Here is a 144,179-nt window from a genome sequence, read left to right on the forward strand (position 1 = left end):
CTAAATGTGGTGGTATAATTGAGTGAAAAATTGACTAAATATATAATCAACCCCGAAGGAAATAAGACAGAGGAAGAAATGCGCCGCATTTCTCACTAACCTAAATAAGGGCTGCTTTCACTGGGAACTGAGAGTATAGGAACTAAGGCAGGCATAGGGTGTGAATAGAACCAGGCTGCAGCACAAACATCTGAACCAGGCTGTGGCTCAGAGATCCAAGCCAAGGAAAAACTGTGTTTGTGGCAACCCAGTCAACACAAGCTAACGCTCGTGCCAAATCCAGACAAAGAAAGGCTAGTGGGGCAGCCATCAGCCCCGATCTCCTGTTTGGCATGCACAGATAGTGGGTGAGAGATTCCTTCTAGAGTTTCAGGAGTGGGCACCCATGTTCCCGGACAGAGGGGCAGAATTAGAGGCCTTTGCATGGGCTGAAACCAGAGTCTTGGGATCACCCCTGCACCCCAAAAAGTGGCGTGCAGGGAGTGAGTGGTAGCAAAATCCCCTATGCTCGAACTTCTCCATGCAGGCAAGGTGCCTTACCCGGAGTGAGAGGCAGCTGGTCCGATATCCTGGTTGGCGAGTGCGGACAGTGGACAAGAGATTCCCCCGGTAGTGTGTGCCTGTGTTCCTGGAAAGAGGGGCAGAGTCAGAGGTTTTTATGTGGGCTGAAACAGGAGTCTCCAGGTTGCTCCTGCGCCCTGAAGAGTGGTGCTCAAAAGTGAGATCCCCTACGCTTGAACTTCTCCAGGAGTGTAGGGCGCCTCACCCAGCCATACAAACTAACAGACCCATGAAGGATTAGCTTAACCCACAGTGGGCTTGCCTCCCAACTGACCTATGCCACCCTAACTGACAAGATCTCTCTCAGGCAGGGGCAGCAGCAACCCCATAGCTGGATCATCAGGCTGCTAATTCAGGAAGGAAAGACTAGGAGAGAGGCTCTGGGAAAATGGACTCTCTCACTGTCAGAACCTGCAAATGCTAATGAGCCTCAACTGCCAATGAGACTAAAGCCCAATATATGACATCATCATAAAGCCTTATCAACTGCAAACTTCTACCTAAGCATGCCACAGGGGCAGAACCCGGGGTACAGAGTCACCAACCAGGAAGAGGGAGAGAAAAGAAAAAGCAAGAAGATAACCTCTCAAAATCAAGAATAATCCACAGACTTTATAACCTATCCGATTTTATTATATTTGTTCACTTGTTTTTCTTATCTTCTTGTCTTCATTATTTTCTTCCTCTTCCAATTTGGTTATTTAATTCTCTGCCTGTCTTACTCTCTCCTCTCCTTGAACTACATTACCCATAAGTGTTACATCTCCCATTATCTTTCCTTTCTTCTTTCTTTCTCTCTAGGAGGATTGCACTTCAAAACCCTTAACTCTCTCTCTCTCTCTCCTCTTGTTCTTTTTCTTTTTTCTTCTTTTTGTGTTTTCGTCTTTCTTTTTTTCTCGCTCTATATTAGTTTCTTCTTTTCTCCTTTACTTTTCCTCTCATTCAATCCTCAGTCACGAACAAATTATTTTATTTTTATTTGAGACTCAAATTTTTGTTTGTGGTGCTTTGGAGGTTTTTTACTTTGCTTTTTTGACTCACTAGCAGTGCTCTCAACCCAGGCTCTCCATTTTATCTAGTTTTTGCTCCACTAAATACAATAGTAATTTTTAAATTTTTTTCCCTTTTTCCTGTTTTCCTCTTATTCTTCTCATTATATCTCTTAGTCAACCATCACCTAAAAGCAAATCATTTTATTCTTGACCCAAATTTTTTCCTTTTTTGCATTTTGTGGGTCCATACCCCCTTTCTTGTCCCTTTATCACTTTTCCCCAACTCAGGCCCTTTATTATAGGTAGTTTTTGTTCTATCTAGCACAATATAATTCACACTCAAACACAGGATTTTCTCAAGAAAGAGGGAAGAGGAGAGGAGAGGACATAAAAGGGGGAAGAATAATATTTTTATTTATTTTTTATTTTAATTTTTTAAATTTTTATTCTTTATTAATTCTCATTAGTACTATCAACAGAACCACCCTCAGATGCCATTAAGGAAAAGGAAATTGAATATTATGGACACAAAAGAGAGACAAGTAGCACAGATAGATGAGGAAAAATCTATGGAGAAAAAATTTAATATATTGGAAATCTTGGAGCTAAATGACAGAGAATTTAAAATAGAAACCCCAAAAATACTCAGAGTTATACAAGAAAACACAGAAAGGTAATTTATGGAGCTTAGAAAACAACTGAATGAACACAAAGAATATATTACCAAGGAAATTGAAACTATAAAAACAAATCAAAAAGAGATGAAAAACTCAATTCATGAGCTGAGAAATGAGGTAACAAGCTTAGCTAATAGAACAGGCCAGATAAAAGGTAGGATTAGTGAAATAGAAGACAAGCAACTTGAGGCACAACAGAGAGAAGAAGAAAGAGACTCAAAAATTAAAACAAAATAAGAAAGTCCTACAGGTATTATCTGACTCCTACAAAAATAATAACATAAGAATAATAGGTATATCAGAGGGAGAAGAGAGAGAAAATGAAATGGAGGACATATTCAAACAAATAATAAATGAGAACTTCCCAAGCCTGTGGAAAGAACTAAAGCCTCAAATTCAAGAAGCAAATAGAACTCCAAGTTTTCTTAACCTCTATAAACCTATTCCAAGGTAGGGCCCTGGCCAGTTGGCTCAGCGATAGAGCATCGGCCTAGCGTGCGGAGGACCCAGGTTCGATTCCTGGCAGGGCACACAGGAGAATCGCCCATTTGCTTCTCCACCCCTCCGCCGTGCTTTCCTCTCTGTCTCTCCCTTCCCCTCCCGCAGCCAAGGCTCCATTGGAGCAAAGATGGCCTGGGCGCTGGGAATGGCTCTGTGGCCTCTGCCTCAGGCATTAGAGTGGCTCTGGTCACAACATGGCAGAGCCCAGGATGGGCAGACCATTGCCCCATGGTGGGCATGCTGGGTGGATCCCAGTCGGGCGCATGCGGAAGTCTGTCTGACCGTCTCTCCCTGTTTCCAGCTTCAGAAAAAAAACAAAAACAAAAACAACCTATTCCAAGGCACATCATAATGAAATTGGCACAAACCAACGACAAAAGAAAAATTCTCAAGGCAGCCAAGGAAAAGAAGAATACAACATATAAAGGAAGGCCCATTAGGTTATCATCAGATTTCTCAACAGAAACTCTACAAGCTAGAAAAGAGTGGACCCAAATATTTAAAGTCCTGAAAGAGAGAAACTTTCAGCCATGAATACTATACTCATCAAAGCTATCCTTCAAATATGAAGAAGAAATAAAAACATTCACAGATACAGAAAAGATGAGGAAATTTATCATCAGAAAACCCCCACTCCAGGAATTACTAAAGGAGTTCTTCCAACCAGATACAAAGAACAAAACAAAACAAAACCACAAGTATAAGCTTCACCAAGAACACAATAAAACAAAATTTAAACTGTGACAACAACAACAAAAAAAGGGGGAGAGGACAGAGATTAACAGTAGCAAAGGACAATGGTGTGCAAAAGTATTCACAACATACTGCACTACAAAAAACAGGGTAGGAACCCTTTTCATTAATGGTAACCACTATTGAAAAAAACACCACAGAAGCACATGATTTAAAAAGATAGCAACAGAGGAAAGATATATGAAATACAACCAAACAAAACCAAAGGATAGAAAAATGAAAGAGAAGAATCAAAGAAGATACAAAACTAACAGAAAGCAATGTATAAAATGGCAATAGGAAACCCTCAAGTGTCAATAATTACACTAAATGTAAACAGATTAAACTCACCAATAAAAACGCACAGAGTAGCAGAATGGATTAAAAAAGAAAATCCAACTGTATGCTGCCTACAAGAAACTCATCTAAGCAAGAAGGATAAAAACAAATTCAAAGTGAAAGGCTGGGAAATAATACTCCAAGGAAATAACATCCAAAAAAAGAGCAGGCGTAGCAATACTCATATCTGATAATGCTGACTACGAGACAGCAAAAGTACTCAGAGACAAAAATTGTCATTCCATAATGATTAAGGGGATGCTGATTCAGGAAGACATATCAATTCTTAATATATATGCACCAAACCAAGGAGCACCAAAACATATAAGACAGCTACTTATTGACCTTAAAACAAAAACACAATCATACTTGGAGACCTCAATACACTGCTGACAGCTCTAGATCAGTCATCTAAACAGAAAATCAATCAAGATATATTGGCCTTAAACGAAACACTAGAGAATCTGGATATGATAGACATCTACAGGAAATTTCATCCCGAAGTGACACAGTATACATTTTTCTCCAGTGTGCATAAATCATTCTCAAGAATTGACCATATGTTAGGCCACAAAAATAATATCAGCAAATTGAGAAATATCGAAGTTGTACCAAGCATATTTTCTGATCATAAAGACTTGAAACTAGAATTCAACTGCAAAAAAGAGGAAAAAAATCCCACAAAAATGTAGAAACTAAACAACATACTTTTAAAAAATGAATGAGTGAAAGAAGAAATAAGTGCAGAGATAAAAAAATATATACAGACAAATGAAAATGACAATATAACATATCAGAATCTATTAGATGCAGCAGCAAAAGCAGTGATAAGAGGGAAGTTCATATCACTTCAGGCCTATATGAACAAACAAGAGAAAGTCCAAGTGATTCATTTAACTTCAAACATTAAGGAACTGGAAAAAGAACAAAGCCAACACAAAACCAGAAAGGAGATAATAAAAATCAGAGCAGAAATAAATGAAATAGAGAACAGAAAAACTATAGAAAAAATTAATAGAACAGGAGGTGGTTCTTGGAAAGATCAACAAAACTGACAAGCCCTTGGCAAGACTTACCAAGGAAAAAAGAGAAAGAACTCATATAAACAAAATCCAAAATTAAAGAGGAGAAATCACCACGGATATTATAGATATACAAAGAATTATTGTAGAATAATATGAAAAACTTTATGCCACTAAATTCAACAATCTAGAAGAAATGGATAAATTCCTAGAACAATACAACCTTCTTAGACTGAGTCAAGAAGAAGCAGAAAGCCTAAACAGACCAATTAGTAGGTAAGAAATAGAAAGAACGATTAAAAACCTCCCCCAAAATAAAAGTCCAGGCCCAGATGGTTTTACTAGTGAGTTCTATCAAACCTTCAAAGAAGACTTGGTTTCTATTCTACTCAAAGTCTTCCAAAAAATTGAAGAAGAAGCAATACTTCCAGACACATTTTATGAGGCCAACGTAACCCTCATACCGAAACTGGGCAAGGACAGCACAAAAAAAGGAAACTACAGACCAATATCTCTAATGAATACAGATGCTAAAATACTAAACAAAATACTAGCAAATCGAATACAACAACATATTAAATAAAAATACATCATGATCAAGTGGGATTCATCCCAGAATCTCAAGGATGGTTCAACATACGTAAAACGGTTAACGTAATACACCATATCAACAAAACAAAGAACAAAAACCACATGATCTTATCAATAGACACAGAAAAGGCTTTCGATAAAATACAACACAATTTTATGTTTAAGACTCTCAACAAAATGGGTATAGAAGAAAAATATCTCAACATGATAAAGGCCATATAAAATAAACCATCAGCTAACATCATATTAAATGGCACAAAACTGAAGGCTTTCCCCCTTAAATCAGGAACAAGACAGGGTTGTCCACTCTCTCCACTCTGATTTAATGTGGTGCTAGAGGTTCTAGCCAGAGCAATCAGACAAGACAAAGAAATAAAATACATCCATATTGAAAAAAAAAAGTAAAAGTATCACTTTTTGCAGATGATATGATCCTATACATCGAAAACCCCAAAAAATCTACAAAAAGTAACAATAAGCCAATACAGTAAGGTCTCAGAATACAAAATTAACATACAAAAGTCCTTAGCCTTTTTATATGCCAACAAAGAAACATTTGAGAATGAACTAAAAAAAATAATCCCCTTCACGATTGCTACAAAAGAAATAAAATACCTAGGAATAAACATAACAAAGAATGTAAAGGCCCTATATAATGAAAACTACAAACCATTTTTAAGGGAAATCGAAAAAGATACAATGAGATTGAAGAATATTTCTTGTTCTTGGATAGGAAGAATAAATATAATCAAGATGGCCATATTACCCAAAGCAATATACAAATTTAATTCAATTCTCATCAAAATTCCAACGACATTTTTTCAAGAAATGGAACAAAAAATCATCAAATTTATATAGAACTATAAAAATCCCCGAATAGCAAAAGCAATCCTAAAGAAAAAGAATGAAGTTGGAGGCATTACAATACCTAACTTCAAACTATTGTATATTATAGAGCCACAACAATCAAAACAGCATGGTATTGGCAGAAAAATAGACACTCAGACCAATGGAACAGAATACAAAGTCCAGAAATAAAACCACATATATATGGTCAAATAATTTTTTTTTTTTTCATTTTTCTGAAGCTGGAAACAGGGAGAGACAGTCAGACAGACTCCCGCATGCGCCCGACCGGGATCCACCCGGCACGCCCACCAGGGGCGATGCTCTGCCCACTAGGGGGCGATGCTCTGCCCATCCTGGGCGTCGCCATGTTGCGACCAGAGCCACTCTAGCGCCTGAGGCAGAGGCCACAGAGCCATCCCCAGCGCCCGGGCCATCTTTGCTCCAATGGAGCCTTGGCTGCGGGAGGGGAAGAGAGAGACAGAGAGGAAAGCGCAGCGGAGGGGTGGAGAAGCAAATGGGCGCTTCTCCTGTGTGCCCTGGCCGGGAATCGAACCCGGGTCCTCCGCACGCTAGGCCGACATGGTCAAATAATTTTTGATAAAGGAGCCAACAACACACAATGAAGAAAAGAAAGCCTCTTCAACAAATGGTGCTGGGAAAACTGGAAAGCCACATGCAAAAGAATGAAACTCGGCTGCAATTTGTCCCCTTGTACTAAAATTAATTCAAAATGGATCAAAGACCTAAATATAAGATCTGAAACAATAAAATACATAGAAGAAGACATAGGTTCTAAACTCATGGATCTGGGTTTTAAAGAGCATTTTATGAATTTGACTCCAAAGGCAAGGGAAGTGAAGGCAAAAATTAATGAATGGGACTACATCAGACTAAAAAGTTTTTGCTCAGCAAGAGAAACTGACAACAAAATAAACAGACAGCCAAATAATGGGAAATAATATTTTCAAACAACAGCTCAGATAAGGGCCTAATATCCAAAATATACAAAGAACACATAAAACTCAACAACAAACAAACAAACAATCCAATAAAAAAATGGGAAGAGGACATGAACAGACACATTTCCCAGGAAGAAATTCAAATGTCCAACCGATATATGAAAAGATGCTCATCTTCATTAGTTATTAGAGACATGTAAATCAAAACTGCAATGAGATACCACCTCACACCTGCTAGATTAGGTATTATCAACAAAAGAGGTAATGGCAAATGTTGGAGAGGCTGTGGAGAAAAAGGAACCCTCATTCACTGTTGGTGGGAATGTAAAGTAGTACAACCATTATGGAAGAAAGTATGGTGGTTTCTCAAAAAACTGAAAATAGAACTACCTTATGACCCAGCAATCCCTCTACTGGGTATATGCCCCCAAAACTCACAAACATTGATACGTAAAGACACATGCAGCCCCATTTTCATTGCAGCATTGTTCACAGTGGCCAAGACATGGAAACAACCAAAAATCCCTTCAATAGAAGACTGGATAAAGAAGATATGGCACATATACACTATGGCAGGGGTCCCCAAACTATGGCCCGCGGGCCACATGCGGCCCCCTGAGGCCATTTATCTGGCCCCTGCCACACTTCCAGAAGGGGCACCTCTTTCATTGGTGGTCAGTGAGAGAAGCACATTGACCATCTCATTAGCCAAAAGCAGGCCCATAGTTCCCATTGAAATACTGGTCAATTTGTTGATTTAAATTTACTTGTTCTTCATTTTAAATATTGTATTTGTTCCTGTTTTGTTTTTTTACTTTAAAATAAGATATGTGCAGTGTGCATAGGGATTTGTTCATAGTTTTTTCTTATAGTCCGGCCCTTTAATGGTCTGAGGGACAGTGAACTGGCCCCCTGTGTAAAAAGTTTGGGGACCCCTGCACTATGGAATACTACTCAGCCATAAGAAATGATGACATCGGATCATTTACAACAAAATATTGGGATCTCGATAACATTATACGGAGTGAAATAAGTAAATCATAAAAAACCAAGAACTGCATTATTCCACACATAGGTGGGACATAAAAATGAGACTAAGAGACATTGAGTAGAATGTGGTGGTTATGGAGGGAAGAAGGGTGAAGGGGGAGGGGGAGGGGCACAAAGAAAACTAGTTAGAAGGTGATGGAGGACAATCTGACTTTGGGTCATGTGTATGCAACATAATTAATCGACAAGATAACCAGGACATGTTTTCTTTGAACATATGTACCCTGATTTATTGATATCACCCTAGTAAAATTAATAAAAAAAAAGAAATCCCCTACTATTATAGTATTGATGTTGATCTCACCCTTTACATCCATCAAAGTCTGCTTTAAATATTTATGTGCTGCTATGTTAGGTGCATAGATATTTATAATGGTTATATCTTCCTGTTGGATTGCTCCCTTTATCATTATGTAGTGACTTTCTTTATCTGTTACTATAGCCTTTGTTTTAAAGTCCATTTTGTCTGATATAAGTATTGCTACCCCTGCTTTGTTTTTATTTTCATGAAATATTTTTTCCGTCTTTTCACCTTCATTCTATGTTCATCTTTTGTTTTAAGGTGTGTCTCTTGTAGACAGCATATGCATGTGTCCTGTTTTTTTTTATCCACACAGCTATCCTATGTCTTTGATTGGATCATTAATCCATTTACATTTAAGGTTATTATTGATATGTAGTTGTTTATTTCCATTTTATTCGTTAAAGCTGTACAATGTGTCCATAAAGTCATGGTGCACTTTTGACTGGTCACAGGGAAGCAACAAAAGATGATAGAAATGTGAAATCTGCACCAAATAAAAGGAAAACTTCCCAGTTTTATACCTATTCAGTGCAGTTCAATTTGGACTCATGCACAGATTTTTTAGGTCTTCTTATGTAGCTATCTCATATAGCCTTTACAGACTCGTCACTGACTAATGGTTTATCAGAATGGGGTTTCTTCACAAAACTGCTGGTTTCCTTCAACTGCTTATCCCACTGAGTAATGTTATTTTTATGTGGTGGCACTTTGTTATATATGTGCCAATATTCACATTGTACTTTGGTCATGGATTCAAATTTAGCGAGCCACAAAACACACTAAACTTTCCTCTGTATTGTCCTCATCTCGAGTGGCATGGCTGTGGGCTGCTACACTGTATCCATGGTGTTACATCATCATCTGTGCATGCACACATGCTGCCACATTATCCTACAGAAACTGGGAGGGTTTTCCTTTTATTTGGTGCAGATTTCACATTTCTATCATCTTTTGTTGCTTTTCTGTGACCAGTCAAATGTGCATCATGACTTTACGGACATACTGTATTTTTTCTTTGCTATATTCTTTTCCTTTTTTGAACTGTTACAACAAGCCCCTTAACATTTCTTATAGTATGAGTTTGCTTGTAATGAATCATTGAGGGTTTTTTTTGTTTGTTTGTTTGTTTTGTCTTGGGAAGTTTTTTATTTCTCCTTCAATTTTATACAATAGCCTTGCTGGATAAAGTATTCTTGGTTGTAGGCTCTTGTTCTGCATTACTTTGAATATTCCTTGCCATTTCCTTCTAGCCTCAAGTGTTTCTGTTGAGAAGTTGGATGTCATTCTTATGAGGGCCCCTTTTTAGGTGATAGCCTTTGTTTTTTCTCTAGCAGCTTTTGATATTTTCTTTTTATCAGTTAGCTTTGGTATTTTAATTATGATGTGTTTTGGTGTAGTATTTTTGGGGTTTCTTTTTTTATTATTATTAATTTTAATGCAGTGACATTGATAAATCAGGGTACATATGTTCCGAGAAAACATCTCCAGATTATTTTGACCTTTGATTATGCTGCATACCCCTCACTCAAAGTCAAATCATCCTCCATCATCATCTATCTGGTTTTCTTTGTGCCCCTACCCTCCCCCACTCCCTCCCTCTCCTTCCTCACCCCTTCCCCACCCCTCCACCCCACTCCCTGTTACCATCACATTCTTGTCCATGTCTCTGAGTCTCATTTTTATGTCCCATCTATGCATTGGTTCATATAGTTCTTAGTTTTTTTCTGATTTACTTATTTCACTCCGTATAATGTTATCAAGGTCCATCCATGTTATTGTAAATGATCCGATGTCATCATTTCTTATGGCTGAGTAATATTCCATAGTATATATGTACCACAGCTTTTTAATCCACTTGTCCTCTGACAAACACTTGGGCTGTTTCCAGATCTTCGCTATTGTGAACAATGCTGCTATAAACATGGGGGTGCATTTCTCCTTCTGGAACCATTCTATGGTGTCCTTGGGGTATATTCCTAAAAGTGGGATGGTTGGGTCAAAAGGCAGTTCGATTTTCAATTTTTTTGAGGAATCTCCATACTGTTCTCCACAGAGGCTGCACCAGTCTGCATTCCCACCAGCAATGCAGGAGTGTTCCCTTTTCTCCACATCCTCACCAGTACTTATTCTGTGTTGTTTTGTTGATGAGCGCCATTCTAACCGGTGTGAGGTGATATCTCATTGTGGTTTTAATTTGCATTTCTCTAATGATTAATGATGTTGAGCATTTTTTCATATGCCTATTGGCCATCTGTATATCCTCTTTGAAGAAGTGTCTATTCCAGAGGTCCCCAAACTACAGCCCGCGGGCCTCATGCGGCCCCCTGAGGCCATTTATGTGGCCCCTGCTACACTTCCAGAAGGGGCACCTCTTTCATTGGTGGTCAGTGAGAGGAGCACATTGACCATCTCATTAGCCAAAAGCAGGCCCATATTTCTCATTGAAATATTGGTCAGCTTGTTGATTTAAATTTACTTGTTCTTTATTTTAAATATTGTATTTGTTCCCTTTTTGTTTTTTTTTTTACTTTAAAATAAGATATGTGCAGTGTGCATAGGGATTTGTTCATAGTTGTTTTTTTTTATAGTCCAGCCCTCCAACGGTCTGAGGGACAGTGAACTGGCCCCCTGTGTAAAAAGTTTGGGGACCCCTGGTCTATTCATTTCTTTTGCCCATTTTGATTGGATTGTTTGTCTTTCTGGTGTTGAGTTTTACAAGTTCTTTATAAATTTTGGTTATTAACCCCTTATCAGACATACTCTCAACTATGTTCTCTCATTGTGTAGCTTGTCTTTTTAGTCTGTTCTTATTGTCTTTGGCCGTGCAAAAGCTTTTTAGTTTGATATAGTCCCATTTGTTTATCCTGTCTTTTATTTCCCTTGCCCATGGAGATAAATCAGCAAATATATCGCTGCGAGAGATGTCAGAGAGTTTACTGCCTATGTTTTCTTCTAAGATGCTTATAGTTTCACGCCTTACATTTAAGTATTTTATCCATTTTGAGTTTATTTTTGTGAATGGTGTAAGTTGGTGGTCTAGTTTCATTTTTTTGCATGTTGCTGTCCAATTTTCCCAACACCATTTGTTGAAAGCTGTCTTTACTCCATTGTATTTCCTTACCTCCTTTGTCAAATATCAGTTGTCCATAGAGCTGTGGGTTTATTTCTGGGTTCTCTGTTCTGTTCCATTGACCTATGTGCCTGTTCTTATGCCAGTACCAGGCTGTTTTGAGTACAATGGCCTTGTAGTATAGCTTGATATCAGGAAGTGTGATACCCTCCCCCCCCCTTTATTCTTCTTTTTTAAGATTGCTGAGGCTATTCATGTTCTCTTTTGGTTCCATATAAATTTTTGGAATATGTAATCTATATCTTTTTTTTTTTCTTTTTTTTTGTATTTTTCTGAAGCTGGAAACGGGGAGAGAACGTCAGATAGTCCTCGCATGCGCCCGACCGGGATCCACCTGGCATGCCCACCAGGGGCGACGCTCTGCCCACCAGGGGGCGATGCTCTGCCATGACCAGAGCCACTCTAGTGCCTGGGGCAGAGGCCAAGGAGCCATCCCCAGCGCCCGGGTCATCTTTGCTCCAATGGAGCCTTGGCTGCGGGAGGGGAAGAGAGAGACAGAGAGGAAGGAGGGGGGGGGTGGAGAAGCAAATGGCCGCTTCTCCTATGTGCCCTGGCTGGGAATCAAACCCGGGTCCCCCGCATGCCAGGTGGATGCTCCACCGCTGAGCCAACTGGCCAGGGCTAGATCTATATCTTTAAAGTATGTCACTGGTATTTTAATTGGTATTGCATTGAATTTATAAATTACTTTGGGTAATATAGACATTTTAATGATGTTTATTCTTCCTAACCATGAGCATGATATATGCTTCCACTTGTTTGTATCTCCCTTGATTTTTTTGATCAATATTTTATAATTTTCCAAGTACAAGTCTTTATTCTTCTTGGTTAAATGTACCTAGGTACTTTATTTTTTTGATTGTAATAGTGAAGGGAATTGTTTTCTTAATTTCTCTTTCTGATTGTTCATTGTTGGTGTATAAAAATGCCTCTGATTTCTGAGTATTAATTTTATATCCTGCCACCTTGCTGAATTCCTTTATCAGGTCCAGTAGTTTTTTGACTGAGACTTTAGGATTTTCTATATACAATATCATATCATCTGCAAATAATGATAGTTTTACTTCTTATTTTCCAACTTGAATGCCTTTTATTTCTTCTTCTTGTCTGATTGCTGTGGCTAGGACTTCCAGGACTATGTTAAATAAGGGTGGTGAAAGGGGGCACCCCTGACTTGTTCCTGATCTTAAGGGGATTGCTTTTAATTTTTTCTCATTGAGTATGATGTTAGCTGTGGGTTTGTCATAGATGATTTTTATCATGTTGAGGTATGTTCCCTGTATTCCTACTTTGCTGAGAGTTTTGATCATAAAGGGGTGCTGGATTTTATCAAGTGCTTTTTCTGCATCTATTGAAATTATCATGTGATTTTTCCCCTTCCTTTCATTTATGTGATGAATAATATTGATAAATTTGCGAATATTGTAGCAGCCTCGTCTCCCCAGAATAAATCCCACTTGATCACGGTGTATGATTTTTTCCATATATTGCTGGGTTTGCTAATATTTTGTTGAGGATTTTAGCTTCTATATTCATCAGGGATATTGGCCTATAATTTTCTTTCTTTGTGTTGTCTTTGCTGGTTTTGGAATCTGAATTATGTTTGCCTCATAAAAGGAGCTTGGAAGTCTTCCTTCCTCTTGAATTTTTTGAAATAGCTTGAGAAGGATAGGAGTTAGTTCTTTGAATATTTGGTAGAATTCACTTGTGAAGCCATCTGGCCCAGGCCTTTTCTTTGTTGGGAGTTTTTTGATAACTGTTTTGATCTCATTTGGTGTAATCGGTCTGTTTAGGTTTTCTGATTCTTCCAGACTGATTTTTGGAAGATTGAAACGGAATTTTTCCATTTCATCTAGGTTGTCTAGTTTTTTGGCATACAGTTCTTCATAATATTTTCTTACAATCCTTTGTATTTCTGTTGTGTCAGTTGTTATTTTTCCCCTCTCATTTCTAGTTTTAGTTATTTGAGTCCTCTCTCGCTTTTTTTTTAGTGAGTCTAGTTAAAGGTTCATCAATCTTGTTTACATTTTCAAAAAAACAGCTCCTAGTTTCATTGATCCTCTGTATTGTTTCTTTAGTCTCTATGTCATTTATTTCTGCTCTGATCTTTATTATTTCCTTCCTTCTACTACATTTGGGCCTTACTTGCTGTTCTTTTTCTAGTTCTTTTAGATGCAGGGTTAAGTTGTTTAATTGAGCTTTTTCTAGCTTCTTAAAGTGTGCCTATATTGCTATGAACTTCCCTCTCAGTACTGTTTTTGCTGTGTCCCATAAATTTTGAGTTGTTGTATGCTCATTATCATTCATTTCTAGGAATTTTTTTATTTCTTCTTTGATCTCATTCTTAATCCATTTGTTATTTAACAACCTGCTATTTAGTTTCCATGTGTTTGAGTATTTTCGAGCTTTTCTGTTGTGGTTGATTTCTAGTTTCATGCCATTGTGATCAGAGAAAGTGTTTGATATGATTTCAATCTTCTTAAATTTGTTGAAACCACTTTTGTGCCCTAACTTGTGGTTTATCCTGGAGAATGTACCATGAGCACTTGAAAAGAATGTATATTCTGCTGCTTTAGGGTGAAAGGTTCTGTAGATATCAAATCGAGTTGATCTATTGTGTCCTTTAAGTCTGCTGTTTCTTTGTTAATTTTCTTTCTTGAGGATCTATCTAGTGATGTTAGTGGGGTATTAAAACCCCTACTATTATAGTGTTGCTGTTGATCTCGCTCTTTATATCCATCCAAGTCTGCTTTATATATTTAGGTGCTCCTATATTAGGTGCATAGATATTTATAAAAATTATATCTTCCTGTTGGATTGCTCCTTTTATCATTATGTAGTTGCCTTCTTTATCTCTTACTATAATCTTTGTTTTAAAGTCCATTTTGTCTGATATAAGTATTGCTACCCCAGCTTTTTTTTCATTTCCATTTGCATGAAATGTTTTTTTTTTCATTTTTTTACCTTCAACCTATGTGCATCTTTTGTTTTAAGGTGTGTCTCTTGTAGACAGCATATGCACGGGTCCTGTTTTCTTATCCATGCAGCTACCCTATGTCTTTTAATTGGATCATTTAATCCATTTATATTTAGGGTTATTATTGACATGTAGTTGTTTATTGCCATTTTATTATTTAAAGCTGTAATCCTCTTTTGCTATATTCTTTTCCCACTTTGATCTGTTTACACCATCCCCCTTAACATTTCCTGCAGCATTGGTTTGGTTGTAATGAATTCTTTGAGTTTATTTTTTGTCTGGGAAACTTTTTATTTCTCCTTCAATTTTAAATGATAGCCTTGCTGGATAAAGTATTCTTGGTTGTAGGTTCTTGTTCTGCATTACTTTGAATATTTCTTGCCATTCCCTTCTGGCTTCTAGTGTTTCTGTTGAGAAGTCTGATGTCATCATTATGGGGGCTCCTTTGTAGGTGATACCTTTTTTTTCTCTTACAGCTTTTAATATTTTCTCTTTATCACTTAGCTTTGGTATTTTAATTATGATGTGTCTTGGTGTAGGTTTCTTTGGGTTTCTTTTTAGTGAAGTTCTCTGTGCTTCTTGAATTTGTGAGAGTTTCTCCTGCATTAATTTAGGGAAGTTTTCAGCTATGATATGATTGAACAAAGTCTCTATCCCTTGTTCTTTCTCTTCTTCAGGAATCCCTATGATGCGGATGTTATTTCTCTTTATGTTGTCACAGAGCTCTCTAAGAGTTTCCTCAGACTTTTTGAGTCTCTTTTCTTTTTTCTTCTCTGCTTTCATGCCTTCATTCCAGTTGTCCTCCAACTCGCTGATTCAATCCTCAGCTGTATCCATCCTGTTTTTAATTCCTTCCATTGTGGTCTTCATTTCTGATATTGTATTTGTCATCTCTGACTGATTCTTTTTTAATATTTCAATATCCTTTTTTATACTTGCTATTTCTTTATTTAGGTGTTCGTGATGACCACCCATTGTTGTTCTAAGATCCCTAAGCATCCTTACAATCATTATTTTAAACTCTGCATCTGGAAGTTTGATTATTTCCATATCACTCAGTTCATCTCCTGAGGTCTCTCTGGTGGTTTCATTTGGATTGAACTTCTTTGTCTTCTCATTGTGCCTGCCCAGGGTGTTTTCTTTGTAGAGCTGGTTGAGTCTAGGCTTGGTGTTGTCTGCCTCTAGTTTTTACTTGTGTTGTTTTTAAGTCTTCTTGGGCTGGCATCAGCTATTATTTGTAATCCACTTTAGGATTTGGGCCACTTTGAAGTCTTGATTTGTTTGTTTTCTTAATAGGTTATTGTCTTGTTTGCTGATCTCAGCAGGGGGCTTATTTGAAATTGTATCCAGGAATGTGGTGGGTGTGACCTGAGGCTCTGAAATTCTCTTCTGCCAGTTAATCTCTCTGGGGGCGGGTTGCTTTCTCAGCTTCAGTAAGGGGAGGTGTATGTCAGATCTCCAAGGAGACCTGAGTTACTGCTCCCCACTACTTGTTTTCAGCTGTGTCTTGTTGCGCTGATTGGAGCTGGAGAGATGTTTGTATCTCTGTGACCTGGAAGTACTTTTGTATTTTGCTTTGTGGAAGGATAAGCCCCTCCCCCAGTTATGGCTGCCTCTAGCACTGAATGAGTCAGCTTTTTATGTCATCACCTATATTCTTCTCCCCCTCACCATCTGTCTCTCTCTTTCTCCTCTTTTTGGAAGACAAGTGGGCCCTTTCAACACACCTCATTCCCTGGTCGCCAGGTAAGTGGCTGTGAGCAGTACTTACTGCTCTCCTCCTTGGAATTGAGAGCCCAGCCTCACCCCCCCCCCGTTCCTGTAAGCAGGGGAGATTTAGACGCTCCCTACCAGGTTTGTTGTGGCTTCTTCTTTGCTCCTTGATTTTTGAAAGTCGTTCTTGTAGTCCAGATTTGTTTTTTCATGCTGATTGTTCATAAATTAGTTTATAATCCAGTTCGGTGGTGTAAGCTGGGAATCTGTGCATCTGCCTACTCTGCTGCCATCTTCAGATCTCTAGTCCTTGGGTTTCTTTTTATGGAATTCTCTGTGCTTCTTAAACTTGTGTGACATTTTCCTCCATCACTTTAGGGAATTTTTCAGCTATGATTTGATTGAATATAGTCTCTATCTCTTGTTCTTTCTCTTCTTCTTTAGGAACCCCTATGATGCAGATGTTATTTCTCTTCATGTTGTCACAGAGCTCTCTTAGAGTTTCCTCAGACGTTTTGAAACTTTTTTCTTTTTGCTGCTCTGTTTCCATGCCGTTTATCTCAGGGGTCAGAAACCTATGGCTCGTGAGCCAGATGTGACTGTTTTGATGGCTGCATCTGGCTTGCAGACAAATCTTTAATAAAAAAATAATAATGTTAAAAATATAAAACATTCTTATGTATTACAATCCATTTATTTCCTACTTCTCATGTTCATGGTTGCAGGTGGCTGGAGCCAATCACAGCTGTCATCTGGGACAACACCGGATATTTATTGGATAATGTGTAATATACATGGGTCACTGTATGGCTCTCATGAAATTACATTTTAAAATATGTGGCATTCATGGCTCTCTCAGCCAAAAAGCTTCATGACCCCTGGTTTATCTTATCCTCTAACTTGCTGATTTGATTCTCAGCTTTATCCATCTTTCTTTTAATTTCTTTCATTGTGTTTTTTATTTCTGATATTGTATTTGTCATTTCTAACTGATTCCTTTTTATTATTCAATGTCCTTTTTAATAATTGCTATCTTTTTATTTAGTTGTTCGTAATAACCACCTATTGTTGTTCTAAGATCTTTGAGCATCCTAGCAATCATTATTTTAAACTCTTCATTCTGTAAGTTTGCTATATCTGACTCATTGAAGTCCTTTTCTGGGGATTTTTCTCGATTTAATTGGGTGGCATTTCTCTGCCTTTCCATTTTGTCTATGTATAAGAAAGACACTGGAGTCAAATGAATATGGCCTCTGTGTTCCCTAGGTGTGGTCTGTCTGCTGGCCCACTATCCCCTCTGCCACTGCATCAGGCATTCTGGTATGGATATTGCTGTTGTCAGCCAGCTGTGGCTGTTGCTGTGGTTTCCGCCTCTCTTCCATGGGAGGGGTTTGTTCATGTGTCTGGGTATACAAAAGTTGGCCTTTGCCCCACTCCTGTGTGTGGGGCTCCATGGCATGCCTAGGGCTGCAATCCTAGGCAACACAGGCAAGGGTGAGCACCTTTGCTCAGTTGCAGGCTTCCACCTATTCCCCGGCTTTCGCCCCACCACAATAGACCGAGCTGTGCTCACAAGTCAGGCTGCAAGGCCTGGCTCTGTGGTCCAGGTTGGGCTGCTTTCCCATGCTCAGCTGTGGGTCTCTACAGTTCCCAGATTTTCACCTTTCCCCAGCTGGCAGGACTGCAGGCAGCCTGCATCCGGCAGGACCTCTTTTGTGCACCCCTTCCACCCCCGCCAGGTGAGACTGAGCTCATGCCAAGCCTGAGTTTTTGCTGGCCAGGCTTTTGCCCCCACCGAGTGTACCACACTTCTGTGTCCCATTCCTGCTCATTCTCTGGTGAGCCCGCAGCAGTGTGGGTGGGGGCACTGCAGCTCAGACCCTAGCACTCAATACAGTATTCCTTAAGGCTCCCTCCTTCTAAGTGAATCTGCTCTGAGTGTCCCAGAAGAGCTTGTTTGGCTGGTGTTCTTCTTCCCTTTGCTAGTATTGCTGGTTCCAGGGGAAATATTCACTTCAGATTTGGGGAGTGACTCAGTCCAGTGGTTAGGGTGGCTGTCCCTCAAAGTGTTTCTGCCTGTGCCTCCTAGATTATACTCTCTTCCTGCTACTTCAGTCCTCTCCTCTCTCCTGTCCCCCAGAGTCCCGGGTGAGTGGTTGTGTTTCTGTGCAGTCCCTTTAAGAAGAATCCTGGGTCTAAGAAATTTGTCTTTTTCTCGCAAACCGTATCCTGACTTTTTTTGCAGTTAAATACTGTCCATACATTTCTTATAGGCTCTCGGGCTGCAGGCTGGGCTTTGTTCCTGGAGCTCAGTACCCTACCTTCTCAGCTAAACTCACTTCCCACCACACGAGTCTCTCCAGGCTGCCATTCCCTCCCAGGAGCTGGGCAGCCCTCTCCATGTTTCTGCTTTTCCTACCTGTCTCAGTGTGGGTTATTCAGTGTTCCTTGGTTAAAGAGTCCTCTTAGTTTAGTCCAAAGTTGTTTTTTCCAGATGATGGTTCTTCAAATTAAATTGTAATCCACTTTGGTTCTGGGAGGTGGAAGTTGGTATGCCTGCATGCCCCATCACAATCTTGCCACCATCTAGAGTTAAAACATGTTTTCTTGCTGAAAGCAAATTAAAGTGGCCAAAAATCTAAAAGGAAATAATTTTACCTGACTTAAAAAGTTGATCACTAAAGACTTCTTTCATTGGGAAATAAAATAAAAAGTATACATGCTTTCACTTTTTGTCTGAGGTAAATGTTTCTCCACCTTTAATTTCTTTTGATGTTGGGGTAAACTACCTGCACCCACCAGGTTGATGTGCTCAGAAATCTTTAGTTAGGTACAGTGGTTAGTATATATGGTAGATATGATTTCTGCAAATAATTTTCACCAATTTTATTTTTTTTGATTACATACATTTATTTTGACTAGAGATTCTGAATAACTTTAAATGCTTGCAAGTAGCAGTTTTGGGCTTCCTAATGAAGGCTTTATTGGGTTCTTAGCTGAAGATGAGCTGGGAGCTCAAGTCCATATCTGCACACAATGATCACCCAATTATCATGAAAAGCAAACAAATCAACAAAAACAAACAAATGAACCAGGCAGTCAAAGAAACAAATAAAGAGAAAGTTAGTATAAGTCTAAAAGAAAGAGAAGCTCCCGGTTCTAGATTTAATTTCTCTCTAAGTTGTGCAATTGTACCTTAAATGGTGCAGTAGGTGACACAAAGATACCTGTGTTTGTAGAACATGAGGTGAATGTAGACCATGTGGCTTGTACATGCATGAGCACAGAGGGATGCACTCTCTCCCATTCTCGCTGGTGTAGAATTGTTTTTGGCCCACCTTGCAGGGAGGTTTTATAAATGATATTTTAAACACATCTTGATCTTCTAAATACATAGCTCCTCTGCTCTCCTAATGGGCTCTCCAAGCTGAAGAGAAGTGATTGCTCCCATTAGTCCTGAGTGAAAAATCAAATATATTTGATTTTCAGAGCACTTCATTCCAGAGCAGGCCTCTGAAAATCACAGCAAATTACATTTGTCTGAGGATTGTTTTCCAAACACCTAGAGCAGTGTTTTGAAAGTATGATTCTGAAACCACCCACATCAAAACCACTGGCAGTGCTTGCTCCTTATAAATGCATTTTCTGGGCCCCTCCTCAACCCTGCTGCATCAGAAAGTCTGGGGAAACTCCAAGCTAGTTTTCAGCAAAGTCACTAGGGGATGCAGTGATGACAGTATTTTTTCTCACAGCTCTGTGTGTGGGAACCCACACTTCTGCATGGGACATGCTTTGCTTTTGGTTCCTCCTAGGTGCATATAAACATTTTAATCAAGTTTTTCCAGCTAAGAAAAGAAAGAGAGGAAAAGTCACCATTTGAAAAGACTAGTCTTCTCCTCTCCTTCACCCTGTCTGGGCCAGAAGCCAAAATGTACTTGCTTAAAAGAGAAAAAAAGTCCCTGGGAGTTTTGGCATGTGTAAGTATGGAGGAGAAAATAGTAATTTTACTATCTGAACATTTCTATTAAGAATGCTCACCTTTGTAGGGTTCTTGGATTGTCCTTGGTTTCATTCATTTATTTGTTTTTTCCCTTGTCCTTTTATGCATTCAGCAAACATCTAAAAATTGGTCCTGTCCAGGAACTAGGGTAGTAAGGAGGGATATAACGATAGACTAAACAAAACCCTTGTGAAAGCAGATGACAGGAAGGTACCACGTGTTCTGTAACCTGAGTGCAACTGCAGAAATTGGGGTGAGCCTCCTAAATTTCACTAGTGCCTTTCAAGGCTCTCTAGAGTTGGCCACCCTCACACTAAGTTTTGAAAATGCATAGGGGTTGACCAGATGCATGGCAAGAAAGGTATCTAAGGCAGAGAAGGTGACATATACAGAGACACACATGAAATCACTCGGGGGGTTGGAGAACTGAGAATCATATGGAATAATGGAGGGGGTCACAGGAAACAGGTTCAGAGAGGCCGAAAGTGGTGAGGCTCTTGAATATTATGTGTTTATCTGAGGAGTGTGAGCCTTACTCTGCAAGTTATGGAGAGATGTTAATGGGTTTGGGCAAAAGATTCCAAAGTAAGATTTACATTTTAGAAAGATGACCCTACCATCCCTGTGACCCCTAAGTGATGAGGATGAAGCAGGAGACAAAGAGACTGGTAAGAAGACTGGTCCTACATTATAGCACTAGAGGGGACTGGGTAGATTGGATCTATTAATCTGCAGAATTCAGTGTCTGGTTAGATATAAGTGAGGAAGGAGTGGAGAGGCAAAGAACAATTTCTGGATTTTTGATTTGGACATCTTAGAGAGTGTTGACATATCAGAGAAAGGAATCAGAAACAGGAAGTATTTGTTCAAGAGAAAGAAGGGTTAGCAGGGTTGACTTAGGACTTGCTGAATCAGGTGGTTTCGGCACACTCAGGAGAAGATATCTAGGGGTAGTGGGAATCACAGGTTTGAAGTGAAGGAGTCAGGGTGGAGATATAAGTGTGGGAGCCATCTGCAGGTCCCTGTAAGTAGAGAGGAAGTGGCATGGAGCAGACTTGGGTTGAAGAGGCAAGAAGAGGCAGGATAAAATTGTGCACAGGTGAAGAAGGAGAACCTGCAAAGGGGGCTTAGAATGATTGGCCAGAGGGGTACCTGGTGACTCTTTAATCTGCCCTTTCTGATTTCCCATTTCCTGACAAGTATTACCATGTAATTGAGCCTTGGTGACTTCTGTTTTCAATAGTAGCTATTTCTCTTTTTTTCTTCTCTAAGCTAGGAATGACAGGCAAGCACTATTGGTAATGGGTGGTCTTAGATAATGCCTTCTGTGAGCTGGATGACTAGTGCCATCCTTGGGACTGGTTGGCACTAGTGGCCATGAGAGGGAAAAGCAGGAATGAGCTGTTACTCATCTGGATAGTTGCTGGGAAGACCCAGGGAGTGATTCATAATCTACCTCAGAGCAAAAGATGGAGGAGATCATAGCCACAATGATACATTCTAGACATTCAAAATAGCCTAATGAAGGGAGGCAGTGTGATACAAGGGGTAAGTAAGTGACATGGGTTTATGGTTAGATCTTCCTGTGATATACCTTCTAACACTGTGACTGTGAACATTTCTGTTATCTCTCCCACAGAATTAAAAAAAACACAGTTCTGAGGGTTGCTATGAAGATTAAAATGAGGTGAGTACATTCATATAAATCATTGGGCACAGTGCTTGGAACTTGGTGGCAGGTGTTCAGGAAATGACAGTCACCTCCTCCATTCTCAGTTTTCCTTGGTCTCCATCAGGGGCTTGCCCTGCCTTAAAAGGATGTTGATATTTTGGACTGAGATGTATATTATAGACAAGAAGAATAAGGAGTTTTACAGGAAGAGGGGCTGCAAGAGTATAAGCAAGGAGCTGTGGATGGCCAGTTGGGTTTTGGGAATGATAGCTGAGCAACTGATATTGTAAGGGTTGTAATAGTATCACGTAAGGTTTTGAGAGCTAATCCTGGAAACATATACTGGGGACAGATTATAAAGAACATCAAAAGCTCTGTAAATGAATTTCACTCTATCCTGTTGACAATAGGGGGTCATGGCAGGCTGAAAAATGAGGATAATATTCCAGTTCCTTTAAATCATTAATGTCTTGTAACAGGGATCCATGCTTTAACTCTACAATAAAACTCTTATGGAGGAATTTTATCCCCTTGATAGTTTAGAGGGAAGACATGTATTGAGAGACATGGGTTGGCTTCCCAGAATTCCACCAAAAAAATTACCATGCTGCTGGTAGCTGAGACTCCACTGCCTGGAAACCAATGGACCACCAGCCTCAGAGCTGAGGCAGTGATCATGCGATTCTCTATATTGATGGACCTAAAGTAGAACACCTGCTACTAAGTAGCAGCTACTTCATCAACTTCAACATCTTTCTCAACATCTCTTTGTCTTGTGAAGAAAAGTGTCTTTTCACCTGAACCCTGTACTTTCATGCTCTCACAGCCACATTTTGGGATGATCTCCCTCTCCATTTTATAGCTGAAACACCAAGATTCAGAGAGAGATGGATGGAGCACTTTGTCTCCAGTGACATGGATTAAGAATGAAATTACAATCCAAACTTTGGTTGTAAACACCTTGCTCTACTTCTTCCATTCCTCCCTCTGCCCTGTGCCCCAGGCACTGAAGCAGGGCTGTCTGTGCTGTGGTTCTGGGGGTGGGTGGGTGTCTAGGAGGAAAGGAGGGAGCAAAGCCATGTGATAGGACAAGCTAGAGACTAGAAAACTTCTAAGAGGATTTGTTTTCACTCAATTTGTTGTCATTTGTCAAGGTTTTTCAAAAATCTGGTGCTTTAACACAGTTGCAATTCAAAAGTCATCGGAGTCCTGTTGAAAAGAAAGTGTCCCAACTTTTTGCAGGCCCTCAAATCAACAATCTCGGCAGGACTACCGATGTTCATCTCATATCTGCAGGTTGAGAAATGAGGATAGTATTGCTACCTCAGTTTCCTGGAATCAGCAATGTCTTCCAACAGGGATCCATGCTATAATTCTATAATAAAACTTATGGTGGAATTTTATCCCCTTGATATTTTAGAGGGAAGACATGTATTGGCCCATTGGAGGTTCCACCTTGGTTCTAAAGAGACCTTGGGACTGTTGACATAGATGAGACTTAAGCTAAACTAATTAAAACAGCTTTGAGGGAAGGAAACAGGACCAGAAGTGCCCATTATTAGCCATGTATATCAGCTCCACTCTGTGAACTGATAACCTGGGCTAATGCCAAGTTTCAGGAGAGAGATGCATGCCTTCTTCATGTGGATGGGTAGGTAGCTGTCTACTGAATGGAGGGGTAGGAGATGGTCTGACAGAATAAAGCAACCTTGGTAGCCAGTGGGATGGCTCAGGTGCCTGTAGGCTTCCTGTTCTTCTAACCCATAGGTGAGGGTGATGATGCTACTTTGCAAAGGATAGAAATAGCCACCTCACCACCTCACATGCCTCAATTTATCAGTCCCCAACTATCTCAAATAGGAGAAGAGGTTTTGTTTTGGTGAAGAAGAGGAGTAAACAAAGTCTTGGTAAGAGGCTGGAGCCATTAGGAGGTAGGTCAGTTTGCAATTGTGGAACTTAACAAACTCTGATAGAGATGCTGGGTACACAGCCACAGCTTCTAAACGGTGATGGTTAGAGAGGCCTGAGTGGGTTTCTGTGAGAAAAGACTGGTATGGACAGGCTGGGTCTTGGATGTGTCTTTTGCCTAAACATGGGATGAAATAGGGTTATTTGGAAGTGTCAACCTCTCAGGTCCTGCTGGTGGGGAAGGAGGAACACCTACTCTGTTTGCCTATACTGCTACCATTCCCCTGGCCTTGGCTTCTCTAGTGACTACTGCTCAATACCATCTCCTCTTACCCCACACTCTTCTTGCTCAGCCTCCAGTGTCATCCTTTCTTTTGTGTGGGAAGAGAGGAAAGGGATTCAATGCCTTCCACACCCAGTGCTTCATGATTTTCACTGATTATTTCATGAATCCTCCCAGAAGCTTCATATGACATGTGCCAACAGCCCCATTCAAAAGCTTGGGAAACTGACTTTCAGGAAATTTGGATGAGTTGACCAAGATTGTCGGGAGCCGATCCACTAATGCTGGCTAACTAGGTCACAGCAGAAGAAGATCCACAACTGCTGGTTGACAAAGTCACAGCAAAAGAAGATAGAGTCACCGCAGTAAAGACCAACAGCTGCGGGTTGACAAAGTCACCGCAAGGAAAGGCACGATACTTCCCCCTTTAATCTTTTGAATTAATCTGGCCTTATATCCCCCCTTTTTCTGGGTGTGTGCTATTATTTGTGGCACAGGGATCATAGTACCGTGCTTTCCCTGTAGATTTGTAGTAATTTCTTTGGAAATGAGACAAAAGGTGTAAGTTCCACAGAAAAGCCTGTAAGCCCCTTGAACTGGGCTCATAAACCTAAGAGGCTGGCTATGATATCCCTCATAAAGGGTTAAGTTTGTAGGAGAATTTCTTCTTATTAATCATGTTAGAAAGAATATAGTTAGAACTTAGCTAGTGTGTGAATATAGTAAATAAATAAAGTTTGACTAGACAATAGAATCTTAGGTAAGGTGTTATGGAATGGCCCGTTGCGTGGCCTGGGATGGGAACGCAGTCAGCAAGAAAAGAATGTTTTGCTAAGAGAATTGTTTTATGACTGAAGGCAGTTGCTGGGCTTTCTCAGTGAGACACTCTCATGAGGTTTGTATACCTCCCCAAAAATTCTTTCTTCAGATAATAAAGAGGAATATGGAAGAATCCATAGAAAAGCAATAGCAATTAATGGCTTCTGATATTATGTTGCTACTAGCTATCTTGCAGGTGCACTCTATATATCTTTAAGCAAAAGTTACTCTTGATGTTATGACAATTTCTTAATAAGCAAGCCTTTTGAAGTCTTGTGAGAAAAGTTAGGACACTGCATAAACTCAAGGCCATTTGCCTGAGCAAGCGGTGGTCCTTTGCTAGTCCTTAATGATTTTGTCTGTTAATCTCTCTCTGCCCCTTGACTCACAACAACAATAAAGTTGAGTTATTAGTTAGTACTAATCCTTTAAAAGCTTTTACCGATGTTATCGCTATTCAAGTTATTTTTTTATTGTACTTTGAATGATTTGCCACCTGATTTGTAGTTTATAGATATAAATTAACTGTTATCTGGAAACATGTAAACATAGTGAAACAGAAGCAATGATTAATACCATGTAATCGTAACTTGGTGTGTGTGTATAAAAAAGGAGCTGTACTAGCATTTGGTAGAGATGCCTGGCAGTAAATGCTAACTAGAGAATAAAGAGAAAGAAAAGAATTCGGCTCTCTCACTCGATTTCGCCAATGCCGTCTCCTCCTGTGGGACCCCTGGATCCCCCCCGGGGCTGGACCCCGGCACAAGATCTCTTAGCTTGTGGGAGTGGCATTCACATGTAGTACAGAGGGTTTAACAACCTCTCCTTGGGTCAGGGAGAGGTCCCATCGTCATGGAAGTTAGCTTTTCCCCCCCTGTGCCCAGGGGAGCCTTCTTCAGAGTTCTGCAGAAGAGGGAATCCTCATTCCTCAGGCAAACTTTCTCTGCACGGCAGTAAGAGGTGTCCCTTCTCAGAGAAAAGAACATAGTTTTGAGGTCCCTCTGTCAGTGTTTATTGTACTTCTATCCCTTTTTACCTGCACAACCCTAGTAAAGGAACTTAACCTTTCTTGGTCCAAATTTATTAATTTTTAAGAGGGCTGTAGGGCTGGAGAGTAATACCTATGGGGTTTTATGCACATCAGTTCAGTTTCATTTATACCTAGCAACACCTGAGGGCTGAGATACATTGTACAAATGCCATGTGATATAGCGGGACAGGTGTTAGACCAAAGTCAGAGCAATTGGGTTTTCATCCTAAATCAGCCACCTACTAGAGCATGGATGAGTTATTGAATTAATATATATTCCTCAGTTTCTTCATTTTTAAGGTGGGCATTTAACCCTGACATCTGTTTCTTGTCCTCATTTTATTGGGTCATTTTGAGGATTAATGATTGATGTCTGTACAAAAGCTATACTTGTGGAAATTGTTAGTTATACAAAAGAGGTACAGGAAATGTTAGTGTCACATAAGGGGAAGATGATGCTACAAACAGTTGAGATGAAGTTTAACACCCCCTGCTGGCATCAGGCTTATTGCAATTTGTTAGGTCCTCATGGAAAATAGAAAAACTGAACCAAGCTCTCAAAAGTTTTGCTTTCAGAAAACAAATTTGATTCCCATATTTGAATTTCTGCTGTCTTTCAGTGCCACCTGGGTCTGCTTGAAGTCTTGGCTATTATGCCAGTTCGTTTCTGTGCATGTGGAAAGCACTGTGAAGAGCCTGGTTACTCTGTCTTGCTTTTTCAACTCCAAATGTTTGAAAGGGAAGGAAGAGTATAATTTACATCATTGGGCATACTGTGTGAGAGCAAAGTTAGGCCGTTGCAAAAAATACTCCATTTTTGTCTTCACAACATTAGATTCATAACTAGTAGATATTATTGTTATTGTACAAACAAGGAGATGGGCTTGGGGAGGTTGAATAATGTGCTCACGGGCTCAAGGGAACAGCCACAGAGTGAGTAAGTGGAGATGCTGGGATTTAAACCAAATATATGCTCTGGCTCTTCTGCTCAGTTCTGCATTCCCTCCCAGAAGACTTCTACACTCCTGACTCTCAAAAGACCTACACTGCTATTGACTTCCAGGTTGAATCCTCCTCAGACACTGACCCTCAGACAAACTTGCCCTGTCAGTCTGCTTCTACATAGTATCTAAAGTGTCCATTATTTTTCAGGCAGAAGCAGGGGACTCTACAGCTTATTTCTAGATTTCTAAACAGATAAGACCCTTCAGGGTAAGATAACCTTATTCATTTAACAGGTATTTATGGTGTACCTACTATACACCAGACACCATTCTAAGAATGAACAACATAACAATGGACAAACTAGGAACACTCTGCTGTTTTTGTGAAACATATTTTTAGTGGGAAAAATACACACAGTGAACTCACCTTAACAACTAACACAGTTAGCTAGAGAGTGGGTGGTTCCATGGGCAAAAATAAAACTAGAATGAAGACAATCAGTCAATGGAAAAGGGTTTCCAGTTTGTAAAAGGCTATCCAGAGACTGCTTCACTGCAAGGTGACATTTGAGCAAAATCCAAAGGGAACAAGGGACAGGAAATAGAGATAAAGGGAGGAGGACTCCAGTAAGAGCGTTCTGTGGAGAGAAGGGCAAGTGCAAAGGCCTGGCAGTTAGAAGTGCAGGTCTGTCTGCGGAGCGGTGAAGAGATTCCAGGAGCTTCTGCGGCTGTAGCCCAGCAGTTGTACTACAGGTGACGGGTAGGGCGGGGGTGGTGGGCGAGGGAGAGCAATGAAAAAATGTGGATGATTTTTCTGAACCTGCCCTCAATTATGAATGAGAGCGGAAGCTAGGGGAAGGCTCTGAGCTTAGGAGTGACAGGACGAATTACATTTAAGAGGATCTGTAAAGAAAAGAAAAGTCAGAAAGAGGGGCCAGAAGTTAAGCAGCTACTGTGCCTGGTGTGGTGGTGCTGTGATTAGAGCACTGACCTGGTACATTGAGGTCTCTGGTTTGAAACTCAGAACTGTCCGGTCCAGGCACATATGACAAGCAACAATGAACAGTGTGAGACTGAAGCAATGACTCTTTGTTTCTTCCTCCCCTGTGAAGTCAGTAAATAAAATCTTTAAAAAGAAAAAGAGGAGGAGAAGGAGGAGGAGGAGAATTTTAATGATTCAGGTGAGTGGGTTAGTTTCATCTGGTTGTTTTTTTGTTTGTTTGTTTGTTTGTTTTTTTGAATTTTTCTGAAGTTGGAAATGGGGAGGCAGTCAGACAGACTCCCGCATGTGCCTGACTGGGATCCACCCGGTACGCTCACCAGGGGGTGATGCTCTGCCCATCTGAGGTGTCGCTCTGCCGCAATCAGAGCCATTCTATTCCCTGAGGCAGAGGCCACGGAGCCATCCTCAGCGCCTGGGCAAACTTTGCTCCAATGGAGCCTTGGCTGCAAGAGGGGAAGAGAGAGACCGAGAGGAAGGAGAGGGGGAGGGGTAGAGAAGCAGATGGGCGCTTCTCCTGTGTGCCCTGGCCGGGAATTAAACCCGGGACTCCCGCACGCCAGGCCGATGCTTTGCCACTGAGCTAACTGGCCAGGGCCTCATCTGGCTGTTTTTATTTATGTATATATTTATGTATTTTACTCTTTCACCACCACAGCACATAATAAAATGCTTGACACATTGTAGGTGCTCAATATACACTTGTTAAAAACTGAAAGCAAAAGTGTCAGTGTAGTTGAGTGTTTAAAGAATGTGGGCATTACCTGAGGGGATTTGAGCCTCAGTTTCACTGCTGTGTGGTGTACTGTTATGTGACGTGGATAGAGTGTGACTTTTCCTCTGTGTGCCTCAGACAGACCCTGGATCTATAAATAGGAGTAATCACAGTGTTAATCCTATAGCTCTCCATGAAGATTGCACACAGTAATGCATACAACATGTTTAGTAGAGGACCTGGCTTACAGTCCATGCTCAATAAACATCAGTAATTTCCAAGGCTAGGTCTTATGTGCATTGGTTGAAGAAGAAAGGGAAATGTTGAAAGAGAAAAAAATATTAGAAATCATTGTGAATATTTGGAAATGTGAGAAATATAGAGTATTTTGGTTGTTGTTGTTGTTGCTGCTATATTTCCTTTCAAACAATGCAACTTTTGCCTACCATCATTTTACTTACCATTTTTCTTTCCTGCGACAAGATATTATCTTCTTTTTTTTTTCTTCTCTTTTTAAAAAATTTTCTTTTACAGAGACAGAGAGTGAGCCAGAGAGAGGGACAGACAGGGACTGACAGACAGGAACGGAGAGAGATGAGAAGCATCAATCACCAGTCCTTCGTTGTACGTTGCAACACCCTAGTTGCTCATCGATTGCTCTCTCACATGTTCCCTGACCACGGGCCTTCAGCAGACCGAGCAACCCCTTGCTGGAGCCAGCGACCCTGAGTTCAAGCTGGTGGGCTTTCCCTCAAACCAGATGAGCCCACACTCAAGCTGGCGACCTCGGGGTCTCGAACCTGGGTCACCCGCATCCCAGTCTGTCGCTCCATCCACTGCGCCACCGCCTGGTCAGGCAATATTATCTTCTTTCTGATGATGTAAGTTACAGTATGCTGGTGGTCTGACTGAGCAGGAATAGGCAGGTGGGTTCTGTCTCCTGTCCCAGCTTCTCCCCCTGTGGAGCAGGCCCGTGTCCTTTCCTTCTGATCAAGCTTCATAGCAGCCTCATCTAAAGTTTATTGCTAATATTATTAGTTTCTAATCAGAGCCTACTTTTATTATTACTTAATAGTTATTGCTTTGCACTTCTAACCAGATGTCAAAAATAATGAGCCAATAAAATGGCTATTAATTTAGCCTGAATGACAACTATAAGCCCTTGTAACACATGATTGGGTGCCTTACAAAAGAAGGGCAAAGGATTTGAGTGTTCAAAAGTGATGACAAAAATGGCAACTATGTGAATTCATATGGGTTTCTAATTGAAACACAAAACATGCTGCTCTGGATGCCAACATTTCTCACACATTTTCCTAGGATGAATAGACCAGTCCTCCAGTTCCCAGCGTGGAAAATTTGAACAGAATGGCTGAGAAAGTCTACTCTTTACAGGAAGAAGATATGGTGTTACATTACACCTGTTTACTACAGTCCTGTCTGGTTCCAATGAGAGAAAGGCATTAGGTTCAGAGGCACCTGAGGGAGGGGCTTCACCTGACATTATAAAAAACTGCAGTGAAACCTGTCTATTCTGCTGCCAGGGTCTGGGGCATCTGCTTGACCCCTGTCTACTTGCCTGCTTTCCCTGACACACATCCTGTTTCAGAGAAATATTCTCTTTTTTTTTATCAACAGGGGTCATTGCCCCCAACCAGAAGGAGCACCCAGTTTGTGATGCAGTGAGTTGGACAGGCTTTATTCAGTGAAAACAGCTCCATCATGAAACAATTTGGCTGTAGAGTTAACGCAGGTGTAGAACAGTTTGGGTAAGGTGAGGAGGCCCAGGCATGATGGGTCTGGAGGTCACAGTTCAGCTCCAATTAGACAGTTCTGCTCTGCATCAGTGAGAGCTCTTCAGTGTTACAGCTCCAGCAGGGGAAACATAGCCTTGGGTGGTAACTGAAAGTGAGCTCCCTTGAGAGATAGGTGAAGCTGACTTACATAGAGCAGAGTTCCCTCCCTGGTTCTTGATCAGTCAATTTCTAGGCAGATGAGTACTCCGAATTCTCACAGTTTGATTGGTCCAAATAGCACTATCCTGATTGGTTGGGATGAAGTTGCTCTGATTTGTTGGTAAAAGGACAAATGAGAATACAGCTCTGCATCCCTATTGGTCAAATTTTTATTCTAGGACCTCTTTTATAAGGCTTGACTCACGTGGCAGGAGCTCAGGACAAGAGACATGGCAGCTCAATGTGGCTTTGCACTGAAATGCTGTATGCATGAGGGACCGCTGCAAGCAATAGCTGCTAGACTCTAGTTATGAATGTGCCTAATCATGAGGGACCGTTTTTGGCAGGTATATTCTTATCAGGCTCAACATGTCCTTCTTTCTATCAAAAGTCGTTGACAGCACTGATGATTGATTAAATTTATCTCATGTCAGTGAAGGATTGGCTTGGTTATTTGCTCCAGTTCCATATTAGTACCTTGGTAAGAATCTTATGGCAGAGCAGTATCCAATAAATCAGGGGTCAGGAAGCTTTTTGGCTGAGAGAGCCATGAACGCCACATATTTTAAAATGTAATTCCATGAGAGCCATACAACAACCCATGTACATTACGCATTATCCAATAAAAATTTGGTGTTGTCCTGGTGGACAGCTGTGATTGGCTCCAGCCACCTGCAATCATGAACATTAGCAGTAGGAAATGAATGAATTGTAATACATGAGAATGTTTTATATTTTTAACTTTATTATTATTTTTATTAAAGATTTGTCTATGAGCCAGATGCAGCCATCAAAAAAGCCACATCTGGCTTGCGAGCCATAGGTTCCCGACCCCTGCAATAGAGCAACTAGAGCCCTTTGCATATGACAAGTCTCTGCCAAATTAAAGATATTTTTCAGTCATCAAACAGTTTGAAAAAGGTTAAAGTATAACAACAAAGGCATTCCATTTGTAAAATCAGAAGAAATCAAGGGTAATTGACAAAATGGCATTTGGTGTCTAGAGGAAATATTCTAACCATTATGATTATAGACACAGAGGAGATGCAGCGGCCTGAGGGAGCATGCTCATCCTTCTAACAACTATTGCTTGAATATTGGTTTGGGGCTTTAAGCATTTTGTGATACAGAATGTCAGTAACTTGGCAGTGCAATATATGAAATAATTAGAATAATGTGTAGAACAATTTGCAGTTCAGATATCAAAACAGTACTGAGCCAGTTAATAGCCAAGTAAACCAGGCAGTGGCACTAGAAGTTGAACGGGAATGTCCCTAAAGATATTTGGTAAAGTTAGGGTTGGTTGTTTTAATTCCACCTGGAAAGAGGTATTTATCTAGGTTAAACAGGAGAAATCAGTTATGGCACTAACTCCCCCTTGAACTGCAAAGAACCAATCAAGCAACCCTCTTGTCAAGACTTACTAAAGCTAGAGAATGTAGATACCTTTATGGAGCTCTGATAGCTCCAGTGGTGGAAAAAGTCATTCTGTTGACTGTTCTGGTTGGGTTCTACATTCTTATATCCTAATTGAGGAGAGCTAAGGCCAGTCTACCATGCACAAGAAAGTGGCTAATTCTCATCTTGATTTTATAATTCTACCTGCTATTGATCTTGGAATGACTAAGATCTGGCTACAAATGTAAGGTTAAAAAGAAAGGGGAGGATGATAATCTGGAGCAAAAACCATATTTCTACATGCTTTCAATATTGGTGACATCTAAAATTACACAATTGAGTTTATTTGCCCTATGCATAGACTAGTATTGAAAAAAAAAGTACTAACAGCCACAGAAATACCAGAATCATACTCAGATTTATTAGGAGGCATAATAATCTTTTATCAAACTACTCTCTGTTTGTTAAATTTGTGATGGTTTCTAATCGTACAAAACTTTCATGAATATACCACTGATATGTAGAAAATTATACCAATTAAGCAAGCAGCTCAAATTTATGAGGGTAAAGACCCCATACTTTTAAAGGTGGAATGAGAACAATTTAATTTCTCTTTCATTTTAGTCATTCTCAGAAACCTTGATATTAGTTTTATTGCAGCATTTAGGCTAAAGAGGGTTATTTAAGGAATCCACTTAATTGGATTTTCTAGGTTCCAGAATATTGCAGTTTTCACAATAAACCCATCTGTCAGAAAGCTATGTCTCTGGTTGAAATATTTCTGGATCAATGATTGAAAAGTTAAGCCTAGCTGGTAATGAAGTCAAATTGTTCCCAATCTGCCAGATAACAATTTGATCATTTCTGTTAAATTAAAATTTCTAATTCATGGAACCAGGCTCCACTCCCTTCCCTGTACCTTCTGTGGCACATTCTGCAGTGCACTGGACGTGAGTACCCGTTGGTGGATAATATCTGCAAAAAGATTTTTTTTTTTTGCCTCAAAGAAAACACCAATCCATCACAGGGCAAACTTTAACTTCAATAACATTATTTACAGAACCATTAACCTTTAAAATTACATTAAATGATATCCATACTAATAGTTAAAATGTTGGGCTTATTCCCTCTGGCATTGTCATGAGGTAGAAGACAAGAAACTCATAAATGGAAAGAATCTTCAAAATACAGAACTCCATTCAGTGAAATTAGCCCTGAGAATGAAGTAAAAGAAAAAAAAATACAGCTCAAGGTGTTTGGGAATAGGGCAAAAGGCATGTTAGAATATTCTTAAAGATAATATATCAGTTTTTCCTTGGCCATCAATTTTATCTTACCATGTTGCTCTAAGTCACCTCAATTGAAATACAGGACTTGTCGTCCTGATTAACTGATCAAATATGCGTTGAATCTTTTTTTCTTCATCAAGATAAAAGAAATTATTTGCATTAAAAATAATATACTTTTTATAAACTAGCAGCCCTTTATTCCTCCAGGACATTTAAATTTGGCTTCATGTACTAGATCAGAAACAAGGGATAATGCATACCAGTCAAAACAGCTTCTTGAACAAGGAAAATGTGAAACTACAATTTTTCCTTAATAGCTACAATTTTTCTTTAATAACTAATTATTTCTCTCTTAGGTAGAGTCTAAAATTACTGGAATGTCAGTTTCAATGGCAAAGAGGCAGGAGAGTGCTGAATTGGGAAGTCATCATGGCTGACAGTAAAGTTAGGGGCAGTTGATAAATTGGTTGTAGAAATAACTATGAGATTCATCAAATTTTACCAGAAGTAGAAGCAGGAGTCAGATGGCAATTCAGCATGAAGACAGGTTACCCAGGGAGGCTGAGGTTTGAAAGCATTGTATTAAAATACTTCTATGCTAAGGTGCCATTTATGAGGGTTAAAACAGCAAAAATTAGGAAGTACTGTATATTTGAGAGTTAATAATAAGGGATATGTGGAACATACACTCTAATACATAGGAAAGATGACTGGCTTATTGCAAGATCATTAATATACACAGGAATACAAATAATTGTGATGAAAATTAAAAAAAAAAGGAAGCAGAAGCTGAATTTCCTGTCCTGGTTCAGGATATTGGGAAAGACCATCAGCATTCTGTCTAAGTAGTTGTCTGATCTGGGTAACTTTTATTTGAGATTTCCTGTAGGCTGGGATGTCCAATTAGGTGAATGAAGTGGAAGTGTGGGAACTTCTTTTTTTTTAAAAAAAAAACCACATGACATTTGTCTTTCTCTACCTAGTTTATTTCACTTAACATAATAGTTTCTTTTTTTAAATTTTATTTGTTTTTATTAATTTTACTAGGGTGACATCAATAAATCAGGGTACTTATGTTCAAAGAAAATATGTCCAAAATATCTTGTCAATAAATTATGTTGCATACCCATCACCCAAAGTCAGATTGTCCTCTGTCACCTTCTATCTAGTTTTCATTGTCCCCTCCCCCTCCCCCTCTCCTCCTTCCCTCCCATGCGCCCCCTCCTCCCAACCCCACACTCTTGTCAATGTCTCTTAGTCTCATTTTTATGTCCCACCTACATATGGAATAATGCAGTTCTTGGTTTTTTCTGATTTACTTATTTCACTTCATATAATGTTATCAAGATCCTACCATTTTGTAGTAAATGATCCGATGTCATCATTTCTTATGGCTGAGTAGTATTCCATAGTGTATATGTAACATATCTTCTTTATCCAGTCTTCTATTGAAGGGATTTTTGGTTGTTTCCATGTCTTGGCCACTGTGAACAATGCTGCAATGAACATGGGGCTGCATGTGTCTTTACGTATCAATGTTTCTGAGTTTTGGGGGTATATACCCAGTAGAGGGATTGCTGGGTCATAAGGTAGTTCTATTTTCAGTTTCTCGTTGAACCACCATACTTCCTTTCATAATGGTTGTACTACTTTACATTACCACCAACAGTGAATGAGGGTTCTTTTTTCTCCCCAGCCTCTCCAACATTTGCTATTACCTGTCTGGTTGATAATAGCTAATCTAACAGGTATGAGGTGGTATTGCATTGTAGTTTTGATTTGCATTTCTCCAATAACTAATGAAGATGAGCATCTTTTCATACATCTGTTGGCCATTTGTATTTCATCCTGGGAGAATTGTCTGTTTATGTCCTCTTCCCATTTTTTTATTGGATTGTTTGTTTGTTTGTTGTTGAGTTTTATGAGTTCTTTGTATATTTTAAATATTAGGCCCTTATCTGAGCCATTGTTTGCAAATATCATTTCCCATTTAGTTGGCTGTCTGTTTATTTTGTTGTCAGTTTCTCTTGCTGGGCAAAAACTTCTTAGTCTGATGTAGTCCCATTCATTTATTTTTGCCTTCACTTCCCTTGCCTTTGGAGTCAAATTCATAAAATGCTCTTTAAAACCAAGGTCCATGAGTTGAGTACCTATGTTTTCTTCTATGTACTTTATTGTTTCAGGTCTTATATTTAGGTCTTTGATACATTTTGAATTAATTTTAGTACAAGGGGATAAACTGTAGTTGAGTTTCATTCTATTTCATGTGGCTTTCCAGTTTTCCCGGCACCATTTGTTGAAGAGGCTTTCTTTTCTTTATTGTTTGTTGTTGGCCCCTGTATCAAAAATTATTTGACCATATACATGTGGTTGTATTTCTGGACTTGGTATTCTGTTCCATTGGTCTGAGTGTCTATTTTTATGCCAATACCATGCTGTTTTGATTGTTGTGGCTCTATAATACAGTTTGAAGTCAGATATTGTAATGCCCCCAACTTTGTTCCTTTTCTTTAGAATTGCTTTAGATATTCAGGGTTTTTTATAGTTCCATATAAATCTGATGATTTTTGTTCCATTTCTGACACTTGTGAGTTCCCTATTGCCATTTTATACATTGATTTCTGTTAGTTTTGTGTGTTGTTTTATTCTTCTCTTTCGTTTCTCTATCTTTTGATTTTCTTTGGTTATATTCCATACATCTTTCCTCTGTTGCTATCTTTTTTAAATCATGTGCTTCTGTGGTGGTTTTTCAATGGTGGTTACCATTAAGTAGTGAAAAGTTTTTCTACCCTGTTCATTGTAGTGCACTATCTTGTGAGTACTTTTGCACTCCATCATCCTTTGCTACTGTTAATCTCCGTACTCTCCCCCTTTTTTGTTGTTGTAGTCACAGTTTAAATTTTGTTTTATTGTGTTCTTGGTGGAGCTTATACTTGTGGTTTTGTTTTGTTTTGTTCTTTGTATCTGGTTGGAAAACCCCCTTTAGTAATTCCTGGAGTGAGGGTTTTCTGATGATAAATGTCCTCATCTTTTTTGTATATGTGAATGTTTTTATTTCTCCTTCATATTTGAAGGATAGCTTTGATGGGTATAGTATTCATGGCTGAAAGTTCCTCTCTTTCAGGACTTTAAATATTGGGGTCCACTCTCTTCTATCTTGTAGAGTTTCTGTTGAGAAATCTGAGGATAATCTAATGGGCCTTCCTTTATATGTTGTATTCTTCTTTTCCCTGGCTGCCTTGAGAATTTTTTCTTTGTCATTGGTTTGTGCCAATTTCATTATGATGTGCCTTGGAGTAGGTTTGTTGGGGTTAAGAAAACTCAGTGTTCTGTTTGCTTCTTGAATTTGAGGCTTTAGTTCTTTCCACAGGCTTGGGAAGTTCTCATCTATTATTTGTTTGAATATGTTCTCCATTTCATTTTCTCTCTTTTCTCCCTCTGATATACCTATTATTCTTATGTTATTCTTTTTGATGGAGTCAGACAATTCCTGTAAGGCTCTCTCATTTTTTTAAATTTTTGAGTCTCTTTCTTCTTCTCTCTCTTGTGCCTCAAGTTTCTTGTCTTCTATTTTACTAATCATACCTTCTATCTCACCTGTTCTACTAGCTAAGCTTGTTACTTCATTTTTCAGCTCGTGTATTGAGTTTTTCATCTCTGTTTGATTTGTTTTTATAGTTTAAATTTCCTTGGTAATATATTCTTTGTGTTCATTGAGTTGTTTTCTTAGTTCCCTAAATTGCCTTTCTGTGTTTTCTTGTATATCTCTGAGTATTTTTATAATTTCTATTTTAAATTCTTTGTCATTTAGCTTCAAGGTTTCCAATATATTAAATTTTTTCTCTATAGATTTTTCCTCATCTATTTGTGCTACCTCTCTGTCTTTGTATCCATGATATTCGATTTCCTTTTCCTTAATGGCATCTGAGGGTGGTTTTGTCGATAGTATTAGTGAGAATTAATAAAGAATAAAAAGTTAAAAAATAAAAATAAAAATAAAAAAAGAATAAGTAAAAAAATATATATTTCTCCCTTCTTTTTGTTCCTCTCCTCTCCTCTCCTCTCCCCTCCTTCTTGAGAAAATCTTGTGGAGGACTGTGAATTATATTGTGCTAAATAAAACAAAAACTACCTATAATGGAGGGCCCTAGTTGGGGAGAAGTGATAAAGGGGCAAAAATGTGGTATGGACTCACAAAATGCAAAAAAGGAGAAAAATTTTGTCAAGAATAAAATGATTCGCTTTTAGGTGATGGTTGACTAAGAGATATGATGAGAGGAATAAGAGGGAAACAGAAAAAATGAGAAAATATTAAAAAATTACTATTGTATTTTGTGGAGCAAGAACTAGATAAAATGGAGAGCCAGTGTTGGGAGCACTGCTAGTGAGTTAAAAAAGCAGAGTAAAAAACCTCTAAAGCACCACAAAGAAAAATTTGAGTCCCAGATAAAATAATATGTTCATGATTGAGGATTGAATGAGAGGAAAAGTAAAGGAGAAAAGAAGAAACTAGTATAGAGGGAGAAAAGAAAGAGGAAAAAATGAAAAGAAGAAAAAAGAATAAAAGGAGAGAGAGAGAGTTAAGGGTTTTGGAGTGTAACCCTCATAAAGAGAAAGGAAGAAGAAAGAAAAGATAGTGGGAGATGTAACATTTATGGGTAGTGTAGTTCAAGGAGAGGAGAGAGTAAGACCAGCAGAGAATTAAACAACCAAATTGGAAGAGGAAGAAAATAATCAAGACAAGAAGATAAGAAAAACTAACAAACAAATATAATAAAGTGGGATAGGTTATAAAGTCTGTGGATTATTCTTGATTTTGAGAGATTATCTTCTTGCTTTTTCTTTTCTGTTCCTCTTCCTGGTTGGTGACTCTGTACCCCGGGTTCTGCCCCTGTGGCACGCTTAGGTAGAGTTTTGCTGTTGATGTCTCTATGGCAATGTCAAATATTGGGCTTCAGTCTCGTTGGCAGTTGAAGATCATTAGCATTTGCAGGCTTTGCCAATGAGAGAGTCTGTATTCCCAGAGCCTCTCTCCCAGTCTTTCCTTCCTGGATTAGTAGGCTGATGATCCAGCTATGGTGTTGCTACTGCCTCAGCCTGGAGAGTAAGAGGCTCAAAGAACTGGCAAATCCCCACTCTATTTCCACTCAGCACAGGGCTCTGGGTAAGGCTCAATCAGTCAGAGCTGCTAGTATAATCAGGCCGGGCTTTGGCCCACACAAAGACCTCTGACTCTGCCCCTCTGTCCAGTAACATGGGAGCCCACTCCTGGGGAAATCTCTCGCCCACTCTCCATGCTCGCTGACCAGGATATTAGGCTGGCTGCCTCTCACTCCTGGTGAGGTGCCCTGCCTGCACGGAAAAGTTCCAGCATAGGGAATTTTGCTTACATTCACTCCCCGCCTGCTGCTTTTTGGGATGCAGGGGTGACCTCAAGACTCCGGATTCAGCCCAAACAAGGGCCTCTGACTCTGCCCCTCTGTCCAGTAACACAGGCACCCAATCCTGGGAGAAATTTCTCACCCACTCTTTGTGCTCACGGACCAGGACATCAGGCCGGCTGCCTCTCACTCCAGGTAAAGCATCCCACCCGCATGGAAAAGTTTATGCGTAGGGAATTTTTTTCCCTTTCCCTCCCTGTGCACTGCTTTTTCAGGGTGCAGGGGTGCCCCGAGATTCTGCTTTCAACCCACACAAAGGCCTCTGACTCTGCCCCTCTGTCTGGGAACACGGGTGCTCACTCCCAGGGCTCTAGGAGGAATCTCTCGCCCACTATCTGTGCATGCCAACCAGGAGATCAGGGTGGATGGCTGTCTCAAGTGCTTTTCTTTGTCTCAATTTGGCACAAGCATTAGCTTGTGTTGACTGGGTTGCCACAAGCACAGTTTTTCCTCAGCTTGGATGTCCATGCCACAGCCTGGTTCGGATGTTTGTGCCACAGTCTGGTTCTATTTACACTCTTAGCCTGCCTTAGTTCCTATACTCTCAGTTCCCAGTAAAAGCAGCCCTTATTTAGGTTAGTGAGGAAGGCAGAGTGTTTCTTCCTCCTTATTTCCTTCAGGGTTGATTATATATTTAGTCAATTTTTCACTCAATCGTACCTTTGCGTTTAGCGTGGAACTTCTGGAGGCTCCAAGGATAGATTTTTTCTGTCTCTGGTTGAAGATCTTGTTGAATTTTTGGGGAGATTTATCAGTATTGTTCCTTATGGCGCCATTTCTCTGACATCATCTCCACATAATAGTTTCCAGGTCCATCCATGCTGTTGCAAAAGGTAAGATTTCCTTCTTTTTCATGGTCCCACAGTATTCCATAGTATATATGTACTACTGCTTTTTAATCAATTCGTCCACTGATGGACATTTGGGTTGTTTCCAGATCTTCACTATTGTGACCAATGCTGCCATAAACATGGGGGTGCATTTCTTCTTTTCAAACAGTGCTATGGTGTTCTTAGGGTATACTTTAAAAGTGGGATGGCTGGGTCAAAAGGTAGTTTGATTTTTTTTTTGAGGAATCTCCATGCTGTTTTTCACAGTGGCTGCACCAGTCTGCATTCCTACAGGCAGTGCAGGAGGGTTCCCTTTTCTCCACATCCTCGTCAGCACTTATTCTGCATTGATTTGTCAATGAGTGCCATTCTGACTGATGTGAAGTGATATGTCATTGTGGTTTTAATTTGCATTTCTCTAATAATTAGTGATGTTGAGCATTTTTTCATATGCCTATTGGCTATCCCTATGTCCTCTTTTGAAGAATCCAATGAACAATGTGAACTGTGGAACGGAATTGAGACAGAGGAGAGATCAAAGGGACCAGAGGAAAAGAGGACAGAGGGAAAGGGGATGACAGCATGGGATAAACCTGAAGGAAAGGAGGGAGGGCGCTATGTGGAGGGGGGCAAGGAAGATGTTTAGGGGAATACAGGAGAGGGGGGATGCACTTGGGGCGACACTAGAATCTATGTAAACACACTAAATTAAAATCAATAAAAAAAGAAAAAATAAAGAAAAAACAAAACCCATAAATTCATGAGCCAATACATTTTAACTTTGTGATGCAGGGTTATTTAACAATACCTGGAGATGACGTCAGAGTAATGGCGTGGTAGGAAGCGATACCGATAAATGTCCCCCAAAACTCAACAAGATCTTCAACCAGAAACAGAAAAACCTATCCTTGGAGCCTCCAGATGTTTTGCAATACACCCGAAGGTATGGTCAAGCGAAAAATTGGCTAGATATATAATCAAACCCCGAAGGAAATAGGGAGTAAAAAATGCTCCGCCTTCCTCACTAACCTAAACAGGGCGGCTTTCACTGGGAACTGAGAATATAGAAACTAAGGCGGGCAAAGTGGGTGAATAGATCCAGGCCGCAGCACAAACGGCTGAACCAGGCTGTGGCACAGAGATCCAAGCCGAGGAAAAACTGTTCCTGTCGCAACCCAGGCAATACAAGCTAACACTCGTGCCAAATCCAGACAAAGAAAGACAAGCGGGGCAGCCATTTTCCCCAATCTCCTGGTCGGCACACGCAGATAGTGGGCTAGAGATTCCTTCTAAAGCCCCGGGAGTGGGCGCCTGTGTTATCCCACAGAGGGGCAGAGTCAGAGGCCTTTGTGTGGGCTGAAAGCGGAATCTCTGGGCTGACCCAGTGCCCTGAGGGAGCCACGCATGGGGAGGGAGTGAGAGCCAATTCCAACACTGGAACTTTTCCGTGCGGGAGGGGGATTCAATAAGAGGGTGAGGCGGCCAGCCTGATATCCTGGTCTGCACTCATGGAGAGTGAGAAAGAGATTCCTCTGAGTGCCTCAGGAGTGGGCGCCTGAGTTACCTCACAGAGGGGCAGAGTCAGAGGCCTTTTCTGCTGGGGCGGGCTGAAAGCAGAATCTCTGGACTGCCCCAGTGCCCTGGGAAAGCCGCACACAGGGACGGAGCAAGAGCCAATTCCAATGCCGGAACTTTTCCATGTGGGTGGTGGTTTCACTCAGAAGGTGAGGCTGCCGGCCTGATATCCTGGTCTGAGTGCACAGATAGTGAGCGAGAGATTCCTCCGAGTGCCTCGGCAGTGCCTGCCCGGGTTATCCCACAGAGGGGCAGAGTCAAGGGCCTTTGTGTGGGCCAAAAGCGCAATCTCGGGCCGCCCCAGCACCTTGAAAAAGCCACACTCGGGGACGGAGCGAGAGCCAATTCCAACGCTGGAACTTTTCCATGCGGGCGGGGGATTCACTCAGAGGATGAGGCGGCTGGCCTGATATCCTGGTCTGCGCATGCAGATAGTGAGCGAGAGATTCCTCCAAGGGCCTTGGCAGTGCGCACCTGTGTCATCCCACAGAGTGACAGAGCCAGAGGTCTTTGAGTGGGTGGAAGCCCCGCCTGATTATGCTAGCAGCTCTGACTGACTGAGCCTCACCCAGAGCCCTGTGCTAGTGGGAATAGAGTGGGGAGTTGCCAGGTCTTTGAGCTTCTTACTATCCAGGCAGAGGCAGCAGCAACCCCATAGCTGGATTATCAGGCTACTAATTGAGGAAGGAAAGACTAGGAGAAAGGCTCCGGGAACATGGACTCTCTCACTGGCAGAGCCTATAAGTGCTAATGAGCCTCGACTGCCAATGAGACTGAAGCACGATACACGACATCGCCATAGAGACTTATCAACTGCAAACCTCTACCTGAGTGTGCCAAAGAGGCAGAACCCAGGGTACAGAGTCACCAACCAGGACGAGGGAGAGAAAAGAAAAAGCAAGAAGATAACCTCTCAAAATCAACAATAATCTGCAGACTTTATAACCTATTCCAATTTATTATATTTCTTCATTTGTTTCTCTTATCTTCATTCTTGATTTTTTTTTTCCTCCTCCAATTTGGTCATTTAACTCTCTGCCAGTCTTACTCTCTCTTCTCCTTGAACTACACTACCCATAAGTGTTACATCTCCCATTATCTTTTCTTTCCTCTTCCTTTCACTCTATGAGGGTTGCACTCTAAAACCCTTAACTCTCTCTCTCTCTCTCCTTTCTTTTTTCTTCTTTAAGTGGTTCTCTCTTTTTTTCTCTCTCTCTTTCTTTGCTCCCTCTATATTAGTTTCTACCTTTCTCTTTTACGTCTCCTTTCATTCAAATCTCTATAACAAACAACATCTTATCTGGGACTCAAACTTATTTTTGTGGCATTTTGGGGGTTTTTTACTTCACCTTTTTAACACATTAGCAGTGCTCCCATCCCTGGTTCTCCATTTTATCTAGTTCTTGTTTCATTAAACACAATAGTAATTTTTTAAATTGTCCCCCCATTTTTCTGTTTCCCTCTTATTCCTCTCATCATAACTCTTAGTCAACCAACACCTAAAAGCAAATCATTTTATTCTTGACCCAAATTTTTTTCTTACTTGCATTTTGTGGGTCAATACACCCTATTATTTTTCTTTTTTTTTTGCCCATTTATTACTTCTCCCCAATTCAGGCCCTCCATTAAAGGCATTGTTTGTTCTATTTAGTACAATATAATTCACAGTTCACCACAAGATTGTCTCAAGAAAGAGGAGAGAGGAGAGGAGAGGAAAAAAGGAGGGGGGGAATAATTTCCTTTTTTTAATTTTAATTTTTTTTATTTTTCTTTATCTCATTATTAATTTTTTTTAAAAAAACAACTCTTTTCAATTTTTTATTTTTTTAACTTTTTATTCTTTATTAAATCTCATTAATACTATCAATAAAACCACCCTCAGATGCCATTAAGGAAGAGAAAATCGAATATCATGGATACAAAAGAAAGAGAGGTAACACAGCTAGATGAAGAAAATCTATGGAGAAATAATTTAATATATTGGAAACCTTGGAGATAAATGAGAGAGAATTTAAGATAGAAATCCTAAAAATCCACCGAGATATACAAAAATACACAGAAAGGCAATTTAGGGAGCTCAGAAAACAACTCGATGAACACAAAGAATATATTTCCAAGGAAATTGAAACTATAAAAACAAATCAAACAGAGATGAAAAACTCAATTCACGAGCTGAAAAACGAGGTAACAAGCTTAGCTAATAGAACAGGCCAGATAGAAGAGAGGATTAGTGAAATAGAAGACAAGCAACTTGAGGCACAACAGAGAGAAGAAGAAAGAGACTCAAAAATTTAAAAAAATGAGATAGCCCTACAAGAATTATCTGAATCCATCAAAAAGAATAACATAAGAATAATAGGTATATCAGAGGGAGAAGAGAGAGAAAATGGAATGGAGAACATACTCAAAAAAATAATAGATGAGAACTTCCCAAGCCTGTGGAAAGAACTAAAGCCTCAAATTCAAGAAGCAAACAGAACACTGAGTTTTCTTAACCCCAACAAACCTACTCCAAGGCACATCATAATGAAATTGGCACAAACCAACGGCAAAGAAAAAATTCTCAAGGCAGCCAGGGAAAAGAAGAATACAACATATAAAGGAAGGCCCATTAGATTATCATCAGATTTCTCAGCAGAAACTCTACAAGCTAGAAGAGAGTGGACCCCAATATTTAAAGTCCTGAAAGAGAGGAACTTCCAGCCACGAATACTATACCCATCAAAGCTATCCTTCAAATATGAAGGTGAAATAAAAACATTCACAGATACAGAAAAGATGAGGGAATTTATCATCAGAAAACCCCCTCTCCAGGAATTACTAAAGGGGGCTCTCCAATCAGATACAAAGAACAACAACAAAAAACAAAACCACAAGTAAAAGCTCCAAGAAGAACACAATAAAACCAAATTTAAACTGTGACAACAACAAAAAGAAAGGGGGGGGGAGAGGATGGAGATTAACAGTAGCAAAGGACAATGGAGTGCAAAAGTACTCACAAAATAGTGCTCTACAATGAACAGGGTAGGAACCCTTTTCATTACTTAAAGGTAACCACCATTGAAAAAACCACCACAGAAGCACATGAGATAAAAAAGATAGCAACAGAGGAAAGATGTATGGAATACAACCAAATAAAAACAAAAGATAGAAAAACGAAAGAGAAGGATCAAACAAGACACAAAACTAACAGATAGAAATCTATAAAATGGCAATAGGGAACCCACAAGTGTCAATAATTACACTAAATGTAAATGGATTAAACTGACAAATAAAAAGGCATAGAGTAGCAGAATGGATTAAAAAAGAAAATCCAACTGTATGCTGCCTACAAGAAACTCATCTAAGTAACAAGGATAAAAACAAATACAAAGTGAAAGACTGGAAAACAATACTCCAAGCAAATAACATCCAAAAAAAAAAAAAAGCAGGAGTAGCAATACTTATATCTAATAATGCTGACTACAAGACAGAAAAAGTACTCAGAAACAAAAATGGCCATTTCATAATGGCTAAGGGGACACTGAATCAAGAAGACATAACAGTTCTTAATATATATGCACCAAACCAAGGAGCACCAAAATATATAAGACAGCTACTTATTGACCTTAAAACAAAAACTGACAAAAATACAACCATACTTGGAGACCTCAATACACTGCTGACGGCTCTAGATCGGTCATCCAAACAGAGAATCAACATATAGTGGCCTAAAACAAAACACTAGAGCACCTGGATATGATAGACATCTACAGGACATTTCATCCCAAAGTGACTGAGTATACATTTTTGTCCAGTGTACATGGATCATTCTCAAGAATTGACCATATGTTGGGGCACAAAAACAACATCAGCAAATTCAGAAAAATTGAAACTGTACCAAGCATATTTTCTGATCATAAAGCCTTGAAACTAGAATTCAACTGCAAAAAAGAGGAAAAAAATTCCCACAAAAATGTGGAAACTAAACAACATACTTTTAAAAAATGAATGGGTCAAAGAAGAAATAAGTGCAGAGATCAAAAGATATATACACACTAATGAAAATGACAATACGACATATCAGAATCTATGGGATGCAGCAAAAGCAGTGATAAGGGGGAAGTTCATATCACTTCAGGCATATATGAAGAATCAAGAGAGAGCTCAAGTGAACCAATTAACTTCACACCTTAAGGAACTAGAAAAAGAAGAACAAAGACAACCCAAAACCAGCTGAAGAAAGGAGATAATAAAAATCAGAGCAGAAATAAATGAAATAGAGAACAGAAAAAGTATAGAAAAAATTAATAGAAAAAGGAGCTGGTTCTTTGAAAAGATCAAAAAAATTGACAAACCCTTGGCAAGACTTACCAAGGAAAAAAGAGAAAGAACTCATATAAACAAAATCCAAAATGAAAGAGGAAAAATCACCATGGACACCGTAGATATACAAAGAATTATTGTAGAATAGTATGAAAAACTTTATGCCACTAAATTCAACAACCTAGAAGAAATGGATAAATTGCTAGAACAATACAACCTTCCTAGATTGAGTCAGGAAGAAGCAGAAAGCCTAAACAGGCCTATTAGTAGAGAAGAAATAGAAAAAAACATTAAAAACCTCCCCAAAAATAAAAATCCAGGCACAGACTACTATACCAGCGGATTTTATCAAACATTCAAAGAAGAGTTGGTTCCTGTTCTACTGAAAGTCTTCCAAAAATTTGAAGAAGAAGCAATACTTCCAAACATATTTTATGAGGCCAACATAACCCTCATACCAAAACCAGGTAAGGATGGCACAAAAAAAGAAAACTACAGACCAATATCTCTAATGAATACAGATGCTAAAATACTAAACAAAATACTAGCAAATCGAATACAACAACATATTAAAAAATAATACATCATGATTAAGTGGGATTCATCCCAGCATCTCAATGATGGTTCAACAAACGTAAAACGGTTAACATAATACACCATATCAACAAAACAAAGAACAAAAACCACATGATCTTATCAATAGACGCAGAAAAGGCTTTCGATAAAATACAACACAATTTTATGTTTAAGACTCTCAAGAAAATGGGTATAGAAGGATAATATCTCAACATGATAAAGGCCATATATGATAAACCATCAGCTAACATCATATTAAATGGCACTAAACTGAAGGCTTTCCCCCTTAAATCAGGAACAAGACAGGGTTGTCCACTCTCTCCACTCTTATTTAATGTGGTACTAGAGGTTCTAGCTAGAGCAATCAGACAAGACAAAGAAATAAAAGGCATCCATATGGGAAAAGAAGAAGTAAAGGTATCACTTTTTGCAGATGATATGATACTATACATCGAAAACCCCAAAGAATCCACAAAAAGACTACTAGAAACAATAAGCCAATACAGTAAGGTCACAGGATACAAAATTAACATACAGAAGTCAATAGCCTTTCTATATGCCAACAATGAAACAATTGAGAACAAACTCAAAAGAATAATCCCCTTAACAATTGCAACAACCAAAAAATAAAATACTTAGGAATATACATAACAAAGAATGTAAAGGACTTATATAATGAAAACTATAAACCATTGTTAAGGGAAATAGAAAAAGATATAATGAGATGGAAGAATATACCTTGTTCTTGGTTAGGAAGAATAAATATAATCAAGATGGCCATATTACCCAAAGCAATATACAAATTTAATGCAATTCCCATCAAAATTCCAATGACATTTTTTTAAAGAAATGGAGCAAAAAATCATCAGATTTATATGGAACTGTAAAAAACCCTGAATAGCCAAAGCAATCCTAAAGAAAAAGAATGAAGCTGGGGGCATTACAATACCTGACTTCAAACTATATTATAGGGCCACGACAATCAAAACAGCATGGTATTGGCAGAAAAATAGACACTCAGACCAATGGAACAGAATAGAAAACCCAGAAATAAAACCATATATATATAGTCAAATAATTTTTGATAAAGGGGCCAAAAATACACAATAGAGAAAAGAAATCCTCTTCAATAAATGGTGCTGGGAAAACTGGAAAGCCACATGCAAAAGAATGAAACTGGACTACAGTCTATCCCCCTGTACTAAAATTAACTCAAAATGGATCAAAGATCTAAATATAAGACCTGAAACAATTAAGTACATAGAAGAAGACATAGGTACTCAACTCATGGACCTGGGTTTTAAAGAGCATTTTATGAATTTGACTCCAAAGGCAAGATAAGTGAAGGCAAAGATTAATGAATGGGACTACATCAGACTAAGAAGTTTTTGTTCAGCAAGAGAAACTGATAACAAAATAAATAGACAGCCAACTAAATGGGAAATGATATTTTCAAACAACAGCTCAGATAAGGGCCTAATATCCAAAATATACAAATAACTTATAAAACTCAACAAACAAACAAACAATCCATTAAAAAAATGGGAAGAGGACATGAACAGACACTTCTCCCAGGAAGAAATACAAATGGCCAACAGATATATGAAAAGATGCTCATCTTCGTTAGTTATTAGAGAAATGCAAATCAAAACTGCAATGAGAAAGCACCTCACACATTTTAGATTAGCTATTATTAACAAGACAGGTAATAGCAAATGTTGGAGAGGCTGGGGAGAAAAAGGAACCCTCATCCACTGTTGGTGGGAATGAAAAGTAGTACAACCATTATGGAAGAAAGTATGGTGGTTCCTCAAAAAACTGAAAATAGAATTACTTTATGACCCAGCAATCCCTCTACTGGGTATATACCCCCAAAACTAAGAAACATTGATACATAACGACACATGCAGCCCCGTGTTCATTGCAGCATTGTTCACAGTGGCTAAGACATGGAAACAACCAAAAGCCCGTCAATAGATGACTGGATAAAGAAGATGTGGCACATATACACTATGGAATACTACTCAGCCATAAGAAATGATGACATCGGATCATTTACAGCAAAATGGTGGGATCTTGATAACATTATACGAAGTGAAATAGGTAAATCAGAAAAAAACAGGAACTGCATTATTCCATATATAGGTGGTACTTAAAAGTGAAACTATGTTGCTTAAAGGCTCTTAATCACTGTAAAAAAAATAGAGGACTGGATGAAGAAGATGGGGCACATATACACCATAGTATATTATTCAGCTAGGAGAAATGGTGACATCAGATCACTTATAGTGGAATGGTGGAGTCTTGGTAGCATTGTGCGGGGTGAAATAAGCGAATCAGAAAAAAACAGGAACTGCAGGATTCCATACATTGGTGGGACATAAAAGCGAGACTAAGAGGCATGAACAGGAGTGTGGTGGCTATGGGGGGGTGGGCTGAGGGAAGGAGGGAGATGGGGAGGGGGAGGGGTACAGAGAGAACTGGATGGAGGGTGGCGGAGGACGATCTCTCTTCAGGTGATGGGTATGCAACATAACTAAATGACAAGATAACCTGGAAATGTTTTCTTTGAATGTATGTACCCTGATTTATTGATGTCACCCCATTAAAATAAAAATTTATTCATTAAAAAAAAAAAAAGTGAAACTATGAGACATTGATAAGAGTGTGGTGGTTACGGGGGGAGGGGGGAGAGGGAGAGGAAAAGGGGGAGGAGGAGGGGCACAAAGAAAACTAGATAGAAGATGACAGAGGACAACCTGACTTTGGGTGATGGGTATGCAACATAAGTGAACGACAAGATAACCTGGATTTGTTATCTTTGAATATATGTATCCTGATTTATTGATGTCGCCCCATTAAAAATAAAATTATTTATAAAAAAAAACAAAAAACAATACCTAATATAGTCCCTTTTCATAAGGCTGATGGGAGCCCTTGTGGAGATGTCCTTTGTAACAGGCCATATGTCTAGGTTGTAGGACGTACTGTTTGATGTCTTCATCTCCTGGGAGCACACTGTGTAATGATTCCTCTATGATACTTAGTTAATTTCAAGAGCCTTTATAAGTTCTTTGCCATAAGTTAGAAGGTCTTCTTCATAAGGGAGGTTTATATATTTCCAGATGTCACCTTATAAATTTTCTGGTAACAATTTTAAAGGGGGACAATTGATGTGTACCAAAGGAAATAGGGGAACAATACATCTCAGGTTAAGTACTATCCAGGGAAGGGCTTTAGTTCAAGGCAAGTTAAAAAATTCAACAAGTTTCTTTATTTGCATTTTAAGTACCTCTTTAGAGTGTTTTCTAAATTTAGAGTACATGGGCTAATAAACACAATGAAAATGATGCAATATAGGCCAAATTTTGCATCCCTGGTACCAATATTTTCTTATAAAGTTTCTATACCTTAATGGTCATGGAGCTCTGTGGGCATATTCCAAGCAGAGAAAAAAATCCTTTCTAGAATTATTTTAGTAACCAGTCAGTCTGTAGACCTTTGACATGACATGGGAATGCCTTCCCAAAATGAAAATACTTACAAATTATCACCAGTACATTTTCATCCCTGAGAAAAGGGCAATTGGATTAAAATATGCTTTGCAAACCTCAGAGAAGCCTCACACATTTTATTTTTTTCTTTATTCATAGAGGTTTTCTTATTTTAGCTATTCATTTAATCACAATGAAAAAGACTTCAGGAGCATACATTCAAATAGTTAGAAGCAAAAACGAGTTCTTTTAGTATTAAAAAAGGTTTATTTTACTTAAAAGATCGAAGACCAGATGATTCAGAGCACAAAAAGTAGTTTTAATAAAACTACTTAAATAAAATCTTTAGTTTTCCTTAACAATGTTCTATTAAAGCATACAAATAGTGCAGGAAAACTTTTGTCCTTTAAAAAGTGCAAGAAACCACAACTCGCATTTTGTGTTAACATGCTTATAAATAAGTCTGTTACAATCTTGCTTACTCTGACCATACATAAGATTTCTTTTTCAAGATATCTTCTCTATAATCCTTTTGCAACATACACAAACCTTCTGCAAATTTAATAAACCTTTCAGATTTTGTTCTTTTGTTCCCCTTCTTTTTTAAAAATTCTAGAACAGTCATTTTATTGTAGGAAAAAAATTACTCTTTTTCTTGAACAAAACTGTATTTCCATCCCTTATACCTCCTTTCTCTGAGCACACATATCTTGTTTTGTCTATGTAATCATTTTCAATCACCACAACACCTTAAACAGACTTCATCACAAGTGTCTGGATCCTCATCTGAGGTGTTTGGGCCCTTCTAGCCTTGAGAATGTTACACTAAACCCCAAGCTTATCACCTACCTGCCCAGCTTGTCTGCCAGTTTTGGAGACAGCAGAACATTGTGCTTTTCCTAATCTTAGCTCTTCTTGAAACTTTAATCTAATTCACCACTTAACTTAGAAAACTTTAAGTTTTCAGGTAACCAAAAGCTTTTGGGTAACCATCACTAAAAGGTTCACCTCCAAATTCTTATGCCACTTATTCTTTAGTTAAACCATTTGTTTTAAATCAATTTTAGGTTACTCTATGAAGGTTTCACAGAACCTGAAAGTGATTAATTGTTACATTAAACTTTTAGGGTCTGAGAGACTGGAGAAAGAGGCTGAAAACTTCTTTGTTACATTAAAAGTTTATTAAGGGAACTTACATGTGAGTCAGGTCTTGGGCAGTGGTGAGATGACATGGATACTCTCCAGACTATTTGGAAGGTGCTAAGGGATTAGATCAGAGATCCCCAAACTATGGCCTGCAGGCTGCATGCAGCCCCCTGAGGCCATTTATCTGGCCCCGCTGCACTTCTGGAAGGGGCACCTCTTTCATTGGTGGTCAGTGAGAAGAGCACAGAATCCTGGAGTACTGTATGTGGTGGCACTGCAAAGCGTGGCATTGCTCTCGTACAGTACTACTTCCAGTGATGAGGGACTCATGCATCACGGCTCCGGAAGTGTGTCATATCAATTGTTATGGCTAGCAGTGACAAATATGAAACCAGACATTGACCATCTCATTAGCCAAAAGCAGGCCCATAGATCCCATTGAAATACTGGTCAGTTTGTTGATTTAAATTTACTTGTTCTTTATTTTAAATGTTGTATTTGTTACCATTTTGTTTTTTTACTTTAAAATAAGATATGTGCAGTGTGCATAGGGATTTGTTCATAGTTATTTTTATAGTCCGGCCCTCCAACAGTCTGAGGGACTGTGAACTGACCCTCTTTGTAAAAAGTTTGGGGACCCCTGGATTAGATAGAACAGAGAAGGATGATAGGGGTATTATGGCATAACCAACCCCAGATAGGAGGAAAGGGCATTAGATTACATCCCAAGGGCAAGGTCAGGGTCTGTTGCAAGAACCAGCTTGGATGACAAGAGAAAAGTTGTACAGCTTTTAAGGGGGTTCAGGAGACATGATCTTTGTTCTATCCTGGGTCTTGCTGGACCTAGCAGGAGGATCCAACAGCAGTCTGGCAGAATCAAGTAGTGGTCATGTCATGTGACAGTCTCTCCTCCACATCCAACCTCTCGTAGCTGACTCTTACAATCTCACATGCCATTCCATCTCACGAGGTGCCCTCAGTGGTAAAAGACAGGCATTAATAGAAAGGGAGTTTATTTAGTTGCCAGTTGACTACACTGGACACATAGTTCACAGCAACTATATAGACACATGCAAGAAAAAGGCAAATTAAAAGAAGCAATCCAAGTATTAGTAACAACTTTTTTCCCCCATGTCCCACCAAGACCCAAACCAGTGTTCTAATTGGTTACCTAAGCTTGAAATTGAATTACCTCAGACTTTTACTTGAGTGTTCATATGTGGTAATGAAGAGGAAATATTATCAGATGCAGCTGGTATAAATACACAACATGCAGCTTAGATGATGGCACAGGTGCCCCCTTCCCTGTAACTAGATGCCACAGGAATAGCAGAAATTTAAGATGGAAAAACAAATATTTTGTACACAATAGAGCATATTTGGAGACCTTGCTCAAGGGAAGGCAGTGTAAGTAGTAAATCTGTCAGTCCTTCACTAGTTGGGAACCTCAGTTCATAGATGTACTAGAGCAGTGGTAGTCAACTTGGTCCCTACTGCCCACTATTGGGCATTCCAGCTTTTAGGGTGGGCAGTAGGAGAGCAACCAAAGTATAAATAAAAAGATAGATTTAACTATAGTAAATTGTTTTATAAAGATTTATTCTTCCAAACTGAGTGAAATTTCAACATAAAGTACTTGGTAAGTAATTATTATTATATGCTCTAAGTCTGCTTTATATCAATAAATTTTATAAAGTTAGTTCCCTACTTTATAAATCATCATTACTGTGGAACCGGTGAGTGGTTAGAAAATTTTACTACTAACAGAGATACAAAAGTGGGTGGTAGGTATAAAAAGATGGACTACCCCTGGCCTAAGCCATCCTGTATGGAGCTATTGGGCTCCAAGAGTAGTTCAGAACCTGTCACTGCTTTCCTTCCCAGCCTCTGTGAAATGGGCCCATTATATTGATGACACAAAATGTTAACCAGTGAAAATTTTCCTCTGCTGCAGGCTTTACTAGACCAGCTACAGCAGAGAGGATGGGCCGGGAATTTGTAGAAAACTTAAGGTCTGGGCCACATAGTAGTGAAGGTTTGAGGGTACTATGTTAATGTAAGACCTGTGCTGTCCCCAAGGCTGTCAAACAAGCCAACTCCATACCAAAAAACATGTAAAAGGGGTACAGGCTTCTGTGAGAATCCTGGAGTACTGGCAAAAATTACACCCCATTTTGCTCAATGCTTTCTCCATTATATTGCCTGGTCGAAAAGGGACAGATATGGGGTTGGGGCACCAACCAACAGGCTGCAATGGAGAGCAAAAGTACCAGCCACATAAATTAAAGCTCTTGGGTTCTCACAGGTGGGACCTGACATTGGAAGATGTTTCAGTGGCCCCAAAGGGCATGGGCTGGGCATTAAGGCAAAAACAGTAAAAAGAGTGAGTACTCTTTTGATTTTTGCTCCCAAATTGTGGAAGGGTGCAGAAGTAAGATAGACCCCACTAGAAGAGCAATTACAGTAAAAATTTCCCTTCTCAACAAGAGGTGGATAGACAAGATATTCTGCTGAGCAACCTCTGCCATAGCTCAGAGCTCTATACTGATTACATGGCATGCCCATTGGCAACAGAGGAGTGCTCTGTCTCTAATAGTGCAGCACCTTTAATGCACTGTTAATATATAAAACATCCTAATAATTTTCCTATCCTGGTGCCAGACTTTACAACCTGCAAAGATAGAACAGAAAGACAGCTCTAGCTTGGGTAATTTGTTCACCTGAATGTCAGTTGCCAAACAACTGTCTACTGATACTACTTGGGAGAAGACAAGAAGAGTGGTCTGGTAGCTTGTCATGCATGAACCTTTGTACATGACCCTGTGTACTGGCAGTCAGGTCATTCTAAAGAGATTGACTCTCTGGCTTAGACAGTGGGAAATAAAGAAGTGGATAGCCATGAACAGACCTTGATGCACACAAGAGATGTGAAAAGATACTTGGGCTTACTTGCAAGATCTTGAGGCAAATCTTGTCTTTCGTGTTCCCGCTCATAAGATCACCTCCAGGTGATCAGGAAGAAGATACCTTGTCAAAATAGGTGATTTAGCAACTGACTTACAAGTGTACATTGCAGGTTGGAAACATGAGTCAAGGGCCCACCATAGTGCCCTGTAAGATGGCGCACAGTTCTGGAGAAAACACTGCAGTCAGCAAAGGCCCTTATTCTAGTACAGGGTAGTCAACCTTTCTATACCTACTGCCCACTTTTGTATCTCTGTTAGTAGTAAAATTTTCTAACCGCCCACCAGTTCCACAGTAATGGTGATTTATAAAGTAAAATTTATAAAGCAGAGTTACAGCAAGTTAAAGCATATAATAATAATTACTTACCAAGTACTTTATGTGGAATTTTTGCTAAATTTGGCAGAATAAATCTTTATAAAACAACTTACTATAGTTAAATCTATCTTTTTTTATATACTTTGGTTGCTCTGCTACCACCCCCCATGAAAGCTGGAACACCCACTAGTGGGCGGTAGGGACCAGGTTGACTACCACTGGCTTAGGCAGTGAGATTCCCAAGGTGAAGAAAGTATGAGGAGCTGGAGGAATATAAGACATGCTGCGATGCTTTATTACTATCCTAACACTGCCAGAGTGGTAGATATAGTGTTCAATGATAATAGTGGCATGGTGCCAACATTACATCAGTTGAAGGGGCAGTGAGAAGATGTCATGATTTACACAGCAGTTGCTGAGTCAGGCAGCCTTGAAAGGTATGGGAGCTGGATGGCCTGTGAAATTCATATTGTTGACTGGAGCCACAGCCTGGGTCTCAATGTCATTCCCCCACAACTACCATCTTATGGCATAGAGTGAGGCTGTGTAAAGAGTTTGGTGGGAGCACTTAGAAAGTACATCCCAAGTGAGAAAAGAATTCTTTTTTTAAATTAATTTTAATGGGGTGACATTGATAAATCAGGGTACATATGTTCAGAGAAAACATCTCTAGGTTATTTTGACATTTGATTAAGCTGCATTCCTATCACCCAAAGTCCAGTTGTCTTCCGTCACCTTATAACTGGTTTTCTTTGTGCCCCTCCCCTCCCACAAACCCCTCTCTCTCTTCCCCCCACCCATAACCCCTACACTCTTGTCCATGTCTCTGAGTCTCACTTTTATATCCCACCTATGTATGGAATCATATAGTTCTTATTTTTTTCTGATTTACTTATTTTGCTCAGTATAATGCTATCAAGGTCCATCCATGTTGTGTAAATAATCTGATGTCATCATATCTTATGGCTGAGTAGTATTCCATAGTATATATGTACCAAAACTTTTTAATCCACTCGTCCACTGACAAACACTTGGGCTGTTTTCAGATCTTCGCTATTGTGAACAGTGCTGCCATAAATATGGGGGTGCATTTCTTCTTTTCAAAGAGTGCTATGGTGTTCTTGGGGTGTATTTCTAAAAGTGGGATACCTGGGCCAAAAGGTAGTTCAATTTTTAATTTTTTGAAAAATCTCCATACTGTTTCCACAGTGGCTGCACCAGTCTGCATTTCTACTAGCAGTGCAGGAGGATTCCCTTTTCTCTACAGCCTCGCCAGCACTTATTCTGTGTTGTTTTGTTGATGAGTGCCATTCTGACTGTGTGAGATGATATGTCATTGTGGTTTTAATTTGCATTTCTCAAATGATTAATGATGTTGAGCATTTTTTCATATGTTCATTGAACATCTGTATGTCCTCTCTGGAGAAGTGTCTATTAATTTCTTTTGCCCATTTTTTTATTGGATTGTCTTCCTGATATTGAGTTTTACAAGTTCTTTATAAATTTTGGTTATTAACCCCTTATCAGATGTATTGTCAAATATATTCTCCCATTGTGTAGTTTGTCTTTTTATTCTGTTCTTATTGTCTTTAGGTGTGCAAAAGCTTTTTAGTTTGATATAGTCCCATTTGTTTATTCTGTATTTTATTTCACTTGCCCGTGGAGATAAATCAGCAAATATATTGCTTCGAGAGATGTCAGAGAGCTTACTGCCTATGCTTTTTTCTAAGATGTTTATGGTTTTACGGCTTACATTTAAGTCTTTTATCCATTTTGAGTTTATTTTTGTAAATAGTGTAAGTTGGTGGTCTAGTTTCATTTTTTTGCAGGTAGCTGTCCAATTTTCCCAACACCATTCATTGAAGAAGCTGTTGTTACTCCAATGTATGCTCTTACCTCCTTTGTCAAATCTCCATTGTCCAAAAAGTTGTGGGTTTATTTCTGGGTTCTCAGTTCTGTTCCATTGATCTATATGCCTGTTCTTATGCCAGTACCAGGCTGTTTTGAATAAAATTGCCTTGTAATATAACTTGATATCAGGAAGTGTGATACCTCCCACTTTATTCTTCCTTTTCAAGATTGCTGAGGCTATTTCTGTTCTCTTTTGATTTCATATTAATTATTGAAATATGAGTTCTATATCTTTGAAGTAAGTCATTGGTATTTTAATTGGTATTGTATTAAATTTATAAATTGCATTGGGTAATATAAACATTTTAATGATGTTTATTCTTTTTAATCATGAGAATGGTATATGCTTCCACTTGTTTATATCTTCCCTGATTTGTTTTATCAAAGTTTTATAATTTTCCGAGTACAAATCTTTAATCTCCCTGGTTAAATTTATTCCTAGGTGCTTTATTTTTTTGGTTAAAATGGGGAAGGGGATTGCTTCCTTAATTTCTCTTTCTGAAAGCTCATTGTTAGTGTATAAAATGCCTCTGATTTCTAAGTATTAATTTTACATTCTGCCACCTTGCTGAATTCATTTATCAGGTCCAGTAGTTTTTTGACTGAGACTTTAGAATTTTCTATATACAATATCATATCATCTGTAAATAATGATAGATTTACTTCTTCTTATCCAAGTTAGATGCCTTTTATTTCTCCTTGTCTGATTGCTGTGGCTAGGACTTCCAGAACTATGTTGAATAAGAGTGGTGAAAGGAGGCACCCCTGCCTTGTTTCTGATCTTAAGGGGATTGCTTTTAATTTTTGCCCATTAAGTATGATGTTGGCTGTGGGTTTGTCATAGATGGTCTTTATCATGTTGAGGTGTGTTCCCTGTATTCCCACTCTGCTTAGAGTTTTGATCATGAATGGGTGCTGGATTTTTTCAAATGCTTATTCTGCATCTATTGAAATTATCATGTGTTTTTTTTTTCCTTCTTTTTGTTTATGTGATGAATCACATTGATTGATTTGCAAATATTGTACCAGCTTTTCCTCCCCAGAATAAATTCCACTTGATCATGGTGTATGATCTTTTCTATATATTGCTGGGTCCAGTTTGCTAATATTTTGTTGAGGGTTTTAGCATCTAAATTCATCAGGAATATTGGCCTATAATTTTCTTTCTTTGTGTTGTCTTTGCCTGGTTTTGGAATCAGAATTATGCTCGCCTCGTAAAAGGAGCTTGGAAATCTTTATTCCTCTTAAATTTTTGAAATAGCTTGAGAAAAATAGGAGTCAATTCTTCTTTGAATATTTGGTATAATTCACTTGTGAAGCCATCAGGCCCAGGACTTTTCTTTTTTGGGAGTTTTTTGATAACTGTTTCAATATCATTTGTTGTAATTGGTCTGTTTAGGTTTTCTGATTCTTCCAGATTAATTTTTGGAAGACTATGTGTTTCAAGTAGTTTCTCCATTTCATCTAGATTGTCTAGTTTTTTGGCATACTGTTCTTCGTAGTATTTTCTTACAATATTTTGTATTTCTGTTTCGTTAGGTGTTATTTCTCCACTCTCATTTTTAATTTTATTTCTTTGAGTTCTCTCTCTTTTTTTCTTGGTGATTCTGGTTAAAGGTTCATCAATCCTGTTTACCTTTTCAAAGAACCAACTCCTGGTTTCATTGATCTTCTGTGTTATTTCTTTAGCCTCTATGTCATTTATTTCTGCTCTGATCTTTATTATTTTCTTCCTTCTACTACCTCTGGGCTTTTCTTGGTGTTCTTTTTCTAGTTCTTTTAGATGCAGGGTCAAGTTGTTTTTTGAGCTTTTTCTAGCTTCTTAAGGTATGCCTGTAATGCTATGAAATTCCCTCTCAGTACTGCTTTTGCTGTGTCCCATAAATTTTGAATTGATGTATGCTCCTTATCGTTTGTTTCTAGGAATTTTTTTATTTCTTCTTTGATCTTATTGTTAACCCATTTGTTATTTAATAACATGCTATTTAGTTTCCAAGTGTTTGAGTATTTTTTTCTGTTTTTTTTGTTGTGATTGATTTCTAGTTTCATGCCATTGTGATCAGAAAAAGTGCTTGATATAATTTCAATCTTCTTAAGTTTGTTGAGACCACTTTTGTGCCCTAACCTGTGGTCTATCTTAAAGAATGTACCATGAGCACTTGAAAAGAATGTATATTTTGCTGCTTTAGTGTGAAAGGTTCTGAAGATATCTATTAAATTGAGTTTATCTATTATGTCCTTTAAGTTTTCTCTTTCTTTGTTAATTTTTTTTTGAGGATCTATCTAGTGATGTTAGTGGGGTATTGAAATCCACTACTATTATAGTATTGCTGTTGATCTCACCCTTTATATCCTTAAAAGTCTGCTTTATGTATTTAGGTGTTCCTATATTAGGTCGTAGGTATTTATAACGATTATATCTTCTTGTAGGATTGCTCCCTTTATCATTATGTAGTGACCTTTTTTATCCCTTACTATAGCCTTTGTTTTGAAGTCCATTTTGTCTGATATAAGTATTGCTACCCCAGGTTTTTTTTCATTTCCATTTGCGTGAAATATTTTTTTTCCATCCTTTTATCTTCAGTCTATGTGTATCTTTTGTTTTAAGGTGTGTCTCTTGTAGACAGCATATATATGGGTCCTGTTTTCTTATCCATGCAGCTACTCTGTCTTTTAATCAGATCATTTAATCTATTTACATTTAAGGTCATTATTGATATATATTTGTTTATTGCCATTTTATTCTTTAAAACTGCATTCCTCTTTTACTATATTCTTTTTCTCTTTTGATCTGTTTACAACACGCCCCTTAGCATTTCTTGCAGCATTGGTTTGGTTGTAGTGAATTCCTTGAGGGATTTTTTTTTTGGTCTGGAAAGCTTTTTATTTCTTCTTCAATTTTAAGTGATAGCCTTCCTGGATAAAGTAGTCTTGCTTGTAGGCTCTTGTTCTGCATTACTTTGAATATTTCTTGCCATTCCCTTCTGGACTCAAACGTTTCTGTTGAGAATTTGGAAGTCATTTTTATGGGGGCTCCTTTGTAGGTGATGGTCTTTTTTTCTCTAGCAGCTTTTAGTATTTTCTCTTTATCACTTAGCTTTGGTATTTTAATTTTGATTTGTCTTGGTGTAGATTTCTTTGGGTTTTTCTTTAATGGAGTTCTCTGTGCTTCTTGAATTTGTGAGATGTTTTCCTGCCTTAATTGAGGGAAGTTTTTAACTATGATATGTTTGAATAAATCTTTATTTCTTGTTCTTTCTCTTCATCAGGAACCCCTATGATGTGGATGTTATTTCTCTTCATGTTGTCACAGAGCTCTCAGAGCTCTCTTAGAGTTTCCTCAGACTTTTTGTGTCTCTTTTCTATTTTCTGCTCTGTTTTCGTGCCTTCATTTATCTTGTCCTCTAACTTGCTGATTCGATTCTCAGCTTCATCCATCCTGCTTTTAATTTCTTCCACTATGTTCTTCATTTTTGAAATTGTATTTATTTCTGACTGATTCTTTTTTATTATTTTAATGTCCTTTTTTATATTTGCTATCTCTTTATTTTGGTGTTCATAATGACCATCTATTGTTGTTCTAATATCTTTGAGCATCCTAACAATCATTTTAAACTCTGCATCTGGTAATTTGGTTATATCTGACTCATTTGGTCCTTCTCTGGGGATTTCTCTTGATTCATTTGGGTTGCATTTCTCTGCCTTCTTATTTTGTCTGTGTAAAAGAAGGTTTTGGCCACTGGAGTCCACTGGGTGTGGCCTCTGTGTTCCCTAGGTGTGGTCTGTCTGCAGGCCCACCACCACCTCTGCTGTTGCTGCCTAGGGCATTCGGGGTTGGACGTTTTTGTTTCCTGCCCACTGAGGCTGTTGTTGTGGTTTCTGCCTCTCCTTCATGGACGTGGCTGTGATCACATGCTCAGGTGTAGAAGCCTTGGTGATCTCGGTCTTCACCCTGCCCCTGTGGGTGATGTTATGCTCAGCCCTAAGGGCAGGGGTGATCACCTTTGCTCAGCTGCAAGTCTCCGCCTGATTCTGGGCTTTTGTCCTGCCCCTCCAGGAGTAGCCCACTTGTGGGACGATTTCAAGCCTTGGCTCCACTGGTGTGGTGGGACTTTGTGCTCATGTTCTGTAGAGGGACTCTTCCTGATCTGGGCTTTTGGCTCCACCCCCGTGGGGGGATCCTGCTCCCAAATCAGGCCACAAGCCTCAGTTCTGTGGGTGAGACAAGGCTGTGTTTTTGCACCCTTGCTCAAGGGCAGGTCTCCACCCCTTCTGGGACTCTTGCCCTTTCTTCGCAGGCTGGATTGCAGGTGGCCTGCAGCTGGGCTTGACCACTTTTGCACATCCCCTCTTCCCCAGCCGGGCAAGACTGAGCTCACACCTGGGCCTCAGTGGTGGCCAGCTGGCTTCTGCCCTTGCCAACAGAGCCGTGCTTCCACGTTCCGCCACTGCCTGCCCTCGGGCGAGCCCTCAGCCATGTGGGTGGGGGTGCTGCAGCTCAAACCCTAAGATTCACTACTGTAGTTCCAAAAACTTTCTCCTTCTAAGTGACTCTGCTCTGAATGCCACAGGATAGCTTGTTTTTCTGGTGTCCTGCTTCCCTTTGCTGGTATTGCTGTTTCCAGTGGAAATATTCACCTCAGATTTGGGGAGTGACTCTTCCAGGGATTAAGGTAGCTGTTTCTCAAAATGTTTCTCCCTGTGCCTCCTAGATTACACTCTCTTTCTGGTACTCCAGTCCTCTCCTCTCTCCCTCTCCCCTGGAGCCCTGGGTGAGTGGTTGTAAGAGAGGTTTTCTGTGCAGTCTTTTAAAGAAGAATCCTGGGTCTGAGAAATCAGTCTCTTTCTCACAAACAGTATCCTGTCTTGTTCCAGCTAAATACTGTCCATGTGCCTCTTCTACGCACTGGGGCTGCAGGCTGGGGCTTTGTTTCTGGAACTCAGGACCCTCCCTTCTCTGCTAAACTCACTTTCTGTCACGTGAGTCTCTCCCTAATGCCATTCACTCTGGGGAGCTGGGCAGCCCTCTCCACATTTCTGCTTTTTCTACCAGTCTCAGTGTGGCTTCTTCAGTGTTTCTTGTTTGAATAGTCCTCTTAGGTTAGTGCAAAGTTGGTTTTTCCAGATGATGGTTCTTAAAATTAGTTTGTAATCCACTTTGGTTCTGGGAGGTGGAAGTTGGTATGTCCACCTACTCCATCACCATCTTGTCTTCTCAGAAAATATTTTTTTAACATATTTTTTGCAACTGTGAGTGCATCAGCCTTGCAGCAGGAAAGGTTTTCACACATCCGGAAAATACATGCACAAGAAGAACATTTTGAAAACACATACTTAGTGGCAAGTGAGTGATGTCTAGTTAAATGTTCAATTGTGCATAAAGGAACCCAAAAAAACTGAAAAAGTGAGGGTCTTCAGGGTGCCAGGAAGAACCAAGAAGCTGTTTTGTGTTTGCCATACCCCCAACTCTTCATACCACTTACCATCATTTTTTATCCCATCTTAACATCCTGATTCAGGGGCAGACTTGTTGCTATATTACCAGGACAGAAGTCTGACACCAAGGGGTCCCTTTTGGGGAAACAGAATGTACTTGCTCCCCATGTGACACAAGCTGATACTCAGGTTTATTCTTTTTAGTAAGAACCTCAATTTTGCTGACAGACATCTTATGCTGGGACATATCAAAGCTCCAGGAATTTCACAGTTCCTGGAACACTTACACTGTACACTAAACACAAATACAACAGACAGATGACTCAATGTTATTTCTTATTTTACAATGCTCCCCATGGAATTTTAACAAAACATGTAAGCTTTGTTAGTTTAATACCCTTTTTAAGGAGAGAGAAACAGGTTTTTTTTTTTAATTATAATTAGTGGCAAATCAATATTTTATTATTTTCCCACATTTTTATTGTGGTAAACTACACATAACATAAAATTTATCATTTAAAATAACCATTTAAATGTATAATTCAGTGGTATTAAATTTATTCATATTATCGTGCAACCATCACCATTATCCATCTCCAGAACTCTTTTTATCTTGTAAAACCAAAATTCTGTATGCATTAAACAACAAATCTTCCTTGTTCTGTCCCTCTAGCCCCTGGCAACCAACATTCTACTTCCTGTCACTATGATTTTTGACTACTCTATATACCTCAGATGTTTGAAAAGTCTGTTTTTATGCCAGTACTATACTGTTTTCATTACTGTGGCTCTGTAGTAAGTTTTAAAATCAGAAATTATGAGTCTTCCAGCTTTGTTCTACTTTTTCAGGATTGTTTTGGCTATTTGGGATCCTTTGAGATTCCAAATAAATTTTAGCATGGGTTTTTCTATTTCTGTAAAACAACATCATTGACATTTTGTTAAGAATTGCCTTAAACTCATAGCTTGCTTTGAATAGTACAGACATTTTAATAATATTGAGTCTCCCTATTCCTAAACAAAGGACACCTCCCCATTTATTTGTCTTCTTTAATTTCTTTTCAATAATATCATAATTTTCAAAGGAAAAGTCCTTCATCTCTTTTATTAATTCTTTTTTAATTGATTTTAATTTATTGTGTTTATGTACATTCTAGTATCACACCATGAATGCACCACCCCTCTCCCGTGTTCCCCTTAACATTTCCCTTGCCTCCGTCCTCCCAACGCCCTACCACCTTTCCTCCAGAATTTGCTGTCCTGCTCTCTATAATGCTGTGTTATGTGTATATAATTTCACCAATCTCTTTCCCTTCTCTGATCCCATCCTATCATCCCCTTTTCCTCTGTTCACTTTTCCACTGGTCCCTTTGATCCAGCCTCTGCCTTTATTCTGTTCCTCAGTTCACATTGTTCATTGGATTTCTCAAATGAGTAAGGTCATATGATATTTTTAATCTCCTTGGCTTATTTTACAATATTTAACATAATAGGTTTCAGGTCCATCCATGTTGTCATACAATGTAAGATTTTCTTCTTTTTCATGGCCACATAATATTCCATTGTGTATATGTACCACTGTTTTGTTTGCTTTTTTTTTTATTTAGACAATTTTAACAGGGTGACATTGATCAATTAGAGTACATAGATTCAGAGAAAAAACATCTCCAGGTTATTTTGACATTTGATTATGTTCTATACTCATCACCCACAATCAAATTGTCTTACAAAACCTTCTATTTGGTTTTCTTTGTGCCCTCTCCCCTGCCCCCATCTGCTCCTTCTCCTCCATTTCCCTCTCCGTGGTAACAACTACGCTCTTTCTTGTCCATGTCCATGAGTCTCAATCTTGTGTCCCACCTATGTATGGAATCATATAGTTCTTAATTTTTTCTGATTTACTTATTTCACTCAGTATAATGTTATCAAGGTCCATCCATGTTGTCATAAATGATCCTATGTCATCATTTATTATGGTTGAGTAGTATTCCATAGTATATATGTACCACATCTTCTTTATCCAATCATCTTTTGAAGGGCTTTTTTGTTGTTTCCATGTCTTGGCCACTGTGAACAATGCTGCAATGAACATGGGGCTACATGTGTCTTTACATATCAATATCTCTGAGTTTTGGGGGTATATACCCAGTAGAGGGATTGCTGGGTCAAATGGTTGTCCTATTCTTAATTTTTTGAGAAACCACCATACTTTCTTCCATAGTGGTTGTACTACTTTACATTTCCACCAACAGTGAATGAGAGTTCTTATTACTCTACAGGCTCTCCAACACTTGTTATTACCTGTCTTGTTGATAATAGCTAATCTAACAGGTGTGAGGTGATGTCTCATTGTAGTTTTGATTTGCATTTTTCTAATAACTAGTGAAGATGAGCATCTTTTCATATATTTGTTGACCATTTGTATTTCTTCCTGGCAGAAGTGTCTGTTCATGTCCTCTTCCCATTTTTTTTTATTGGCTTGTTTGGTACCACAGCTTTTTAATCCACTTGGCCACTGATGGACACTTGGGCTGTTTCCAGATCTTGGCTATTGTAAACACTGCTGCCATAAACATGGGGGTGCATTTCTGGTTTTGAATTAGTGATTTGGTACGCTTAGAATATATTCCTAAGAGTGGGATGGCTGGGTCAAAGGCAGTTCCATATTCAAATTTTTTGAGGAATCTCTATACTGTTTTCCACAGTGGCTGCACCAGTCTGCACTCCCACCAGCAAGGTAAGAGGGTTCCCCTTTCTTCACATTCTCACCAGCACTTATTATGTGTTGTTTTGTTAATGAGCACCATTCTGACTGATGTGATATCTCGTTGTGGTGTTAATTTGCATTTTTCTATTGATTAGTGATGTTAAACTTTTTTTTAATCTACCTATTGGCCAACTGTATGTCCTCTTTGGAGAAGTGTCTATTCATTTTTTTTGTAGATTTTTGATTGGATTTTTAATCTTTCTGGTATTGAGTTTTACAAGTTCTTTATAAATTTTGGTTATTAACCCCTTCTCAGACGTATTGTCAAATATGTTCTACCGTTGTGTGGTTTGTCTTTTTATTTTGTTCTTATTGTCTTTAGCTGTGCAAAAGCTTTTTAGTTTGATATAGTCTCATTTGTTCATCCTATCCTTTATTTTATTTGCCCGTGGAGAAAAATCAGCAAAAATGTTTCTACAAGAGATGTTGAAGAGCTTACTGTCTATGTTTTCTTCTAAGATGTTTATGGTTTCCCAACTTACATTTAAGTCTTTTATCCATTTTGAGTTTATTTTTGTGAATGGTGCCAGTTGGTGATCTAGTCTCATTTTTTTGCACGTAGATGTCCCATTTTCCCAACACCATTTTTAAAGAGATTGCCTTTACTCCCTTGTATGCTCTTACCTCCTTTGTCAAATATCAGTTGTCCTAAAGGTGTGGGTTTATTTCTGAGTTTTCTATCTGTTCCAGTGATCTATATGCCTGTTCTTATGCCAGTACCAAACTGTTTTGAGTACAATGGCCTTGTAGTATAACTTGATATAAAAAATGTGATACCACCCACTGTATTCTTTTTTTCAACATTGTGGAGGTTATTCTTGTTCTTTTTTGGTTCCATATGAATTTCAGAATATTTGTTTTATATCTCTAAGGTATGCTGTTGGAATTTTAATAGAAATTACATTGAATTTATAAATTGCTTTGGGCAATACAGATATTTTAATGATGTTTATTCTTCCTATCCATGAACACAGTATATGCTTCCACTTGTTTGTATCTTCCTTGATTTATTTTATCAATGTTTTATAATTTTCTGAGTACAAGTTTTTAATCTCCTTGGTTAAATTGACTCCTGGGTACTTTATTTGGTTTTTGTTGCAATAGTGAAAGGAATTGTTTTCTTAATTTCTCTTTTAGACAACTCATTGTTAGTGTATAAACATGCCTCTGATTTCTGAATATGAACTTTATATTCGGCCACGTTCCTGAATTTATTTATCAGGTTCAGTAGTTTTTTGACTAAGACTTTAGGGGTTTTTATATACTGTATCATATCATCAGCAAATAATGATAGTTTTACTTCTTCTTTTCTAATTTACATGCCTTTTATTTCTTTTTCTTGTCTGATTGTTGTGGCTAGGACTTCCAGAACTATGTTGAATAAGAATGGTGAAAGGAGCACCCCTGCCTTTTTCCTGATCTTAAGAGGATTGCTTTTAATTTTTGCCCATTGAGTATGATGTTGGCTGTGGGTTTGTCATAGATGGCCTTTATTTGGTTGAGGTATGTTCCCTGTATTTCCAGTCTGCTGAGAGTTTTGATCATGAATGGGTGCTGGATTTTATCCAATGCTTTTTCTGCATCTATTGATATTATCCTATGATTTTTATCTTTCCTTTTTTTATGTGATGAATCACATTGATTGATTTGCAAATATTGTACCAGCCTTGCCTCCCTGGAATAAATCCCACTTGATTATGATTTATGAATTTTTTATGTATTATGGATTTGGTTTGCTAAATTTTGTTGGGAACTTTAGCATCTAAATTCATTAGAAATATTGGTCTATAGTTTTTTTCCTTTGTATTGTCTTTGTCTGGTTTTGAAATCAAATTATGCTTGCCTCATAAAAGGAGTTTGGAAGTTTTTCCTCCTCTTGAATTTTTTGAAATAGCTTGAGAAGTATATGAGTTAGTTCTTCTTTGAATATTTGGTAGAATTTGCCTGTGAAGCCATCTGGCCCAGGGCTTTCATTTGTTAGAAGTTTTTTGATAACTGTTTTGATCTCATTTGTTATAATCAGTCTGTTTAGGTTTTTAGATTCTTCTGGACTGATTTTTGAAAGTTTATATGGTTTAAGAAATTTGTTCATTTCACTTAGGTTGTCTAATTTTTTGGCGTACAGACCTTTATAGGATTTTCTTACAATCCTTTGTATTTCTGCTTTGTCAGTTGTTACTTCTCCACCCTTGTTTCTAATTTTATTTATTTGAGTCTTCTCTCTTTTTTTATTTGGTGAGTCTGGTTAAAATTTCATTGATCTTGTTTACCTTTTCAAAGAACCAGCTCTTGGTTTCCTCTATGTCATTTATTTCTGCTCTGATCTTTATTTTTTTCCTTCCTTCTACTTCCTCTGGGCTTTATTTGCTGTTATTTTTTTTGTTATATTATATGCAGGGTTCAATTATGTATTTTAGCTTTTTCTAGTTTCTTAAGGTATGCCTGTAATGCTATGAACTTCCCTCTCAGGATTGCTTTTACTGTGTTCCATAAATTTTGATTTGTTTTATGTTCATTTTTATTTTTTTTAAGAAAAATTTTTATTCTTCCTTGATCTGATTGTTAACTCATTTGTTATTTAATAACATACTATTTAGTTTCCCAGTGTTTGAGTGTTTTTCAGTTTTTCTATTTTACTTTATTTTTAGTTTCATGCCATTGTGATCCAAGAAGATGCTTGATATGATTTCAATGTTCTTAAATTTATTGATACTTGTTTTGTGTCCTAACATGTAGTCTATCCTAGAGAATGTACCATGAGCACTTAAAAGAATGTACATTCTGCTGCTTTAGGATGAAAAGTTTTGAAGATATCTATTAAATCCAGTTGATCTACTGTGTCTTTTAAGGCTGCTATTTTTTGTTAATTTTTTATCTTGAGGATCTAACCAGTACTGTTAGTGGGGTATTGAAATTTCCTACTATTATAGTATTGCTGTGATCTCACCCTTTATGTCCATCAAAATCTGCTTTATATATTTAGGTGCTCCTATATTAGGTACATACATATTTATAATCGATATATCTTCTTGTTGGATTGTTTTTTTATTATTATGTAGTGACCTTCTTTATTTTTTACTCTAGCCTTTGTTTTAAAGTCTATTTCGTCAGATATAAGTATTGCTACCTCAGCTTTTTTTTTCATTTTCATTTTCATGAAATATTTTTTTTCCATCCTTTTACTTTCAGTTTATGTATATCTTTTTTTCTGAGGTGGATGTTTTGTAGACAACATATTTATGGGTCCTGGTTTTTATCCATGCAGCTACCCTATTTTCTTTTTTGGAGCATTTAATTCATTTACATTTAAGGTTATTATTGATATTTAGTTGTTTATTGCTTTATTTTCTTTAAATCTACATTCCTCTTTTATTAGATTTTTTTTCACCTTTTTGTTCTGTTTGCAACAGGACTTTTAACATTTCTTGCAGCATTGCTTTGGTTGAAATAAATTTCTTGAGTGTTTTTTTTTTATTTTGTCTGGGAAGCTTTTTATTTCTCCTTTAATTTTAAATGATTGCCTTGCTTGATAAAGAAGTCTTGGTAGTAGGTTACTGTTCTGAATTACTTTGACTATTTCTTGCCATTCCATTCTGGCCTCAAGTGTTTCTGTTGAGAATTTGGATGTCATATTTTTGGAGCTCCTTTGTAGGTTATTGACTACTTTTCTCTTGCAGCTTTTAGTATTTTTTCTTTTCTCTTAACTTTTCTATTTTAATTATGATGTGTCTTGATGCATGTCTCTTTGGGTTCCATTTTAATGGTATTCTCTGTGCTTCTTGAACTTGTGTGACTTTTTCCTTCATTAATTTAGGGAAGTTTTCAGCTATGATTTCTTCAATCAGGTTCTGTATCTTTTCTTTTTCTCTTCTTCTTCAAGAACCCCTATTATGCAGATATTGTTTCTCTTCATGTTGTCACAGAGCTCTCTTAGACTTTCCTCAGACTTTTTGATCATCCTTTCTTTTTGCTATTCTGCTTATGTGCTTTTGCCTATCTTATCCTCTAAATTGCTGATTCAATTCTCTGTTTTATCCATCCTGCTTTTAATTTTTTCTAGAGTAGATTTCATTTCTGATATTGTGTTTGTCATTTCTGTCTGATTCTTTGTTATGATTTCAATGTCTTTTTTGATGCCAGCTATCTTTTTGTTTAGGTGCTCATTATGTTCATTTTTTGTTGCTCTATGACCCTTTAGCATCCAAACAATCATTATTCTAAACTCTGCATCCTGTATCTTGTTTATTTCCATTTTGTTCATTTCTTTTTCTGAAGATTTCTACTGTTGATTTATTTGAATTTCAATTCTCTATCTTCACATTTTGTCTCTGTATAGACTAGATACCACTCTAACTATGGTTGTTAGGTCCTGAGCTGATGCTCTCCATATATAGCCACAGGATGTACCAGCCATGGACCTTTCTGGCTGGAACCTGGTGCAGGCCAGTGGGGATCACTGCTTTTGACTGGCCTTTAGCAACCATCTTGGAGATACAGGTGATCTAGAATTTTTGACTTCCTCTGCTGAGCCCTGATGCCATTATAACTATCAGCTGCACTCCTTAGCTGGCTTTTATCTACTCTTGGCTTGTGTGTGTGGCCTCTCTATTCCTGAATTGAGGCCATTCTGCTGGATGCCTCTGCTTCCGCCTCCTCAGGCTCTTGGGCACCAGTGTGGTCTCATGGGCTACAACTCAGGCTGCTCCATGGGCACAGGAGACTCCCCAGGCTCTGCCTCCTCAGGCATGTGGGAAGCTTCTTTGGGTTCTACCCCTCTTCTTCGCTTGCAGGCCACCGGCCTCCATCCTATGCTGTTTTGCATGCTGCCTCTCTGGACTCTGCCCCCTGCAGGTGCTTGAGATGCTTTTCCATGCTCCACACCTTGCCATCTTTGTGCAGGCCACCTGGCCCCGCCCCTTATGCAGCACCCTTTGTTGGGCTCTGCCTCCCATGGGCATGTGAGATGCCTCACCCTGCTGGGGTTCACCCTGTGCTGGTGCAGGGAATACCTCGTCTGGCAGGGTACCTTCCTTGTGGGCACATGGGAGGTTTCTTTGAGCTCTGCCTCCAGCCTCCACCACACAAGCTGCCTCACTGGGCTCCACCCCTAACTGCTGTACAGACCAAGTGCTGCAGCTGCCACTGCAGCTAAGCCCTCCTGCCCTTCGGAGAATAATCAGCAGGTTGGGGTGGCCATGTAGTCCAGACCTCAGCACTCAAATCCATGTCCCTGATTTGTCCCCTGCTTCTAAGTGTCTCTCTGCACTGACTGGAGCAGGAGAGTCTGTGGTGGGTGGATTAATTGCTTCCCTTTACTGGCTTGGTTCTCCCAGGAAGAATGTCCACTTTAGGTTCAGGGACTAACCCAGTACAGGGGTCAGGGTGGCTGTCCCCCACAGTCTTTCCTTGTGCCCCTGAGACTACATTCTCCTCTTGCTACCCTAGTCCTCTTGGCACTCCCTGATCCCAGAGCCCATGGCAAGTATCTGTGAATGAGATTTTCTGCACAGTCTCTTTAAGGTGGAGCCTGGGTCTGAGTGTTCTGTCTCCATCTTGCACACAGTAATTCGGTGCTTCTTTCAGCTACATACTGTCTGTATGCCTCCTGTGGTCTCTGGGGATCCAGGTTGGGGTTTCGATCCTGTGGCTGAGGACCCACAACTCTTTGGGCAACCTACTCTGCTGTGAGAGACCCTCTGGGCTGCTCTCGTCTCCGCCTGTCCTACCAGGTCAGTGTGGTTCCTTTTTTTGCTTGGTTATAGATTCCTCTTAGTTTAGTCCAAAGTTGGTTTTTCAAGATGATTTTTCCTAAGTTAAGTTGTAATCCACTTTGGTTCTGGGAGGTGGGAGTTGTAATGTCTGCCAACTCTGTCACCATTTTCCCTCCCCGAGAAACAGATTTTTAATTCCAGGAGATCCCTCTGGAACATACCAATGCCATTTCCAGGTTGATAAAAAGACTCTGACTGTGCATCTGTATACTTTTGATATTTAAATTCATGTACTCAATTAAATTTATTCCAATCTTATTCAGCTTGACCTCACAAAATTTCTTTTGTCATTGTACCATTTTGCAAACTTTTTACAATTTTATTTTTGCATTTAGATTTTGTCCTGTTTTCTTTTTTCTTATTCTAAAACCACCAACCTCACTTTAGAACAAAATTATTTCCCTTTCTCTCAAAAGTGCATCTCCATAGCTTTTCCTGTTATTAGTAAGAATATATATATATTATTTTATCTTAATTAGAATTCTTAACCTTCTTTTTCAATTTTTTTTATTATTGACTTTAGATAGAGAAAGAGGGAGAGACAGAGAGAGACAGAAACATCAATCTGTCCCTGCATGTGCTCTGACCAAGGGTTGAACTGGCAACCTCTGTGTATCGGGACAATGCTGTAACCAAACGAACTATCCTGCCAGGCTAGAATTTTTAGCCTTTACATAACTCCAGTGATGTGGTTTTCTATATAAACCAACAAAATTAAACTAGATTGTATTCATTAAAAATTAATCTTACATTACATAAACTTCAAAAGCATTCGGTTTAGTTTTTATATTTCTGAGAATTTTAAATAGCAGTCTTTAAAAGCCCTGGTTTGTTTTTAAACCAGTTAAACATAGCTCTTTGATAAATTAGTAATACCATTTGGAAGTAGTAAGTAACATACATCTACAACACACACACACACACACACACACACACACACACACATGTGCGTGCGCATGCACACACACACATGAATACATGAACAGATACAAATAAAGACCTCATGACCTCCATAAAAGAAATGGGATATTTTTAAAGAACATTTTCTTCCACTTTCTTTATCAGCTATTTCACATGTTAACAGAGTTGTAGACATTCTAAAATCTTTTGTAGTTGCAATTTTTCCTCTACTTTCTAATCCCTGGCTAACTGCTTGTGAGAGGGGCCAGTGCAGAGCTGTAGCTGTGCATTTTGCTGCGCTGCCACACTGGGTGCTGCAGCTTTATCAAGAAATGCATAGAGTGCCAGTGTTTTTAGGGTATCCTCATACTGGGGCAGTGGCCCACACAGAATAGATGAAAATCTAGGATTTTCCCCACAGATGCCTCTTTCCCAAGACCCACTTCTTTGGTCTCATTCCTGGTTTGCCAATTGTTTTGTGAAAATGCCACAATATGCAAAGCAGTCTTCAAACACTGAAGGAGTCCTGAGGCTAAAAAACAAGGCAGAAAGTCTAGCTTGTTGATTGCTAAATTTAATAGGGAACTTATGTGCAGAAACGTGGTCCCTGGATACAGCAGGATGTTCAGATCTCTACATCTTTTACCCTCTGCACCACCTGCTTTTATCTTCTCCCTTAGAGATATACCTACATGCCAAAAAAACCCCAAAAATCAATGTGTGGGAATCAGATGGAACAAGGGACCAGATACAGAGAGGCTCTGGCACCAGGCTGAGCTAAGAGATGCATGAGCTAAGGGTGTTTCACCTTGGAAGAAAAATTGATGTAAGTTCTGTGATTAGTCTAAAGTCCATCCCTAGGGTAAAAGTCCAGGTTTATTTACTTAGAAGTAAAGACTGTGAACTAGCTTCAGGATGAAGTCAGCTTTTTAAGAGGATTCAGCTCTGTCCACACATAAGCCATTGTCTCTAAAAGCATGCCTATTGTAATTAAAACAACATCCTTAAGCTTGCTAATACTTTTGAGAAATTATTCCTAGATCACATGCACTTGAGAATCAACTGGATTAGTTTCTGTTTTTTCTTCATTTCCTCTGAGCCCTCATTTATTTTAAGCCAATTGAACTGGGCTCTTCTATACCCTAATTTTGAAGTTATAAATAAAAAGTATTCCATATCTATAATGTAAAAACATAGACATATATAAACACATCATACCCATGACCTACATATTCAGACATACATAAATACATGGTATAATAATACAAAACTCAAAAGAAAAACTGGATTCAAATTTTGTTTTCTGGCACATAGATTAAATTGAGGTTTTGCTTATAGAGTTCAACTTTTTCCATGCTGCTAACAATTTACTTAAAGGTTGTTTTTATAATCAATTGATGATCAGTCATAGAAAACATTTCATCAACTCTGAGAGGTTGGAAGGCCTCTCCTTTAAGGGTGCCCCTTAAATTGGGCTTGTTGATCAACAAAAGAGAATGGCAAGTGAGTGTTCACAATAAAGTTGAAAAGCTCAGAAATCCAAAAGCGTAGTTTCAGAGCACTTTAATTTTAAAGGGCGCACATTTTCTTAAAGAGCAAGAGAAGAATGTGGCTCTTGGAGGTGAAGCCAGAGCACACATGGGGAGGAAAGAGACCACATAAATCATTTAAAATATGTATTTCATTTTGTTTGTTTAGTTTAGAGCTCTCAAAGCACCAGCTTAAGAAGGCTTTCCTCTTTTCCTGGGAGGTATGTTATTGCTTTTGCTCTAAGTGATCACACAAACAAACAAGTTATGGGGTTTCAAAGAAGTTACATCTTGGTCAACAAAGCTTAAAGCCATCTTGTATAATTTTTGCTCACATGCCATAATTTTTGTTGTACATGTAATCAACCAAAGTCCCCTTTACTGCCACTAAGTGACAGCTAATTAAAATAAATTTTAGAACATGGTTTATCCATTTTTTACTCTTTCTTTGGTCAATGTCCCCCCTAAGTGCCAATAGCACGAGAGTCCTCACATGTGTCCTTTTTTACCAAAGCATTCTTTTAGGTGTCCCTTAGTGTGGGTGTCTTCCCAAATCTTATGGATAAGGCTGAGTTACAACCTGGAAAATACCTTTCTCTGGACCAAATGTGACTGAAGGATATACTCTTCCAATGTCCCAAACACAAATTGCATGGAGGGGCCCTCTTGGTCCAAACACACAGGAACTGAAATTAACAAATAAGAATCCCTGTCCTAAAATGAATAGTGTTGGACTGGAGATCTCACCAGAAAGCATGTGAGAACCTAGATCTCACAGGACTTACCAAAAACTCTTCTTTCACCACTTGGGAGACAGTTGGTCCCAAGGGGCTAAGGCTGTTGCCAAAGCATTGGTTTAGGAAGGTGTCAGGACACATCTGTTGCTTCAGATCTCTTTGCTGCCATGATGTAGTGTCAACTGAATATCATTACTCCCAATTCAATGCCAACAGGAGTCTCCAATGTGGGGTGTGCTTATGGGAGAAGACTTCATTCAGTAAAAACAGCTTAATTGTGTGAATGGTATGAGAAGCCTGCATATATGCGCTCTGGGAACTGAAGTTGACAGGGTTACAAGATGACCCAGTAGAAGGTGGGCGGGGGGCAAGATAAGATGCTAGTACAAGAAAATAGAGGGCCATAGCTGTCACTTTGGATTACACAGTAGGCCAGGGGAGCAATGGGATAATGTTGAGCAAGAGCTCAGACCACAGTTTTCCTTTTGGCATGCTATTTTGGTGGCTATCCTTTATGAGAAGGTGGATGAGGGTGTCAAAGTTCTGTTCTGCCTGACCAGGCAGTAGTGCAGTGGATAGAGCATTGGACTGGGGTGTGAAGGAACCAGGTTTGAAACTCTGAGGCTGCCAGCTTGAGCCCAAGGTCGCTGGCTTGAGCAAGGGGTCACTTGGTCTGCTGTAGCCCCCTGGTCAAGGCACATATGAGAAAGCAATCATTGAACAACTAAGAACTGATGCTTCTCATCTCTCCTACCTTCCTGTCTGTATGTCCCTATCTTTCCCTCTCTCTGTCTCTCTCTGTCTCTTTCTTTGTCACACACACACACACACACACACACACACATACATACACACAAGCTCTGTTCCTAGGCTAACAGATGAGGAGCTTTCCAGAGGACCCAAGGAGGCAGCACATGGGGCTGAACAGGGCAGAAGCAGTAGAGGCAGCAGGCATAATGGGCAAAGCAGCTATTTAAGAGCTAAATCTCACAGATCTTGGCAACTTTTGTGAACTGAGTTACAGTTACATGCAGTGCTTGTTCTTCTTCTTATATCCTTGTGTCCACTTGCCATCTTTCATAATTTATTCTAGGTGTGAGATGGTCACACAATGGCTGTCACAGTGAAATCTGGTCCTTGTTTTCTGGGTGCATTCTTGCTTATCACTAAATGCATTGGTTCATACTGGTGGCTGAGCAAACACCACCTGCCCGTCAGTGAAATCACTCATGGCTGGCCCACTCTACTGTCTTCTTGATACATCAAGAAATATGGGGGTAGGGTGGGCATCCATGAGCATATTTTCTTACCTCTGCCTCCCTCACTTCAAATCTTCCATTAGCGGACCTGGGCTATGAAGCTTGTAACTCACTGGTGAGTTGTGGGATCAAAATAATCCTTTCAATTGAGTCTGCTAATTAATTCATTACAAAACAAGAAGAGGGGGGGGAAATCATTTTAAATTTATTTGAGCAGAATCTTAACATGTTCCACACAGCTAACTTTGTGTTTCAGGTTAAAATGTAGTTTGTTAATTGGTTCCCCAGCTGAGCTGGATTAGTTTTGTGGTTATTCAAGTAGAAATCAATATTAATATTTCTTCACTGTTGACCATCTTTCTGAAGCTGGAAGTTTTTTTTCTTCCTTCTCCCTCAATGACTTTGTTATCTTTGCCATTGCTAACTGTGTCTGGCATGGACGGAGTATCTTTTCTTGTTGCAAAGAATACAGGCAACTTGTGATGCCACTGCATTTTTTGTCATGTCTGGAGTCAGTGTTTGTAACACATTTACTGTTCTGCCCTGATGTTGGAGAGCACTCTTGTTATCTAATAAGAGGGGAGGACCTTTGTTGGACTTCCAAGGTCATGAATCCTTCTCATTTGTTTTCTTGAATATCTGGGCTGGTTAGAGGAGATTTTTGTCCAATGTACATCTCAGGAGAACTTGACCAGCCCTGGCAATGTACCTCTGCCATGCACACAGCTACACTCTGACCACAGACCTGAGCATGCACCCTTCTTTCCAGAAGCCATGTGCTCCTCACTTAAGGAAGGTATGTATGCTCATCTGTGTACTCTGGCATCTCCAACTGTGTGTGCTCCGCCACTGTGCCCAGGGCACTGTTGAGCTTTAATCTGGATGTGTAATCGGTGCTTCTGCCAATGAGGACTCCCATTCCTTTCTCCACATTCCATATGGAGTGTTGCTCGGGGATTTTATTACTCCCTCTACAAATGGTTCTCTGTTTGTTAAGTGTAACTTCCTGATTATGGCATCTCAGGTTCCCCTGTAATCTGCCCCTCCTTGTCTCGTGGCCTCATCTCAGCCCCTGTGATGGGAATGGGAACCTGAGCTGCAGTTACACAGAACTGCGTGCAATTTCCTGAAGGCATTTTGCAAAGGTTCTTTTGCAGGACATTCTATCTTCCAGAATGTCTGTCTCCATCAGTTATCCCAAAGTGGAGTTTGAATGTCCGTATTCTGAGAACCCCCTTTGCCATGCAGTGGAGTCAGATATTTTTTCCCCCTTTGAAGTCCTTGTTGTCTTTCCTTTTCTCTTTTTAACTAGTCACTGATATCCTTGAGAGTGGGCCCATCTCTCCATGGTTACGGCTTAGCACACAGCACAATGTAAGGATGTGAGTGGTCAAAGATGGTTGATTGACATCTTCCCATCTGTGTTATGGTGATATAGCCCCACTGGGAGTCTGGTTTATCTCATCTACAACACAGCTCCGCACAGAAAGGTTTAGTAATTTGTGTAAGATTGCTCAGTTTCTAAGTGGAAGAAAGAGGAGAAAAACCTTGGCTTCTCATGCCTGAAAGCCTCCAGTCTTACCACATTGATACATGACTGTTTCCCTCATGGTCGTGGTCCCCACCATGGTTTTTCTGCCTCTCTTAGAGAACACATAGTATTATAGGAGATGATGCTGATCTTTGTGAAGTCTGAAGTCATAGCATGGCTGTTCAGTGTGCTGGCTGCTCTCCATCTGCCACCTTCCACACTGTCCTTCGTCCCATGCCTTCTACAGCTCTCTCCGCCCTGCTCCCAGTCCAGAGCTCAGAGCTGTGAACTCTGCCCTTGCTCTCAGGCTTATCACATATTTGGCCTATGGAAGCACTGGGACAGGGGACAGAGGCCAGGATAATGCTTTACCCTGCTCCTTAATTGTGTTTCCCTGGAGTAGGGGTTGGCAAACAGTTTCAGCAAAGTGTCAGATGGTAAATTTTGTAAGCTTTAAGCTTTGCGGCCCAAGAGACAAAAATTAAGGCTATGATTGAGGTTCTTATTTAATCATTTAAATGTAACTGTTTAAAAACATAAATTTCTCCAGAGTTCATGAGCTATTAATTAAACAAGCAGTGGGTCAGGTGTGGCTCACAGCTGTGGTTTGTCTGTTGCAGGTCCGAGTCTGGAGCAGTGGTTGTGGAACTCAATGTACACAGAATCATTCAGAAGGCTGTTCCAGCATGGATGCAAGCCCCAGCCCAGAGCTCTGATTCCATAGGTCTGCAGTGACAGCATAGGGTCTGTCTAACAGGTGTCCAGTTGCTGCTGCTGCTGCTGCTCTGGGTGCCCTCATCTGACCTGTCCATGTAGGAATAGCAACTGCTCGTGTTCCCTTCAGCTCAGTGACTCTGTGACCTTTGCCTGGGTGCTAGCCAGTCCTGTGCTGCTTCCCTTGATGCTGCCCAAGTCTGCCAATGGTACCTTCCTCTGGCTTTCCTTAGCCAAAGCCTTTGCATGCTTTATTTTTGTTGAAATCTTGCACATACTGTAATTGTTTTCACTTTCCAGAAATGACCCAAGAACGGTGTGCCTCCATGCTTTTCAGGTATAATCCTTGCAAGACAATGTTTCTTATTGAATTATTCTGGTATTGATTGTATGAACATTCCTTAAGGGGTTCCTTTGTGTATGGTTCTGTGGATCAGAGACCAAGTTACATAACAATTAGGACAGGGCAGAGTTTCTGTTATAAAACTGCCCTCTTTGGAATTTGGTGGGCCTGTAAAGGCCACCTGAGGCCAGGCTGCATCTTGAATAAATGTGGGAATGCTGGGGCTTTTAATCAGGGTGTAGTGGGGAGAGATTTCAAGGTAGAAAGATCACCTCAGTGTTAAACTGCATGAGTGGACCAGAGGGGGAGGCTGCTGGCAGAGGGAGGAGCTGGACAGGGTTCCCACTGCTCTGGATTGCAATGGACTGAACTGGAGGTGGTGATTGCAAATATGTTTTAAGACAGTTTCAAGTTCAACTCTTCCATGGCCCATGTGCCTCTGGTGAACCTGTACAAAGCCAGGGCCTGTACTACAGGCTTGGCCTTCTCCCTCGGGGGTGTGGTATTCTCACTGTGCCAGGGGCTGACCCCATGATTCCACTTCCCAGCTTCATGCAGCAAATTAAAAATATCAACTAAGTGAATCACTGTGAGTTACAGTGTAAGGAAGCCCTTTCAGCTTAGAGCCTGCGTTTTCTGTGACGAAACACTTCTCTCTGAAACATTTGCCCCGCACCTCAGAGAGTTCCTGCCTACAGGTCTGTGCCCCATTTTGGAAAGGTCAGGCATTTTAAAGGTTAATTGTTACCCTTAAGAAAAACAGAAAAGCAAATCATATGGGTACATGTTGAATGTGTTTGGTGCATCGTTGCCCAGAAGCAAGCTTCCTGATGGCTTGATTTAAACACATGAAGAACAGCCTTGAAATAAATGCCATTAACAACTTCTGACTTACGACATTGCATGCTGTTGATGGTTGAAGGAGCATTATTGTATGGTTGAAATACCCAGGAACCCAGCCAGCCAGCACTTTGACCACTGCCAGACCCTTGTGCACAGGTGACTACAGAGGGCTTTGAGGTCTCACCTTGCTGTCTTTCCTTGTCAGTATCCTCCTGTCCCAACACCTGTCTCCTCCACTGGGTGCTGGGGTGCTGGACCAATGCTTGGCCTCTCCCAGACAACTTCTCCATTTTTTCTCTCCCCTTCCTTGTATGTGTTGCTTGCCTGCCTTGCAGGTGGTTCAGTGCCATCTGTCCTGGCTTCTTTCTGCCTGGGTGCCCATGCTGGCTGTGTCACTTACTGTCAGTTACCCCACCTTAAGCAGCCCTCCTCTCTCTCTGGATCAGGTGATCCCTTACTTCTCTTTCCCTTCAGGTGCTGGCTCTGGGCTGTGATTCAGCCAAGGCAATTGGTACATTCTTGACTCTACGCCCACAACTTTGTAGCCACTTTATTAAATTCCCCTAACTTTCCCCAAATGTCCCACATAGAGTCTTTCTTGTCGAATGGGCTCTGAACATCAGGAACACCATGTGGAGCAAAAGTAGCCCCACACCAAAGACTGCATGTGAAATTCAAGTACAAACAAATGTAGTCCAGCCTGACAGCAGTCAGAACTGGGGTAGTGCTGTTGTTTTGGCTTGGGGCTTAGCAACAGGAAGCTTCCTAAGGTTTGGGAAACACTTTCTACCATGATTGAGGTAATGGTTATGTAAATATATGCAATTGTCAAAACTCCGTAAACCCATACATACATTCTAATGTATGTATTCTAATGTATGTAAGTAAAACTCCAATAAAAAACAGTTTCTATACTGTCTGCTCGAGTCCACTGTGAATCTGCCTGGCCTCAACCATCTGTGTTACATTGTCCATCAAGAGTTGAAGGCAAAACCATTGGATGCAAAGGTACACTTCACCAGTCTCTGAGCACTTTGCCAAAAGTGCAAAATGTCCTCGGCCTTCTTTCTAGCCACAGGAAAAGCTTCCCGGGGTAGGGGAAGGGCCTCCATCAAAGCCACCCCCCACCCTCATCAGGGTATTTCACATTGTCCAAAATCCGTAATCCGTAAGTCCATCCCACAAAGGAGCCAATGCCCACTCCGGTCGTAGTCCAGGAAATCAGTCCACGCACGTGGGTCATCAGCCACCCCCCTCATTCCTGCCATCCTGGCAGGTCTTACACTGTCCCAGAGAGGGGCACATGGCGACCAGCCCTATGTCCCAAAATCACAGACCTACCAGGGCCGCAGTAGGTGCTCCTTCCAGCTGGGCTTCCATCTTCTGGAGACTTCAAATCACAACTCCAGCCCAATTCTCATCCTCCAAAGAGGAACTGAAAACACCAGCTCCCGCTGCCAGGCTCAAGCCCCGGGCTGCCACCACCTTCTCCTCTGCAGACGTTGCAACTCCGGACCTGGCCTCAGCCTCAGCCTCAGCCCCGGCCTCCTGCTGCTGCTGGCTCTCCGCAACATCCAGGGCAAGCTGCAACTCACGAACCTCTGAATCCTCCTCCAGCAGCTGCTCCATTTCCAGGTGAATCTCGCAAACCTGGTCGGCCTTCTCCTCCAGCACTTCCTCCAGCTCCAGGGTCAGCATCTGTTTCTCCCGCATTTGCTCCAGCTCCTTCCACTGCTCAGTTTGCAGGTCCTGGGCAGCCTCCTCCACGGAGCTCTCGGTTTCCTCACGCATGGCTGTAAAAGTCAGCCAGCCTACGGTCCCCAAAATGACAGCCATGGGGAACCATAACAGCAGCCAGTCCACTACTCCACCACTCAAAGGTGTTTTGGCTCCATACCAATCTGTATCGAATCCTGCCACAGACTACGCCAAATGTAAAGCCAGTATCCAGGGCCAGGGCCACCATCAGAGCAGCCCAGCCCATGCAGGTTCGCATTGGATTCGGACAGTCGGTAAAGAAACAATAGAGCCAAAAACTGATGGACCATTTTCTTTAATTCTAGCTTGCACCCGGCAGGCAAGTAAAAACACACACTGGGCTCCAAAACCCACTCACATTCAGTGCTCACAAAGCCACTGACTTATCCGAGTTTCCTAGAATCAAAGGTTTCTAGCTCACCAGCCTTATTCTCCTCAGTTCCCCATCTCCTTTCTTATCCCAGATACAAACTCTACACAAACTGGCATCTCACTCAGCACTCCACCATCTTGGCTGCTTCCCCTGGCCTACTCCACGGGGCCTCCTTCTGCTCTCCTCTCTGCTCCCTCTGCTCTCTCATGCTAATCATCCCAGGAACCAAGAGAGCAAACTCTCATTCTGCCCCCATTTTATAGTGTAGATTCCAAACCTTTAATCCAATATACAAAATAGGGAAGTCTCTAATACAAAGTCATTTCTCTGAGGCATGATTGGATTGTACCACCCCACATCAAAAAGGGTGGGAAAGGCTTAATCCCAAAACCAAGCTCCAGGCTACGACAATCCCCAACACACATTAATATCACCTGGTGATGGCCTCACGTGGGCAGCATCATCTTTAACAAAGTGAGCATAATACATTTTATCTGCCCAACAAGCAGGAAGCATCAACTCCATATGTGCCTTGACCAGGCAAGCCCAGGGTTTCAAACCAGCAACCTCAGCATTTCCAGGTCTACACTTTATCCACTGTGCCACCACATGTCAGGCTATTTTTAAAAAATAAAACATTGTTCAGACTTAAATATAAATAAAACAGAAATAATGTAACTTATTTATTCTTTCTCTGCAGACTGGTACCAAATGGCCCACAGACTGGTACCAGTCCATGGCCCAGGGGTTAGGGACCACTGCTGTACCTTACTTCCTCAGGTTTACATAGAGACACCAAGTCCAGATGAATTTTGAAGGATTTTATTAAAGGAGGAGATTTATTAAATATGCTGGCCATATATGACTAACAGAGGGCATATCTGACCCAAATCGTGCAGCTCCAAATATATGTCAGAGGCTGGTTATATACCCTTTGACCACATATATGACAGCATGACACAATCATTAACAAGCTTATAACATTTGTCTAGGGGATTTAAAAAAATGTTAAAACTTTCAAGGTAACACAATGGTGATGTCATTTTACATATCAAAATACATTCATAAACCTTTCAGTGTCTATCTTTTCTCCTTTGCCTAGAGGTATAGGTTAATCTCAGAATTCCAGGAAGGGTGGGAGAGCTAAAATCAGTGTAGGGTGGTATGTAAGTTTTGTCTCTTATTGAAAGGGAAAGGACGTTTTCAGATAACCTCAACCCTTCAGAGAACTAAAACTAAATGACCAGTTGTCCTTGTAAGTCAGGAGATTTCTATATACTTTTTCCTCCATTTTCCAAAGAAAAGATGGGACAGAAAGCCTGACTTTTCCTCTTTAAAATGGCATTGCCAATACTAAGTTTTACAGTTCTTTGGCACCTTACCACATTTCCCACTGGTTTTATATTCTAAGTCAAACCGACTCATTTTTAAAGATGTACATGCAGCTGTTGAGTAAGAATACCAGCCTATAACATGTAATAGATATTTATCAGGTAGACTTGATGTTTTTATTAATAGTAATACAGTCTACTGAAGAAACAAATACTATTGATTTATTTCTTACAACCTGCACAAATTTTCTGTAATTTATATAAATTCTTAATTTTATAAATTTTTTTTCTTTCTCTTTCAAAAGTGTTTTTATACCCTATACCATTAGTTACTAAAATTATACAATTCCTTTTAGTCAGAATTCTTAAAAAATCTTAACCTTTAGTGACAACCAAGCTGGCTTTCCTTTTACTCCTGCTTCCCTTTTTCCTCAAAGTCTGATTAAAAGGGAGTCCTTAGTGAGTTTCTTTATGTATTATCTGTGCGTAGACCAACCAGCTTCTGGTTTGTGGTTGGAGCAGGGCATGCCGTCTTTCTTAGGGTTAACTTACAAGGGTTGGTGGGGTCAGTCTCTGCTTTCCACGAAGGTGTCTCTGCTGGGAATGCAGGTTTCAACCAGCTATGGTAGACCCAGGTGGGCATGCCTTCTACCTTGGCAGCAGTGGAGTGTTCAGGATCATGGTGTATGGACCTGTCCATGTGGGAGTCAGTCCTTGGGTAATGTACTTCTTTATCTAGAGTGAGTCCCCAGGTTGAAAAGGATGTACTGGATCCTGGCAGTGCTGAAAGCACCTGTTGGACAGTCTTTTGAACAGCCTGCTGAGTAATTTGCAGACCTTGCAAGTACTTAAGGAAGGAGTGGTTACATTTCCTTTATGATTTAATTTATGTGTTCTATTTGCCCTGAACCTTTGGTACCTGTAAGCACAATGCAACTGCAAATTAGTTTCTAATTAATATTGGGTTCCTTTCCTACTAGCTGTGAGATTTTGGACACAAATGCAGGCCTAATAATAGAATGGGCAAGCTAAATCTGGAAAGAATTTTACACAACAACTTTCTAACAGCTGTCACTGTGGCCCCACTTCCAGTAGGAAAAGCTTCTATTCATTTGTCAGTTATTTCATTAAAATCTATTTTTAAATGTTTACTTGGGAAAGCTTCTCTTTCCCTATTTTTTCTTTTTTTCACAATTTCTTTAATTTGCTTAGTATTTACTTGGACATAAACTAAACACTCAGATATTATGACTTCTGTAATAGATTCTAAACCTGACACTTTTAATTATTCTTTTCCTGCTGGCAAAATCTTTTTCTAATTGTTTGTGAATAAACCTTTAGCAATAAGGGTTTTAGTAAAGTTACTAAAGTTTTCTAGAAGCCCCACTGGTTTTAGGTAGTGTTAAGCCAAATTCGGAGGGACTGAAAACATGAAAGACAGGAACAATGTCCGTCGTTTACACATCAAAGCTTTATTGTCTAGCTTGGCCAAGCGGCGGCAGCTCCAACAGAAATCTGAGGGAGAGTGCGCTGAGACTTTGTTCTACCTAGTTTTTATAGTTTTGAAAGTGGGAAGTACAGAAGCAAAAATTGTATTTAGGAGCCCTTTCCCACTATTGGTTATAGTCATGTGTCCTTTAACATGATAGTACCATATTCAATTTGCAAGCCATACATCCTTTTGGAGAAAACAAATCAACACAATGGTAGAAAGATATCTCTTTACATATTAAAAGGCCTTCCTATATTTTCTAGTGTTCAACCACCATCTCTCTGTCCAGAGTCAGATGTATTAACCACATGCATTTACATAAGAGAGGTAGTTTCTGTGGGGACAAATGCCCGCAAATGGCTCATAGTTATAAGAAAAGGTTTATTTTGGCTTTTGTCTTCCTGCACCTGGCTAGCCATTCACTCCTTTCCCCACAGGTGTGGTGGAATGTCAGGGAATCCATGTTTTCCTTCCCTTTTCATTTACAATACAATGGCAAGAGCCATCCTGGTTATGCCAATCACACAGTACAGACTATTCTCACAATATCTCTGCACACCTTAACCCAAATTAATAAAATGTTCTCCAAGCCTCCTAAAATATTAATATTAATTCTGTAGCCTTTGGTACTTTACAACACTTGCGGGTGAAATGGCTCAGTGGCTCCTCGGTAGCATCTTAAGCTGTTTGGTTTTTCTTAAGTTTTAGGGAGTCTCCTTTCCTTTGGTGTCCTGGTCAGTGGAAGAAAGCCACCATCTCAGGGGAGCAGGCTCCTGCATTGTTGGGGTGAGGGTTTGAGCCTCACCTTTGCTAGTTTTTAAGCTTTGTCTTTATGCTCCCCTCCTTTGACTGTGCCTGTCTTAGGTCGCCCCTGCTTTTGGGGATCTTACTCATCATTGACTAACCAGCCATCTTGGGAGCCAGGCAGAGCTATGTGATTGAGGGAGGAGCTAGGTCCCTTCCAAAATGCTTAGTTTTATTCACTTATTTATTTTTAGCAGCTGATGATGCTCCTTTTTAAAAATTTATAATATTTTTTTAAATTTTTTTTTAAAATAAATTTTTATTAATGGTAATGGGATGACATTAATAAATCAGGGTACATATATTCAAAGAAAACATGTCTAGGTTATTTTGTCATTAAATTATGTTGCATACCCCTCGCCCAAAGTCAGATTGTCCTTCGCCACCCTCTATCTAGTTCTCTGAGCCCCTCCCCCTCCCCCTAACTCTCCCCCTGCCCTCCCTCCCCCCACCCCTGGTAACCACCACACTCTTGTCCATGTCTCTTAGTCTCATTTTTATGTTCCACCAATGTATAGAATCATGTAGTTCTTGTTTTTTTCTGATTTACTTATTTCACTCCTTATAATGTTATCAAGATCCCACCATTTTGCTGTAAATGATCTGATGTCATCATTTCTTATGGCTGAGTAGTATTCCATAGTGTATATGTGCCACATCTTCTTTATCCAGTCTTCTATTGAAGGGCTTTTTGGTTGTTTCCATGTCTTGGCCACTGTGAACAGTGCTGCAATGAACATGGGGCTACATGTGTCTTCACATATCAATGTTTCTGAGGTTTTGGGGTATATACCCAGTAGAGGGATTGCTGGGTCATAAAGTAGTTCTATTTGCAGTTTTTTGAGGAACCACCATACTTTCCTCTATAATGGTTGTACTACTTTACAGTCCCACCAACAGTGAATGAGGGTTCCTTTTTCTCCACAGCCTCTCCAACATTTGCTATTACCCGTCTTGTTGATAATAGCTAATCTAACAGGGGTGAGGTGGTATCTCATTGTAGTTTTGATTTGCATTTCCCTAATAACTAATGAAGCTGAGCATCTTTTCATATATCTGTTGGCCATTTGTATCTCTTCCTGGGAGAAGTGTCTATTCATGTCCTCTTCCCATTTGTTTATTGGATTGTTTGTTTGTTTGTTGTTGAGTTTTATGAGTTCTTTGTAAATTTTGGAAATTAGGCCCTTATCTGAGCTGTTGTTTGAAAATATCATTTCCCATTTAGTTGGCTGTCTGTTTATTTTTATATCAGTTTCTCTTGCTGAGCAAAAACTTTTTATTCTGATGTAGTCCCATTCATTTATCTTTGCCTTCACTTCTCTTGCCATTGGAGTCAAGTTCATAAAATGTTCTTTAAAACCCAGGTCCATGAGTTTAGTACCTATGTCTTCTTCTATGTACTTTATTGTTTCAGGTCTTATATTTAGGTCTTTGATCCATTTTGAATTAATTTTAGTACATGGGGACAGGCTGTAGTCGAGTTTCATTCTTTTGCATGTGGCTTTCCAGTTTTCCCAACACCATTTGTTGAAGAGGCTTTCTTTTCTCCATTGTGTGTTGTTGGCCCCTTTATCAAAGATTATTTGACCATATATATGTGGTTTTATTTCTGGGCTTTCTATTCTGTTCCATTGGTCTGAGTGTCTATTTTTCTGCCAATACCATGCTGTTTTGATTATCGTGGCCCTATAATATAGTTTAAAGTCAGGTATTGTAATGCCCCCAGCTTCATTCTTTTTCCTTAGGATTGTTTTGGCTATTCGGGGTCTTTTATACTTCCATATAAATCTGATGATTTTTTGTTCCATTTCTTTAAAAAATCTCATAGGGATTTTGATGGGAATTGCATTAAATTTGTATATTGCTTTGGGTAATATGGCCATTTTGATTATATTTATTCTTCCTATCCAAGAACAAGGAATATTTTTCCATCTCATTGTATCTTTTTCGATTTCTCTTAACAATGCTTTGTAATTTTCATTATATAGGTCTTTTACATTCTTTGTTATGTTTATTCCTAGGTATTTTATTTTTTTTGTTGCAATCGTGAAGGGGATTATTTTTTTGAGTTCGTTTTCTAATATTTCATTGTTGGCATATAGAAAGGCTATGGACTTCTGTATGTTAATTTTGTATCCTGTGACCTTACTGTATTGGTTTATTGTTTCTAATAATCTTTTTGTGGAGTCCTTCGGGTTTTCGATGTATAGGATCATATCATCAGCAAAAAGTGATACCTTTACTTCTTCTTTTCCGATATGGATTCCTTTTATTTCTTTGTCTTGTCTCATTGCTCTGGCCAGAACTTCTAGCACCACGTTAAATAAGAGTGGAGAGAGTGGACAACCCTGTCTTGTTCCTGATTTAAGGTAGAAAGTCCTCAGTTTTATGCCGTTTAAAATGATGTTGGCTGATGGTTTATCATATATGGCCTTTATCATGTTGAGATATTTTCCTTCTATACCCATTTTGTTGAGAGTCTTAAACATAAAATTGTGTTGTATTTTATCAAAAGCCTTTTCTGCATCTATTGATAAGATCATGTGGTTTTTGTTCTTTGTTTTGTTGGTATGGTGTATTACGTTAACCGTTTTGCGTATGTTGAACCATCCTTGAGATTCTGGGATGAATCCCACTTGATCATGATGTATTATTTTTTTAATATGTTGTTGTATTCGGTTTGCCAGTATTTTGTTTAGAATTTTAGCATCTGTATTCATTAGAGATATTGGTCTGTAGTTTTCTTTCTTTGTGCCATCCTTGCCAGGTTTTGGTATGAGGGTTATGTTGGCCTCATAAAATATGTTTGGAAGTATTGCTTCTTCTTCAATTTTTTGGAAGACTTTGAGTAGAATAGGAACCAAGTCTTCTTTGAATGTTTGATAGAATTCACTAGTATAACCGTCTGGGCCTGGACTTTTATTTTTGGGGAGGTTTTTAATAGTTTTTTCTATTTCCTCCCTGCTGATTGGTCTGTTTAGGCTTTCTGCTTCTTCATGACTCAGTCTAGGAAGGTTGTATTGTTCTAGGAATTTATCCATTTCTTCTAGATTGTTGTATTTGGTGGCATATAATTTTTCATAGTATTCTACAATAATTCTTTGTATATCTATGATGTCTGTGGTGATCTCTCCTCTTTCATTTTGGATTTTATTTATTTGAGTCCTGTGCCTTTTTTTCTTGGTGAGTCTTGCTAAGGGTTTGTCAATTTTGTTGATCTTTTCAAAGAACCAGCTCCTTGTTTTATTGATTTTTTCTATAGTTTTTCTGTTCTCTATTTCATTTATTTCTGCTCTGATTTATATTATCTCCTTTCTTCGGCTGGTTTGGGTTGTCTTTGTTTTTCTTTTTCTAGTTCCTTAAGGTGTGAAGTTAAGTGGTTCACTTGGGCTCTCTCTTGTTTGTTCATATAGGCCTGAAGTGATCTGAACTTTCCTCTTATTACTGCTTTTGCTGCATCCCAGAGATTCTGATATGTCGTATTTTCATTTTCATTTGTCTGTATATATCTTTTGATCTCTGCGCTTATTTCTTCTTTGACCCATTCATTTTTTAGAAGTATGTTGTTTAGTTTCCACATTTTTGTGGGTTTTTCCCCCTCTTTTTTGCAGTTGAATTCTAGTTTCAAGGTTTTATGATCAGAAAATATGCTTGGTACAATTTCAATTTTTCTAAATTTGCTGATATTGTCTTTGTGGCCCAACATATGGTCAATTCTTGAGAATGTTCCATGTACACTAGAGAAAAATGTATACTCTGTCGCTTTGGGATGAAGTGTCCTGTAGATGTCTATCATGTCCAGGTGTTCTAGTATTTCGTTTAAGGCCACTATATCTTTATTGATTCTCTGTTTGGATGACCGATCTAGAGCCGTCAGCGGAGTATTGAGGTCTCCAAGTATGATTGTATTTTTGTTAGTTTTTGTTTTAAGGTCAATAAGTAGCTGTCTTATATATTTTGGTGCTCCTTGGTTTGGTGCATATATATTAAGGATTGTTATGTCTTCTTGATTCAGTGTCCCCTTAATCATTATGAAGTGACCATTTTTGTCTCTGAGTACTTTTTCTGTCTTGTAGTCAGCATTATCATATATGAGTATTGCTACACCTGCTTTTTTTGGGTGTTGTTTGCTTGGAGTATTGTTTTCCAGCCTTTCACTTTGAATTTGTTTTTATCCTTGTTGCTTAGATGTGTTTCCTGTAGGCAGCATATAGTTGGATTTTCTTTTTTAATCCATTCTGCTACTCTGTGTCTTTTTATTGGTAAGTTTAATCCATTTACATTTAGTGTAATTATTGACACTTGTGGGTTCCCTACTGCTATTTTATAAATTGCTTTCTGTTAGTTTTGTATCTAGTTTGATTCTTCTCTTTTGTTTTTCTATCATTTGTTTTTGTTTGTTTGTGTTCCATACTTCTTTCCTCTGTTGCTACCTTTTTTAAGTCATGTGTTTTTGTGGTGTTTTTTTCTAGGGTGGTTACCATTAAGTAATGAAAAGGGTACCTACCATATTCATTGTAGTACCCTATCTTATAAGTATTTCTGCACTTCATCGTCCTTTGCTACTGTTAATCTCCATTCTCTCCCCCCTTTTTTTCCTTTGTTGTCACAGTTTAAGTTTGGTTTTATTGTTTTCTTGGTGGAGCTGTTACTTGTGGTGTTGTTTTCTTTTGTTCTTTGAATCTGGTTGGAAAACCCCCTTTAGTATTTCCTGGAGTGGGGCTTTCTGTTGATAAATTCTTTCATCTTTTCTGTATTTGTGAATGTTTTTATATCTCCTTCATACTTGAAGGATAGCTTTGATGGGTATAGTATTCTTGGCTGGAAGTTCCTCTCTTTCAGGGCTTTAAATATTGGGGTCCACTCTCTTCTAGCTTGTAGAGTTTCTGCTGAGAAATCTGATGATAATCTAATAGGTCTTCCTTTATATGTTGTACTCTTCTTTTCCCTGGCTGCCTTGAGAATTTTTTCTTTGTCATTGGTTTGTGTCATCTTTATTATGATGTGCCTTGGAGTGGGTTTGTTGGGGTTAAGAAAACTCGGTGTTCTGTTTGCTTCTTGAATTTGAGGCTTTAGTTCTTTCCACAGGCTTGGGAAGTTTTCGTCTATTATTTGTTTGAGTATATTCTCCATTCCATTTTCTTTCTCTTCTCCCTCTGATATACCTATTATTCTTATGTTATTCTTTCTGATGGAGTCAGATAATTCCTGTAGGGCTTTCTCGTTTTTTATTATTTTTGAGTCTCTTTCTTCTTCTCTCTGTTGTGCCTCAAGTTGTTTGTCTTCTATTTCACTAATCCTATCTTCAATCTGGGTTGTTCTGCTAGCTAAGCTTGTTACCTCGTTTTTCAGCTCGTGAATTGAGTTTTTCATTTCTGTTTGATTTGTTTTTATAGTTTCAATTTCCTTGGTAATATATTCTTTGTGTTCATTGAGTTGTTTTCTGATCTCCCTATATTGCCTTTCTGTGTTTTCTTGTATATCTCTGAGTATTTTTAAGATTTCTATTTTAAATTCTCTGTCATTTAGCTCCAAGGCTTCCAATATGTTAAGTCTTTTCTCCATAGATTTTTCCACATCTATTTGTGTTACCTCTCTTTCTTTTGTATCCATAATATTCGATTTCCTCTTTCTTATTGGCATCTGAGGGTGGTCTTGTTGATAGCACTAATTAGAATTAATAAAGAGTAAAAAGTAGAAAAAAAAAAAAGGTAAAACACCCCACACAAAAAAGCAGTAATAATTTATTATTTCCCCCTTTTTTTTCTTTCTTCTCTTTCCCTCCTCTCCCCTCCTCAGGGAAATATCGTGCATATAATGGAGGGTCTGATTTGCGGTGAAGAGTTCAAGGGGCAAAAAAAAAGGGGAAAAGGGACCTACTAAATGCAAAAAAAAAAAAAAAAAAAGGAAGAAAATCTTAGACAAGCATAAGATGATTTGCTTGTGGGTGATGGTCAACTAAGAGATATAATGAGAGGGATAAGAGGGAACCAGAAAAAAGGACAAAAAAAGGAATAATAAAGAAGAAAAAATTAAAAATAATAAGTAAAAATCTGTTGTATTAAGTGGAGCGGAGACTAAATACAATGGAGACCTTGGGTTGGGAGGACCCAAAATGCCACAAAAATAAACAAACAAGAAAAAAACAAAAACAAAAGCGAAAAAGAAAAGTAAAGCCAAAAAAAAGCCTTGAGTCCCAAATTAACTAATTTGTTCGTGATTGAGGATTAAATGGGAGGAAAGTAAAACGAGAAAAAAAAAAGAAAAAACGAATAGAAAGGAAAAAATAAGAAAAAGAGAAAAACGAAGGAAGAAATAAAAAGAAGAGAAAAAAACAAAATAAAGCAAAACAAAAAAAAACAAAAGAGGAGAAAGTGAGAGTTAAGTGTTTTGGAGTATAATCTTAAAGGAGGGTGAGGATGAAGAAGAGAAATAAAATGTAACACTTATGGGTAGTGTAGTTCAAGAAAAGGGAAGCATAAGATGGGCAGAGAATATAAGGACCGAGGTGGAGGAAATAAAGGCAATAAGATAGAAGAAACAAACAACAACAACAACAACAAAAAAATTAGTGGAACAAGTTGTAAAGTCTGTGGATTTTTCTTGATTTTGAGATGTTAACTTCTTCCTTTTTCTTTTCTCTCCCTCTTCCTGGTCGGTGACTCTTTACCCCAGGCTCTGCCCCTGTGTCACACTTAGGTAGGGATTTGCAGTTGATGGGATTCTATGGCAATGTCATATAATTGGCTTTAGTCTTGCTGGTAGTCAAGGCTTGTTGGCGTTTGCAGGGTCCAATGATGAGAGAGTTTGCTTTCCTGGATTCTCTCTCCTAGTCCCCCCTTCCTGAATTAGCAGCCTGTTGATCCAGCTATAAGGCTGCCACTGCTTCTGCCTGGGGAGTAAGAGGCTCAAAGAGCTGGGAAATCCCCACTCTATCCCCACTCAGTGCAAGGCTTTGGGAAAGGCTCTGGCAGTCAGGGCCTCCAGTGTAATCAGGCGGGGGTGGGAGTCAATTGTTGTCAAGGTGACTGTTCAGCGCCTAGCATTCCGTTGGACCTCTCAACCCAGGCTTTCCACACTTTGTAGCCTGTTTTGGCTGGGAAGAAGAGGCACTAGTCTCTGCTTGCGACTAGTGTAGTATAGATCTTATTATCTGCCAAGTCCTTCTTGTTAGTGTTTATCCCTGAATATGGAGGCTCTATCAATCAGAAGTTGCCCCCGCCCCTTTAGCGAGAGGCACTAAAAAATATCACGCCTCTTGTCTTGGGTCGGTGAACTGAGAGAGATCTTATCAATTAGAACTGAGGGTGCGCAGATTTCACGGGTTAAGTTAATTTCAGTAATTGGGTCGCAGCTGTGCTCCGGAAGGTATTTCAGGCTGCCTGCGCGCGCCCCTCCCCCAACGCTTGATTGTTAGCTTGAATGGCTGGGTGAGGTGCCCCGCCCACGGAGAGAATCTCCCAAGTAGGGAATACTGCCCTGGGGCCTCTCCCGCTCCCCGTGCGCAGGCCGCTGGGAACGTCAGCAGCGCTCGCTCCGCAACCGAACCGGGCGCTGCCCGCGGCTGCTCGCGGCGGCTGCTTGCGGCGGCGGTGCTCACTCTGCAACCGAACCGGGCGCTGCTCGTGGTGGCTCGCGGCGGCGGCTTGCGGCGGCGGCTCGCGGCGGCGGCTCGCAGCTCCCGAGTATGGGCTGACTCACCACCACCACAGGCGCACTTCCTCGCGGCTTGAATCAACGTCCCTGCGGTAGCTTCCTCCACACCCTCGTCTCCCAGATCCAAGTGATAACAGTCCCTTCGCTTTCAGTTTTTGTGGAACTCCGGAATGCTCCGAAGATAAATTTTCCTGTTTCTAGTTGATAAATTTGTTGTGATTTTGGGGAGATCTGTCGGACGCGCTGCTCATGGCGCCATTTCCGTGACGTCACTCTTTTTAAAATATTTATAGCTGATTGCTATATAAAAGGCTAAGTTTACTGCCTCAGTATTTTTTCTGATCTTGGCTAACAGAAACCAAGGGAAAATGTCTAAATCTTTCTCACTTCCTTGGGAGCTAGAATCTTACTTAAGCTAGGCAATTAGAAACATTTTCTTGAGGTAGTCTCAATTGTTTTACAGATTCTAACAATCCTGCTAGGTCTTGAGACTTCCCTGATAGAGGGAATTCTGAATTTTCTAATTCTAGAGGTCACTTGGAAAAAAGGATTTGAACTATTTTCTATTACATTTGTGTCTCAAATTCTAAAGATTTAGTTATAATTACTAACTGAAATGACCAATAAATCTTATATTTTATTTAATTACAATTTTTTTTTACATTGTAAGAAAACATACTTTATTTATGCTGTAATTTTACTGTTAGGCTAATCAATAGTAATATTTGTCACTCAGGGTTTTTGGTGACCTAACACTGAACAATACTGCTTCAAAATGATAATAAACTAAACATCACATAAAAAGATATTATTAATAACCAATACATATTCCCTAATATTTAAACCAAGATTTTAACATCACAGGGATAATGAAATAGCAAATAAAAAGGAGAATTAACAAAAGGCTTTTGAAATAACATACAATTCTAACATGAAAAATATCTTTTACATAACAAGGGATTCTTGGTGCAAAAGGAAGTCTTTGGATTTGGCAGACTATACAATTCTATATGCCTTATTATTAGTACAATTTTAATACAGTTTACAATAAGAGGATTGTAAACTACAACCCCAATGAATTATTGATTGAGAAAAATAAAGAATTGTCTCACTATTTCATAACTGCCCAGCTGACAAAGAGATAATAACCCTCTTTTTGACTGTATGGCCAGTAGTCATGACCACCATCGCAGCCACCTGGCCCATGCAGGTTTGCATTAGATTCAGACAGATGGTAATGAAACAATGGAACCAAAAACTGGTGGGCCATCATTTTTAATCCTAGCTTGCACCCAGTGGGCAAGTAATACACTAACTGGGCTCCAAAACCCACTCATTCAGTGTTAACAAAGCTACTGACTTATCTGAGTTTCCTAGAATCAAAGGTTTCTAGCTCACTAGCCTTATTCACCTCTGTTCCCCATCTCCTTCTCTCTGCACAAATTGGCTCTCCTTTAGCACTCTGCTAACTTGGCTGCTTCTCCTGGCCTCCTCTATGTGTCCTTTCTCTACTCTCCTCTCTAATGCTAATCTCAGGAACTGAGAGAAAGCAAGCTCCCAGTCTGCCCCACTTTATAGTAGAAATCAAAACCTTTAATTCAATATACAAACAAGAAAGTCTCTGATACAAAGTCACTTATCTGAGGCATATTGAGATTCCTCATGAAAGTGCACCACCCCACATCATGCAATCAGTCAAGGGTGTGGAGAAAAGTGTAGTCTTAAAACTAAGCCTTAGGCTATAACCACCCTCCCAGCTTACATCCTGTTTCCCACACCCAATGCAAACTATAAGTGAGCAAACATATATATCAATTTGCAAACTTATTTGACACACATTGACTGACAGTGCTTTACACCATCAAGTCAACGTAAGGGTCGGGGTGCCTCAGATTTTTGGTTCCCAAGGGGGTACTATTATGACTAAAGCAGTTGGTCTCCCCCATGAATCCCATGCCTCTTACATTAGATAACAACCATGCCACACGAAGGAACTGGGGACGGGTAGGGGAAACTTGGAGGGGACACAAAATTTGCCTTGGCCCTGTGGGAGAGAGTCGGAACCCTTCTCCCAGTGCTAGTCTTGTACACTTTATACTTATTTTTTCTTCTATAATTTTTAAAACACCAGTGGAGGGAAACAAGCCACCACACCCACCCATGGAGGGTCCAAGTGACCCATATGTCCTAGGGAGGGGAAAGGGAGAGGCAGCTGGAAGACCTGTCCCTAATAATCCCATCTCTTATAATCCTATTACTTATGATCCAATCACGCATTCTGGAATTGTAATTCATTTCAAGGAAATGATAACCAGAAAGGTCCACACCCATGGTTTGTTAATTTCTAAATGTTTCTACCTGGCCATGTTTTTTCTTTCTCTAAGATTTTTCTAAAGCAAAGTTCCAATTTTTAATACTATTCTTACTCTGTATCTTCCAAATAGGTAAAACTTCCTTTGGTCATTAGATAGATATTTGAATATCTAAAACTAGTTTCTATTTTATCTTTCCTCCAGTTACCCTATTCTTAGTTGTCCCTGCCAACTTACTCTAGTGCCCTTCCCCCACCATTCTGCATATAGCACATCTGGGCCCTGCCTTCTGCTCTTCTCTCACCCAAACAGCTTATTTGCCAGCCTTTTTCCCCAGAGGCTGGAGAAACACTTCCTGAAGTGCATTTCTCAGCCTTCTCTTCCTATATTTAATGTTAGGGGTGCTGATTTACAAAATTGAAACTGTCCAGGAGAATGCAGGAATTAGCACACCAATAAAAGCAAAAAAGATAAGACAGATAATAACTAGCACCCAGAATAAAGGATGTTTGACTATAGAGGTGTCAACTGTTACACAAGACAAGAGGAAGAAGCCAACAGAAGAGAATAATTTCTTCAGAGGAGAAGTCTGACAGAGTGCCCTGAAGCCAGAGGTCTTGGATCCAAGAAAAGAGATGTAGTGGCTCTGAGGAGAAAGGCCCGAACCATTAAATGTCACAAGAGATTTCTTGAATTAACAAGGAGAACCGACAGTACAAATAATTTAATATTTAAGACTTTTTAAACTTCTATAAATTTTTCTAGTTTTTATAATTTTCAGGTTTTGGCAGATAGCAACTAACCCAATATGAAGTTTATAAATTTTCTTTCACATTTGCTCTCTGGTTTTAAGCTAGAAATTTTCAAAATTTTGCATGCAAGAATTTAATTCAGGCCTTAAAATAGATACATTTAGACATTTAACAAGGACTTCACATACCAAATCAAAAACTACAAAATTTAAATGAGCGTGCTTTACTTATTCCAATTAAAATTATACCAGAGATTTTTCTGACAAACAAAGCGACAAAATAGATCACTGAATATTTAAGCACACAGCTCAATAGACAAAGAAAGGGGTTCCCCCATTAGGGGACTCTCAGGTGCCTGCTCAGCCATGTCCCAGCAGGGAGGGCTTAGGCTCAGGCACCAGAGATTCCCCTTCAAGCAATGGTGATGTCATTTTACATATCAAAATATATTCATAGCCTGACCAGGCAGTGATGCAGCGGATAGAGCATCAAACTGAGATGCGGAAGAACCCAGTTTTGAGACCTTGAGGTTGCCAGCTTGAGTGAGAGCTCATCTAGTTTTAGCAAAGCTCACCAGCTTGGACCCAAGGTCACTGGCTCGAGCAAGGGGTTAGTTGATCTGCTGAAGACCCACAGTCAAGGCACATATGAGAAAGCAATCAATAAACAACTAAGGTGTCTCAATGGAAAACTGATAATTGATGCTTCTCATCTCTCTCTATTCCTGTCTGTCCCCATTTATCCCTCTCTCTGACTCTCTCTCTCTGTATAAAAAATAAAAGAAAATACATTCATAAACCTTTTAGTGTCTATCTTTTCTCCTTTGCCTAGAGGTAAACGTTAATGTCAGGATTTCAGGAAGAAAGGGAGAGCAAAAATCAGTGTAGGGTGGTATGTAAATTTTGTCTCTTACTGAAAGGAAAAAGAAGTTTTCAGATAACCTAAACCCTTCAGAGAACTAAAACTAAATGACCAGTTGTCCTTGTAAGTCAGGAGATTTCTATATCCTTTTCCCTCCATTTTCCAAAGAAAAGACGGAACAGAAAGCCTGACTTTTCCTCGCCAACCTACTCCAAGGCACATCATAATGAAATTGGCACAAAGCAACGGCAAAGAAAAAATTCTCAAGGCAGCCTGGGAAAAGAAGAATACAACATATAAAGGAAGGCCCATTAGATTATCATCAGATTTATCAGCAGAAACTCTACAAGCTAGAAGAGAGTGGACCCCAATATTTAAAGTCCTGAAAGAGAGGAACTTTCAGCCAAAATACTATACCCATCAAAGCTATCCTACAAATATGAAGGAGAAATAAAAACATTCACAGATACAGAAAAGATGAGGGAATTTATCATCAGAAAACCCCCACTCCAGGAATTACTAAAGGGGGTTCTCCAATAAGATACAAAGAACAACAACAACAAAAAAGCCATAAGTAAAAGCTCCAAGAAGAACACAATAAAACCAAATTTAAACTGTGACAACAACAAAAAGAAAGGGGGGGGGAGAGGATGGACATTAACAGTAGCAAAGGACGATGGAGGGCAAAAGTACTCAGAAAATAGTGCTCTACAATGAACAGGGTAGGAACCCTTTTTATTACTCAAAGGTAACCACCATTGAAAAAACCACCACAGAAGCACATGAGATAAAAAAGATAGCAACAGAGGAAAGATGTATGTAATACAACCAAATAAAAACAAAAGATAGAAAAACAAAAGAGAAGGATCAAACAAGACACAAAACTAACAGAAAGAAATCTATAAAATGGCAATAGGGAACCCACAAGTGTCAATAATTACACTAAATGTAAACAGATTAAACTCACCAATAAAAAAGCACAGAGTAGCAGAATGGATTAAAAAAGAAAATCCAACTGTATGCTGCCTAAAGGAAACTCATCTAAGTAACAAGGATAAAAACAAATTCAAAGTGAAAGCCTGGAAAACAATACTCCAAGCAAATAACATCCAAAAAAAAGGAGGTGTAGCAATACTCATCTCTGATAATGCTGACTACAAGACAGCAAAAGTACTCAGAGACAAAAATGGCCATTTCATAATGGCTAAGGGGACACTGAATCAAGAAGACATTACAATTCCTAATATATATGCACCAAACTAAGGAGCACAAAAATATATAAGACAGCTACTTATTGACCTTAAAACAAAAACTGACAATAATACAACCATACTTGGAGACCTCAATACACCGCTGATGGCTCTAGATCGGACATCCAAACAGAGAATCAACAAAGATATAGTGGCCTTAAACAAAACACTAGAGCACCTCGATATGATAGACATCTACAGGACATTTCATCCCAAAGTGACTGAGTATACATTTTTCTCCAGTGTACATGGATCATTCTCAAGAATTGACCATATGTTGGGCCACAAACACAACATCAGCAAATTCAGAAAAATCGAAGTTGTACCAAGCATATTTTCTGATCATAAAGCCTTGAAACTAGAATTCAACTGCAAAAAGGAGGGAAAAAAATTTCACAAAAATGTGGAAATTAAACAACACACTTTTAAAAAATGAATGGGTCAAAGAAAAAATAAGTGCAGAGATCAAAAGATATATACACACTAATGAAAATGACAATATGACATATCAGAATCTATGGAATGCAGCAAAAGCAGTGATAAGAGGGAAGTTCATATCACTTCAGGCATATATGAACAAAGAAGAGAGAGCCCAAGTGAACCACTTAACTTCACACCTTAAGGAACTAGAAAAAGAAGAACAAAGACAACCCAAAACCAGCTGAAGAAAGGAGATAATAAAAATCAGAGCAGAAATAAATGAAATAGAGAACAGAAAAACTATAGTAAAAATTAATAGAACAAGGAGCTGGTTCTTTGAAAAGATCAACAAAATTGACAAACCCTTGGCATGACTTACCAAGGATAAAAGAGAAAGAACTCATATAAACAAAATCCAAAAGGAAAGAGGAGAAATCACCACAGACACCATAGATATACAAAGAATTATTGTAGAATAGTATGAAAAACTTTATGCCACTAAATTCAACAACCTAGAAGAAATGGATAAATTCCTGGAAAAATACAACCTTCCTAGACTGAGTCAAGAAGAAGCAGAAAGCCTAAAAAACATATCAGTAGAGAAGAAATAGAAAAAAACATTAAAAATCTTCCCAAAAATAAAAGTCCAGGCCCTGACAGCTATACAAGCGAATTTTATCAAACATTCAAAGAAGGCTTGGTTCCTATTCTACTGAACGTCTTCCAAAAAATTGAAGAAGAAGCAATACTTCCAAACACATTTTATGAGGCCAACATAACCCTAATACCAAAACCAGGCAAGGATGGCACAAAAAAAGTAAACTACAGACCAATATCTCTAATGAATACAGATGCTAAAATACTAAACAAAATACTAGCAAATCGAACACAACAACATATTAAAAAATAATACATCATGATCAAATGGGATTCATCCCAGAATCTCAAGGATGGTTCAACATATGTAAAACGGTTAACATAATACACCATATCAACAAAACAAAGAACAAAAACCGCATGATCTTATCAATAGACGCAGAAAAGGCTTTCGATAAAATACAACACAATTTTATGTTTAAGACTCTCAACAAAATGGGTATAGAAGGAAAATATCTCAACATGATAAAGGACATATATGATAAACCATCAGCTAACATCATACTAAATGGCACTAAACTGAAGGCTTTCCCCCTTAAATCAGGAACAAGACAGGGTTGTCCACTCTCTCCACTCTTATTTAATGTGGTACTAGAGGTTCTAGCCAGAGCAATCAGACAAGACAAAGAAATAAAAGGCATTCATATCAGAAAAGAAGAAGTAAAGGTATCATTTTTTGCAGATGATGTGATCCTATATATCAAAAACCCCAAAGAATCCACAAAAAGACTACTAGAAACAATAAGCCAATACAGTAAGGTCACAGGATACAAAATTTAACATACAGAAGTCAATAGCCTTTCTATATGCCAACAATGAAACAATTGAGAATGAACTCAAAAGAATAATCCCCTTCACAATTGCAACAAAAAAAATACTTAAGAATAAACATAACAAAGAATGTAAAGGACTTATATAATGAAAACTATAAACCATTGTTAAGGGAAATTGAAAAAGATATAATGAAATGGAAGAATATACCTTGTTCTTGGTTAGGAAGAATATATATAATCAAGATGGCCATATTACCCAAAGCAATATACAAATTTAATGCAATTCCCATCAAAATTCCAATGACATTTTTTAAAGAAATGGAGCAAAAAATCATCAGATTTATATGGAACTATAAAAAACCCCGAATAGCCAAAGCAATCCTAAAGAAAAAGAATGAAGCTAGGGGCATTACAATACCTGACTTCAAACTATATTATAGGGCCACGACAATCAAAACAGCATGGTATTGGCAGAAAAATAGACACTCAGATCAATGGAACAGAATAGAAAACCCAGAAATAAAACCACATATATATAGTCAAATAATTTTTGATAAAGGGGCCAACAACACACAATGGAGAAAAGAAAGCCTCTTCAATAAATGGTGCTGGGAAAACTGGAAAGCCACATGCAAAAGAATGAAACTGGACTACAGTCTGTCCCCCTGTACTAAAATTAACTCAAAATGGATCAAAGGTCTAAATATAAGACCTGAAACAATTAAGTACATAGAAGAAGACATAGGTACTAAACTCATGGACCTGGGTTTTAAAGAGCATTTTATGAATTTGACTCCAATGGCAAGAGAAGTGAAGGCAAAAATTAATGAATGGGACTACATCAGACTAAGAAGTTTTTGCTCAGCAAGAGAAACTGATAACAAAATAAACAGACAGCCAACTAAATGGGAAATGATATTTTCAAACAACAGCTCAGATAAGGGCCTAATATCCAAAATATACAAAGAACTCATAAAACTCCACAACAAACAAACAAACAATCCATTAAAAAAATGGGAAGAGGACGTGATCAGACACTTCTTTCAGGAAGAAATACAAATGGCCAACAGATACATGAAAAGATGCTCATCTTCTTTAGTTATTAGAGAAATGCAAATCAAAACTGCAATGAGATACCACCTCACACCTGCTAGATTATCTATTATTAACAAGACAGGTAATAGCAAGTGTTGGAGAGGCTGGGGAGAAAAAGGAACCCTCATCCACTGTTGGTGGGAATGTAAAGTAGTACAACCAGTATGGAAGAAAGTATGGTGGTTCCTCAAAAAACTGAAAATAGAACTACCTTATGATGCAGCAATCCCTCTACTGGGTATATACCCCCAAAACTCAGAAACATTGATACGTAAAGACACATGCAGCTCCATGTTCATTGCAGCATTGTTCACAGTGGCCAGGACATGGAAACAACCAAAAAGCTTATCAGTAGATGACTGAATAAAGAAGATGTGGCACATATACACTATGGAATACTACTCAGCCATAAGAAATGATGACATCGGATCATTTACAGCAAAATGGTGGGATCTTGATAACATTATACGAAGTGAAATAAGTAAATCAGAAAAAAACAGGAACTGCATTATTCCATACGTAGGTGGGACATAAAAGTGAAACTAAGAGACATTGATAAGAGTGCGGTGGTTATGGGGGCAGGGGGGAAGAGGGAGAGGGAAAGGGGTGGGGAGGGGCACAAAGAAAACTAGATAGAAGGTGACAGAGGACAGTCTGACTTTGGGTGATGGGTATGCAACATAAGTGAACGACAAGATAACCTGGACTTTTTATCTTTGAATATATGTATCCTGATTTATTGATGTCGCCCCATTAAAAATAAAATTATTTAAAAAAATAAATAAATAAAATGGTGTTGGTAATACTAAGTTTTACAGTTTTGTGGCACCTTATTACAAGAGGACTAGAGTTGAATAAGAAGAGTATGAAGTTGGAGACCCAGGGAGAGACATAGTGGGGAATAGCCACCAAAAACCCTGTGCTGAGTCATTGTCTAATACTGCAATCACCATCTGTCTTGGATGGAGAAGTCTCCTCTGAGCAGCATCAGCTTGGGGGAAAAGCAACTGCTTCACCATCAGGAGTCTCTCCTGCCCCAATTATGGAGACAAGGTCATGCTGAGAAGCCTGGAATCAGGTGGAACATTAGTTACTCAGTTTTATGGTGTTGAGGCTGGAGCTTTCCCATGCATGCTCCTGACTCTAAGACTGATGATTCTGCCTTATGGAAGACTCAGTAGAAACTTCCTGTCTGTGGGCAGAGCACATCTCTGCATCTCAGAGGCCATACCTTACTGAAGCTGTGAAAAAAGTCTGAACAAACTGACACCTGGGGCTAAAGGGCAGAGCCACACCCACCACCCTTCCTAATGCCTGATTACCCCAAGCTGTAGACTCTGCCAGAGGTTTTTGCAGTGGTTGAGCCCAACAAGCAGCCAGCAGAAAAAGATTGCAAGAGGCAGAAATCAGAAAACTTGGCCATTTAAACGAACCTTCCCCCAATCTCAGTATGGATAAAGCCAGCCTAAGTGTACATCTTGGTATTTCTAAGTGCACCTGGTTCCAGCAGAGGTAGTCACAAACTCTGCAAGCTCTGGATTGCTTGTAGTTCCAAGAAGGTTGCTGAGGACCCATCACAGGCAGTGTCTTCTACTTGTTTGTGCTAAGTTCCCCCAGGGAGGCCCAGCGCTGCCACATTCAATGGCCAGCTTGGGAGAGAACTGGTTCAGGACCTAAAAACCCTTGCTAGAGTGGTATCCTAAGGAACGGTTCCTCACATCTGGCCCAGCTGAGGCGAGTTCCACTTTCTGTGATCAGCATCTGCACAACAGCTCATGTGCATTAATAATGTTAGGCAAATAAGTTTGTAAAATGTGTTTTTTAGACTTGCTCACTTATATTTTGCTTTGGCCTGGGAAGCGCCATGTGTATGTAGTCTGTGAAAAGCTATGGTGCTTGCCCTCCAGGCAGCAGATTGCAAATTGCAGATTACCTTCCTGCTAGAGAGAGGCCAATGGATTGCTAATGTTTGCTGGAGAAGGGATTTTTTTCCTAGCCTGAGATTTTCAGGAAGAGAAGAAAAAGTACAGATGTGGGATCAGAGCTGAAAGGCTTTGGGAGCTCCACTGAGTCTGGTGGGGGCCTTTGATTACAGAAGGACCTGGAGAAGATTTTTCTGGGTTGTGGAACTAAAAATTGCATCAGGGCTTTGGGAGCTCTGAATGAGAAAAAAGTGGTCTTTTCTGCCTGTTTGCTTGTTTGCCAGTATGAGACTTAACCTAACAAAATGGCCCATCATTTTTTGGCTCTACTGTTTACTTACCTTCTGCCCAAATCCAGTGAGAACCTGTATCACCACAATGGTAGTGGCCACTGGCCATACAGATATGTTGGAGCTTCATAGTCTTGGTACTGCATATCCTGCCCCACTGGGTTAAATTTCACAGGGAAAGGGAGAGAGGCTTGGAGCATGGACATTTAAAGTGTGCGTTTCTGTAAGCCTTCTGGGTCTGGTTGAGGGACTTAACCACTTTTGAGGGTGCACAGTCAGCCTCAGGGGAGGTCTCTCTCAGACTTCTTACCTGAGATGAGGGTCTCTCCAGCTGAAAAAACTTCTGCAGAGGAGACTGTGGGTCCTACTTGATCTAAACCTGCTGGGCACCCTGTTAGGGAGAAATAAAATTTGAGTATCCAGCAGTGTCTGAGGGATTAGGCTCTGGAGTAGGGGCTAATTTTCCCATACTGAGCTCCTGATGTAGAGACCACTGAATTAGGGGTTCCACTAATGTATTCCCAACCACAACAGCCTTAACCTACCAAGCTCGCAATCACAATGTGTAGAGCGGTTGGTAGGGTAAGGCCAGTCTGAGCCCACACTACAGTCTTTCTATAGAAGACTCTGTGGGAAGACCAAGCAGCTGCAAGAGGAGAAGGAGCAGCTGAAAAGTGAAGACAAATCTTCTAGAGCTTGGGGCTTTTACAGAGCTTCTGTCCTCTCTAAGCAGAAGGAAGCTGATTCTTATATACAGGTTGACCTCTGCGATACTACTCAGGCACAGAAAAAAAAGACACAAACAGGCAACAGAGCAGTAGCTCCAGACAGGTAGCCCACAGCAAGTTACAAACAATGGCTGGTGCCAACCCCAAAAAATCTAGAACCAGCACAACTGGTAGTGAGTGGCAGGAAGCACCAACCCTAGACTTAGCTAGCTACACCAGCAGTATGCCCAAATGAAGAGTCCAGGAGGCACTAGAAACAGTGAAGGCTAAATATGCCCAACAGGACAGACACTGCACAGTATGTAATACACATGATCAAGGTTGACCTTAGAACCAGCCAGCCTGAAAGGATAACAGCACCTATGAAAGGACCAACTGAATTCAATACCCACATACCACAAGAAGGAAAATACTACCCTCAAGAAGCATTCCTAGAACAAGAAAAAAAGGTGGCCTGGAGGTCAGTACCACCAAGACCATGCTCTTCATAAAGACACCACAACAAATTTCAAAGTTAGAAAAAGCTAACTAATACACAGAAAAGATGAGCAGACAAAGAAATATGACCCAAATGAGTCAACAAGAGGAAATCCCAGAAAAAGAAGTAAATGAAATGGAAGTAAACAAACTAACAAACACAGAGTTTAAAATCATGATTTTTAAGATGCTCAAGGATCTTAGAGCAACAGTGGGTGATCATAATGAGAACCTCAATAAAGAGATAGCAAACATCAAAAAGGACATTGAAGTCATAAAAAAGAACCAAACAGAAATGACAAATACAATATCAGAAATGAAGACTATACATGAAGGAATTAACAGCAGGCTGGATGAAGCAGAGGATCAAATCAGCAATTTAGCAGACAAGATAAACAGAAGAACAGAAGCAGAGCAGCAAAATAAAAAGAGGCTCAAAAAGTCTGAGGATAGAGAGACAAGATGGCGATGGAGTAGGCAGACGTACCAACTTCCACCTCCCAGAACCAAAGTAGATTATAAACTAATTTTAAGAACCATCATCTGGAAAAACCAACTTTGGACTAAACTAAGAGGACTCTTTAACTAAGGAACACTGAAGAAGCCACACTGAAACTGGTAGAAAAAGCGGAAACGCGGAGAGGGCTGCCCAGCTCCCCGGAGCGAACAGCAGCTGGAAGAGACTCCCGTGGTGGGAAGTGAGTTTAGCAGAGAGGGGAGGGTCCTGAGTCCCAGGAAAAAAGCCCCAGCCTGCAGCCCCAGAACCTAGAAGAGGCATATGGACAGTATTTAGCTGGAAACAAGATAGGATACTGTTTGTGAGAAAGAGATAATTTCTCAGACCCAGGATTCTTCTTAAAGGGACTGTGCAGAAAACCTCTCTCACAACCACTCATCCAGGGCTCCAGGGGGTGGGGAGAGAGGAGAGGACTGGAGTAGCAGGACGAGAGTGTAATCTAGGAGGCACAGGGAAAAACATTTTGAGAGACAGCCACCCTAAACCCTGGGCTGAGTCATTTCCCAAATCTGAAGTGAATATTTCCCCTGGAAACAGCCATACTAGCAAAGGGAAGCAGGACAGCAGCCAAACAAGCTCTCCCGCAGCACTCAAAGCAGAGTCACTTAGAAGGAGGGAGCTTCCAGGACTACAGTAGTGAGTCTTAGGGTCTGAGCTGCAGCACCCCCATCCACACGGCTGAGGGCTCACCCAAGGGCAGGTGGCGGTGGGATGCGGAAACATGGTTTTGTTGGCAAGGGGAGAAGCCGGCTGGCCACTACTGAGGCTCAGGTGTGAGCTCAGTCTTGCCCAGCTGGGGAGGAAGGGATGTGCAAAAGTGGTCAAGCCCATCTGCGGGCTGCCTGCAAAACAACCTGCAGGGGAAGGGCAGGAACCCTGGAAGGAGTAGAGACCTTCCCTTGAGCAAGGGCACAGACGCAGAGCCTTGCCACGCCCTTGGAACTGAGGCTTGTGGCCTGACTTGGGAACTGGCTCCTCCCACGGGAGTAAAGCCAAAAGCCCAGAACAAGTGGATTTCTGCTACTGAGCATGGGCATGCAGTCCCACCTGGCCTATGGAGCAAAGGCTTGCAGCTCTACCATGAGCAGGCTCCTCCTGCAAGGGCTAGGCGAAAGCCAGGAATCAGGTAGAGACCCGCAGTTGAGCAAAGGTGCTCACTCCTGCCCTCAGGGCCGAGCATAAGGCCACCCGCAGGGCAGAGCAAAGGCCAAGTCCACCGAGGCTTGTATACCCGAGCACATGATCACAGCTACTCCAGTGAAGGAGAGGAGGAACCACAGCAACAACCCCAGTGGGCAGGCACCAGCAATTCCCATACCTGAATGCCCTGGGCAAGAACAGCAGAGGGGGTGGTGGGCCTGCAGACAGACCACACCTAGGAAACACAGAGGACACACCCAGTGGATTCCAGTGGCCAAAACCTTCTTTTACATAGACAAAATGACAAAGCAGAGAAATGCAACACAAAAGAATTAAGAGAAATCCCCAGAAAAGGACCTGAATGAGTCAGATATAACCATATAACCAGATGCAGAGTTTAAAATAACAATTGTTAGGATGCTCAATGATATCAGAACAACAATAGGTAGTCATTAAGAACACCTAAATAAAAAGATAGCAAATATAAAAAGGAACATTAAAATAATAACAAAAAATCACTCAGAAATGACAAATACAATATTAGAAATAAAGAACACAGTGGAAGGAATTAAAAGCAGGATGGATGAAGCTGAGAATCGAATCAGTGAGATAGAGGACAAGATAAATAAAGGCATGGAAGCAGAGCAGAAAAAAGAAAAGAGACTCAAAAATTCTGAGGAAACTCTAAGAGGGCTCTGTGACAACATGAAGAGAAATAACATCCACATCATAGGGGTTCCTGAAGAAGAAGAGAAAGAACAAGGGTTAGAGACTTTGTTCAAACATATCATAGTTGAAAACTTCCCTCAATTAAGGCAGAGAAACATCTCACAAGTTCAAGAAGCACAGAGAACTCCATTAAAGAGAAACAAAAAAATCTACACCAAGACACATCATAATTAAAAAAACCAAAGCTAAGTGATATAGAGAAAATATTAAAAGGTACTAGAGAAAAAAAGACTATCACCTACAAAGGAGCCATTATAAGAATGACTTCCCATTTCTCAACAAAAACACTTGAGGCCAGAAGGGAATGGCAAGAAATATTCAAAGTAATGCAAAACAAGAGCCTACAATCAAGACTACTTTATCCAGCAAGGCTATCGTTTAAAATTGAAGGAGAAATGAAAAGCTTTACAAACAAACAAATAAAAAAAAAACCTCAAGAAATTCACTACAACCAAATCAAGGTGCAAGAAATACTAAGGGGCCTGTTGTAAACAGATCAAAGGAGAAAAAGAATATAGCAAAAAGAAGAATACAGTTTTAAAGAATAAAATGGCAATAAACAATTACATATCAATAATAACCTTAAATGTAAATGAATTAAATGATCTGATCAAAAGACACAGGGCAGCTGCATGGATAAGAAAACAGGATCCATACATATATTATATATAAGAGACACACCTTAAAACAAAAGATGCACATAGACTGAAAATAAAAAGATGGAAAAAAATATTCCATGCAAATGGAAATAAAAAAAAAGCTGGGGTAGCAATACTTATATCAGACAAAATGGACTTTAAAACAAAGGCTATAGTAAGAGATAAAGAAGGTCACTACATAATGATAAAGGAAGCAAACCAACAGGAAGATATAATGGTTATAAATATCTACGCACCTAATATAGGAGCATCTAAATATATAAAGCAGACTTTGATGAATTTAAAGGCTGAGATCAACAGCAATAATATAATAGTAGGAGATTTTAATACCCCAATGACATCACTAGATAATTCCTCAAGAAAGAAAATTAACAAAGAAAGAGCAGAATTAAAGAACATACTAGATCAACTCGATTTAACAGATATCTTCAGAACCATTCACCCTAAAGTATCAGAATATACATTCTTTTCAAGTGCTCATGGTACATTCTCTAGGATAGACCACATGTTAGGGCACAAAAGCAGCCTCAAGAAACTTAAGAAGATTGAAATTATATCAAGCACTTTCTCTGATCACAATGGCATGAAACTAGAAATCAACCACAACAAAAAAACTGAAAAATACTCAAACCCTTGGAAACTAAATAGCATATTATCAAATAATGAATGGGTTAACAATGAGATCAAAGAAAAAATAAAAAACATTCTAGAAACAAACTATAATGGGTATACATTAACTCAAAATTTATGGCACACAGCAAAAGCAGTCCTGAGAGGAAAGTTCATAGCATTACAGGCATACCTCAAGAAGCTAGAAAAAGCTGAAATAAACAACTTGACCCTGCATCTAAAAGAACTAGAAAAAAAAAACAAGTAAATTCCAGAGGTAGTAGTAGAAATGAAATAAAAATATCAAAGCAGAAATAAATGACATAGAGGCTAAAGAAACAATACAGAGGATCAATGAAACAGGAGCTGGTTCTTTGAAAAGGTAAACAAGATATAAGAACCTTTAAGCCTACTCACCAAGAAAAAAAGAGAGAGGACTCAAATAAATAAAATTAGAAATGAGAGTGGAGAAATAACAACTGACACAACAGAAATAAAAAATATTGTAAGAAAATACTATGAAGAACTATATGCCAAAAAACTAGACAGCTTAGATGAAATGGACAAATTCCTTGAAATATAAATCTTCCAAAAATAAATCTGAAAGAATCAGAAAACCTAAACAGACCGATTACAGCAAATGAGATTGAAACAGTTATTAAAAAACTCCAAAAAAATAAAAGTCCTTGGCCTGATGGCTTTATAAGTGAATTCTACCAAATATTTTTAGAAGAATTAACTCCTATCCTTCTCAAGCTATTTCAAAAAATTCAAGAGGAATTAAGACTTCTAAGCTCCTTTTATGAAGCGAGTATAATTCTGATCTCAAAACCAGGCAAAGACAACTCAAAGAAAGAAAATTATAAGCCAATATCCCTAATGAACTTAGATCCTAAAATTTTCAGCAAAATATTAGCAACCTGGAACCAGCAATATATGAAAAAAATCATACACCATGATAAAGTGGGATTTATTCTTGGGAGGCAAGGCTGGTACAATATTCACAAATCAAACAATGTGATTCATCACATAAAAAAAAGGAAGGAGAAAAACCACATGATAATTTCAGTAGATGCAGAAAAAGCATTTGATAAAATCCAGCACTCATTCATGATCAAAATTTTCAGCAAAGTGGGAATACAGGGAACATACCTCAACATGATAAAGGCCATCTATGACAAACACACAACCAACATAATACTCAATGGGCAAACATAAAAAGCAATCCCCTTAAGATCAGGAACAAGGCAGGGGTGTTTCCTTTCACCACTCTTATTCAACATAGTTCTGGAAGTCCTAGCCACAGCAATCAGACAAGAAAAAAAAATAAAAGTCATCCAAATTGGAAAAGAAGTAAAAATATTATTATTTGCAGATGATATTGTATATAAAAACCCCTAAGTTCTCAGTTAAAAAACTAATAAACCTGATATGTGAAATCAGCAAGATGGCAGGATATAAAATTAATACTCAGAAATCAGTGGCATTCTAATACACTAACAATGAACTGTCAGAAAGAGAAATTAAGGAATCATTCCCCTTCACCATTGCAACCAAAAAAATAAAGTAACTAGGAATAAATTTAACCAGGGAGATTAAAGACTTGTACTCGGAAAATTATAAAACATTGATAAAATAAATCAGAAAAGATACTAACAAGTGGAAGCATATACTGTGCTCATGGTTTGGTAGAATAAACATCATTAAAATGTCTATATAACCCAAAGCAATTTATAGGTTCAATGCAATACCAATTAAAATACCAATGATTTACTTCAAAGATATAGAACACATATTCCAAAACTTTATATGGAACCAAGAGAGAACACGAATAGCTTCAACAATCTTGAAAAGGAAGAATAAAGTGGGAGGTATCACATTTCTAGATATCAAGTTATACTTCCAGGCCATTGTACTCAAAACAGCCTGGTACTGGCATAAGAACAGACATATAGATCAATGGAACAGAACAGAGAACCCAGAAATAAACCCACAGCTCTATGGACAAATAATATTTGACAAAGGAGGTAAGAGCATAGAATGGAGTAAAGACAGCCTGTTTAATAAATGGTGTTGGGAAAATTGGGCAGCTACCTGCAAAGAAATGAAACTAGACAACCATCTTACACCATTCACAAAAATAAAGTCAAAATGGATAAAAGACTTAAATGTAAGCCATGAAACCAGAAGTATCTTAGAAAAAAACAGGCAGTAAGCTCTCCGACATCTCTCGCAGCAATATATTTGATGATTTATCGCCACAGGGAAGTGAAATAAAAGACAGGATGAACAAATGGGACTATATCAAATTAAAAGCTTCTGCACAGCTAAAGGAAATAAGAACAGAAGTAAAAGATAAACTACACAATGGAAGACAATATGTCTGATAAGGGGTTAATAACCAAAATTTATAAAGAACTTGTAAAACTCAATACCAGGAAGACAAACAATCCAATCAAAAAATGGGCAAAAGAAATGAATAGACACTTCTCCAAAGAGGACACACAGATGGCCAATAGGCATATGAAAAAATGCTCAACATCACTAATCCTTAGAGAAATGCAAATTAAAACCACAATGAGATATTACCTCACACTGGTCAGAATGGCGTTCATCAACAAAACAACACAGAATAAGTGCTGGCAAGGATATGGAGAAATGGGAACTCTCCTGAACTACCGGTGGGAATGCAGACTGGTGAAGCCACTGTGGAAAACAGTATGGAGATTTCTCAAGAAATTAAAAATTGGACTGCCTTTTGACCTAATTATATCACTTTTAGGAATATACTCCAAGAACAACATAACACTGTTTGAAAAGAAGAAATGCACCCCCATGTTCATGGCAGCATTGTTCACAATAGCAAAGATCTGGAAACAGCCCAAGTGTTTGTCAGTGGATGAGTGGATTAAAAAGCTTTGGCACATATTTACTATGGAATACTACTCAGCCATAAGAAATGATGACATTGGATTATTTACAACAACATGGATGGACCTTGATAACATTATACTGAGTGAAATAAGTAAATCAGAAAAAACTAAAAACTGTATTATTCCATACAGAGTTGGGACATAAAAATGAGACTCAGAGATATGGACAAGAGTGTGGGGGTTACAGGGTTGGGGGGAGGAGACGGAGGGTTTTGGGGGAGGGGAGGGGCAACATCCACATCATAGGGGTTTCTGAAGTAGAAGAGATTGAACAAGGGATAGAGAAACTGTTTAAATAAATCATAACTGTAAATTTTCCTAAATTGATGAAGGAAAAACTCACACAAGTTCAAGAAGCATAGAGAATCTCATTAAAGAGGAGCCCAAGGAGGCCTACACCAAGACATATCATAGTTAAAATGCCAAAGTTAAGAGACAAAGAAAGGATACTAAAAACTGCAAGTGAAAAGCAGCTAACTACTTACAGAGGATCCCCCATAAGTATAACATTTGGCTTATTAACAGAAACACTTGAGGCCAGACGGATTGGCACAAATATTCAAAGTGATGCAAAACAAGGACCTATGGCCAAGGCTACCTCATCTAGCAAGGCCATCCTGTAAAACTGAAAGGGAAATAAAAAGCTTCTCGACAGGAAACAAACAAACAAACAACAAACAAACAAATAAAAAACTCATGGAATACATTACAACTAAAAGAGTACTGAAAGAAATGATAAGGGCCTGCTGTAAAAAGAGCAAAGGAAAAAAGAAATAAAAAATTGTAGGTTTAAAGAATAAAATGGCAATAAATAAATATATATCAATAATAACTTAAATGGAAATGGATTAAATGCTCTAATCCAAAGATATACGGTAGTACATGGATAAGAATCCAGACCTGTTAATATGTTGTCTACAAGAGACCTACCTCAGAACAAAAGATGCACATAGTCTGGAAGTGAAGGAATGAAAAAAGTATTTCATGCAAATGAAAGAAACAAAAAATCTGAGGTAGCAATACTTATATCTAACAAAATAGACTTTAAAACAAAGTAAGGGATGAAGAAGGTCATTATATAATTAAAAAAAAAAGCAATCCAACAGCAGGATATAACTATTGTAAATATTTATGTGCCTTATATAGGAGCACCTAAATATATAAAGCAGATTTTGATGGACATAAAGGGCGAGATTAACAGCAGTACTATCACAGTAGGGGACTTTAGTAACCCACTAATTTCAATGAAGAGATCCTCCAGAAAGAAAATTAACAAAGAAACAGCAGCCTTAAATGACATACTAGATCTACTGAATTTAATTGATATTTTCAGAAACTTTTATTCCATAGCAGAAGAATATACATTTTTTTCAAGTGCTCATTGTACATTTCCTGGGATAGATCACATGTTAGGACACTAAACAAATCTCAATAAATTTAAGGTTGAAATCATATCAAGTATCTTCTCTGATCACAATGGCATGAAACTAGAAATCAACTAAAATAGAAAAACTAAAAAAACATTCAAACACTTGGAAGCTAAATACTATGTTATTAAATAAAAAATGAGTTAAATGAGATCTAGGAAGAAATAAAAATTCTGTGAAACAAATGAAAATGAACATACAACAACTTAAAATCTATGGAACACAGCAAAAGTAGTCTTGAGAGAGAAGTTCATAGCATTATGGGCATAACTTAAGAAGCAAGAAAAAGCTCAAATAATCAACTTAACCCTGCATCTAAAAGAACTAGAAAAAAAACAACAAATAAATCCCAGAAGAAGTAGAAGGAAGGAAATAACAAAAATCAGAGTGGAAATAAATGACATAGAGGCTAAAAGAAAAAATACAGAAGATCAGTGAAACCAAGAACTGGTTCTTTGAAAAGGTAAACAAGTTTGATGAACCTTTAACCAGACTCATTAAAAAAAAAAAAAGATAGATGGACTTAACTAAGTAAAATTAAAAATGAAAATGGAGAAGTATCAACTGACACCACAGAAATACAAAGGATTGTAAGAAAATACTAGGAAGATTTATATACCCAAAAGTTGGACAACCTAAGTGAAATGAATAAATTCCTAGAAACATACAGTCTTCCAAAACTCAATCTGGAAGAATCAGAAAACCTAAACAAACCAATTACAACAAATGATACTGAAACAGTTATCAAAAATATCTTAGTAAAAAAAGTCCTGGACCAGATGGCTGCACAGGTGAATTTCACCAAAAATTCAAGGAATAACTAACATTTATCCTTCTCAAGCTATTTCAAAAAATTTAAGAGGAGGGAAGATGTCCAAGCTCCTTTTATGAGGCAAGCATTATCCTCATTCCAGAACCAGATAAAGACACTCTAAAGAGAGAAAACCACAGGACAATATATCTGATAAACATAGATGCAAAAATTCTTGTGGTTTTGTTTTGTTTTGTTCTTTGGATCTGGTTGGAAAACCCCCTTTGAAATTTCCTGGAGTGGGGGTTTTCTGATGATAAATTCCCTCATCTTTTCTGTATTTGTGAATGTTTTTATTTCTCCTTCGTACCTGAAGGATAACTATGATGGGTATAGTATTCTTGGCTGAAAGTTCCTCTCTTTTAGGACTTTAAATACTGGGGGCCACTCTCTTCTAGCTTGTAGAGTTTCTGCTGAAAAATCTGATGATAATCTAATAGGCCTTCCTTTATATGTTGTATTCTTCTTTTCCCTGGCTGCCTTGAGATTTTTTCTTTGTCGTTGTTTTCTGCCATTTTCATTATGATGTGCCTTGGAGTAGGTTTGTTGTGGTTAAGAAAACTCGGTGTTCTGTTTGCTTCTTGAATTTGAGGCTTTAGTTCTTTCCACAGGCTTGGGAAGTTCTCATCTATTATTTGTTTGAATATATTCTCCATTCCATTTTCTCTCTCTTCTCCCTCTGATATACCTATTATTCTTATGTTATTCTTTTTGATGGAGTCAGACAATTCCTGTAGGACTTTCTCATTTATTATTGGAGATTACGCTGCCCACGACGGGGCCGTCGCCCAGGTGATATTAATGCGTGTTGGGCTAAAGGCAGGCGGAGTCCTTGTAGCCTGGGGCTTGGTTTTGGGATTAAGTCTTTCCTACCCTTTTTGGGTTGGGGTGGTACAATCCAATCATGCCTCAGAGAAGTGACTTTGTAGTAGAGACTTCCCTATTTTGTATATTGGATTAGAGGTTGTGGAAGCTACAATATAAAATGGAGATGGAGCAGTAGCTTGCACTCTTGGTTCCTGGGATGATTAGCATGAGAGAGCAGAGGGAGCAGAGCAGAGAGCAGAGAGAGGCCATGTGGCCAGGAGAAGCAGCCAAGATGGCGGAGTATTGAGTTGAGTGAGATGCCAGTTTGTGTAGAGTTTGTATCTGGGATAAGGAAGGAGATGGGGAACTGAAGAGAATAAGGCTGGTGAGCTAGAAACCTTTGATTCTAGGAAACTCGGATAAGTCAGTGGCTTTGTGAGTGAAGGAGGAGAGGGGAAGGGGGAGGGGAGGGGTACAAAGAAAACTAGATAAAAGGTGACGGAGGACAATCTGACTTTGGGTGATGGATATGCAACATAATTGAATGACAAGATAATCTGGACATGTTTTCCTTGAATATATGTACCCTGATTTATTGATGTCACCCCATTAACATTAATAAAAATTTATTTAAAAAAAGACAAACAGGAAATGTATAAAAAAATTCTTAACAAAATATTAGCAAGCAGATCCAGCAATACATCAAAAGGATAATACATGATGGGCAAGTGGCATTTATTCTGGGGAGGCAAGGCTGGTACAATATTCATAAATAAATCAATGTGATTCATTACATAAACAAAATGAAAGATAAAATCAATGATTATATCAATAGATGCAGAAAAAGAATTTGATAAAATCCAGCACCCATTTATGATCAAAACTGCAAAATGGGAATACAGGAAACATATCTCAATATAATAAAAGCCATCTATGACAAATCAACAGCCAACATTGTTCATAATGAGCAAAAATTAAAAGCAATCCCCTTAAGATCAGGAACAAGGCAGGGGTACTCCCTTTTACCCTCTTGTTCAACATAGTTCTGGAAGTCCTAGCCACATCAGTCAGACAAGAAGATGAATTAAAAGGCATTCAGATTCTAAAAGAAGAAGTAAAACTATCATTTTTTGCTGATGACATGATACCATACAATGAAAACCCTAAAGTCTCAGTCAAAAAACTATGAGACTTGGTAAATGAATTTGGCAGGACATAAAATTAATATAGAGAAATTAGTAGCATTTTAATACACCAACAGTAAACTGGCAGAAAGAGAAATTAAGAAAAGAACTTCCATTATTTTAACAACAACAACAAAATAAAGTACCTATGAGTAAATTTAACCAAGGAGTCAAAAGATTTGTATTGAAAAATTATGTCATTAAATAAAAAAATCAAGGAAAATAGAAACAAATGAAAACATATACCATGTTCATGAATAGGAAGAATAAACATCATTAAAATACCTATAGTACCCAACGCAATCTACAGATTCAATGTAATTTCTATTTAAATACCAATGGCATACTTCAAAAATATAGAAAAAATATGTCAGAAATTTATATGAAACCAGAAAAAAACACGAATAGCCTCAGCAATCTTGAAAATGAAGAATAAAGTGGGTGGTATCACACGTCCTGATATAGTTATTCTACAAGGCCATAGTAATCAAAACAGCTTGGTACTGGCATAAGAACAGGGATACAAATCAATGGAACAGAACAAAGAACCCAGAAATAAACCCGCACCTTTATGGTCAATTGATATTTGACAAAGAAGGTAAGAGCACACAATGGAGTAAAGACAATCTTTTTAAAAACAGCGTTGGGAAAATTGGACAGGTATCTGCAAAAAAAATTGGACCACCAACTTACACTATTCAAAAAATAAACTCAAAATGGATAAAAGACTTAAATGTAAGTTGGAAGCATACCATGTTGGAAGAAAACATGGACAGTAAACTCTCCAATATTTCTCATCCAATATTTTTGCCAATTTATCTTCATGGTAAGTGAAATAAAGGACAAAATAAACAAATGAGACTATATCAGACTAAAAAGATTTTGCACAGTAAAAGACAGCATTAAATAAATAAAAAGACAACCAACACAATGGGAGAATGTATTTGCCAATATGTCTGATAAGGGGTTAATAACCAAAATTTATAAAGAACTTCTAAAACTCAAAACTAGGAAGTTAAACAATCCAATTAAAAAATGGGCAAAGGAATTGAATAGACACTTCTCCAAAGAGAACACACAGATGGCCAATAAGTATATTAAAAAATCTTTAATGTCACTTATAATCAGAGAAATAAAAATTAAAAGCTCAATGAGATATCACTTCACACCTGTCAGAATGGTGCTCATTAACAAACCAACAAAGGCTTGTGAGGGTGTGGAGAAAAGGGAACCCTCTTGCACTGCTGATGTGAATGCAGACTTGTGTAGCCACTGTGGAAAACATTATGCTGTTTCCTCTACAAATTAAAAATAGAACTGCCCTTTGACCCAGCTATCCCACTTTTAGGAATATATCCTATGAATACCCAATCACTGATTCAAAAGAAGATATGCAACCCCCATGTTTATTGCAGCAGTGTTTACAATAGCCAAGATCTTGAAATAGCCCACATGTTCGTCAGTGGATGAGTGGATTAAAGAGCTGTGGTACATATACACAATGGAATACTACACAGCCTTGAAAAAGAAGGATATCATGTCTTTAGCAATGTCATGGATGGACCTGAAGGTTATGCTCAGTGAAATAAACCAGGCAGAGAAAGACAAATATAAGATCTCACTTAGATGTGGAATATAATTGACAAAGTGAACTGAGGAACAGAATAAAGACAGAAGCAGGGTCACAGGGAGCAGAGGGACAGCTGTCAGGGGGAAGGGATATGAGATGATGGGATCAGCGAAGGTGAAGGAATTAGTGATATTATATACACATAACACATAGATACAGATAACTGGACAGCAAATCTCAGTGGGAAAGAGGAAGGAAATTAGGAGGAGAGACAAAGGAGATGTAATGGGTGGGTGGGGGGGTGAGGATGTTATATTGAGTGGGACACCTGAATCCGTGTTAACACAATAAATTAAAATTAATAATAATAATAATAATAATAATAATAATAAATGTTTTCCTTTAAAAAATCCATTGTAATGTAATATTTAATGTGTATAACAGTAGAAGACATCATCATTATTATATTTCCCTCATGTATTCTTTGTTTTAATTTTATTTATTGATTTTTAGAGAGAAGGAGAGAGAGAAAGAGCGGGGAGAGGATCAGGAAGCATCAACTTGTAGTAGTTGCTTCCTGTATGTGCCTTGACCAGGCAAGCTCAGGGTTTCAAACTGACAACCTCAGGTTCCAGATCGATGCTTTATCCACTGCACCACTACAAGTCAGGCATCTCTATTCTTTTCATAATCCACTCTTTTCAGAATGACATACCTGTGATACCTTCCTGTTTGTTGTTTTCCTTTTTTCCTCAGCCATCAAGGCATTCTCTCCATACTTTGTGGTTAAAGAACATGATGTCCCATCACAATTTAAAATTACAATCTGCTCTTCTTTAATGGTGCTCTTATAGTTATTTATCTAGAGATGCATTTTTAAAATATCATCTGCCAATAGCATTTTTTCTTCTTTTTGTTCTTTAATTCACCAATACTAAACACACTTCAAAGTCTCACTAGAGGTTTTCTAAATGTAATTCTTAATACTTGTGCAGTAATTTATCATTCTACCGGCATCTTCAACAATCAAAATTTTTTCCCCTCTGACATCTAAAACTGCATTTGTACAAAAAGCTGCTTTTAGCCTACAGTGTTAGGTAAAAATTCTGGTTCTGACAGTTGACTTTGTTAGCAGGGGCGCTATTACTTTGGTTGAGTTCCCTGGTCCCACTCTCCTCATGTACAGATGTCTAATAATAACAGTGCCCATGTCCCAGGACTATGTGAGGATCAAACATGTACTGTGTGAGAAGCCTGTGACTCAGTGCCCAGCACAATGTAAGCCCTCAATAAATGCTTCCTGTATGTGCTTTGCTTCCTATATGTGCCTTGACCAGGCAAGTTTAGGGTTTATTATTCTGGTCTTATTTGTATTCTTATATTTTGCTAATGTCTCCATTAGAAATTGCCATCTAGTTCACCAGGTTGCTTGTGTGTTGCTCAGGCTGTGCAATTAATTTTTTTTGTTCTTCTCTGTGTATGGAGAATCCCTTGGAAATTCCCTACTTCTTGATTGAAGTTGCTTTCCAGGTAGAGTAAAATGAAGTGGTTTAGTGTGGAGGCCAGCTGGCCACTTTGCATTAATTACAGAAGTAACAATAGTTCCCTGAAAAGACAGTGTTGCTTTTTAAAAATTTAAGTGGAGAGTGCTTTGTGGAATATACTTTTTGACAACAAACAATTTTATAAACCAAGAGACAACTGAGAACCTGGGAAGTAGTGTGAGAAATTGTGTGAGATCATAATGATTACCTTGTCTAGAAACCAACCCAGCTGACTTTCTGAATGAATTGATCTTTCACTAATTTTCTATTAACTGGTACCCCTATTTTAGACATATTGCTTACTAGTACCAGTTATATACCATTATGAAGTTGGCCAAGTTGAATTTTATTTCTCTGTCTCAATTTTTCACTCATCAAATACTGAGGAAGAAACTTTTAAATGCAAGTATAACTACAGATGCATGGCTAAAAGAAACTATAAAGTGCTATGCAAATATTTAATTAAAACTATGCATTTTATTTGAAAGAAGATAAGGATGCAAAGATTCATCTAACACACATTTCTGGGAAGCCTATCTTTCAATTAACATCAAGAATGACTGTCTTTGAATGGTGAATGAGTAAAAAGTTCACTCAGATGGAGGCTTCATTCACGTGATAAAGGGATCCTGTTAAGATCTCAATAATAAAATGCTGTCTTTTCTTGGCAGAAAAGACTTTTCAAAGGTCACTTGTGAGCAGGTGAGAAGACTGAGGTCACAGACCTTCCATCACTATGTGCTGATGATATTGTACTTTAGGTGAATTCCATTTTCAGTCAGTAAAGACAGGAGCATTATATGGTAGAAAGCACAGAGGATTTAAAATTAGAAGACCTGTGTGTGCCTTTGGTTTTCCTGCATTATCGCAGACAAATCAGTGACTCTCTCCCCACCACTTTGATCTTCTATCCTCTTGCTGAATTCCTCTGAAAAATATAACACATCTCAATTGTCCAGATATCTACCCATTTGTACTATTGAGTATCATCAGATGCAAATATACTCATTGCACAGTTATGACTGTAGATATTATAAACAATCTTTCTAGCTAGATATTTTTCTTTCTAGCCCTTTCTTGGTATCAGAGATAAATATTGGTTCAAATCTCAAAGATTATTATTTATTTTTTTGTATATTAATATAACACCAAGCTATCATTAGAAATTATATAGTATTGTATTTACTAAAGTAGAAATTTTCTTTCACATATTTAGACTCTAGTTATCCAAGACTTTCTAAATTATTAATTTCTAAGCAAAGAGGCATACATTTTAAAAGTACAAAACTTACATGAAATAACGGTTTGTTATAATCTTCTATTGGAAACCCTTCCCATACTTCGTACCAGCCCTTGTAACATTTTCTGGTTCCTACTGTAAAGAAATTAAATGGATAAGGATATTGATTTTTTCAAGCCAACAAGGCCACCAACAAAATTATTATCCTCCATTCCATTTTAGTGCTTAACCCCAAACCAGCAGCACCATGGTTACCTTCTAGAGCCACCTGCTGGGCTGCACAGAGCCTCTGCTCTTTTCTCAGTGTGACTTCAGTCCAGAAAGTTCAATACCTCTTTGCCTTCAGTTGGGGAGGGCAACAACATACCTGAGCAGCTATGCCCCAGAGGTTCAATGAAGCTTCCCCCTACTTTTTCACCAGGTCATTAAGACTTAAAATATCTAAATTTCCCTTGCAATTTATGTTATCAGCCATTGCTGCAATGCCCTGAATCCTGCCAGTCTCCTGGGAAGGGACCCATGGACACCATGGGACACCATGATTGCCTTCCTGCAGGCAGGGCTGTTTGTGTACGTCACTCGGATTTCCTAGAGACTCCTACTGAGAACTCTCAGCAAACAGCATTTGTTGGTAGGTCATTTCTCCAGGCTGAAATGGGAGGTTATCAAGAAGAATACACATTGCCTATTTACCCCATCCTCTGAAATACAGTTCTCTACCTGAGGTAGAATCAACCCAGATGGCAAAACTTTTCATACTTATAAAACTTGTTCAGTAGACAAAAAACAGAGAGCAAACATAATACAGGTATTAGGTATGCTTTGGAGTAGTATAAAAATCTTGGATACTTAGGAAACAAAGGAGGTTTCTCACCTCTACTGGAACCTTTTCCTAAACTTAAGGACCAGATACTCCTATCTCTGTGGAAGTGTCTATAACAGCTGAGAACCCATGAAAAGAGAGATGATATGGAATCTAACAGAGATGCTCTAGCAACTGATTGGCTGGCTTAAAGAAAAGCTAGTCTTAGCCCAAAAATATAAACAGAGGCCAGACAGAAATCTGGCATTTTAACCTTTTTTTCTCTTTATTTTACCCCCTCTCTCTGCCTTCCTGCTTGGAAATGTGTTTTCCCCATTTGCTCCCATGCTGCCTGGTGTAAAGCCAGCAGCCAAGGCCAGGGCCACCATCACAGCAGCCTCCTGGCCCATGCAAGTTTGCACTGGATTCGGACAGTTGGTAAAGAAACAATGGAGCCAAAAACTGGTGGGCCATAGTCTTTAATCCTAGCTTGCACCTGGCGGGCAAGTAAAAACACACACTGGGCTCCAAAACCCACTCACATTCAGTGCTCACAAAGCCACTGACTTGTCCGAGTTTCCTAGAATCAAAGGTTTCTAGCTCACCAGCCTTATTCTCCTCAGTTCCCCATCTCCTTCCTTATCCCAGATACAAACTCTACACAAACTGGCATCTCACTCAACTCAGTACTCCGCCATCTTGGCTGCTTCTCCTGGCCACATGGCCTCTCTCTGCTCTCTGCTCTGCTCCCTCTGCTCTCTCATGCTAATCATCCCAGGAACCAAGAGTGCAAGCTACCGCTCCATCTCCATTTTATATTGTAGCTTCCACAACCTCTAATCCAATATACAAAATAGGGAAGTCTCTACTACAAAGTCACTTCTCTGAGGCATGATTGGATTGTACCACCCCAACCCAAAAAGGGTAGGAAAGACTTAATCCCAAAACCAAGCCCCAGGCTACAAGGACTCCGCCTGCCTTTAGCCCAACACGCATTAATATCACCTGGGCGACGGCCCCGTCGTGGGCAGCGTAATCTCCAACAAAGTGAGCATAATACATTTTATCCGCCCAACACCTGGCTTGGCAGCCACCTGTGCATGGTGTCCCAAGTACAGGCTTTGGGAAGTGCTTGGACTGGACTGAGCTTTGATATGAGCTAAAAAAATGGTGCAGAGTATCTGTACTTTGGTTTTTATACTTGGCTTAATGAAGACAAGACTGGATTTTTTCCTTGGTTGGACAGGAGGAGATAAGACATATGCTAATGAAATAAGCTAGGTAGAAGAAGACAATGATCATATAGTCTCAGTTATATGTGGAACCTAATGAACACAATCATCTGGGGAACAAAAGGGAAACAGAGTCAGGGACACAGGGAACAGATAAATAGCTGTCAGAGGGAAGGGGGATGAGGGGATGGGATCAAAGAAGGTGAAGGGATTAGTCAAATTATAGATACATACCACATAGATACAGACAACAGGGTAGAAATAGCCAGAGGGAAGAAGAGATGGAGGTAGGAGGAGTGGGGTATAAGTGTTGTAAGGTACCAAAGGCTACAGAATTAATATTAATATTTTAGGAAGCTTAAAGAACATTTTATTAATTTAGGCTAGGCATACAGAGATAAATTGTAAATAATCTCTACTTGTGTGATTAGCATAAAACCAAGATAGCTGATGGCATTGTGTTGTAAATGCAGAAAGAGAAAGGAGACTTGGATTCTCTGACCTTTCCTCATACCTATGGGGAAATGGGTGAATAGCTAGCCAGGTGTAGGGAGAGAAAAGATTAAATTAAACCTTTTCTTATACTAATGGACCATTTACAGGCATTTGTCCCCATGGAAACTACCTCTTCCCTCCTGAAAGCATATAGTTAATGTATGTATCTCTGGACAAAGGAGTAGCAAATGAACACTAGAAAATATAGGAATGTCTTTTAACATGTAAAGTAACATTTTTACCATTGTGTTGCCTTGTAAGTTTTAATGTATAGAAGCATCTTTTTGTAAACCCTATAGATGAATGTTATAAACTTGCTAATGAATTGTGTCCCATCCCCCCTCCCTTCATCCTTTTCTCAAACCTGTGTAAGTGAAAACAAAGCTTATGCCACAATGTCAGGTTTTTTCCCCCGCCCATGTATAGTTAAGGGTATATAAACAGCCCCTGAACTATTTTGGGGGACTGCATGTTTTGGGCCTGCAGATGCCCCGTGTCAGCCATATGCAGCCATCATGTTTAATAAATCTCCTTCTCTAATAAAACTCTTCAAATTCATCTGGACTGGGTGTCCCTATGTAAACTTGATGAAATAAGGTACAGTGCCTTTCAGAATGTGGGATGCAGTACTTTATAACATAAGGCCAGTAGTTGAGGTCCTCACGGCTATACAGATGCAGGTTCCCATCAGATTTGGATAGACAGTAAAGAAATTGCGAAGCCAAAAACTGGTGGGCCATTTCTTTATTCTAGCCTTGCACCTGGCTGGCAAGTAAAACACACACAAAGGGAAAACACTTTCCTTTCCATTCAGGGCTCCCAAAGCCACTGATTCATCTGGGTTTTCCTAGAATCAAAGGCCCCCACCAGTCTCAGTATAGCTCACAAGAGCCCTCACCTCTTTTCCCTATCTGCACACCTTCTCCCTTCTACTCTTTGCACAAACTCTCTTCTCCTTCAGTACCTGGCCATCTTGGCTTTCTTTTGCCCTCCTCATCTCTGCACAAACTCTGTAAAAACATGGCTTCCTTCTTCTTCTGCTTCTTCATAAACTTTTCTTGGTGCAAAAACACCTCCTCCAGCAACATTAGCATAACAATGGCCCTTCCCAAGCAGGAAGGTATCCCATTAGCAGAAAGTATCACCTGAGCAGCACCATTCACATGGGCAGTGACCATTTTTTATTTTCTTTTTTTTTTTGTATTTTTCTGAAGCTGGAAACGGGGAGAGACAGTCAGACAGACACCCGCATGCGCCCGACCAGGATCCACCCGGCACGCCCACCAGGAGGCGAGGCGACCCTCTGCCCACCAGGGGGTGATGCTCTACCACTCCGGGGCGTTGCTCTCTTGCAACCAGAGCCACTCTAGTGCATGGGGCAGAGGCCCAGGAGCCATCCCCAGCACCCGGGCCATCTTTGCTCCAATGGAGCCTCAGCTGCGGGAGGGGAAGAGAGAGATAGAGAGGAAGGAGAGGGGGAGGGGTGGAGAAGCAGATGGGCGCTTCTCCTGTGTGCCCTGGCCAGGAATCAAACCCGGGACTTCTGCACGCCAGGCCAACGCTCTACCACTGAGCCAACCGGCCAGGGCGCAGTGGCCATTTTTAACAATAAAAGTGAGCAAACCCAGAAAACACAGATTTTAAAAACTCATTTGCCCAACAGGGGGCAAAGGGGATGTAAATTTGAATGTAAAAAGACTTTGCAGGGGTCATGGGAGGCACAATGCAAGGGGTTGAAGGTGTTATATTGAGTTGGTCACTTGAAACCATGTCAACACAAATTAAAAATAAAAATTAAAAAGAAGTGCAGACAGGAAAAAAGAAAAAGATATTGGGAGCCTGAGAGCAACCTTCTATTTTAACCCGGAATGACTCTTACTGCACCAGCCTAAGCTCTTCTAAGTGTGAGTCTTTTAAAATTTCTTTCTCTTGACACTGCACAAGCATCACTTTTCTACCGGCATAATCCATGGCTTAATACTTGTTCTTCTAACCTTCTTTTAGGTGCTAAAGTTAGATTTAATCATTCTAGAATTTCTAAGTTCAAAAAAAATTACCATTTAATGTTAAAGCACTTTGATTCAAGAGAAAATGTCTTATATATTTGTGAGAGAAGAAATTATTTAGAGTACTTTACTCCAAGGAAATGATGGAAGTTATTTTCAAATTGTTCAAGTCTTAGTATTGTGGTTTTACAACATACTAGATTTATTCCTATAGCAAATGACTATAAGGACTTACAGTAAATTTTAGTGAGTTAGGTAAGGGTAAAACATTGGTGAAAGTTGTGACTTCATATCAAAAGTCTCCACGGAGACAGTTCATTTGGTTGAACTCACCGTTATTCCAAGTCACAGCTGCAGGCAGGTGTGGGTGATGAGCACAAACTCATCCTGGACTTTTTCTAATCTTTCCCTTCTCCATGGCTTTTCTCTCTAATCATTGTTCCCCTCATTTTTTTTTGTGATACTTTGTTCACCAATTTAAAATTTTTACTTTATGTCTTAGTAGTCAATCATGTGCACATGTACACAAACATTTTTTTTTCTAAAGAGGGGACACTGTCTTTAACTTCCTAGACTTTGGTAGAGACCTCCTTCATGGCTTACTTTTGTAACACTGTACACCTCTCTTTTTTATTACTCATTCTGGCTGCAATTTTTCACTTATGTTATTGTGATTTGATCAGCAGACTGAGAAAATCATATTTTTGTTCATTATTTAATGTAATGCTTAGCTAAGTAAATATGCTGCTCACAAAAATTAGGGGATATTTCAGAGTGAACACAAAGTGATAAATATTCTCTAATTTTGTGAGCAGTGTACTTATTGAATTAATTAAATAAAAGTATTGACATAATCTAATTAACTGTTTTTACATCTCTTTCCTCATTAGATGATGCTGATTTCTTAGAACTCAAGGTTTGGCCAGATACATATTTGGACATTTAATAAACATCTGTTGTTAAAATGACCTGACCATATCTATCCAGTGTCATTATACCTTCCACGGAAGAATTGTGAACCAAACAAGTACCAACATATCCAACTGAAAAAAAAGAGGTAAAAAATTGCAAAGGAAAGATATGGCTACATCAGATCAGCCTTCTCTATTTCGCAAAGAAGGTGAATGATTAAGTCAATGCTCAATTCACCTTCAGTGGCACTGGCTTTATTGTCATTTTGGCTTCTAACACTAACTGATAATTGCATTAGTAAGTTAAGAAACTAGGAACATTTCATTATAATAGAGTGCAAATGTTGGTTGTGAATAAAAACCTGTATTCTTTATAATTTCTATTTTGTCTTTAGGTAAAAATGGGCAAAAAATGTTTTACTCTGCGGACTTTAATCTTTTCAGCCCAAAACAAAGATTTTAGGGCAAAAGGTTTTCTTAAGTTTCTAATCCTAAAATTTTCTGTGTCTTGTAAAATGCATGTTACTTTTGAATTTTCATTTGTTTTACTCACTTTAGTTTCATAGTCTTTCAAGTTTTGTTTTATATTTTGGAAAATTTGGGCACTTCTGAAAGAGTATTTAAAGGACAGACTAATACATATTGACTTAAAATATGGCCAGCAAAACTTAAATGTAATAAAATTCTCTTTATATATCACCCTCAACTGGACTTGCCAGGCCAACTCAGCACAATAAGCTCTTAACTTCACATGAATGTACTTGTCAAGTAATTGTACTCTACTGTGGTTCTCTAATTATTCATGTGTAATGCACTTCACATGTGTATTATGTGTTTTTTGCTCTAAGCCAAGGTGAGATGTAGTGTATTGAGTAGGCTTATATGACAGACACTTCTGGGTTCAAATACAAGCTTTGGTACTCCCCAGGTTTTATGTCATGACTGCTTATTTAATGGTTCTAATCCTCATGTCTTTCTCTAATAAAGGACGATGATATCTACATTATATTGTAGTTCTTATAAGGGTTATATGCAACCATACGGAGCAGAGGGGTGGCTATAATTGAGTTCCCATCATGTTTCTAGCACTGCTGTGCATAGTGGGGGCTCCATCAACACAACCCCTTCTTCTTTTATCGTATTTAGTAAGTTCTTGAGTCAAGAAACTCTTTCTTTTTTTTTAATAAATGCTACACTCCTAAAATCAGTAGTTTTTGAGTAGGAGATTAATATGGGCTGATGGTTGGAGTCAAAGATAATTCAGTACCTACAAGGGATATAGAATTGAAGACTGCTTTCTTTAGATTGGGGAAATTAGAAGCAGTATCAGACCAATAAAATTTAAATTTCACAGGAAATACAGAGAAGATAGAAAACCTCACTGAAGGGTGAAATGCAATGGTGCTCATGCTCTTATGATAGAGGGAAAAAAACCTATTATCTCATTAAAATGCTTCTCTTCTGGTTCTTTTCTCAAGTGGCAGAGTTGTGAAAATGCTGGGCATTATTTCCTGGTAAATTATAATGTAAATCCTGTGGATTTGTACTTGAGAATATAAAGGATTCATCATGGTTTATCCCATTACAATAAACATCAAAGAAAGTCATAATGCTATGCCATTTATTATGTACCATCCTCAACCTTTTTATGTGTTAGATAAAAATCTCCACAGGCTTGCTATGGTATTAATATATAAGCCATAAAACCTTTACACAGTAATGTTTAACTGTATCTTAAATGGTGCAACCTTCTGGTGGTTGTACAAGTGATCTGGTTTCTAAATCTTCTTTAAAAAATTAATCAGAAGTGTAACCAAAGATCTCTGGAGATTCCTTTATTAGAACAGATTGATAATCAATAAACAAATATTTGTTGCTTGTGTACAACTACCAAGGCTTTGTCCTGGTCCTATGTGATAGAGTATGTATGTGAGCAGAGGCATGATTACACCAGGTGCTTTAATTTAACATGGGAAACAAAAAGTAACTTTGGGACCAGGTACACAGACTGCCAAAATCTGAATTACACTTCCTTATTAGCTTCATTTCATTTTGCTTTACTGTATCTCTCATGAAATCTGTTTTTTTTTTCAGTTAATCCCTAGCAAACAAATGTTAATGCATAGAGAAGAAATAGATAAAAAAAAAAGTACTTTTCAATAATTAACTTGAACTGAATAATGCTCAGTTCCATTGATGTCACTGTCATTGGTTTTTCCTCCCCACAAACTCCCACATGTCTCTCCTCTCTCTCTTCCTCCCCTTTACCCCTTGTTTTAGCCTTTCTCCTTCTCTCTTCCTCTTTGTCTTTATCTTCTTTTTTCACCAGGTTTGAGATCTACTTTCTCCTTGTTGAGTGAAGAGCTGCGTCATAAAGCAGAGCAGCACTTCCCAGGAAGGAATTTCAGGTGTCATTGGATCCAAGCCTGTAGTTTCAGATCCAATTGCCTTTGCAATAATGTTTAACTGTGTCTGACCAGTGCGATCTTCTGGCAATTGCATAGGGGTCTGGTTCCTAAGTCTCCTTTGAGAAAATTATGATGATTGTTGATCTGGTTCTTGAATCTTCATGCCTTTATTCCCAGAATAAGTGGCAGTGAGGAAAGGCAGAATGCATATGAGAATTACTTTGCTTTAGGTTGTACAGTAGGGTCCATCCCTGAAATTACATAGGAAGATTAAATACTAACTGCCTGTGCCTATGTATTTTCATAAACAGTCTCATGATTCTATAGCTTTGGGTGTAATATAATACATGAGAGATTTATTTTATTTTAAACCATAATTTACCTTCTGTTTGTACTTCTCCACTATGTGGATACTGATTGGTGGGGAAATTTGGATGATTTATCCAATTTTAGCATACTCATGCAGAGCAATGTATTGTAGAATATACTTCAAACTGAGTAGTTCCAAAGTAAAAATGAAGCATGTCACACTACACTATCCCTAATGCATTAAACTGTACATGTGTCAAATTAAAAAAGAATTCTGGTATAAGTAATGAACAAAAATTTACAGAGAACATGGCTGAGGTTATGAGTGAGACTCAAAATAAGGAGCCAAAGGTTTTAGCCTGTGAACTCTTGCAGCATTAAAATGAGTCCAAGTAGAACCTGGCAGAGTAGCAATGGGTCATTTACATCAGCAGAATGGGATAATAGTTGTAACTATTTAGTGTTTATAAGCACCAGAAGCAGGAATTCCTTTATCTACACAATAATGGAACAATCTGTAATTTCGGCAGATGAATTGATCAACTTCATTAGGATAGAAGACTATTGTCTGAAGACTGGTCAAGCTTATTCCAACCTAGGAAAATACCAGAAGACTGTTTTGGCAAAAGTTGCTTCAGTGACCCAATCCACTTTTGCCTGAGTCCCTATCAGTCCCAGCTACCTTGGTCTTGGTAAGACTCCTAGGCACCAGAGACAGAAAAGCAGCAAAGTCAGTTTGGAAATCAACACTAACCTCTTTTCAAAAATGTGTGGCTGAATGGTAACTCATATATTTATCATTTTTTAAAAGAATGATAGTGTCTACAATTCTGTTTTATAATGTAAAAGGAACATGTTATACTCCCATGATGTTAGACTTCTGGAATGGAGAATGACAAATGGTCAGGGGAAAGGAAGTTATTTTGTTTTCAAAGAGGGGCAGCATGGACAGTCAATGAGCACATACTGGAGCTGGTGAGGGAAGCTGAGAGCTTCACTTCCTCTGGGAGGGGACCAGGACATTTACCTCCTCAGGGCTTCAATGTTCTCATCTTTTACATGAACATGACGGTCCTTGTGGTTAGAGATAAAATAGCAAAGCACAGGGATTCGGGGGTAGTAGATAATCCATACATTCCAGTTATAACTAAGAAATCATTTGTCTGGTAAATACAGAGTATCAACTAAATTGCAGGGGAAAGTTAAAACCACAGAAGATACCTAGTGACACCTTTTTATGTGCAATCTATTGGATCATTTAAGTAATACAAATAGAGCCTTTTCTCACAACAAATAATTTCATAAGGCAAAGTATAACTAGGTTTCATCTATCTGTGTTGGAAAATAGTTGATAGTTCTAAACATTTTTACACCTGGTTAGGACAGGAGAGTGCTGGAGCACAGCTGCCTGGCTTCAAATCCAACCTTCGGTGCTGACTTGTCCATGTGAATGGAGTTCACCTCTATGCACAGCAACTTTCTTTTTTTTTTTTTTTTTTTCATTTTTCCGAAGCTGGAAACGGGGAGGCAGTCAGACAGACTCCCGCTTGCACCTGACCGGGATCCACCCGGCATGCCCAACAGGGGGCGATGCTCTGCCCCTCTGGGGCGTCACTCTGTTGTATCCAGAGCCATTCTAGTGCCTGAGGCAGAGGCCACAGAGCCATCCTCAGCGCCCAGGCAATCTTTGCTCCAATGGAGCCTCGGCTGTGGGAGGGGAAGAGAGAGACAGAGAGGAAGGAGAGGGGGAGGGGTGGAGAAGCAGATGAACGCTTCTCCTGTGTGCCCTGGCTGGGAATCGAACCCAGGACTCCTGCATGCCAGGCCGACTCTCTACAGCTGAGCCAACTGGCCAGGGCCACAGCAACTTTCCATCTGAGAAATGAGAAGGAGCATCATACTACAGATATTGATTGACTTAAGACCTATGGAACTTACGACCATTCAACTTTATGACCACAGTCGCTAACCATGATTGCTCTGCATCTTGCAGCGCAATTGTTCCCAGCTGGGTGTATGACAGTGCGGACCAGCTTCCAGCAGCACTACCATCTCTGTGTGCACCATTTCAACTGTTATTCCAGACTCGGTACAGCAATTTGTGTTTTGTGTCCTTGATATTTTTCATCAAACCCCTCCCAAGATGTCTACCAAGAGGAAATTGTCTTTGTCTATGCCTCAGCCTGCCAAGAAGGAAAGAAAGGCCATAGATCTCAACACGAAAATGAACGTGGACTCAAGTCAGTGAACCTGACTTGAGTATGGGTTCACCAGCTTGAGTGCAGGGGCCCTGGCTTGAGCATGAGATCATAGACATGACCCCATGGTCGCTGGTTTGAGCTCAATGTCACTGGCTTGAGCAAGTGGCCACTCGCTCTGCTATAACCCGCTGTTCAAGGCACATATGAGAAAGCAATCTATGAATAAGTATGAAGGAGGAAAGAAAGTGAATGTGATCACACATGTTTATGAAAAAACCAACTCCAGTAACCCCAACTGCTGCCCCAAATGATGACATCAAGCACCAAGCACCAGCAGCCATTAAAATGTTTTGTACATGTTTATATATTTTGATATGTTTTGCAACTGAAAAAATGTTTTCTACGGTATTTTTCACACCTGTTTTTTGTATTTTTGTATGTTTTGCAAATATTAAACCAGTTATACTGGTAATGTAGTGTTTTACTTAAACCTGATGAATGTAAAAATAAGAAACAAAATGGTGTAGAGATGATACAAATGGCATAAAATGAACAAAGAAAATTATGATATATAACAATAATGAAAGAAAATTATGATAAAATATGACTTAAAGATTTTTATAACATCATTTCACAGTACTATACATATAGCCTACTCAACTTACGACCAATCGTGTTACGATTGGTCTGTCAGAACCAATCATTGTAAGTCGAGCACTAGCTGTACTTCCAAGACTATAATTAAGATTAAAAACAACACACTGAGAGATAGTGAAGCTAGGAAATACTTAACACATGCTCATTATTGTAAGTGTTCATAGTTTGACTTACAGAGTTTTAGGCAATTATAAAAAATCAGAAGAGTCTACCCTAATAATATAAGACCATCTTTGTGTTTTAGGGGTAGTTAAGATATAGCTCCTTGTGAGGATGCTCATAGGGAAAGCAGAATGTGAGCTCTGGTTCTCATGAGAAACTTCAAGCAGCACCAGCTCCCCCAACTTTCTGGGCCATGTGCCTTACTACCAACTCCCATGCATATTTGGACTAACTGACTTAGCCTTGGTTCCCAGCAGCCCAGAAGACTACCTTTTTGAGTATAGGCTAGATGGCTCAGCAAGTTGACATCACTACACTGATGTAATGGTTGATGTGATATTGACCCCATGCCACTATTGTCCCTAAGCCCTATATCTACCTGCGCTGGTACTGCTAGGTAGGAGACTTTAGGACTGAGAATAGAGGATGCTTGAGACTCGAGACTGAGAAACATCAGAAGAGGGAGCATCAGAAGCAGAAGGAGCAGCAGCTGAGATAAAGCAGCAATAAAGCATTGAAGAATGTATCACCTTGCCTTTGGCTCCTCATGCTTTTTTTATCTTGGGGATTTTGCCACCTATGTCATCCCTTGTGGAGCAGGTGTGTTCCAACACGTGTCAGTAAAAAAAAAAGATGAATAACTCTTATATTTAACCCTTTAACTATCAAAGGTAATTGAGTCTCCCCCCCATATCCAATGTTTTAACATTAGAAAAGATATCTTTATACTTTATCAGATCATAAATAAAAAGTTGGTTTCACAATAATAGGGATATAGGAACTTATTAATTAGAAGCATAAAATCTTTATTACCTAAATGTTCACATTGGCTTCATACTGAAGGGACACTCAGTCAGCCAAGTCTGAGGTCCAAGATGGGCACTTAATGCAGAGAACAGAGGGGAACAATCAGACCAAAGATAGTAAAGGTGTTGCTGGAATTCTCAACTTCTGTAATTCTGCCAGAATTTTCGGTTGTGGATGCATATGAGTCTATGTCCCCTTGAAAGTAAAACAGGATGTGCTCTTATTAAAAATAAACAGATTATTATTCACTGGAGGAGATGTTTTGTGAATATCTTTAATCCAAGTTCAGTAGTTAATAACTATATATTTAATTTCCCCCTACAAGGCCTAGTAAAGAGCTATAATATCACAGAGTACCACAAATACTTTTATGACGAGAGGAACCCATGAGATAAAAAATGGGAAAGCCTTGAGCAAGGGGTCACTGGCTTGCATAGAGTCCTCTGAGACTGAATCCTGAATAACTGGAAAATGTGAAAACTCCAGCCTGTGGTAGAACAACCACTTGTAGTCAAAATTTATTATTCTGATGTTATTTCTTCTAAGTTCCGCAATAGTGTATGACCAACCCACTTGCTGAAATCAGGAGCTGTCTCCTGGACATATCTCCAGATGAGGCTCAAGTTTGACCTTTGAGCTCAAGCTAGCAACCACGGGATTATGTTGATGATCCCATGCTCAAGCCAGTGACCCTGAACTCAAGCCGGATGGGACCACACTCAAACCGGTGACTTGAGGGTTTTGAACCTGGTCTCAGCATTCCAGGTCGATACTCTATCGACTGTGCCACCACTGGTTAGGCTCAGTTGTTTTTTTTGTACTGAAACATTTAAATCTTTTTCTATCTTTTCGTTATTACCAAATAAAAATATGATTGTATTGGTTTCAAAAAATAAAAAGGTACTTTTTTAAAAAAATGGGAAAGCCTATCAAATAGATGGTGACTTCACTAACATCTTTATTTTTTTAAATTGGCTGTCCTCTGCTTTAATAATGTAGAATTTTAGCATTTTCAGTAAATTCTTGAGAAACTTGAGAATGTTATGAAAGCAAATATATTTAAATGAGAAATTTTACATCATGGTCAAGATGTACATATGGCCTTGTTTGTTACTGTGAATCTTGGTTCTACCTGCTACTGCCACTCTTTGTCTGTATTACTTTGTCCCTACTGAATATATATTCTACAATCTGTTATCTTCCATTAAGCTTTCAACTAACCAGAAAAGTACTGGGCCCCAAGCTATTTTTAGGTTTTAATCCTCTCATTTTGCACATGTTAGAATTATGCACCTTAAATTTAAGTCTGCTTTTTGCATATGTCCTCTGGCCAGTCACCTTCCTCAGTTAACCAACAGGTGCAACTGATGCTGAAAGAGTCTATCTAGATTGCAAGAATTTTCCATTTTGTGGTTTTTATGCAAATATATAATTGAAGTTTATTATATGTTAATAAGTAAAGAGCTATCTTGATTTTCTTCTCTGTAATGACATTTATTCTAATAACTTTAACACTAAAGACCATACCCTTAAAATCAGTAATGCATATTTGTGACTTACAAAAAAAAAGCTATTAATATTCTTTATATTGTATTCTCTATTTTATTTCACACCATCCCATATAAATACAAAACACTAATCGAAAGAAATGGCATTTCTTTTTAGAGATAATAAAATTTTAATTTGCTCTTATAAGTAAATGCGAAAATATGTTTATAAACGAAGAGCTATTAGTAATTAGTTTTCAGCGTTTTGTTCCCTGTTACTTGGCAGACAAGTTTTTGCACACACAGATAGAAAATGCTATTATCTTCACTTTGTTGCCATTCTTATAGAATAAAAATGATTATTTTTAGAAAATTCAATACTAATAGGTAGATAAATCTATTATATATAATCTATTGGTTAAACCTCATTTTAAGGCTTAGAATAATTACCATACATATGAAAATAATTTTTGCATCTTTACAATGAAAATTTAAGCTCTCATCAATCCCAGATCTTAGTCCAACTCACAAGTGACCTCTTGGAGTGAGGTGTTGTGAGTAGTTCCAGAAATATTCTTCATGCAAACACCCAAAACATGAACCTATATATTTTATATGTCTTCTTTTTGAGGATCCATAATTGTTCTAGATAGAGTAATTGTCCTCAACTACATTATATTAATTATTAGCAAATATAGATGGACTTCATGCTTTTGAAAAAAATATTATAAAATAATATAACACAAACATATTTATTCTATGTATTATGTAACAGAAAGTGGTAAATTATGGTTACAGACTCACCACCTATTTTTATAAACAAAGTTTTATTGGATCACAGCTCCGCTAACTTATTTACAAATTGTCTATGGTTGATTTCCCACTACAGCAACAGAATTGAGTAGCTGTGACTGGTACTGTTTACCTCACAAATCTTCAATATTTAACCTCTGGCTCTTAAAAAAACCTGTTTTTCAATCCCTGCAATGTATGCAATGATATGATATATGATATGACATGGCAGCATATAGATACATGCACATCAGTATACAGCTTGACAAATTCTAACCATGAGCACACCCATGTCAGCAACATCCAGACCAAGAAACAGAACATTGCCAGCACTTCCTATGAACACTTCCTGTCAATGACAGGATTCTTTTTTTATTGGCTTGTAATGTTCCATTGTTTGGATGGACCTTAATTTGTTAAACATTCTCTTATTCTTGAGCAAGTACATAATGTTTTTTTTTTCTTATTACAAATAATGTTTCAGTTTACATCTTTGTGAATATTTTCTTATACCCTGGAAGTTATATTTGTAGAATAATTTTTTAGAACCAGAACTCTGGAGCCAAAGAAATGAATGTTTTAAATGATAATTATTGTAATTTACATTCTATAGATGCTGAAACACTTTCATACTCTATACCAAGGTAGCTGAATGCCTTCCACTCTATAAATTAGAAACTATGCTAATCTTTGCCTTCTGACATTTAGAAATTGTATTTCATTTTGAACTTAATTTTTATTTTTTTGATTTGAAGTAAGATTGTACATTCTTTCATCATTAAAAATTCTATTTCTTTTTGTGGGGCCATAATTTTATGGCAACTTTAAAAAAAATTTTGTAGCAACTGATCTGTTAGATCAGTTTTATAGCAACTGAGCTGTCCTTTGTCAGTGTTGGATATTTACAGTATCTTAGATTAACATTCATTGCATCTAATTTTGAAAACTTTTTATACAAAAATACAGCTTTATTTTGTGTTTCAGTTAAAATAAAGTATACCTAGATGTCACAATATGGTTAAACCTCAAAAGATTATGTTATTTATTGTGTCATTACAGATTATTTAAATTAAATAATGTATAGTATTAAATTCTGATACTTAGTGTTGTGAATATTAATATTTTTAAATATTGTGAAATATAATTTTTAATTTTTTCTTTAACCCAAAGATTTGTCAAAAGAGAGTTTTCAGAAAATATTGGTGATTTAATCATTTAACTGTCTCTTTGCATTCTTAATTTCTAAGTTTTTAGGTTGTTATCAGGAAGCTCAGAGACTTCTATTGTTTTGTAGTATATTTAAAAGTCTTTGCAGTCTAATATATGGCCAAAGAAAAGTAATACTTCTTGGGCTTCTAAAAAGAAGGCATATTCTCTAGTTTATTTAGAGTTGTATATGTCCATTAGATATAAAATATTAATAAGTAACTTACATTCTTAATAATCTATATTTTTCTACTTTATTTTTGATGGCCTGGGGAACATTGAGCAAAAATCTCACACTGGTTCTATATTTCTGTTTGCTTTTCTCATAGTTCTTCCTTCATGAACACTTATGTTCTCTTGTGTGGAAATTTATAACAGTCCTGTGTTGAGGTCAGGGTTGAAGGACTTTCTCAGGCTAGAGGACATGCTGTGTGAAAAAAGAGAAAAAAGCTCTTCAAAGTTTCTCAATTGAAACAGCATAGAAATTCAAAAAATGCATACAGGGATTATGAGAGCTTACCTAGAGGAACCTGAAGGAGAATAAACATTTTGGCCTCAAAGAAGGCATCCAAATGGGGATGAATTACTTTTGAGGACCAGATACCCATTGATGGCCCATCTAGGATGAACCCACACAATCTGATAGGGCAAAGTGTGGGCTGACTGAGGGGCCTTCATTCTTTAGTTTGAAATAAATGGGACAAGCCAAGCAAATCATTCAGTTGGGCAAACCAACAGCTTCCTGAGCTGGGTTTGCAATCTGGTGATTGGCCTCATTATTAAGATGTGACACAGTGATGTGTCATGGCTGTTGTTTTCTTCTTCAGCTGTTTGTTATTGTTTGGACAACTTATCTGTGTTAGATATAAAATTACCTTACACAGTAAAACATGTAATGGCCATGCTGGTTTTAGTAACTGTGATTGAGTGGCTCATCTCTGTGATTCAGAAATTACATTAGAAATACCATTTGATCTCTTCTGTGTGCTTTGGGAGAGGTCCAGGGCAAGATGATATCACCGGGAGTGTGCATTGTTAGGTCTCTCTTCCAATGTCTCCTTACAGATGCTATGAACATTTCCATGGAAAAGAGAGGGTCCTCTTCTTCTTTTGAGGACATCCTGAGATACTCTGGGGTAGAATTTGCACTCAGCCATTTGTTGATCTGCTGAAGAGGAGCAGCAGTGAGTCTAGCAGCTTGAGCAACTTATCTGCACAATCAGTGCTCCTGAAGGCATCCCGCTGGGTCTATGATGTATGTGCAGTCACTGTTGATTCCAGGGAGCTGGCCAAGGCTGGTTTACACAGGAGGCAGCTGAACTAGTGGAATATGTGAAAACTCAGAACTGGGCAGGCCCACTTTATTTATTTATTTATGTATATACATATGTATGTATGCATGTAGCATTATGTATGTATGTATTTATTTTTTTAGTGAGAGAGAGAAGAGGGAGAGACAAAGAGAAACATCAAGCTGTTCCTGTGTGTATCCTGACCAGGAATCGAACTAGCAACTTTTGTTCTTCAAGGAAAATGCTTCAACCAACCGAGCTATCTGGCCAAGGCTTAATATTTTTACTTATTGATTGATTTTTAGAGAGACAGAGAGGGGAAGGGGAAGGGGAAAGGAAGCATTCATTTGTTGTTCTACTCAGTCATGCATTTATTGGTTTCTTCCTAAGTATGCTCTGACGGGGGATCGAACCCTGCAAACTTGTCATTTCAGGGATGACGCTCTAAACAACGGAGCTAACCATCCAGGGCCAGGCATGTCCATGCTAGGTCAAGTGCTTCAGAACTTTACCAACTCTGCAGCCTGGAATGAGTTTGGAACCATTCTGAGCTCTAGATTTCTAAGTTATAATAGAAAAGAAAATCTATGCCAAATCCTTTATTGAAATCAATACTGTATTGAATACCTACTATAAACCAGAGCCAAGATGGAGAGACACATTTATTTTTATTTATTCAGCAAATATTTGTTGAGAATTTATTGTGTGTTGGGCACTAAAATAAATGCAGGAAATGATTGCAGGAAAATGTAATAAATACAAGGAAAAAAATGATTCTAGAGTATAGTGAGAACCCATAAAATAGTCCACCTTATTGGTATGATCCAGGGAGACTCAGGAGGAGAGCTGTTGGCACTAAGCTTTGAAAGTGGCAGAGAAACATTACAAGCAAGGAACTAACCAGGCTTTCTTACCGAGTTGGTGATGGAGAGAAACCCAGACCTCTTGGTTTTCTTTTCTAGTACTGTATTCTGCAACTTGATTTGAGCTTTAAAAGAGTAAATGCTAAATCTGATCGTACAGTATTAAGGAAAACATGTAAAACCACAAATGAAATAAATGAGAAGAATCTTTAAAACGTAATCTTCCATCAGTCTCTCTCATAGCCACAATAGACATTCTGATGCTCTCCTTAAAGAATAATGTTCAATTTATTAAAAAAATAATACTAAAGCCTAAACTATGGGTAGGTGGGAGATGGGTAGAGTGAATGCATTGCATGGTAAGAATTATTTAAGTTATTGTGACAATAAAACCTTTATTTTTTTATAGTAAGAAAAGGGATCATGAGATGTTAATCCCTATAAAATTTAATATTTTATTCTAATGAACTATACCTGACAGCTTGAACTGTATATAAAAAGTTATTAATTTCTTGCTGGACATCAAGGGTTTTCTTTCTGTCAGGCTAGGTATATGCTCAAAGAGTTATGGCTGATATTATGTATGGAAAATTTCCTCATGGCATAGTAGAATGTTGAGGACACCTCTCTCTGCCATCCTGGCTTCATTGAATTAAACTGTAGGAATAAAGCTCCACAATGCAGAAATTAGAGGCACAATGATGGAGAAGATTAACTGGCATGTGGGTCCAGTGATAAACAAAATGAAACACAAATGATAGAGGCTTTGTATCAGTCTGCTCAGCAGAACTTTGTCTCATTCACTTAACAGTCTATTAATGTAACAAGGATATTCTGAACACCTATCTTGTGACAGTGCTAGTGCCAAGAATACAAAATTAATTAGGATATGACTTCTGTCCTTGAGAATGCCAGCATAAAGGGAGCAGCCTTGCTGCCTGACTATGGACCACCAGGTAGGCAAGGAGGGAAGTGAGGAGTGAGTTGGGCACCGGGTAAAAACATAGGCAGAGTGAAAAGATTAGAAGACATGGTGCGGAGGAAGAATGGTCAGGGTTGAAACACAACAGACTGAGCAAGATGACAAAAGATGCTAGTTCAAGGGTGAGATACTTTGTATAAAAATACAAGATAGGGTGCAATATTCAGTAACACTAGTGCACTAATTTTCAACTCCTTTCAATCATGACTCAACATTAGAAAGAAATATTTTATAACCCTATCCAATACACATGCATGTAATTGAAACAAAGTGTTATGAGACAATTATTACCTTTACTGTAGACAATGTACTCTGATATTACCTGTTGCATTTTATGTAATCACAAGAGAGAAAGATGGTAGGAGAGGTGGAGGAGGACATAGAGAGGATAAATGGTGGTGGAAGGGACTTGACTTGGGGTGGGGAGCACACAATACCATATACAGATGATGTATACCTTAAACCTATATAATTTTATTAATCTATGTCATTCCTTTAAATGCAATAAAAACTGAGAAATAAATAAACTAAAGAAATAAAACAAATTGGGAACACAATAAAAATGATTTTATTATTCATTAAGAAATTGTCATTTTGCTTGAAAATTACTGGGAATGAGTGCCCGAAAAGGGGTAGATGACAGACTCCTTGGCAGTGAGAAGTTAAAGAAACTGAGAAGCCAGAGCACTGAGTGCTCTGGGGTTTTGAAATCACTAACCATCATGATAAGTTCGGTGTTGAAAGAAAAGACAGTGGTCCAGGGGATAGAATCTTCTGGAAATTAGAAAATGTGGTCTGAGGGAGAATAGACAATTGCAACAAGGAGGAGAAATGGTGGTTGAGAGTCTGATAAGACATGTAAGAGGGGCCACGTGTCATAAAGAGAAAGAAAAAACACTGTGTGGAAGCAGTTATTAGGGGGAAGCAGCTTCCTGTTCCATGCATATGAGAGAGACCTGGCTATCAATTGGTTGGGGGTGCAGGAGAAATAAAGCTATTCAGCAGAGACAGCTTGCAGTTAGAGGAAGTGTGTGGGATGTTCAGACAGACAGGAAAGGACTGTCCTCTAGAACGCATGGTCTGTCATAGGGTTGGAGGATCAAGGAAAGATGGAAGTTTGGTTTGTTTTAGGGGATGTGTTAAGCTTTGGGGGATGAGTCCCAAGGACAAGTCTAGGGTTTCCATGGTGATGTGATAAAAGAAGAGGATGACTGCATCATAACCTTCAACATGGTGCTTTCTGTGCAGAAGGTTAACTATCCATTATGAAAAATGTCTTAAACAGGGTGCAGTAGTGAGTCAGGGGGTTATGTTTGATGTTTTCAGAAAGAAGAGTAGATAAGTGGTTAATGACCATCTATGCAAAAAGTCTTCTATGTAAAGTTTTTAATGTAAAGATTTAGAAGTTTCATCAAATGACAAACCATGAAAATATCACAACACAGTCTACAAGTGCCAGTCACCATGGAAGAAAATAGAAGAATTTATTTCTGGACCAGGTGAAATCTAAGTTGTCTTAAACAATAACAAAGTCTTCACCTGGTTACAAATAGAGAGTAAACTTATCCAGGTAGTGAGAAGAGCCTGTGAGAAGGACAGAGTTTAAAAAATCAGCAAGTGACAGGACTGGGGGGACAACAAGGCTTCGGGAGGAGGTGCAGTGTAGACTAGCTTTCCATTGGAAATGCTTTGGTGCCCTCCTCCTAGGGGTGGTGTATTCATCTTCTATCCCTTTCATAGATAAGTGGAAATAGCTTATGCCCTTGGGCTTTACTCAGAGGATTCTGTAGCCTTCTGTGGGAGGGGTTCATGACCACTCATCCATAGATGTGCAAGTGACAGTGACATACTCAGAGAGGACAAACCATTACCCTGGAATTCCAGGATTAGAAAAAATGTTGTGCAAGATGATTAGAACTCTCTTCAGCACTCTCCTCCACCCATTTATTCATTTGTCATTCATTTGTTTTCAACATCACACCCTGAGTAACAACAAATAAGAAGGAAAAAATCTGTGGTTAGAAAATCCACCTGGAAGAAGTAGACCTGAACTGGATGTTGTCACCACCTTAGAACAAACTGTAGGGTTGAAATCCACTTGTGTATTAATATTAAAACTAATATAGTGGGTCTGCACTAGTATTTTAAAAAGCATAGAACATACTAGAATAAAAGGTATAAAGGAGTAAGGGAAAATATAATTTCCATGATGAACAGCTGGCATTATCTATGGAGGACCTGAACTCTTGGTATTACGATGTATAGGAGATAGTAGTAATTCTAACCACTACAGAGGGATAAGTCTGGCACAATACATTGATGGACTCAGGGTAGCACAATCTCTCTCTGGACTTCAACATCCTCATCTGCAAAGCTAAGGATTCAAGTAATTCATTTGTGTTCCTCAGCTCTGAAATCCTCTGATTCTCTAATTCTCATCTAAGAAGATGGTTGCGAAGCTCACGATAGACAAAATGCTAATGTTTTATCTGAACATATTTCACAACATGTTCTATCTGAAATTTTGTCTCATGGGGCAGAGAATTAAACTCATTATTCTCATTGCTTATATAATAAAACAGTTTTAAAACAAGATATTTTATTCCTGTAGTCATCACTGATCATTGAGTGATAATTATATGGTTAAATAATGAGTTCTATTATCAGCTACATAAATAATGAATCACATAATTACTTATTTAAAGACTATTTTTTTTAAAGTGGAGGGAATTGCCTTGCACTCCTAAACCAAGGAGGTCTTCATAAAGCTAAATGAAATTTTTTATAACTGATAACACTTAAAGCCTGGCTAGAAGGATAACTATGAAAGTAGGACATGAATGGTCTTAGAGGTTTTTAAAATTTTTATTAAGTTGTAGTCCTGCATAGATACAAGAAACTAGATGATACAGGTTCACTTTGTTTTTCCTATGTCCCTCTTTCTCTTTTCCTGACAGCACATTGGTCCACATGTCTTTCATGTTGAACCTTTGAAATGATCAGCTTCATTTGCAATTTGCTAGAAGGAGGTAGACTGCAACTTCTGTGTTTTAAAAGAAGATAATTTGTGTGCAATAAAATGATTGCATGAAAGGGACAGTTTCTAATAACTTTCTGGAGCTTAGAGAGAAAATCATGAATAGAAGCATGGTTATCTCTAAGTTTTCAATGTGTACAGTCAAAATAAAAGATTTAGGGAAGACAGGTGTAACACAGGCTTGGAAGTTGTGGACAGCAGAAGAGAAAATCTGTTACACTGTGCTGTTATCTACTGGGGTTTCTTGAGACTCAGCTAATGAGTTGCAGTACTTGTACTTTAAAAAAACTTTTTTAAGACTTTATTTATTCATTTTAGAAGAGGGTGGAGGAGCAGAAAATATCAACTCTCATATGTGCCCTGACCAGGCAAGCCCAGGGTTTTGAACTGGCAACCTCAGTGTCAAAGCTTTATCCACTGTGTCACCACAGGTCAGATTACTCGTACTCTCTTTTAATAGGCTGGGGACACATCTACATATTTGTGATTAGAACCAAATTTTAATGCAAAGCTGTGAATAACTGTAGTTGTTGGAAAATCATACAAAAGTAATAAAATAGTACAGAACAATAAAAGCCTGCATTACCCAGTTTTAATGAATATGAAAGAAAATGTATGGAAAATGTATGTTAGGGTTGAGATAACTTGGTGTTCTGTTTGCTTCTTGGATTCAAGGCTATAACTTTTTGCACAGGCTTGGGAGGTTCTCATCAATTATTTGTTTTAATAGGCTGTCCATTCCCTTCTCCCTGTTTTCTTCTTCTGATATACCCATTATCCTAATAGTGCTCTTTCTGATAGAGTCAGAGAATTCTTGTAGAGCTCTATCTTTATTTTTTAATTTGTGAGTCTCTCTTTTTCTCTCTGTAGCATCTCTAGTTGCCTGTCTTTGGTTCCACTGATTCTTTCCACTATCTGGCCTGTCCTATTAGCTAAACATTCTACCTCAGTTTTCAATTCATGTATTGAGTTCTTCACCTCTGTTTTTAAAGTTTCACTCTTCTTGGTGAGGTATCTGTTTTGTTTTCAGAGATCATTAAGTTGTCTATTGGTGTTGACTTTAAAAAGAAATTTTGCCCTTGTCATGTCCTATGAAGAAATCATTCCCTACATGAAGTCATAAAACATCTTTTACCATTTTCTAGCTTTTATTTTTATATTTAAGGCTTTAATTTGCCTGCAATTGAATATTACTTATAGACTAGTTAAAAATACAGATTTTATTTTCATATCCATAAGATTACCCAAATATCCCAGCATATTTGGAGCATTTATATAAATAAGAGCAAGTCAAGATGAATAATGGCTAGTGGGGCTTATTATTTGCATTATGACCATGAGTAATTTAGACTTGACTGACATCTTTAAGACTTTGGAAATATTAGGCCCCATAGAATTTACCTGTGTCAGAGTGAGAGGACCCATGCTACTGAGGTGTGGGAAGGTATTCTGTTGTCTTGCCTGGAATGTGGCTCAGACATGTGCTTGGCACATCACTGCCCACATGCAACATGGGGCATTAGCTCTTTACTGAAATATAGAGAGGGTCAGTGAGGTTTCTGTTTTTGTTGCTGTTATTTGGTAAACTTCTGTTGCATGATTCAATAATATGTGACTGCAAACAGCTTATTTATATTATTTAAGTTGTAGCCATGAGCCTGATATCCTCCAGGTTTTTTTCTTGTAGGATATCGTTAGAATACTGTGTGCCTACTCCTTACTAATAGCTCCCTGGTAGAGAGTAGAGAAAGCTCACCTCTGAGGGCCCAAAACAAGAAAAGTAAAGATATAATTGGTTGTCATCACGGTCAATCATCTCAGGCATTATTTAAGAGACAGTGACTAGATTGAATCCATGGAGGCTAAGTGTGGATTAGTTTCTTTTTGCCTGCTTAATCAGCTTTAACCTAAGGAATTATTATGAGTAAGGCATGGATTTTATCTATTGGTGTATTTAAACAGACAAATGTTGGGATTTTGTCAAAGAACCCATCTAACTGATATGTCTATCTCTTAAAGCTCAGAACTTCTAAAAAATAATTATTAATTATATTTGGACTGGGTAAGAAAAAGAATTTGCCTTGATGATTAACCAAACATTTTTTTTTTAATGACATGTTGTCTGTGTCATAGTTTTATGAATTCCCTCCAGTTACCTCCTCCACCTGGGAATGCATTTACCTTCTTTAAGAAAATAAACTCCTATTCACCCTACAAAATTAGCTGAGGTATCAACTCATTGAAAACTGCCTTATGAGCTAAGAGTATCTCTCAACCTACACCTCCCTCACTGTGTTGAGCACACATGCCAGGGGGACCTTTTCATGTATCTTTCTGCTGGACTGTGAGCATGTGGAAGGTTTGGGCTGGTTTTATTTATCTGTGTATTTTTCTTCTGTGTTCTCTGTATCCCCACCACCCACACACAATTTATCTCTATCTATGTATCTGTTGAACTGAACTGAAATAAAAGTATTATTAACTAACAGCCAGAGAAGCAGATATAATGGAAAAAGTAAAAGCTGTGGGGTCAGAATAAATGGAGTTCAAATCATCAAATCATACGATGGCCATTTATTGCCCAGATGACTTTGGAAAAGTTAATATCTGAGTCTCAGGGTCACATTAGATGAGAAAGTGCTGTGTACAGTGACTGTCACACAGTAGGATATAGATTTATGTCTACTTTCTTTTTCTCTCTTCAAAAAGTGCCACTCTTAAGTTATTTTTATTTTAAAAGAGGCTGATTGATGACAGTGACTTGTATAAACAGAGTCAAATCATGTGTGTCCCTGAGACCTTTGTTGTTTTTTATTTCACTGTGTGGAAAAGAATGACCTGGTAAAGATATGAATCAGACTCCCGGGTCCAGAAATATTGGAGCACTTGGAAACTAATGAGAAATGTAGAATCACAAGAGCACTGAGTTAGAAATGTGCATTTTAAGGAAGATCCTTAGGGAATTCAAGTGCTTGTTCAAGTTTGAGGAGAGCTGAGCCAGAACAGGTACTGATCACAATTTGAATAATTCTAGGAAGTGTATTCTAGCTTTTATTTTTAAATTAATTTTAATGGGGTGACATTGATAAATCAGGGTACATATGTTCAGAGAAAACATCTCTAGGTTATTTTGACATTTGATTATGCTGCATTCCCATCACCCAAAGTCCAATTGTCTTCCATCACCTTCTAACTGGTTTTCTTTGTGCCCCTCCCCTCCTCTCACCCCCTCCCTCTCCTCCTCCCACACCCCGTAACCCCCACACTCTTGTCCATGTCTCTGAGTCTCATTTTTATGTTCCACCTATGTATGGAATCATATAGTTCTTAGTTTTTTCTGTTTTACTTATTTCACTCAGTATAATGTTATCAAGGTCCATCCATGTTGTAAATGATCTGATGTCATTTCTTATGGCTGAGTAGTATTCCATAGTATATATGTACCAAAACTTTTTAATCCACTCGTCCACTGACAGACACTTGGGCTGTTTCCAGATCTTCGTTATTATGAACAATGCTGCCATAAACATGGGGGTGCATTTCTTCTAATCAAACAGTGCTATGGTGTTCTTGGGGTATATTCCTAAAAGTGGTATAGCTGGTTCAAAAGGCAGTTCAATTTTTAAGTTTTGAAGAATCTCCATACTGTTTCCACAGTGGCTTCACTAGTCTGCATTCCCACCTGCAGTGCAGGAGGTTTCCCTTTTCTCTACATCCTCACCAGCACTTATTCTGTGTTGTTTTGTTGATGAGTGCCATTCTGACTGGTGAGAGATGATATGTCATTGTGGTTTTAATTTGCATTTCTCTAATGATTAGTGATGTTGAGCATTTTTTCATATGCCTATTGGCCATCTGTATGTCCTCTTTGGAGAAGTGTCTATATTTCTTTTGCCTATTTTTTGATTGGATTGTTTGTCTTCCTGGTATTGAGTCATACAAGTCCTTCATAAATTTTGGTTATTAACCCCTTATCAGACATATTGTCAAATATATTCTCCCATTGTGTAGTTTGTCTTTTTATTCTATTCTTTTTCTTTTTTTTTTTTTTTTGTATTTTTCTGAAGCTGGAAACGGGGAGAGACAGTCAGACAGACTCCTGCATGCGCCCAACCGGGAACCACCCAGCACGCCCACCAGGGGCGACGCTCTGCCGCTACCAGAGCCACTCTAGCGCCTGGGGCAGAGGCCAAGGAGCCATCCCCAGCGCCTGGGCCATCTTTGCTCCAATGGAGCCTTGGCTGCAGGAAGGGAAGAGAGAGACAAAGAGAAGGGGGGGTGGAGAAGCAAATGGGCGCCTCTCCTATGTGCCCTGGCCGGGAATCGAACCTGGGTCACCCACATGCCAGGCTGATGCTCTACCGCTGAACCAACCGGCCAGGGCCTTATTCTATTCTTATTGTCTTTAGTTATGCAAAAGCTTTTTTGTTTGATATAGTCCCATTTGTTTATCCTGTCTTTTATTTCACTTGCCCATGAAGATAAATCGGCAAATATATTGCTGTGAGAAATATCAGAGAACTTACTGCCTATGTTTTCTTCTAAAATGCTTAGGTTTATACAGCTTACATTTAAGTCTTTTATCCATTTTGAGTTTATTTTTGTGAAT

This window comes from Saccopteryx leptura, chromosome 7, assembly GCF_036850995.1.
Source record: "Saccopteryx leptura isolate mSacLep1 chromosome 7, mSacLep1_pri_phased_curated, whole genome shotgun sequence".
In the NCBI taxonomy this organism is placed as follows: Eukaryota; Metazoa; Chordata; class Mammalia; order Chiroptera; family Emballonuridae; genus Saccopteryx; species Saccopteryx leptura.